The following is a 121,896-nucleotide window of genomic DNA, read 5'->3' on the forward strand; positions in this document are numbered from 1 at the left end:
CAACAATTCACCATAGCTCAAAATGCATTTTTCTGCATATAACATGGGCTAATTCCACTCCACACAAGCATGCACGTGCACATACTTACATACTACAACACTTCAGTTTCATCCAGTTTTCACACTTTCATTTGACCAGGTAATTTTCTGTGTATTACACTGTGTTTTATATTAATATACCATCTGAAAAAGACTTTATCCAATAGGAAACTACCAAAAAATAATTTGAAAATGGAAATTATGAATAAATGTAATGGAATTTAATGAATACCAAGCTTATGAATAGCTGTGGTGGCATATTATTTTAATTTGTATAACAGAGATTTAGAACACCTAAAGTATGAAAAAAAAATGATATCCTGGTCTGTATCAGCATGTATATTTAATTTTGTCTGTTTATTATGAAATTTTCTGTCTGGGAAGCAGGAAACCTTTCAGTGGAGTGGGTTCAAAAGGCCAGACTCGGAAGGGGAGGGGCCTGATCCATTCAGAGGGAGGATGTGTTAATATGATTGGTTACTTGTACTTACACCTACTGAGCAGTTGAAATGCTTTCCAAATGCCACCCGTGATTCACAGTTCCTGACTCCTGGCAAAATAATAGCTCTCTTCATCTATTGTTGTACAGAATGACAATGTAACCTGGGGGATCTTTTTATGTATTAAGACATCCTTTAAAATTGATTATCCTTTACAAAAAGTCTTATTCACTCAACACACACACACACACACACACACACGCGCGCAAATACAGCATATACAGTGAGCTCCATAATGTTTGGGACAAAGACATTTTTTAAAATTTGGCTCTGTGCTCAGTAATTTTATATTTGCAATCAAACAATGCACATGAGGTTAAAGTGCAGATTCCGAGCTTTTATAAATGGGTATTTTCATAGAGTTTGGTTTCACGATATTGAAATAACAGCACTTTTTTATACATAGACCCCATTTCAGGGTGGTCGTAATATTTGGGACAAAATGGTTCACTTGTGTTTCTGATTAGTCAATTGTTTCTTAAGTGCAAGTATAAGATAATTTTCAGTATCCGGTTTTGATTCTAGGCTGCTCCCACCATTGAAGCTTCACCACTTCTAATTTCTAATTTATGCTATATACATTTACATATTTTTTTACATATAAGGTAAACTACTTATAATAAGGTAAAACTTATAATAGTCTCAGACTATACCTAGAATAACCACTACCACGCTGTGTATATATATATATATATTAAAAAAAAAAAAAAAAAAAAAAAAAAAAAAAAAAAAAAAAAAAAACCCTTTTTCCTGTCACTTGTTACATGTTGCCCCATCCCTGCACTTCTTGGTAAATTGTATTTGTCCTAATACTCTAGCTTATTCTTCTGCCTAGTTTGGCTTTGCAGATGTTAGACCAGGATAGTGTTCTTTGTTCTCGGCTAGAAATAGCTTTACAAAATAAGTAATTGTACCTTACTGAACCCGTGTTCAGCAGTTGTCTACGATCATGAAAATGCACTTTTGTACGTCGCTTTGGATAAAAGCGTCTGCTAAATGAATGTAATGTAATGTAATGTAAACTATCAAGCTAAATTTACTAGAAGGCTATTAACGTCATCACACATTTTCATTTTTGTATGTTCTCAGTACCTCCTCAGGTTTCGTCCATGCTTATAAATGCCACAGCCTGGACAGAATTGTATCCCATAAGCATCAGCTCTCTCACACAGTCTCCCATAGGAGCTGTTGGGCCTCCCAGTGATTGAGAGTCTGGGACCCAGTCCAAACCATGTTTTACCCCTGTGCTCCTAATTGCCTCAGTTTTAAGATCTGTTGCTCTATTGAGTCAATAAATACATCTTAAGGTGTGGGACCTTGATATGTTTTTAAGCTTTTAAAAGCTTTAATGGACTCCCAATGGAACACACACCACAGCATCAACAGTGCTGATCAAACCACAGGGAATTACAACATTAATCTCAAAAATGCTCCTTGATTAAGTACGGTTCTAAAAATAAATCAAACAAACAAGAGCAAGAAAAAAAAAAGATCCTGTCAATCATTCACAGGATATACATCATACACTTTAAAGAATTGGCTTGCTTAGTTTAAATATTCTACTAATTATTTTTCTTCGTTTTTGTTATTTCTGAAAAATGAACTTAATCCATCCATCCATTATCTATACCCGCTTATCCTGGTCAGGGTCGCGATGGGATGCTGGAGCCTATCCCAGCATGCATTGGGCGAGGGGCAGGAATACACCCCGGACAGGCCGCCAAACTTGCTTAATACAGGGACCAATTTGATATAAGTCGCATCCCCACAGATTTATAAAAGCCCAGCTCTGTGATTCAGGACCCCTTCAGGCATGCCTATCTGATATTCTGTGTGCAGCGTGCGCTGCACTGTACGTTCTGTATCGCCATTGGAGCTGTCTCGGAGAGACAGGTGCCATCATGCTTCTAATGCACACAAGATGGCCCGAGAACAGGAAGTGATGGAGGAAGCGAAGGCAATTTCAGTGGGAGATAAACTAAAGTGGAATGGGAGGAAGAGGGGCTTTTAATAGGCTGTTATCTCTGACACGAGGGAGCTCTAATCTATTTCATTTGCTTGGCTTCTGAATTGAGCAATTGTTCCATTTAAATTCTTTTATATGCGGTATACCCTTGGGCTTTGAGGTGTTTTACTCTTGTGGTTGTAAGGGCAAAAAAACTTTCTATGAAATGAAACGAAATGCATAATTGATTGTTCTCTCTCAGAATAGGAAACCTCTCTCTCTCTCTCTCTCTCGCTCACTCTCTCTCTTTCTTTCTCTCTCTCTCTCTCTCAGAATAGGAAACCTTTTTTACTTTAACATGGTAGAATACAGTCCCCATTTCAGACTTGATTTCTTTTTTTAATTCTGAAGGGCCCTGCCCAGGCTCCAGGCCATTTGAAACCAGAACATGTGATGTTATTCTCAGTTGTACTCAATGGATGCTGACACATTCACGGTTTCAAACACAGCACAAAATCCTTTGGTTCAGATATAATTAAAACATTATTATACACAGCTTGATGAAAGGCTCGGGGAAATTACTATGGCAAACATCATCAACAGCACAGCTGTTGTTATTTATTTCCTTTGACAGCAATGTTGAACTTTATAATCTGAATGCGTTGTCAGACGCCAGGGCTGGTGCCATTGGTGTAAAGAATCTGCAGTACACCTTGTTGCTGATTATCCACAGTACACCACGGAGAGCATACCTGTTTTTCAATCCATTTCAAATTGAACATTTCCCTTGACAGTCAAAAAAAGAATTGTAGTGCCTTGGAGTGGAGGAATGGATTAGGCTTGGCTTCCCTAGGTCTATCAATCCTGAGGGTGCCTTTCTCTGGTTATAATTCATTTGGGGACCCTCACAGTAGCGAGTAGGCTTTCGACTGTGATCATGATTGAATCTGCATGGGCATAATTATTTTCATTCAGATGGAGGCATGTCTCTGAGCTGCTCCTGCTGGCCTATGATCCCCTACCCACTTAAAAATAAAAAAAACATACTTATCTCATCATCAGTCTTTATCTACCAAGCTGAACATTCTCCAGAAACATTAATTTCATTATTCATGCCATTTTCCTTTAAAGTGAAAATGAAATTGATAATTTCTCCACTTTCATTGTCACTTAATTGTTTCAAATGCAGTTAAAGTGGGTCCTGACTGGGGAATCACTGCTTAGTGGATGCCTGCTGATTTTCTTCCCAGAGTTTGATTATAACAGAGCTCTCCTTTGATCATCAAACTCACTGCTTGTGAATGCACTGGTGTTGAAGAAGTAGAATACATTTGTAAATGAAGAGCAGAAAATTATAAAAACTTGACCTTATCGCACAAATGAGGCCAGTACTTCTTCAGAATGAATGTCTTCTTGACCTTTGAATGGCACAAAACAAAATGACAAAACAATGCTGTAAAATAAATTGATAATACTGATACGATGCACAAAACATCCCTTGAGTTCCACGTCCCCTGAGCTCACAGTGCTTAGAGTAAGTCAAAAAACAGGTGCGTTTGTCACTCAGGAGTTTGACAACCATAAACACACAGACAACCCACAAGCTGTTGTGGAAGAAGAAGCCAAGGACTTACTGCCTTCACATTCTATATTTTTATGAGGGCATAAAATGTGACGCTGTGACAGACATTTCTGGGCGTAAGTCTGGCTGAAAATTGAACATCTTCGCATCGCATTTCATGTCATTTCATGAAAAACAGAGGCTTGAAAGGCTGAAAGCCATTGGTGTCGACATGTATTTATAGTTATAACTGATGTGGTGGAATATGCACAGACTGTGAAATATGAATAGAACATTCTTCAACCTTCCTTCGCATTCTAGGACATTTAACCCTCATGCCGCTCCTTTTACAAGGCAACTGCAGCGTCAGAAATGAATCAATCATAGAGCAGTTGCACACAAGGGACAAAATGATGTCTCTCTGTGGTACGAAATACTCTATTACTTTTTCTGCCTGTGTTTTCTCTTCTGGGAACAATACCGTTTATGTTGTTTTTTTCCATTCCTGAACTCAATCATTTGTGCGGTGAATGAGCTCTTGAACACATTCAGCGACTGGGGACCGGATAGCAGCACAGAATTGCGTTTCTTGTTTTTTTTGCTTTTGTTTTTAATGTTTTTTTAATCGCATATTTTAAGTTTGGGTAAACTTGTGAGAGGCGTGGATGGAGAGAATAATGTTTGCTGATGTGCTCCATCACTACACAACTGACAGCTCTGGAAGGTGGCTGCACAAAACACTGTCATTTAGAAGCATGCAGCATTTGACGGCTCACGCTGGGGTGTATAATTAAGCCTTTCCTTCTTTTCCGGTTTATCAGTCTCAGTGTTAAATGTCTGCTTCAGATGAATGAGCACCGTTGCACGCGGCGCCGCCACCCCCCCCCCTCCCCCCCACCCCCCCGCCTGTTGAGCCAAAGGGTTTCCATAAGCCCGGAGATTCGTTTTAAATGGGTTTGTTTTGGCACTTGCGCCGCAAGTCTGCGTCCCACAAATGGGTATGAACTCAAGTTGCCAGATTTTTTTCGTCAGTTCAGTGGTCTGTGCATATCCAGGGAAGGTAAATATTGCACTAGCTGTAAATTGCATGAAACGGCTTGGGGGGGAAAAAAACAGGTGCACAAATTGCAGTCTCCACAAGTGGTGCCAGTTATGTAATTGACTTTTCCTTTTCTTCGTTCTTTCTACATTAGGGACTTATTATCTATGCAGGAGTTATTCTAAAGTGTTGGATTTTTTTAATCAATCTGTTTTTTTAGCTGCTGAGAATTTAGAAGCACAGAACCCCATTTGTCCGGGCACTGTGATGGAGCTGCATTGGACCGTGGTTTTATTGCCGGCTCCCTCAGCGTGGGCCGCTGCAAATCTGACAGCGTCGGAGCTGAGAGGAAGTGCGCAGCTCCTGGCTCACAACTGAATGCTGCTTCCTTTAATCCCCTGCAAACATGGCTATTCTCTGGCCATATGAAGACCCACACACACACACACACACACACAAGCAAGCAAGCACTCACGCATGTGCACAAGCACACACGCACGCACACACACACAAGCACGCACTCACGCATGTGCACAAGCACGCACACACACACATGTGTGCACACACACGCAGACACACACACACACACGTGTGCACACATGCAGACACACACACACACATGCACACAAGCACGCACTCACATATGTGCATAAGCACGCACGCACGTGCACACACACACATATGTGCGCGCGCACACACACCCACACACAAATGCGTGCACGCACACATGCACACACACACAAGCCTGCACTCATACATGCACACACACGCACAAACGCACACACACACACACACACACACACCACATACACAGACTCATTGTGAAAGCAGGGGAGGGACAGAGAGGCAGTGCCACCAGATTGCAGAGATAAGCCAGCCCCCACCACTCTGACACGGACTAGGGGGACATTTGCACAGAGGGATTTATACTGGCATCTCCATCCGCGCCCTTTGACAGGAAAAAGGACTAATCCCCGTGTTAACAGAGGGTGCCAGTATTGACGGGGCTGACATCTGTAAATATGGTATTTTATGCACTCACAGTGGCCCAGTGTTATTATCTAGCTTACTTAAACAGCTATTTAAAGTTACTGTGAACTTATTATCTTATTTACCGTACTGCGGATGGTTTCCCATTGGTTACCTGTATCTGGTCCTAGAGACAAGGAAGTAAACTATTTTTGCTTCAGTTGCTAGGAGATCAACAGGAGCTGTGTTTACAGGGACATCCGTAATCTTTCCCACCGCCAGGAACTGGCGAACTAGCAGCTAGTCAGAGGCACTCTCTTCATTATGTTGCATAATGCTTTAACGGTTAATAAATCCGTATTTGTTTTTAAACAGTACATAAAATTGGAATGGCTGCAGGCGGAGCTGAATTCTTAAAAGCATAAGAAATCACACGCGCACATACAAATGCCCAACTGCTCTGCTCTGTCGAACAGCTTGTGTCTGATGGGTAAATAGCGCTGGTGACTCAGGCTCTGGGAATTGAGAGATGTAATCTCCTGATGTGGGTGGAGGACCGGGACCGGGGGGCAAGCATTGGCACGGTGTGGCACTCAGTCACGTTTATGGGGGCAGATTAGTGGCGCGTTGGGGCCCGGGGTGTTGGGACAGCACGCTGGGCATTAATGCGCTGCCTGCTCCCTGACTTCCCCCCCCCTCCTCCTCCACCATCATCTCTCTCGTATTCACTTTCTGGCCCTTGGGATGAGGGTACAGGACGCTGTCGAGCCTTCCTCCATCCTGTGGCCGTCTCAGGCATGCTGGGGCTGTTTACTCTAAAACTGAAAACAATGGCAGTTATCAACACCAGTGTCACCCTGGAGGAAGCTCCTCAGTCAAACGTGATAACCCATCCACACCCACCGTCTACTCTCCCCAGCTGGGACAGTTGTTTCTGTTGGTGTTTTGTAAAGGGGGGGTGGGGGGACGACAAACTGCTCTATCCTTATTTTGTCTCCTCTCTTCCTGTGGGTCCGCTGCTTGTCCCGGTCAGGTGTCTGACGTGTGTCTGACCGGTATCAGCAAGCCCGGCGTGGGGGCTGGATGGGGAAAAGGGGGTTTCAGGAGGGCTTCTCCGGAGAAATGAGCCAACAGGAGACGCTGTTAACAGGCCCTCACACGCTGCCTGATGTTTCTGAGGACTGAACTACAAATCGCAAAAATGAACATATAGGCTTCAGGACAGGAGCGACCGTGATTCAGCGTACAAGACGATTTGACTCAGTCCTCAGTCTCAGTGCATTAAATCCCCAAGTCACATCTATGGCCCCTACAACATTAATATGACTGCTCAACCCAGCTCAAACATTTGTGTGGCGTTTTCCCGAGCTTCTGTGAATTACTCAGATGGGAGCTACACATTGGTGATGGTTGAGATGAGTCACTCTGTCTCAAAGCACCTTGAGGGCCTTTAAAAGTGATATATCTATAGTATCAGCAGCTAGATCATTCATTCATTCATTCATTTCTCAGAAGTCCAAAAATGGGACCACAGTACATTGTTCATGCAAAAATGATGAGCCATTTGCCTGAATGCATTTATGCATCACTGATATGCGTGCTGAAGGAAATAAATTAATTTAGATAAAATAAATATAAACAAAAAACAATGTTAGATTGTGTCTTGTTCCTAAAGTAAAAAAGGAAATCAATTGCCTGAATATAGCAAGTGAGACAATACAAAATGGATTCCTTCTATAAATTTGCTGTTGCAGACTATTTCAATGTAATGCTGTTATTCTATCAATATAGAGAAGTAAAACATTTACAAGAATCTGTATTCAGGTAGCTGCTTGCTGATAGAACAGAAATTCCCAGGGCTATATTTATTAAATCGTTCACACTCAGGACTCTGTATGTATGTTCTAGACATTTTTATAATATTGAAAACCGAAATTATAATGAAATGCTGATGCAGGTATCAAACACTGTTGTATAAGGCCATGCCAGTATAGCACTACTGTTGACACAACTGACAGATTGCATACAGGGCACCTTTTTGAACCTGATTAAATCTGCTGCATATTTACCTGCTAGTCCCCTGCTAACCAAAAGTTCAAGGCAGTGATGCCATTCTTCCTTTAGCGCAATAAAGTGCCTTCAAGCCAAAAGAGCCTTGCCTCGTCTTGTACTGTAATTAATCTCAAGAATCATCATCTTCGTTCTTACTAGTGAGGGTCCATATGAGCTTGATTTGAAAAATACTTTAAACCCACCTTTAATAAAGCAGAGAAACTGCTATGCCTGCTGGATGAACATTCCCAGACACCAGTCACTCAGTTTTATTAAAGGTGCTGTTTTTCTGAGTTTTGAATGCTCCACCATTCCTTATTTCAAACTGGTCCCTGTGGAGAATCTTTATGCAAATCTAAACATTACTTGACTGCTTTCATGACTCTGCAATTTAGAGCCTAGCATTGATGTGATATATAAAAATTTGCCTCTGATTTTCTTTGGAGTACTTTGATTGCTGAAAGAAGGGCCATCTGCTAAGACAAAAATCAGCTTTCACACAATCTTTATCTTTCAGCAGACACAAAACAGATACAAAGCATAGCCTAAAACTAAAGCCTTGATAAAATCCCATAAGTCTGACTTGCGAATTCAAATGCCTTTCAAAGTGAAAACAAAATAGCTAAACTGTGTTTGGGAACTCCTGCATTTAGATGTGAGTCAAAGTCATGAATTTTTATGTGATTCAGGCCTGAATATTTTTTGTTGCATTCATTATTGCTTCAGTTCAAATTAAGTTACTAAACTGTAGCAACAATTAGAGCAGAGGTCAGAGTCAGCAGTCAAATGTAAAAGCAGCGGAAGTCTGGCTGGGGATCGATTTCATGGTATTTATTGTCCAATCATGGAGCAAGGTTCAGCAGTCATAGATCACTTTCATTTGCACAGTTCTCTAGGGGGCCTCTACCTGGATTACTATGGCCTTCCCAATATTGATCACAATACAGGGTAATTGCTTAGATGGATTACATCTCAGTGGAAAATGACTGGTGAAAAAGAGGTTTGTGAACTTACTTTGTAATTAATCATATATATATATGGTACAGGCCAAAAGTATTAGGCTGCCTGTAGTTTTTTTAAACATTTTTTTAAACTTTAGGTTTAGAAGAATTCAGTAAATATTTTTGAATAACAAACCATAGAACAAACTTTTTATTTTTATTTTTTACCGACAATAACACAAAAGAGTTTTACATAAAAGTAATCTTAGACACGACATTTCTCAAAATAGCCTCCTTTTGCTTTAATTACAATTAAATAAATTATTGCAAGTCTATCCAATCATTTTGCAATGTGGGAGGTGGAGGGGTAATTAAATTGAGTGAAATCTTATCTGCCTTAAGTTTTTCTAAAACCCCAGATAGCCTAATACCTTTAGCTGGTAGTGCAAGTAAAATAGCCACTAATGTTGCAAGAAATATAGCAAAGAAGAATTATCACAGAAACACTGTGATAAGAGGGTTAATCGCAGTGAGAAATTGCAAAGAAGGTGCAGTTCCAGGTGCAGTGTTCAGTATACACTCAGAAGGTTCCAGCTGATGGGCAGTAATGTTAATGGGAGAAGACCTGGAAGAGGCAGAAGAACAATATCTTGTGTTGTCTAGCATGCGAAACCGTCGTAAAACTGCACAACAACTACTGAAAAACTCAATGTGACTACAAAGAAACCAGCTTCCCTGACTTCAGATAAAGGCAGTCAGCAATTACCCGCGTGCTTTTCGGCTGTCTCTGCGTACGGCTGTTTCCCCCAAAGCAATTACCAACACGGAGAGCCGGCTCATGATTGAAAAATGATTTTAGTAAAATATGCATTTATAGCTTGACTCAGCAGATGGAGCCGTCAGCAGGGGGACATTGCATGGTAGCAGTTCCTTCACCTCCTACTCAAGAGCTCTGCCAGCTGCGCTACAAGATCCCTTTGCTGAATTTACTGGAAGGTCATATGATGTGGGCTTTCTGAGCCAAACGTGCTTTATCTCTAAACTTCAGGTTGATTTGCATATCACCAAAGGAACATGTACCCTTGATGAGCGGTGGCTCTTCAAAGATTGAACACACGTTCACGGCCCGATGAAACTGAGCTGAATTGAAAATATTTCCTCCGTGAAATATGAGGGAAGAAACAGACGTGCATGCACGCACACCGAATTTTAAGATGAGAATGCTTGTGATCTTGTTGATGCTGTAGTCCTGATTTTGGCATTTACCACTGTGAGCATAGGAAGCAAGAGCATGCATCAAACAAATTTATCAACGGATTCAATACTTGTAATTGTAGTGCATTACGAGGCATTTTGTCTCATTAATTGAATGTATGTCTTGAATTGGTATGTGTATTATGATTGGGCATCAGACAGCTTTGAACATTTCAAAATTTCATTCTGTCCCAACAGTTCATCGCAGACAGTGAGAGTGACATGAGAATAACAATGCAGTCATGATCGACTGTACTGACTCCCAAGCACCTTGTAAAGCAATGGACAGCTTCCAGAGCCTCCTGAGGTATATCACTGAATAATTCTTCAAAAATGACTTTTAATCTTATTTTCAGTTGGAAATATTTTCTTCAACAAATACAACCGGAGACCACTTGCAGTTAAGGAAAGAAAAACAAGAAGCATGATATAAATTTAAAAAAAAAATATGTTTATAATTGTGAATAAAATCTATATGCTATAAAATCAATCTGCCCATATATACAGCCTCTGGAAGCATAATGTCATCGTACATGTACTTGGGAGATACTTAAAGTCCATTTTCATGCTCCAGACTACAAAACCCAAAAAACCCCACATACCAGCAATTAACGCCATCTTGTTGACTTAAACTTCTGGTTGGATTTCTTCTGTTGCTAATAGATGAGATGACTGATTTGACCATCAAGCTGAAGCAAATTCAGGTGGGTGTCCCCATTCCAGTAATTATGCCTGCAATTAAACTACAAACTATCACATAATAGAGCTATGTATTATATATTTGTTAGCAAATGGCAAACATAAAATGTAAAACAGCTTTGCCTGATGCATCATGATGGTTACAGCTAGGAATCAATGTATTTTGATTGTACTTGAGTTTTCCGACCAGACTATAATAACGGATATGACATCACTATGACAAATTGAGGCTGACACACACTTTTATAGTCAAGTATTCCTGGTCCTGGCACCTGTGACAAGTCATATGCATTGGCCATACCCTGTCATTTCTATGCAGACAGCTGAATGACTCTGACAGATGGGGTGTCTTGGTTACCTTTCTGAAAGCATTAATCATTGATGATAATGCTGAGAGGTGTTCAGGTGATCATTGGCAGGTAGAGCAAAGAGACAGCAGGATCCTTGCCCTTTATCTTTGTACCCCCGGGATTACCATGGGCTCAGGATACAACTGCTCACTGCTCTCTCAGCACAGCACACTATGCAAAGCTATTTGATTGCAAGTCACTCTAATGTATGATAACCTGCATAGCTCATATATTGAATATTTAGCTCACGTCCCAGGGTAAAAGAGGAAAAAAAAAACCAGAAGCAGTAATAGTCCTCAAGGAATGAGGCTTCTTCCCCCTGCAGTAAATAAGACATGTTCAACAAATTCATCAGTGCTCCGCCCCCCCCCCCCCAACCCTCCCAATGAGGAAATCAGATACTTAATTACTTTCATTAGCATCTTTGGGACTTTAAAGAGGGCCATGCGTGCATCCTAATTGGATGGAGTGGAAGTGGTGTGGCATTGAGATGTATTGCCATCCATAACATGGAGTCATTTAATAATGACACTGAACCTGCTCTGCAGATAATTGTCTTTGAGACCAGAACAAGGATAATCACCCTATTAGTAGTGACAGTCTCATAACTGGAGCTGACAGGGGCTGCAGCACCATTAGCATGTAAGGATGTAAAGGGGCTCTTAGAATCATTAGATAGCTATCCTTTTGTCCTTTCATCTGCGTTTCATTTTCATTTCATGTGCAACGTGTGTCTGTGCAGGAAACATATCAGAGCACTGTGACCAGGGTTGTTCTTTCACCACACTGAGTCATGAGATAAGGAGATTTTGTTTCTCAAGAACTGCTCCATTTTCCATAATGGATTGTACTGGATTATACCAAGATCTATATTTGGAAGATGTAGAACATGCCTGGAAAATTAACTGTCATTCTGACAGAAAAATGCACGAACATTACTCCAACCTAGACCAAGCATATGAAGACACACACACACACACACACACACACACACACACACACACTCTATGGATCTCAAACTCAAGGCCTGGAGGGCTGCAGTGTCCATTGGTTTTTGTGGTTTCCCTTAAACCAGCTGCCAATTTAGATATTGGAAACAAGGTGGGAGGACATGTTACATAAAAATATATGCACAATATAACCTTAAAATTACGGTAAATAAACGTACCCATTGTTTACAGTACTCAGAATCACACTATACAAAAATGCCTGAGATAGCAAAGCCTGCAGACCCACTTACTATGAGTGTGTGGGACTAAAAACTGTTCCCTGTCACACAGACAAGGAGGCCTGACACAGAGATTATTATCTGTGCTGCAGGGTGTTTATCTAGCGAGTCAGGATCACATTCTTCTATGCCACCCATAGAAACCATTTCAACTGGAACCAAAGTGATCTGAGAGGAACACCCCAAATCAGCACTAAACATAATTTCTGAATATGCAGATTTGTAAAGTAATGTGGACTTGTGTAGGCTGCACTGTACATACTGTACGTAATTCATGCAGTGACACTATGATCTCCCCTCTTTGGAGGATGACACATCTGTCCTCCATGTTTCGTCCTTGCATTGAGGGACGTGACCTGGCTGTCAAAGCCCTCACAAGAACGTCATTAGCTTGGACAGTATGGACAAATGTGTGTGTGTGTTTTTTTGTGTGTGTGTGTGTGTGTGTGCGCTCACGTGCATGTGCACGAATGCCTGCCTGTGTGTGTGTCTCTGTGTGTGTGCATGTGTGGGTTTGTGTATGTGTGCACGAGCATGCATACATGTCTGTGTGGTTGTGTGTGTGTGCGTATGTGTGTGTGTGTGTGTGTGCGGTTGAGTGTGTGTGTGCGCTTATGTGTGTGTGCATGCATGCCTGCCTGTGTGTGTGTGTGTATGTGTGTGAGCGTTTGTGTGTATGTGTGTGTGTGCATGTGTGTGTGCATGTGAGTGTGTGTGTGCGTGGTTGCCTGCGTGTGTTTGTGTGAGCATGTGAGTGTGCGTGTGTGTGCGTGGTTGTGTGCGTGCGTGGTTGCCTGCCTGTGTGTGTGTGTGAGCATGTGAGTGTGCGTGTGTGTGCGTGGTTGTGTGTGTGCGTGGTTGCCTGAGTGTGTGTGTGTGTGAGCATGTGAGTGTGCGTGTGTGTGCGTGGGTTGTGTGTGTGCGTGGTTGCCTGCGTGTGTGTGTGTGTGAGCATGTGAGCGTGCGTGTGTGTGTACGTGGTTGTGTGTGTGCGTGGCTGCCTGAGTGTGTGTGGCTGAGGGGGAATGCAACAGCAACAGGTTATTTAAAAGCCGAGTGCTGCCAGAGGTCAGCCTTTCTTCAGGAATCGGTGGCCAAACTCATCAACACAGAACTGCGGGTTTATTTTTCCTGACAGAGACCTTCCTGTCCCCCGTCCCTGACCTGAAATTAATCATCCTCAGTGTGTCTTTTCAGCCCCCTCCGCTCACACCAATAAACTGATTTGCTCCACCAGGGGGTGCATCTGCACCTCACCCAGTTTAACAGGCCTCAAATATCTAGCCTGGCAAGGTCATCCAACACACGCAGTCAACTTGTGTCGTATTGCAGGCATGGGACTACTACACTGTGTGTATTTCCGGGAATTCAGGAAGTAATATCATGCTACCCCTCTGGCTTTTCAGGAGAGAAGGGTTAGAACCCAAAACCCCTCTACCCCAACTATGTCTCTGCAGGACTTAATGCAATCCTTGCAGTACATTTCACAGTACATTTACTATGTAAATGTAATGTAAAAGCAGTGTGTATCTAACTATGTGACTTTCCATTATCCATATTGAAACTACCATTTGTGTTACCTGTCCAGTTGCACATGGAAGGCGTCAGCTCTGTGATGAAAATTAAATTCCTGTGAAGCAGAGAAAGCATTACCTTATGTACTCTAATCTCGCACACAATTACGGAGTGTCAACAGAAATCCCGAGTTGAGATTGTCGGATATGCTGAGCATTTACAGGGGGCACGGAGTCCCTGTCTCAGCGCCAGCCTCTGCTAATACGTTTCCTGTAATACCCTGTGGCTGGATGGATTTAATCCTCATCGTATGTTTTTTGAGGACACCAGAGAGGAGGCGCATTTAAATAAATGCTGGAAGTATTGATTGGCCCCGAGCATGTGTTCCAATCTCCCAGGGGAGGCCCAGAGTGCCTTTTTTTGGGTCGCGTTTTCCCGGCAGTCTGCTCCCTGCAGTCGAGCCGCTGTTTAACGGCTAATGAATGCCGCGTTCCTGAGCTCAGTTCTCTGGTTTTGTTGCACGCATTTCCCGATGCTCTTTCGTTTAGTTTATTCTTTTCATTTTTCTTCATTTGTCTGTCTGGTGTTTCATCAGACCTGCCCATTTAAAATACGCTTCCCGGACTCACCTTGAATTCAGAGAGCAGATCTGCATCTCCTCTGTGATTTATTAACCAAACTGAGCAATTCTTTTGTGTGACAGCCTTCCATTTCTCTTTGGTTCACCAAAGCCTTGCACGTATACACTGTCAGACTGAACTATTATGTATGGGTCTTCATGTTTTATTTAGTTAGAATGGACAGCAAAGTGACAGAACACAGAAATATCCACATCCCATAAAAGCCAGAGGAATATCCCCATCCCATACCAAGCACAAAAATATACCTGTCCCATACCTAACAGGAATACCCCATTCCATACCAAACACAGAAATATCCCCATTCCATACCAAACACAGGAATGTCCTTGTCTCATACCAAACACAGGAATATCCTTGTCCCATACCAAACACAGAAATATCTCCATTCCACACCAAACACAGGAATATCACCATCCCATACCAAACACAGAAATATCCCCATTCCATACCAAACACAGGAATATCCTTGTCCCATACCAAACACAGAAATATCCCCATTCCATACCAAACACAAGAATATCACCATCCCATACCAAAAACAGAAGTAACACCATCCCATACCAAACACAGGAATATTCCCATCCCATATCCCTGCCCCATGCCAAACACAGGAACATCCCATTCCCTACCAATCACCTTGATTTCATATCTGCATCCAAATTTTCCATTTAAAGTTTCTGAGGGGAAAAATTTTCACGAAACTCCCGAAAAGCACTGATCTCACCTGCCTGCATCTTCCAAAGAACACCTCCCCCACAGTGCTCCCACGGCAACCCTCTTTCATCTCACACTGCCACAGAGCCGTACAAACAAAGGCATGAATAAATAAACAAGAGGAGGCTAGATTTCCACACACCACTGGAATAGAGATGCATTGGTCGGATTTCTTTTGGGAAGAGAGAGTATGATAGTGGAAGGAAAACAGAGAAAGAATTTCAAATATGAGCAGATAGACATATGGAAATTTTATTATGAAAATCCAAAACGTGCAGACGGCCAATGAGAATGAGAAGATTTTAAGGACTTTGTAGGGCCACAGCTCCCACCATAACACAGCTCTCAGTGTATACAGGGCTTAGCTAATTGGCTGCCAGAGACAAATTGGGAATTGCAAGTCACACTGCTGTCCTGCTCCACACTGCTCCATCTATCCTTGAACATAAACCTGCCTGCAGTTCTGAAGTTGACAACAGAGTAGTGCGTGCTGGGAATTTCTGTAAAATCTGTGGTGGTGTGCGAGTTTGATTCTGGTTACCGTAGCTGCGTCAGCTATGTCTGAACTTAACATTCCCTCAGCATCAGCACTGCTGAAAACAAAAAGCATTATTGAACCATATGCAAGCTAACCATGCACAGTTAAATAGTGCGATAACACTGAATATTTCAGTATTGTAGTCAAGATCCTGACTGAGACCCAAATAGTAGGAGAGGGAAGGGTGCTAATTGGTTATTTCAGCGGCATTATCGACTTCAGACGGGTTTCTCTTTGGCAGAAGAGCACCTCCTGGTGGGTAATTGAAATAGAATAAGAGGGCAGAGCCTGTTTGATAAATTGAGTGGATGCCATTTTCTAGTTGTAGTCATTAATGTTGCTGTTATTGAGCTGTTTTCCAAAAAATATTTATAATTCATGATTCTATGGCTCTATCCTTCTTTTATTCTGAGGGCATTCCTAAACCATGGGAATAGTAGTGAGAAAAAAAACTGAATTATCAAAATGATACAATTTTCTTGATATATATGCATGTCAACTCACTAACTTCATTGGAAAAGCTTGTTTTCAATTTAACTCATAATTTACACTGGATTTAGTGCTTTGAATATCTAAATGTGAATCATTTAAACAAGGAATATCAATTAAACACAATTTCTGGTGGATCCACTAGCTTACGTTTACCAATGAATAAATTGTTTTGTAAGTTTTATCATTTTTCTAACAAAGCAAACACAGTAATGAATATATTTCTCAACAATAGTCTCAAATTGTAATTTCTAATTTGCAAAAATGTCATCCTTGCAGATGCTGGAGACAAAAAAATGAGCACACACACAGCCCTCCGGGAACTGGGGTTTGACATCACAGTGTAAAACATCTGACAAGTGCTAATGGTACTGTGCAGTCAGAGAAGAGCACTGTCTTCACACTTTGTAAGTATAATCTCTCAGTTATTGTACTGTTTTTAATCTAAACTTAGTCTTCACACCTAGGTAATTTCTGTTACATATACAAATATTTTCCTCAGGGATGACTGCAATTAAACTGTCTGACTGCAATTAAATTCTGTGGCAGAATTTTTTTTTTGTGACTCACCTTCTCTCTGTCCTTTGACAGAAAATGTTTTTGGACCTTCACTGACATTACCTGTTAAATTGCAAGTTGTGATGATGCAGCAGTGTTAATATAGTTTTCATTCTCTTTGTAAATTCACCTTGGCAGAGTAGGGAAAGTTAAGCCTGGAACACTAATTGGGTGAGACAAGATGGTTGGGAGAAACAGATTACAGTTTCTCTTTGTGATCCTTCTAAGATTTCACTTCAAAAGCATCTCTGGGCTTTCATAATGGGGCTTTTGAAGTGTGCTGTGTTCTGTACCACTTAATTAGGCTTTTAATTGCCCCAGAAACATGGTAGTGGGGCATCTCAGTGCAGGTTGCAGGGGCGGAGCTGCATGTGCTTACAGTCACAAAGCTGCCCCTCCCCTCTCCCACACACAAACACAAATAGACATAGGCAGGGTCTGGTGATACAGCGATGAATAATGCAGCAGGTGTGCTACCTCAGTGGCGAGATGGTGGGGACTGGAGATTAGTTAATCACTTCTTACAAAGGAAGAACCAAACTAAATATGTGCAAGTCAATTCACTTCCTAAACTCACAAAACGTCCTTGGTGGCAACCAAAACACTGCAGCAGTAGTGCAAGCACTACTAAACTACAAGTGCACAACTAATAACTCAAGAAATCAGTAAAGCGACCAATCAATCAATCAACAAATCAGCCAATCAATCACTTGCCACTTCATTTAATAATTTGTCTATAAGTAGAAAAAAAAGAAGATGCATAAAAAACAACTATACTGTAGGTGGGAGAGCAGGTGACAATGTGTAGATTACAGAGCAGGAGTCTGTGTGTAAATATAGGAGTCAGTCTGTAGGTGAGAGAGCAGCTGACAGTATGAAGGTTACAGACTGTGAGCCTCATTTATGAAATGGTCTCATAATCAAAATGCATCTTGAATAGTGGCGTACGCAGAAAACCACAACTAACTGATTATTCATCAAACCCCACCTTGACAATGATATGATCTCTACATAATGTTTATATGCTACATAAGCGAATTACCTGCTGGTTATGTAGAGATACTGTTTGAGGGCTGTGCAGAAGTGCCCAAAGTGAGCTGTGTTTTTGCTATGAGAATATAATTTAACTGATAATCAGTTTTAGGCATGAAGAGTACAAGACATGTTGAAATGCAACCCTATTTAGAGGAAAATGGTGGTTATTGGCTGCATACACAAGACAATTTATATATCATGGGTGCATAACATACATATACGCTACTTTAAACCAGCATAAACTAATGTAAATGGAGACAGTATGTAGGTGAGAGAGCAGGATTCATTGTGTAAATGAAGGAGTCATTGTGTACTTGAGAGAGCAGGAGTTAGTGTGTAAATGAGTCATTGTGTACTTGAGAGAGCAGGAGTCAGTGTGTAAATGAAGGAGTCATTGTGTTGAGAGGCAGAGTAGTGTGTAAATGAGTCATTGTGTACTTGAGAGAGCAGGAGTCAGTGTGTAAATGAAGGAGTCATTGTGTACTTGAGAGAGCAGGAGTCAGTGTGTAAATGAAGGAGTCTTTGTGTACTTGAGAGATCAGGAGTCAGTGTGTAAATGAGTCATTGTGTACTTGGGAGAGCAGGAGTCATTGTGTAAATTAAGGAGTCATTGTGTACTTGAGAGAGCAGGAGTCAGTGTGTAAATGAGTCATTGTGTACTTCAGAGAGCAGGAGTCATTGTGTACTTGAGAGAGCAGGCGTTTCGGCTGTCATCTGTGAGGAGAGGTTGTGGAGGGCACAGTGTCACTAGCACTGCAGCTGCCGCAGTGTACTCCTTGTCACAAGGCTTTGTTGAGGCATCTTGGGCTCTGGGACAATTTGGCGGAGCGCCCTGAAGTTGCTGATGACGGATGGCCCCTTCCACTCTGTATTCTCCTCTGCACTCTGTGCCAGGTACAGTTTGCAGTGCGCTGTCCTGACGCTGCAGAGCTGTCCTGCACCGATCTCAGATCAGCTGCACCCAGAATGTCCTGCTGTTCACAGAGAGGAAGTTCAGAGCAAAACAACATATAGGAAGTTACTTCAGCATATGTCTGAGTTTTTACGGGTGACAATAAATAGAGGAAAACCCACTGAGGCATGATTCTCACTGCAGAAAACTCCACAGCACTGTGTAAATGTTACCTTCTTATGCTTTGTACTGTGTGCATGAGGGACAATAGCCTGAGTACACATATGTCATTTCCAGAGAGCATCAAGCTGGTACAAGAGCAGCTTAAACTCCTCCATGCTGAGGCTAGTGATGCAGAGTCTCAAATGTTAGCATGTTTGTGAGTAAGTGTGAAAGTGTGTGTGTGGGTGCGTGCATGTGCCTTTATGTACAAACGTGTGTAGGCGTATGTGTGCACTTATATGAGAATGTGTGCATACCTGTGTGTATACCTGTGGAAGTATGTGAGTGTCCGTGCATGTGTGTGTTTACCTCCATAACAGGCAGTTAAATTAGAAAAAGAACACGTAGTTTAACTGTGTGTTGCCAGTCTTCCATTTGCCTCAGGAATCCACACAGCTCCTTAAAAATCACAGTGGAACCATTTGAGTCCAGCACACCCTTTCTCTTTCTGATGAATGCTTGTGCTTGGCATTTAGTCGCAGAGAGCAAATAATCAATGTGTATATTGCAGAGATTTCCCCTTACACTGCCTCCTTTTGGGAATAAGGATACATGAGACTCATTCATTGGCATGCCTGATCTCTCCACTCTCCTCTCCACCATCACAGTGATACATGCAGGGCACTGTCCCCACTAAATCAGTGTCACCCAATGGGCTACCGATGGCTGTTTGATCACAAGCCCTGAGTCAAGAGGCTAGCAGTGCTTCTGCAGTTTTATTAATGATGCCAGAGGAACACTGCTAAACAGGAACGTTGTATTACTGTCCTGTTTATTACTTCACATAGTAGACACTCTGGGCCTTTCATAACAAATGACTCAAACGATGTATTTGTTTCAAGCCGAAGCCTTCGCACTGTTTTTCCTTATAAAGTCAGACGCCGGCTATAAGTGAGTGCAAACTTGCTACGGACTTGCTTGAGATTGATCTTGCGCTCTGTACAGACTGGAGGATAAACCAGCGCTTTCATCCGGGATTGCTGTCCACCTCTGCTTGTCGCGCCTCCGCAGGAAAAGGAAAAGAAAAAATAGATGTGTTTTTAGCCACGGGGGAGCACATCCAGCGCTCCGCTCTCTGTCATCAGCCTCTACGCACCACCCTGTCCGTGGACAGAATTTCGCCGGCCGCGCGCGGGGGCTGCGTAGGAATGGCATGTCGTGGCCGGGCTGATTGGCTGGCCACTGGTGGGCTGTGCACAGACTCCGTCTTCTCTAGCTCCTCAGATGAGGCAGTGTACCCTGCAGAATTGGTTAAAAAAAAACCCTGCTCTAATGCAGCCTGAGCAATTAGCACAGCCCTGCCTCCTCACAGTCACATAGAGCGAGAGGGGAAGAAGACATTACGGAGAGGATAAGTCACTTCTTTGTTGTATTATTGATGTTCAGGCTACCGACATGGAACAGGGAACTGGAATTTTTTTGTTCATTTTCGAATCATTGCCATTCAGTATCCCAGCGTAGGAAATCTGCGCCATTGAAATCTTATTTGTGAAAAAGCTGTTAGTACCGATTCCAAGAAAAAGTTTTCAGCTCATCCAGATATTGTAAATGCGTGTTTTCTAAACATTTATGCAAATTGTGTCTGACCTTCACCGTAATCATTGTGGAAGGCTTGTGAGAGAGTCTGAGGTCTGTTAGAGCCTACATTTCTTTAAGACTACCCTACCCATGTTTCTGTGCGTGACTGAATAAAAAGAGCTTCACAGAGGCAGTCCAGGACTATATGTTCTTGGTGACGTTGAGAAAAACAGTGATGAAGTGGTCAGTAAATGAGGTATAGTGCTTATAAAAAAAACTTGCATAGAAACCCTATAAAGATGGAAAATATATAATATATTATATTTATTATATATATTTTTTATACCGCAACAAATAATAGCACTTAATAAAGCAGCAGACGCACACATACTTGCACACAGTCAAGCAGCAACACACACAAAGCTGTAATGATCAAGGAACACTCCAGTCTCAGCACAGAGCTAGAAAAAGGTCTGTTCTCATTCCCTCAGAAACTTGGCTGCAGCAGCATACAAGCGATTAATGCTATAAAAGCCCTGTACTGCACCCGGCCTTCTGCTCTGGCAGTAGCTCACATTCATTGTTACTTTTTTTTAACATAAAAAAAATCTTTACAGAGAAGAACATCAATAATCTTTCACAACCCGTATATATTCAGTTCCAAATATTCAATAGAAAGGAAAAGATAAGAGTCAACAAGGCCCTCAAATTTCAAGATAGATAGAATATTTTATTTGTAATCTAATTATTCAGTTACTTGAGTGTATCATAGCACAATTGTGTCATTAGTCATGTATAGCCTGTGCATTCGCTGTAACTTTAGTTAAGCACTACCTGCTTACAAATGAATGACCTGAAATATGACAGTCTCTAAAGGAAAATACAAAATCTGATCATTCTTATTAGGGCTGCCATCATGCTTTCATAACAGCAGTGGCTGGGAAGGAAGGATGTGAAGCGTTAACTGAGCTTTCAATAAAATAGGAATCTCGATTTGATGTTACATAATAGGCATCCGCTATACTGTAGGTCCACTGTGAAAAACAATTAGCTATTATAATTACACAGAAGATATGCATAAAGGTATTTGTTTCTCATTTTGAGCATTTTCTGCTGCAGCAAATTTAGGGTACAAGTCTCACTTATTACAGTTAATTAATTGTTCAATTGTTCTAGGCACCTTTAAGAATTAAGGGGCAGGATAACCAATTAGTCACAATCAATTACCTTGCATGTAATCTGTGTTGATTATCTGATTCCCATTAATGAAAAATGTATTTATAAAAGATTTATTTTCTTTTCCTCAACATAGATTCGCCTCCAGCTAAAGGGTGTACAGTACATACGTTCCTCAACTGCGTGATAAATTGTTTATTAATTATTATTATTATGAATTATTAAGACACATATAATAATCTGCACACTAAAGTAAACATTTTGAAAAACCTGGCCAAGCCTGACTGTAACAAACACAGGGACTGGAGTTAACTGACAATTGCTTTTGGATGTTGTTTAGTACACAAGGCAGATTTGCAGGACTGTTTCTTATTCTTCATTCATCTTCCTTCATTTCTCCAGAATGAATTACAGGGGCGCTACAGTAACATAACCAGTCAGCAGTTGAAGCATTTTAGCAGATATATATATATATATTGGCAAACTGTGGATACTAAACAGCAAGGACTTCAGTAATAAGCCTCTGACACCTAAAACAATGTTTAGATTCAGTGTATACATATTACAAAGGCCTGTGGGGCTGTGTTCAATGATCACGAAAGAAAACATTGTTCTTCTCACCAGACAGATGTTGTGCCAAAATGAAAAAGGCCACAGCCTACATTACAAAAACTGAACCCAAAGAGTTACTGTTCATACAGGACTGTGAAATTGTGATTTTGTATCATAAAATTACCTCTCAAATAATCAATCTGAGCCAAACACTGCAGCAGGCTGAAATTTCAGGGCCATTCAGTACTGTAACTATTTCCATAGAATAGGCTCAGATGTATTATCTCCACGCTGTATGTAAGTGCTTCTGTGTTATCCTGAGAAGAACGTCACACCTCATTTCGGTCTCCACTAATGCAACGTGCACCATGAGACACCCTAGGTGCAGACTGTTGTGTGTCTGTGTGTGTGTGTGTGTGTGTGTGTGTATGTGAGAAAGAGAGAGAGTGAGAGAGACAGAAAGAGAAAGAGAGAGAGGCTGCAGAGGGTGAGATTGTGAAGTGGCCGTGATGAAGGGAGTTGATTGATGAGAACAGAATTAGGAGATTAAAGCAGTGGTGCAGGATTAGAGCGCTAGCTTTAATGATGGAAATGGAAATGCAGAAGGAAAATGGTTGCAGCTGCTCTCCTCCCCTCCCCTTCCTCCCCCATCCATCTCTCCACTTCTCCCCTGTGCATGTGAGCCTGTCATCTGGAGCATGTACTTTTCTAAATTACATGTGGCTGTTGTTACTGTTGCCCAAATGTACCAGCATTTCTAAGTGAATAACACATCAAAGTAAATGTGTCCATAAGTATCAGTGTGTCAGTAACTCATTTTGAAAGGAGGCGTACATACATGATGTTGTGGGTGTTAATAGCCCTGTGTGTGTGTGTGTGTGTATGTGTGTGTGTGCATGTGCCTGTGTGCGTGCATGTGTGTGCATGTGTGTGTGTGTTTGTCTGCATGTGTGTGTGTGTGTGCGCGCGTGTGTGTCTGTGTGTGTGCATATGCCTGTGCGTGTGTGTGTGTGTGTGTGTGTGTCTGAGCACTGTGAGCACACCCCGTTGTGCTCACATATGGTAAAGCCACCAGGGCTCCATCAGTGTGACAGCTTTCCAACAGCTGCCCCCACCCCCACCAGGTGGGCTGCACTCTGCCTACTTGCTGGAGCTAAAAGGCCACTCCATGCAAACCACTAATTAACAACAGCAAGTCTCAGGCTTGTGCTAGCAAATCAGGGCAGCAATTACACAGACTGACCCTTGAGTGCCCAGGGGAGGTCTGAGCACTGGGAGGCCCCATTCCCAGTAAACAATGTCGGGGCTGCTTCTGGGGAAGAGGCTTTCAGTTACTGAGAATGGCATAGCCCAGCACCTGCATCATTATGAATGCTTTCACACTGTGGTGGCCCCTCTCCAGAGCTCCCACTGCAAAATCACACAGGGCATCTTGCCATCCATGTGCTCAGTTCTCAGACAAACAATGAGCTGAGCGTAATGTCCTCTCTTCCAAGGGTCATTGCTTCAGTGCGCATGTTACACTATACTGTGAAATATTTATGGCCAAAAAAATGTGGATTGCCAGGCACTGCTCTCAAAATTGTTGTTGCCTTATTATTTTTTGCAGAGTAGCTTGAGGAAGCTACAAAGCTCTCTTTTTTTACTCAGGTATAGCTTACTACATATTTGGACGTAAGGCATAGAATGTGTCATAGTCAGAATTAAATCACAATTGTAACTATACTTGCTACTTATTGTTTGATCAGAATTGGCTACAGGATACATGAAAATACAGTAGCAATAGGAGTGACAACTTCTGATCAGGGGGCTGGGAAACATCGAGTCCCTCATGATCAGTGTTGAAACCTCTCTCTGTGCTTCCTTATTTACATACAATTCCTTCTTATTTTTTTTAGGACTTCAGTAGAAAAAACATTTAAATTTGGATGCAACTTAAGAAAGCAATTTTTCAGGAACAGTAAACATAAGTAAGCTACTGAGGTTATTAGGTATGAATAAAAGGTCAGACCACAAAGGCTACAGAAGATTTTGGGGAAGCAAAGAGAAAGGCAACTAAATTGACCTCAGATGTCAAAAGTTAAGAAGACTGTCTCTGCAGTTTCTCTTCAAGTTAAGCAAAAGGAAACTAATGGAGGTTTTGCTAAAAGGAATTAACAAAGTGGACTAAAGCAGATATTTCAGGTTGAGTGCACAGTTTACAGTTTGAGTGCAGATTAAGGGTCATCGGTGAAAATTAAAGGTGCAGTACGTACATTTGTTCTAGAACACTTTTGTTCATATTTAGTTCTATTGCATTCACATCCCAACAGATATCAATAAATGAAAAGCTTGAAGAGAAAAATCCCGTCTCTCTAACTGGCCCAGGCTCTAAAATCAGCCACTTTCACCGCACCTCAATTTTAACAACCAATCAAGACAGCTCTCAAGGAGGCTTCCCTACCTTCCTGTCAATCATGTTGTTCATGCCAGAGCAGACAGGGTGGGGCTACACAGATAAGAGCAGAGCAGGGTGCTAAATCAGAGACAGTGCTAAAGCTAGCTAGCTAACAGAAAATGATGGGTTGAGATATTCTGGTTGTAGCAATGTTAGCTGTCAAGAATCTATACAGCTAACATTACTACTAGAATGACAGAGAAAATCTGCCCAAATGACCAGTTCCACCTTTGCCTACAACAGCTCATACTGAAGAAAAAAGCAAGAAAAGAAAGACTGAAGAAGAAAAGATTTCTACCAAAAAAGAAATTGACCTGAGCAAGAGACAAGACAAGAGAGAACATTGTTTTGACTTTTCAAAAATAAATAGTCTCACTAGGTAGCTACTAGACAGGTTGCAGCTGCTTTGTTGATGAATGTTATGGGTGAAATATGCTGTAGCAAAAGTAGTATTGACTTTAAAATAAAATTTGGCTTTATAGTATCGCTAACAATCTTGATTTTTTTTTGTTTTGTTATTGCAGCTAACCTTACCACTACCTAGCCAGCAATACCGCATCAGACTCAATCATTTTTGCAAATAATATCATGTTTGCTATAGCCCATAGCTGTAAATAAAAATATAGCTATGTTCATAGTTTACCTTTGAATAAGACATGATGCACTGCACTCCTCTCCCTAATCTTCAATGATCTACATGTCCTCTCACTCCAGTACTTGGAGAGCTGAGCGGAGGGGGTGAGAGGTTGTGGGTCTTTTTTTCTCTCTTTTTTGCAAAATCTAGCTCTATCTTGCTTGTTTCTCCAAACTTACACACTAAACCTTTAATTAAGGCAAATTTCACACTGACATTTTTCAGTGAGCCAATACGTGGAATAACTTTCCAGATCCCATCTTGACACTGTGCTTGATACTTTTGATAGCAGGCAAAATTAAAAGCCTAGAATGGGATGAATGGGCTGTTGTTGTCATTACCTTACTTATGTTCACATTCCTTTGTTCCTGTATTTCAATGGGTCATTGAAGTTGACTTACTTCTGTAAATCTTCTAACTATTATATCAGAAATACAGTGTTGGACCAACAAGCTGAGAATAGTAGTTGCCAATGTTTGTAAATTAATGGTATAAAGGATTAACTAAAGTGAACACGTGGCAAAATTGAAGTATTTTTTAATAGAAGCTTTCAACCAGATGATATGCCTTCGCAAAAGGTTCTTGTCCCAATTTGACAATGACCTTAGATTGGGAAAGGAATTAAATTGGATAACCTATGTCTACAACACCAGCTTTCAGAAATCTCATCAGTGCAAAAAATCAGATTAGCATCTGTATGGAATGAAATCAAATTCACCTTCAAATGCAGTCATAACAGGAGAGCAATGCATGACTGGTGATGTGCCATTCTGGTACAGTCCATCCCTCTCTATGTTTTGAAATATCTGTACAATTCCTTCAAAGTTTGCAGGGCGCTAATTATGTCTGCATGCTTTCTTTGGTGTGTTATGGAATATTGAAGTTGAACTTGATTGAAAATGAAAAGTTTTGGGGCTTTCTATCTCTATTGTCACTAAATACTATTCAGGCTCTGCTCATGCCCCCACCACACAAAATGTAATTACATGACATGTAATTAATAATTTCACCATCAACAACTACTAGTCTGTGTCTGTGATCTTATTTATGGTTTGAGGCCTATAGGAACAATTACAGCAGAGAAAAGATAGGGTAAGATAATATGATGAAAAGCCAAGGTTGCGCTTTACAGTAACTGCAATGCAGGTTGGCAAGGGTACAATATTAAAAATTCCCCTCAATGCAAATCCCGCCTCTCTGAGACAGCAAAATGGCTGCATCTGCAGAACAGGGGACAGGTCGGTTCTGTGATCAGGCTGGATCCTCCTGTGGCCAGCTGCAGAACAGGGATCAGATCCCATGGCCTGTGGATCCGTGCCATTCCATTGGCATCCAGTCCAATTACCAACCAATTGCAAAATTCACCATAACTATTTAATGAAAATTACAATTTAATTAGAGTAGACTCTCCCTTACCAGCTTCATTCCCAGCAATGGTATCTATAATTGAGGAGACTGTTGAAAAGTTGCTGCAGCAATGGGCAGAAAACCCTGCAGTATTTTGATACTGTGGTACAACCCAGCCAGGAGAGACCATATGTGAAGCTTCAGTCAGTCAGAGAGCTCACAGTTTGCCCATGGTGCCTGGAAAAAGGAGAGAATTACTGAGCCAATACCAGTCTCCTCTTTTTCGCAAGACAACTGACCTCTGTACAACCCCTGCAGGTTTTATTTGTAGCCATCCTGATCAATGAATTGAACAACACTGGCATACTTTTGAACTACCGGTTAATTTTCTAGGTGCAGCTCTGATTCATTATGTTCATTTTCAAAGTCACTTAAACCCCAAGCAACTGTCTACTCAACCAAAACAAATCCGCCAGAGGTTTTTAATCTTCGAGGAGCTGGTAGGTAGAGAGCACATTAGGTCTATGGTGAGGGATTTAAACTCACCATGCTTCAGCTGGAATTGGACTTCATGGTTTGAATCAAACTGTGTTATTTATTCTTTAAAGTGGCACTTTAGCCGCCATGCTTCAACCTCAGGGTTTGCAGCCTCACGATACACACATTAAAACCAATCAGCTATTGATGTGAAATACCCCCAGGCAATATTTATCACTGATGCGTGTGTACATTTTCATGCAAAGCATGCAAGTTATGAAATGTGCAAGGGACCTGAGGTTCCCTTTCCAAGGATTTTGATGGTGTGTATAATCAATATTTATGTTTATATATCTCCTGTTCCTCATGAAATGTTAGAGCATTCAGCAGTGATAGTACACTGCGACTTAATTTTTGCAATTTTGTGAGTCCAGTACATCTGGCAGCCATATCAAACACCTTACATAAAGACAAGAAACTGAGATGCATATAGTGATCAAAGCATGTCCAAGAGATCTGTTTTCTCATAAAGCAAAGGTGAAACTAACATTTATTAATAAATATAAATATATAAGTGTATAAATATAGCTGCAAGCAACAATTTTAGTGTTTCAAGCATACATCAAAATACTTTTGTAGGGTATCTTTCGGGCCTGAAGGCTATCAGAAATGAACGTTACACATGAAATGCAGAGAAAGTTAGGTCAGGAAACCCTTGCTAATGTTGCTAGCTAACATTATTAGCATCTAATGACTTTCTTGGTTTTTAAATACCTATCTATGTTGCTAATGCTTATAATCCCTGAGGAAGCCTAACCTAAGTGATGTACATTCTGGTTTAGAACATTCATCCATCCATCCATCCATTATCCATACTGATTTGCTAGAGCCTATCCCAGCGTGCATTGGGCGAGAGGCAGGAATACATCCTGGACAGGCTGCCAATTTATCGCAGGGCACACCCCATTCACTCACACACTCATACCTATGGGCAATTTAGAGTCTCCAATTGACCAACCTGTGAGTTTCATGAGTCAAACCAGTTGATTTGTAGTGAAATATATGATTATGTCATGATTTACAGAAATGTACAATTAATATATTTTGTAGACACTAAGTTTGGAGACACTAAGGGACACCAGGGTACACTGCTTACGTTTTGCTTCATAGATCTTAAGTAGTTCCACATATTGCCCTTGGATTTTGTGGCCAAGACAAAATAAGCAAAACAACCCTACAGCTTTTCAGCATCTATTGTCGGTCAGTGCAGCTCTCTCTCTTGGCTTGGGACTTCACCAGTCACAGCCACCTACTGGGAAGAGAACACACTTTAAATACCTGGACTAATTAGTGATGCACTCCAGGTGCGTGTGCCTACTTAACCAGAAGGCGTCGTCCTCCGATTGCCCTGAACCTCTCCCACAAAACGAGCCCTGACACAGCATGATAATCAAAGTCAAATAGTGCTGAACACATTACAATAATAGCCATCAATAACCAACTGTTTAACTATCCTCGGATCTTCCCTTGGATTCTACAATGGCCCAGTGGTGAAATCTATCTAACTTGTTTTGGCACCAGGTCACCACGTCATATTTTGCTTGGCATCAATATCCCATTTTAAACACATTCTCATTTCATATTATCTTGAATGACACAAAGTAATCATTCTGATTTTTTTTTCCATCCTTCCTTTCCATGCATTTATTTGATGACTGAGAACATATATAATTACGCACACTCTTACACTTTTGTATGTCTATATTAGGAACTGAAACCAAAGGTTCAGCTGTGTCATCCAGGGTTGTAATGACCCGAAAATCATTGTTGCAAGTTCTTTCTGAAAATACATATTTACATTTTTACATTTTTAGCTTTATGAATAACTCATATGCGTTTGATTCATGAAACAGTTGGGACATAGGTTACAACAGAAAAATAATATACGTGCAGTGATCCTCCCACAGATTTCTGTGAAGAGATGCCCTCTGTTTTCTAGTCTATGATTACTCATGCAGATTGTCCAAAGAAGGACAAAGTAGTTGCTGTGTTACATATTTCATGTTTAAGGTTTCCAGAATTAATCACACAACAGATTGGAATTCTATATTTTGTGACATGAATGTTAATATTTAAATTTTGTCATGGCATGAATGAATCGTCAGCTAGACCCAGCTTGATGTTCATTAATGAGAAAAAATGACAAAATAACGAATACAGTGAACTATTAACATATTATTCAAAGTTATTTAAGTCATGCATAGATTATTGCCTTAACTATATGCATATATGCCTGTCCAACCAGAGACCAAACCTGGATTTAGTATACAACTTCTGACCTTCAGAAAATGTATATAATCATAAAATGATCACCATTCATAAGGAATTCAAGTCAAGATAATATTCCAATAAACATAAGACCTTGACTTCCTCACCAATACAGAACCGTTAGTGTTATACACAAGTGTAGTTTGTATTTCTGATTGTGACGCTTCCATGTATATTTTAAGATGTTTTCTTGATGATCTTTTGAGGAGAAATGAAAAAATAATTTTTTTCTGTTCCTCCCTGCTTCTGCTATGTCAGGGGAGCTCTGGGTGGACCGTAATTAGAAATAATAATTAGAGCTCCACTGAGAGGTAATTGAGTCTTTGAGCTTGCACTGTGAGGACCCGCTGCAGGATGCTCTCCGGTCAGGACATCAGATCCGCAAACACTGTCTCATTAGCCCGGCTCTTAATAGCGCCGCGAGAACCTGACGCTGTGAGCCGCAGCAGGTCGCCTTCCCGTGTTTATAGGGCAGCAAAGTGCTTTATATAGGCTATAAGCTTCATTGACTTCGCCACAAGACACCGGGTGAAGAGAAGCAACGGCGAACATGTCCAAAGTATCTGGATATTAATTAGCTTTTTGCCCGGCGTGTCAGCTCCATCAGAAATGTCACAAAAAGTCATGGAACAAACATTTCTGACAGAGTGCTTGCTCTGCCATGGCATGCTATTTCATTAAAATCACAAAGGCATTATGGCAGAGGATACACCGAGCAAGGGCACGAACATAGTTACCATTTATTATGAGTAATTCACTTGTGAGATATGAAGTCATCAGAATAATCATAAGCATTCTCATAAGATTGATGCTGTAGAGCATGATGCATCCATAGTACATCTCCAAGCAGTATTCACGTAGCGTACCTCCCTGGGCTGGAGTTATAGGGTATGGATGAAGTATGGAGAAAAAGGATCGATGCTTCAAAATGAAAGTTTCTCTTTCCGTGGGGATCCTGTCTCTTATCTCGCCCTGAGTTCAAAAGACCGCTCCAGCCTGTTTTCTCGGCCTGAATCCACGAGATCGCTCCGGTCCTGTCCTTTGCTCCATGGTCATGGAGCGCTTCAGCCCTGTTACTCCCCTGCCCGCTGTCTGGACTCCATCTTCCGGCTCCTCTGACCTGCATTATCCGGAGCTATACCATTTTATTATTCCTGTTAGCTTTCACCTCAGCTGTAACCTGCTGAACCCATTTTGTTTGCTGTCTGTTACTTTACACCAGGCTGGCCAGTAGAGGATGGGCTCCCCCTCTATATCTGGGTTTCTCTCGAGATTTCTTCCCATTGGGAAGTTTTTTCGTGCTGCCGTTTGAAGGTTTTCTCCACACTGGGAGTTTTTTACCTTATGTACTTGCTATTTGGGGGTTCAGGCCTGGTGTTTGCTATTTTTGCTCTGTCTTTTGCCTTGATACTCTGTAAAGTGCCTTTGTGACAGTTCTCTGTAAAAAGCACTGTACAAATTTAATTGAATTGAAATGAAATGCTTCAGTGGCGTGTGTTGCAACAACGAACAGATTGACTAATTCTGTTGATCTACTCCTCTGTATCCATTGGGTTTCAGCTGACCAGAGAGATGGTAACCAGATGTACATTACAGAACCCCCCACCACTGTTACCCTGGCCAACCAAAAGCTTTATTTGGATTTGGATTCTTTCCCAGAAACACCTATTTGTCGCCTATCAGATAACCCAAATATTAGAATAAAGGGTTTCAAACAAGAGGCTTCAAAGGGTTGATACAGGTGATGAGGTAAGCAACCATAGATAATAATGAAACTGAAGAAGCAGACATCATAGAGGGCTTCTGAAGCTAAAGCCTTGAATGTTGAGTTTAAGAATAAAACTGAACTTGGGGAGAAAAGATAAAGTGCAAATGTTGGGTCTGAGTGGGCAGGTTAAAAGAGCGATGCCTGATGATATTGCAGCAAAAAGAGAGGTGACAGATATTCTGAACTGTAGCATGCAGAGAAGAGCCATGACGGGGAGGAAGCTGGCCTGCGGAGTGGTCTCTGGAGAACAGTCAGGAAGGCAGCCAGGAGAGCCTGCCTGCATGTCTCTGGTTTCCCCTCTATGCGTCCTCGTTTAATAGAAACCAGCCGTGAAATGGAGGGGATGGGGCGGGGTGAGGGGGAGGTCTTATTCTGCCAGCAGAGTGGCCGTTCGCGTCTTGACAGACAGCATCGTTTTCTCCCTGAGCCAGGCCACATGAGGTCTGCTGTACGTCAAACAAAAACAGCAGGCGTGCGTGTTTAGTTTAAATTTTCCATTGCGTAGGAACCTCCTGCTATTTGTGATCAGTGCTCTCATTTGCTGACTACGGACGTGGCGTAAGCAAATGTCAAGAAGCCTTTATTTTTACTTCCTGAGAAGCGCTTCTTGAAAGGGTGAAGGCGAAACAGCGCAGGGCTTGTTTCTCTTTGTTGCCACGGTTCAAACACAGTCACCCAGCAAGGTCACTTTCATCGCTGATCATTGTGTCACACCCAAAAAAGCACCTTCAATTAAATAATAAATGAGATGGATTGTTCCTCAACCTTAAATACATTTCCCTTCAGTGAATTGTCCTGTGGACTACAATCACTATAGGACGTAAATGAGATTACAATGAGGAATGATGATTATTGCTCATTATAATTAATGATAATTATATATTATTACTTTCATTTATCATTGAAATTCCATCCTAAATGCACAGCAACTCTGACTGACAGTGGTGTGATCTTCAGGTGGCTCGATACCTGGGAAGGAGGTCACACACGAAAAAGGAGAAAACACTCCAGGAGCACAAAAGACAGGGTTTAGACAAAAAGGAAACTGTAACATACAACGTTTTTGTTTTGATTTTTTTTTTTAAATTTGAAAATAGGGAAAATTGTTTGTGCTTTTCGTATCCTTTCTCCAGTGGGTGCATTAAACAGTATTTACTGTCTTCAACAAAAAGGAGAGAAATAATTCCCTGGTACTCTGTTTCAAATAGAAGCGATAATCACTGTTGGTGCAAAGAATAACTGTTATAATGCTGTTGAATGTAAATAACACCACATTAGAGCATTTCACTGTGATCATCCTCTTGAATAGTTAAATATTACAGATCTTATATCATTTAAATTTAAGCATTCTAGAACCATTCAGTCAAACTAAGTTCTTGCATTAAACATGATTTTAACCGTTTATACTTAATTGCGGTGCCTTGTGCTCTGCTGTATATGCCGTGCTCTTTGTTATGTAATCATTCTCTATTTTTACGGCTGAATAATTGAGGAGGAAGGATTTCTTGCGAGGAGGGGGAGTGGGATGGAGGGAGGATTTGCTGGTTATATGAACACACTGATGATAAAAACAACACATCTTGCTCACCAGAGCTGCTTCAGTGGTAAGATGCTGCTTCCAAGTCATTGTTTTGCGAGATAAGCCTCTGCCCTGTGCCCAGTGAACACCCTGTCCACTTTTGCGTCATATCATGCCACTTCTCAAATCAATTATTGTAATTATGTGCTAAACTAAAATGGTTGAGTCCCTATAAATCTCGTTTCATAACACTTGAAAGTACAGGAAAGTACAGCCTCCTGAAGCGTAAGTTTAAAGAGAGCCCCGAGCTGTTTTGTCTGACCAGGAAGGAATGTGTCATCTCCCTCATGATATATAGCCTCTTTGTTTTTTTTCGCATCTGCGGTCTCAGCTGGAATCACGTGCATTGCAGCCCTCCATAAAAAGGCAGCTCATATGAGCTCTGTCCCAGTGCTAAGTATTTACGCATTTTGCAATTATCTGCAGAATGACGTAAACCAAACAAACAGAACGTAATGATATCGGGAACTCAGAGGTAGGGATGTTGGTGTTGATATATATCATTTGTGTTCTCAGTTAATATTGAAGGGATCTCAGAGGAAGCTCTTCCCAGATATCTGATAGTGCCTCTGCGCAAGTCCACGTTCTGGACAGTCTAAACTAACAAATCAATCCTATTTCAACACATATCTTAGCTCGTACATAACATTATCACAATACCACCCTGACATTGTAGCATTATCATAGCATTGCCACTTCATTAAGGAAATATTGCTAGGACATCAAGGACATGCTTGAGAAAAGATGTGTATTGGTTTTTATTTTATGGACATTATCTGCAAACCACCCAATACACTGTAAAGTACAAAAGTGAATGTATGCTTCCCCCTGATGTTTTTATTAACATTAACATCATTGCATAAAATGACATGTAAGATCACAGATTCAAAAGTTGTTTTATTTTTCTTATGAATGAAGCATAAAACCATGTTAAAATAGAAATTGTTTTACAATAAATCATTTATTCACTGATGGATCATTGTGTGTCTTTATTTAAAAGTGTGAAGTGATGATAATTGGCCCGACTGTCAGTGCAGTTTCATTGACCCAATATTTTCTTTGAAACAGAATTGATTCTTACATGTAAATAATAATAATAATTAATGAATAACTGATAGAAGTGGAGATCCCCATCCATTCGTCCAAGCTAGAATCGTAAAAAGATTCAATAACACCTCATGTTCAACGGGCAATTTAACAGTGTAATTACTGTTTATTCAATGTGCAGCTATTATGTATTACTTCTTGTTACAAAGCAATGATACAAAACACTATTTCACAGGTTACGTTTTTACTCAGGTAGTTCTAATAATCTTAGTCCTACTAACCATCGCCCAAATACCAGCTAAGCCCGAAGCCACTAATTACCATGACCGCCAATCTGAACCTAACCTTCAAGCCCCACTCATCACTTTTACCTAATAACACAGGTTATGTAACTATATGTAGATGCATAGCAGTTATTTTCTTGCTATTATATAGGGCTTTAAAAAGTGTAATTCTGTTGCTACACTTTACATAGTGTTGTTGTTTTATTCTATGTGGACTAAACGGCTCAAACAGTAATCTTAAACCTGTTGCTTCAGTTATAAATTGTAAGTCCTGTCAGTATAGATCTCGTCATCACTGATTTCCATAGCCCCCCACCCCCCACCCCCCCAAATAAATTTAAAAAAACAAAAACAACATGATCCTTGTGGGAGAAAAACACACATATAATGCTCTTAGCAAAATATGTTTTTTTTGTGTCTTCTTCAAAATTCCCATACCCTTTGCTTTGGTGTCTAGAAAGGGGCGAGTGCCACCCCTGCGCAGACGTACTGTTGCCCATGCAGCTAGGTGGCGCCAGAGAGCAGCGGCGTAGCGACGGCTAGGCATCGTATTTCTTCAGCAGGTCCGTCTGCCAGTGCCTCTTGCGATCGGGGAAGCACCGGGGGATGCGGATCCTCCTGAAGTCCTCGATGCACTTCTTCAGCTCCTCCTCCATGGCCTTCTTATCCTCCTCCTCAGGCTCGTGTGCAGGGGGACACCCGTTCACCCTGTCTGAGCGATGGGGCAGGGTCCTGAGGGCCAGGGTGGTGGGCCTGGAGGGGCTGACGGCGGGCAGGGGAGATGGGGCCAGAGGGGGCATGGATGGAGGTGTGTCCAGGGCAGAAGACAGATGAGGTGAAAGGAGAGGAGAGCTGTCGGAGAGGAGAGGGGAGAGGGGCGGTGTGGTGATGGCCAGCGAGGATCCATTCCTCGAGTCCAGAGTTATTCTGTTCTTTGCTTGACTGTAGGTCACGCAGGGATCATGTATGTCGCCGACTGGCACTTGGATCATAGATCTCCCACCTTCATAAGAAAGAGAGAGAGAGAGAGAGAGAGAGAAGGAGAGAGAGAGAAGAGAGGGGGGAGAGAGAGAGAGAGAGAGAGAGAGAGAGAGAGAGAGAGAGAGAGAGAGAGAGAGAGAATGGTCAGCCTGAGAGGGAAAAATAATTATTTTTGTTTGCTCAGCAAATTTCAGAATGTCACGCCCTCTTTCTCTTGGGCTCTCTGGAAACCCAGATAAAAAGACCCCGTATATATGATACACATTTCCACAGCCCTCCCCCCTGACACTTCCCCAACCCTTCCATAAGCTGAAGCTTGTATTCACAAGCTTTTATTTGTTTATGTTACATCTCCTTTCAAAGTGTGATTGAACTGCAGGCAAAAAAAAGAAGCAAAAAGTTTACATATTTTGCCACACTGCAGAGGTGTTTGTTTTGGATTGCCTCCAGTGTGAGCAAATATTACATTTGCCTTTGAAAAATCCCTGCCGTGTTATATTACTGTCTCTGTCAGTTTGTATTCTGTGTGTGTATATTGTGTGTGTGTATGTGTGTGTGGCTAAGGGTGATAGTGAATCCATAAGGTTGCATTGTAGCCTCAGACTGAAGAACCCAATCGGAGCGTGCACATTATGAGAATGTCCTCCTCATGGCTGGCAGAAGGCAAGCGTTTCTGGGGGAAGAGCTGGAGGCTTTGAGTTTGGCTGGGTCCCCATTGAGGCAGAGGGGGAAAGAATGGAGAGAGGGTGAGCAGGGAGGCAGATGGAGAGACAGGAAGAAGCAATGAGTGTAGCAGTAGAAAGAGGGGGATGGGGGCAGGGAGCAGGTGGAATCCAGAGCCGTGTTAAAGCCTTTAACTGTGGAGGTGTGACTCTGATTTGATTCCACTTGCTAGAGTGGCTTAGCGTTTGATAATGTTTGCTTATGATTTGTATTTTTTGTGCACTGGTACGTGAGCTCACTGTCATTGCTTTTGGGAACAATTTAGTCCAAAGACAGTGAGAGCAAGCTATCCTAGGCACACGCACACACATGCATCTGCAGTTAAAGTAAATGCACGCACATGCACACACGCACACACACACACACACACACACACACACATATACAGCCAAGATTTGATTTTGATCTCCCTCCCTTTCATAGTTCAAATCCAAGCCCCCCCCCCCCCCCCCACAACCACCAACACCTCCACCCCCCCCGGGCACATACTTGCGCACAGCAGTTGTGCCTATTCCCTCACTTTACCAGAGAGGCTCATCTACACAATAACCTGCTTATATAACCACTGCCAAGCCAGGAAAGCGGCTTGCTCTTGGAACAGAGGTCCATGTGCAGAGTTTATGTGTGTGTGTGTGTGTGTGTGCTTTGTGTGGTCGTCTGTCTTTCTCTTTGCTTGTGCTTTTATTGAATGTGAATGGCTGTAGATATGTCAGCGGATCGCTGGCCGCACACGGTACGTTTTACACGCTCAGGTTGTTCTGCTTGTAAATCTCGGGGACAATGTGATTGTGAGTGAGTGTGTCTGTGTGTGAGTGTACAAATGAGTCCTAAAGCACACTTACGTATATTTATGTGTATGTGTGCTGTGCAGACAAAGATGATGGTTACATGTATTTTGCAAGTGTCTGTATGTGGATGTGTTTGGGCGGGTGAGTGAAAGAAGGATTATTCACCATAGGGTTTATTCCTCTGTCAAGGCTTATTGGAGTAAATAAGGAAGATACTTTCCTGTTTCCCTGTCATTCTTTGACAACAGAAACATACTGTCTGCCCTTGCTCATGTTTCTCTTAGATGCCCATCTGCCACCATTAATGCTATTAGCTGCATTAGCCCCAACAGAAATGCATTACTGAAGATTTGTATTTATTTAAAAATGCACCTATTTGGCAGATAAGACTTGCACAACAGTTGCCATTTTCCTCACAGTGACAGTGTCTGACCTCAGATCAGCTGACAAAGAGTCCAAGGAGGGCAAATAGACAGAATTTTCAGCCTCTCAGCCGACCAGCTGCCTGCCAATAAAACTCAGAGTTTTGCCTTTGATAGTGTATTGTTCCAAACCCTCTTCCCTTGTTCTTGCTCTTCTACATCCGCTGCCTGTTGAAGTCTCCCTCTGTCTTACTCCTCTCAGTAACTGTGTAGGTGTCTGGTTTTGGCTCATTTACCCAACTGTGCCGACGTCCTTTTTCAAGGAGTTTGTAAAGCAGCATTCATCACATTTGTATCTGACAAGAAAATTAATTTATCTCTGGCCACACTAGAAAAAAGATGTTTTCATGTTTTAATATTAGCTGTTAAACCTTTGATGCGAGTGAATTTATAAAGCGTCCTTTAAATCAAAAAGGCTGTGGGTCTTTCTGCTTTATCTGTGTGTCTGTGTGTGTGTGTGTGTGTGTGCATGTGAGGGCGAATGGATGTATGGATGTGTGTGTGTGTGTACACACGTTTGCGTATGTTCAATAAGGACAAAGCCTTTTGAAGACCTTTAAATCAGAAGGATGATTAGATATCAGAGGCTCCAGATGGCTGAGGCGACTCCTAGCCGGCAGCCTGTGGGCTCCTCTGAAGCTGAGGCACCAGAAGCAGCGCTCTGGGTGGGCTGGTGCTCTCTCTACCCGCGTCTGATTCGTACCTTTCAGACGCTGGGGGAACGCTTTAATGACAGCACTGATGGCCGCCCGCTCTAATTGCTGTGCAGCTCCATGGCTTCGGGAGATGAAACGCATCACTAGCTGCCTCATTGGTGGTGACCGTTCCGCCCCGCTCTTTCGCGTGCTCAACGGGACTTCGGGCAGGGGAGGAGGAACGCTGCTCTCTGACCACCGCCGCTTCAGAGGGCTGGTTCAGGGAGATTCCACATTGCTCTATTAGGTTTAGTGAGAGCGTGTGAAACCACCAAGCCTAATAAATGTGTGAGCATGTAAATTAAAAAAGCAGGGGGGGGGGGGGAGGGATGAATTGTCATGAATTATTTTTTGCTCAGAAAATTTCAGAATGGCACGTCATGTCATGAGAATATATTCAGGATTGACATATCACTGTTTTCTCACCGATTGCTGTTTATTTTGGCAGTAACTGCATGGCATGCCAAAGAAGCAGAGAGAGAGAGAAAGAAGAAAGGTAGAGACCAGTCAGAGCAGATCATGCACCAGAGCCACCATTTTCTGCCTCAGCGCTGTCTCAGGCAGGGCCCCATTACCCACCACCTTCCTGTTGTGGAAAACCTCTCAGCCGGGCGCGTCACTTTCCACTCCCCCGTCGAGCAGCTAGCTTGGCCGCAGCGGCCCCGAAACCTCCGCCGCAGCCGCCAGGAACCGCCGCGCGCGATTACGGGCCGCGCGAGTGCTGCCAGGCAACAGCAGGGGGGGTGGCCGACATCTGGCCCCGCGCCCGAGCGCCCATAAATATCCTCGCTGACAAAGCACCCACGATCAGGGGCCAGGCCCTCCACGAGGACAAAGGCGTGTAGATCAGGAGTCCAGCTGGCGTGCCGGGTCGAACCGGGGCCCCCCGGGGCCGCGCCGGTCCTTGGCTCAGCGCTCTGCCTGCTTCAGAGAGAAAGCAGCAGGTCCTTCAGCCTGCTTCAGTCTGCCCCTGGCTGTTACACCTCTCTCTCTTTCTCTCTCTATCTCTCAGTCTCTCTCACGCAACTACACGCTCTCGCTTTCTCTCTCTCTATCGCTCTCTCTGGATTCTTGTCAGCTCTCTCCTTTTTAGTCAGTCCCCAGCTTTCTTTTTGCTTATGAAATTGTCAAAGTACGGGATGCTTTAATGCAGTTTTTTTTATTACATCTTTATGTAAATTGTTGATTTGTGGATAAGGAACACTGAATGCTGACTAAAACACCGGTGGTGCTGGTGTAAGCCGATGATTCCACTGAGTCATCTACTGCTGGCTTCTCCCAGATCTAAGCCCAGTGAGACATTGTTTTTTTAGCGCAATAGTACTAGCTACAGCATAACTTCTCACTTCATCACACCGAAGCAATGCCTTCACCGAACAAGGCATCATTACTCTAAATTCAAACAACAAGGGGCAGGCAATATTATTGTCACATTAAGCCACAGAGTAGTTACTTTTATTGTTTGTGTTTTCCATATATACTGAAATCCCCAGGCCCGATTACACAAATCAGTATTTCTTGCTATTTTATTTTATTTTTTTTACTATGAATTCTTGTACTGCGCGCAGGATCAGGGTTTTCAGCCATTTTCCTTGTTACTCAGGCTAAATTGTCGTAGTATTACTGGAGATGCTTGTTGCCTCAGGCAACCCCTATTCGAAAAGGCAGGTTCTATTGCTTATAATCTTAGGCTGTGTTTTTGTTGTTGCCCAGTAAATTGCTCTCAGAGCTGCATTTCCATAAAGCTGTGAGCGGAGGGATGAAAGATGCAGGAGCCCTGGAGCATGGGATAGAAATTATATCTATCTCTTAATGTATTACTCTGTATTGAAGCAGGCAGGCGCTCCCTGGCATGGTGGGGGTTTCGGCGGTGGAAACTTGAAATGTTTTCCTTTTTCCGTCCTTGTTTGTCTTCTGACACCCAAATGAATCAGTCCACGTGATGTGCAGAAAATACTTTTACACTGGGTTTCTTATTCAAGTAAAGAAATTGTAATAAAACCTTGATCCGTACAGCAGAAAATACTTCAGGATGAAGATTTTATGATGATGCAGGTGCTATGGCTCATTCAGTTTCGTTGTCAGTTTGAATCTCTTTCAGTTGGAATTTAGACTGCCAGTGCTAGGGCCATAAAATACTGTGAGGTCTCTTCGGCTGTAGCCATGACGTTCACTCGTAAGTTTTCTCTTGTGTATCGTGGGTCTACGCGTCCATGAAATTCACAGAAATAGACAATGGTATTCCCTGGTGATGATGATGCAGCTACGTGTCGTCTCTCTCAGGCTGAGAGGAAGCTGCGCTGCCTTGGGAATTGTGCTGAACTGGAAATGAAAACAAACAACCTGCCGATGTTTCAGTCCACGCTTAGCACGCGCTGCTTTGCACCTCATACCATGCTTTCACACACGCCAAAAACTACACTACGATGTCACCTGACAGTGTAGTCATACGGTGGGCAGACCTGTGCTGTATTTTGTTAAATCCTTTCATTCACAACCACCATGAAAAGAACATAACAAACTCCACTTTGAGGAAAATCTAGATTGGAAACTGGTAACTGAAGGTTTATGGCCCGCTGCCTTATAGTTAGCTAAATGGAACGTTAGAATGTCTACACTTGTGAAATTCACAAATTAGACAGACTGAATGAATGTCAGAACGCCTTCAAAATATGAAAAGGCGCGGTGCTGAGCAGCTTCTTCGCCCTCCCCCCTCCTCGCATTCATTTGCAGCTGTGTCCATTCAGGCATACGGCCCATGCAGTCACATGCCTGAATGGAGGAAGGACTCTAATTCCTATAGAGGGACATTCCAGGAAATGGCTCAGCTTAAGCTCCAGACAGGAAAATCTTCCCCAGCTCTGGGATGCTGCTGTCCCAGGCCAGGGAACATTCTTGAGAGTGCAGTTTTAGTCTTTATGCACAGAGAGATCACGTGCACATGTTCGATCATGCAAGGCTTTACGTGGGACTTCAGCCAAGCTAAAAGAGTGTGCTGTACATGTCTAGTGAGAAGCTGTTCTTTGCACATAGCCTCCATGACTTTATAATTTAGTATATTATTTGGAAGGCAAATGTTATTTTCACCACTTCCATATTGTCATTTGGTGTACATACAGCAAGCGATACGATGCCTCCTAACAATCTGACTACTGGCATGGTCATATCATATTTAGAGTCTTTGTTGCAAACATTATTAATGAAATCTGATTACACTGATCCTCTGAAGTAGCTAAATTATTGATACATCGCATGTCTTGGAGTGTATATCTGACCTTGCTGTTATTGCATCTGATCTATCTCTGTACTCCTGCAAAATAACTTTCTAGGAAATGTCCTGCCTCAAAATATTGCAAGGATGAGACACAGTCTCTAAGGATGATTCATATTGCTGCTTCAAGCTAGTGTCAAGATGTCTACAGATATACTAATTCCCTCTCACTACAGGCCACCAAGTATTGCCATTTGTAGAATCCTTCCACACAATAACACAATTATAAAATGTCAGATATAATTGAGGTAACACTTTTAAAGGAAGGTATGTTGAATCTTAAAGCATTGATAACTGCTTTATCAATAATGAACAGTGTTTTGGTTTTCAAATTCCAAACAAGGTTTGCACTGCTGCTGTTATGGTTATGTTTCTGGAATGTAACAACCTATGACAATGACGATGATTGTGATGGTGGACATGTTCGGTTTAGTTATCAATTTACAATGCGGGACTTCAAGTTTTAAAATCTCTGTGAATAATCACAGCTTGAATGTATTTCTGTATAGCATTCTTCTCAAAAGAAACAGCCACACGAGCACTGGACTCCACACTCCAGCACTTTACAGGGAGGTTACCGTATGTCTTTTAGTGGCATACCAATGGTTAGTAAAGTGCCTCTGACTGGGTAGCTTGAAACTAAACATAAAATAATGGGGAGGGAAATTCCTTCCTACCAGGGAAATCAATATAAGATTAACGCTGTCTGCCAAGACCGTAAAAGTAGCTGTGAAAGAAAAATTTAAACACTGACCACTCACCAGCTAACACATAATTTTATTTAATCTGCCCAACAGTGATGGTTTGGGAACGTAATGCGTTTGCTAAATCTGCGCGATGTTTGCTAGGGTCACTGATTACTTCTCTAAAATAACGAACAGCAGCTCTTGGATCCACACGTTTTTCCTCTGTTTGAAGTTAATGGGATGGATTAGCTGAATAAATGAACACTGAATAAATGAAACCCTATGGCGTGGTTTGCGCACATAAATCGGCTTCGTCTCGGGGACATCAATGTGCTTGTTTCCAAACAATTAGCAGCCTACAGGATAAATTTTTTTAATGGGGCTGCTCGGAGATCTTTCAAGTTGCAGTTAAATGACAGAATGATTCAGGGAAATTGTGTAGTGCCAGGGGCCATTTTGCAAACCAGTACAAGGAAATGGGTATTACAGTATAATAAATGCGAAGGTACAGTGGATATTGCAGGGAGGGCTCAGCTGGGAAGGGTGTGGGTGACATGTGAACAGTGCTATTGAGTGATAGTATCTATCTGCCTAGGCGTATGCATGGCAGTCTCCAGGTGATGTCCTGTTGCATCACAGGCAGAGAGCGTTTAGGTTTCTGCTAACCTGCTGCAGATGTGAACCACCCGGCAAGTGGTCACATGGGCAAGTAGGAGGGAAAGTATTGGTGGAATTCAGCTTGAAAAATGCAGGTGGACGAGTGAGTGCATGTGTGTGCACGCATGTGCTTAAGTGTGCAAATGTGCATTGTTGTGTGTGTCGGTACGCGTGCCTGTGCATGAGAATGTATGTGCATTCATGCCTGTAAGCAGAGGCTTTGAGGGACAATTTTATACCATCACAGAGTACACGGTGTGGGAGAAACAGAGATGGAGAGAGAGATGTGTTATGGTGTCGGAAAGATGTCTCCATAGGCCTAAATTGCTGTAATTATGTGTGAAAACGAGGGCTGGGGCAGTGGAGCTACTTCTGGCTTGCTGAAATGGGTGGGGTAGAATGGTGGGCCCCGAGCCTTGGGAGGGCTCTTCCCATGACTGTACCGAACAATAACAGGAACAGATGGACAGCAAGAGATTACTGAGGTGTGTGTGTGTCCACGCACATGTATGCGTGTATGTGTGTAAGAGTGTGTGTATGTGTGTGTGAGAGAGAGAGAACTTATGTAATTAATGGGCATGTGGTTAATGTGTGCGTGTACGTGTGAATGCAAGAAATGTTTGTATGTTCAGGGTTTCCCCCAGAAAAGTTTTTAGGCCCGGTGTGAAGTATCTTTTGATGGGGGCTGGTGGCCTGGCGCGGGCCGGCGGCCAAGTGTCTTTTCTTTAAACGATAAAGCTAGCTAACCTTTCAAAAGTCACGTTAAACAATTAACGCCATCAGCGGTGATTAACAAATCTACCAAGTATTTTAATAATGGATTTGCAGGCGTGGATTTTGAATTATTTGTATTTTCTTGTAGACCATTAAGAGCAATGGAGAAGAGCCAACGTCCTAATTGTCTAATTGTCTGTACCCACCGCTTACAGCAAAGTGCTAGTTATTTTTGGCTGGACCGCAATATGGGGCAATCCTCAAAACCATACTAGGTTTTGACTTGGTCTAAAGTGAAAGAAAAACACTGGGTGCCCTAGTGACGGGTGCTGAGCTGAAAAATGAGCAGGCTAAACATCCCTTAAACTGATTGGTTAAAATACTTAGTAGATTTGTTAATCACCGCTGATGGTGTTCATTTCTATTTGTTTAATGTGACTTTCGAAAGGTTAGCTAGCGTTGTTGTAAAATTTGTGATAACACATTACTACGGTTGCGGGGCAGGCACTCTTCACAGTAAGAAGAAATTTTAGGATAGCGCTTCCAATATAGCTTGTGTCAAAAGTGCTGCGACGGAAACAGCGATAAATTTACCCACGAGCCACATCTGTCCAAAATGTAAACAACTAAGGCAGTCTTCACGGTTGGGGAAAATTTATGACAGCGTCACCCAACGAGTGAACACCACAAACGGCAGTGGTGTAACAGTTGTTGGCTCATTACTAACTGATTGTGGCGAAAACCTGCAGTGAAAACTTGCTAGGTTAACCACCACGCCCCCCTCCCCCCTTTCAAAAACTCATCGAATCTACACGAATTACCTATTTTGGATTCAAAACGGCGAATTTCGCCGAGAAGCGACTAGTTTGCAGGTATGCGTGAAGAGTGGCTGACCCTCAGCCGTAGCGTTTTTTCCCCAAATATGGTATTTCTAGATATAGCCTAATTTTGCCGCTGTGTTAACACATTTCTACGTTTGCCAGTGCGCACTCTTCACCGTAAGAAGAAATTTTAGGATTTTACGTTTTTTTTTGTGTCGAAAGTGCCGCGATGGAAAAAACGATAGATTTACTCAAGAGCCACATCTGTCCAAAATGTAAACAAGTCCGGCAGTTTTCGCGGTCAGGAAAAAGAATTATGACAACGTTGTCGTGCACATCAATGCCATCAAGCTAACGTTATTAATAAACAAGTGAAGTTGTTATTTCGATGGCAATTAATAAGTCATGTAATGTTACAATGCATCGAATGTTACATGCATGCTACTAGTTTAACGTTACCTACACACTGCTTAAGTTAATATAAAAAGAATGTATGCCTACTTACCAACAAGATTAAGTGATAACGCGGAAGTTTGTAACGAGGTTAGTTAGCCTACTACATAAGAAATGGTGGCTTGCTAGGTAACGTTAGCTTGTGATAGTTGGAAGTGTTGAACATCACTCTACGCACAATGAGGGTAAAGAACACTGATCTCAGACCTGCTGTTTTTCTATAGTGCGTTCACGTTTTAACCAACAGATGTCGCTGGTCAGCTTTCCAACCGAGCCGCTCACTGTAACTGTAGTATAAAAAACATCTTTAAAATACTTTTTTTTTTTTTAATTCCCCGATGCTTAGGCCCGGCGGGGGGTCAACTTAGGCCCGGCGGGATGTTTGTGCCTGTGTGTATGCCTGTAGGAGCATATATGGTTGTGCACATTTCTGTGTACATACAAGCATGTGTACATTTACCATATACAATACTGTGTATACATATATAATATTTGGGATAAATACATTTTTTTCTTAATTTGGCTCTGTACTCTACAATGTTATATTTGTAATCAAACAATCTTCTCTGGTGATACACTGCCAAACCTGTACTGCAGCCATCTTCAGCTCCTGCTTGTTTCAAAGGGGCGAATTGCCAAAGTTTTCTCTATAGCATATGAAACGCACGTTTAATTGGATTCAGATTATGTGAATGACTTGGCCATTTTGGCTTTGAAAAACTCCTTTTGTTGTTTTAACAGTATGTTTGGGAGCATTGTCTTGTTGTAGGATGAAGCACCATCCAATGAGTTTGGAGGTATTTGCTTTAACATAACTAGATAAGATGCTTCTTTACACTTCAGAATGTATTCTTCTGCTGGTATCAGCAGTTACATCATCAATGAGTCTGTACCTGTGGCAGCTATACATGCCCAAGCCATAACACCCCCACCACGTTTCACAGATGAGAGGGGGTGCTCTGGATCATTAACAGTTCCTTTTGGCCTCCACACTTTGCTCTTACCATCACTCTGATCTGTCCTCAAGACTTTTTTCCAGAACTCTGCAGGCTCTTTTAGGTACTTAGCAAACTGTAACCCAGCCAGTCTGTTTTTGCAGCTAACTAGTGGTCTGCATCTTGCAGTGTAGCCTGTGTAGTTTGGTTTGTGAAGTCTTCTGCGGACAGTAGTCACTGACACTTCAACGAAGAGTGTTTCCAATCTGTCGGACAGGTGTTTTGGGCTTTTTCTACATTAAGGTAAGAATTCTTTGGTCATTAACTGCAGAGTTCTTCCTTGGCCTAACACGCCATTTGTGATTACTGAGCTCACCAGTGCTCTCTTTCTTCTTAATAATGCTCCAAACAGTTGAGTTTGATAAGCCTAAGGTTTGGCCTAGGTCTCTGACTGTTTTTTTTTTAAATTATTTCTCAGCCTCATAATGGCTTCCCTGTGTTTCATTGGCACAACTCTGGTCTTCATGAAAAATGCCAGTAACAGACTCCAAAGGTAATCAAAAGCCTATAATCAAAACAAGATACTGGAAGCTCTCTTATACCTGCACTAAGGAAGCAATTGAACACATATGACTAATCAAAAACACCTTTGAAGCCATCTGACCCAAACATTATGTTGCCCTAAAATGAAGGGACTATGTATAAAAAAGTGTCATAATTTCTATATGGTGAAACTTAAAATACCCAATAAAATCTGAGAGTCTACACTTTAACCCCATGTGAATTGTTTGATCGCAAATCTAAAATTGTGGAATGAAAAAAAAAATGATGTTTGTCCCAAACATTACAGAGTTCACTGTATATTATATTACATGCAATTCATGGATACAGTTTGAGAGACAATAACATTTGATGAACACAGTTCATCACAAAATAACTTTATTGTCTGATTTAGTTCACAGTAAGCATACTGTACTATTTTGTAAATGTATTTCCAAAAAGGGGATTAACTCACTATTTGAACACAGTTCTGCATGCTAAATGTTTTAGCCAAGAGTTTCACAACAGAGTATGACAGGAATCATTTCACGCGAACAAAAAAGGGGCATGTTTTTTTGTAGTCCACGACCCTAACTGCTGCCCCTGATATTTCAGTACACCCAATTCTGAGACTACTACCGTTTAGCCAACTGTACCTGTTACTGAGGCTTTCAAACACGTTGACGAAGGCTAACAAATAAGCTAAAGTGTGCAGCAGTCACTCTGGTTTCTGTAAATGCCTGTGCTTCTGCTCATTTCCTATTCAGACGGCCACGTTTCCTTGGTGTCGCTGCTGTCAGCATTGTATATATGCAAAACCCTGGGCTTGTGTTTTTCACCACTTGGATTCACGATGCACTACAGGCCCAGTCCTTCTTGACATCCCAAAATACAACATTAAAAAAAAAAAATAAAAGCTATTAGAAAGAGGGCTTCTGTGGAAACCATATCACTAGGAGATGCAGAGGAACTTTAAGAGCACTTTACATGCTCCCTGGTACACCAAAGACAACTTGTGTTTCTGGCCTAAAAAAGAGACTTTAGTTAAAACATATTACCGAGAAAGTACACAAACGGCCAGATTTTCACCCAAGGGTCCCACTATGGCTTCTAGGAGTGTACATTTGTGCATCTGTATGCGATAACTGGCTTTGAGTCCTTGTTTGTAAATGGGGGGTTGTGAATGTCAGGGACTACAGTGGGGATCTGGGAGGGGTCCATGTCCATGTATATGTTTCTGGAACAGGTTTCCCTACATTTCCTATTGTGACATTGCTGTCCTTGTTGAGGACGTTCACAGTAAATAATGTCCAAAGTTAAACTGATTCTCAGATTGCATGAATCACTGTGATTCTGGCCTTTCCATAAGACAGCACTGTGAAGCTGAAAATTTTACAAAATTTGCCTTTGTTCCACACTGTATTAGCACAGAGCGGCTGGTTACCAGTGCTATACGTCAATAGTGCACGTGACCCCCCGAGTCTGCATATTTGGCTTTGTACACAAAGGCCGGCCCAGATTCAGTACAACCCAATGCACATCGCCCTTCATTTTGAGCAAGTGCTGAATTCATTTTTGGTCCCCTATTTTTGCTCATTTCCCTGCTAATTTCAAATGCCCAGTCAAATTTTGAGGGCCATCTCATCACTGTAGCACCCTGTCGATTCGGGTCAGCAAAGGCTTGCACACATCCTCCAAAATGCACATGGCCAAACACCACTTCTTGTCAGACTGCAGTTACCTTGTTAAGCACAGCAGTCATTGCTGGAGGAATGCACTTTGTGCACAGTTGGTACAGGCAGACTGCAGGCTTCTGATCGACCAGAGGAGTTGCTTTTGCAAGATGAGGTGACAGAAACACCACAAAGCCTTCCTTCCTAAATGACACCGTGGCTAATTGTACACAGCCCTGCAGGAGCAACCACAGTGACCAATGGCGTGGTCGGGGGAGGTGTCATCCCCCGCTATCATTACCCCCTACACAGTGAGCGCTTTTCAACGGCATAACCTGCTAACAAATTGCTTCAGCATGTCAGCGCAGTTGAACAACAAGTAAATGCAGCTATTGATGCTGTGCTTTGTACATCTGCTCCTAAAATGGTCAACAATGGGAACAACCAATGAAATTGCTGAAAGCCTGACACTGGTGCCAATATTAACCCATACAAACACCCTCATATCTTGTTGCGGAAAACGTATGTTGCCACCTCTATTGAAATTCTACTCACAACACTGATGAAAGAATTACATGGATCACTCACGAGGTCACTTGCCTTCTGCCTTTGAATTCATTCATCGCACCAAGCTCTATGTGGCCCGGAGATTTAGAGCTTGTCACATCAGTTATGGCTAATACCTGCTATTTCCTCCCAGTCACTCCCGAAATCAGCTGCGAATGAGGGTTTTTATGGCATCGAGACAAAGTTATCTCAGCCTCAACAGTAAGATTAGAGCTGCACCAACTGAAAGAGTGCCACTTCACACACTTACTCTCATGTCACCAACTTGCCATTGCTGTTGACCTCACAACAAAGATGGTTCTGCCTCATTACCTGCAAGCTGGATGGATCATAGAGGCAGGATTCCACCTTTCTGAAAACAGTGAAAACATGATTCTACTTCAAGCCCCATCTCCCAGATGGGATATATAAATATATACAATTTTCTGCAATTCTCAAACTCAGCAAACATACTTATAATCTTTTCATTTTTCTTTTGGCAGTTTGCCTTAGATAAAAAACTTTAAATGTGCTATTCAGACGTCCGTGCTATTCAGATTTTCTGCAGTTACAGTAGATATTTAAATCTTTGGCCTAATTACCCAGATTAGTTACAGCAATACATGAACCTTAATCTGCTTTGACAGAGCCTGTTATCTTTGTGTCCTTGTTTCTATTCCAGCACTGTTTCTTGCCTCTTCAAGGCTAGTGACCCTAGTGAAAACGATATGGAGACCTTGCACTTTGGGTAAAAATACATCAAGATAGGTCCAACCGGTAATTATGATTTCTGCCGGAATGAGATTCTAAGCTCTCTCAGTACCTTTTGCTTATGAATTTTTCCCAAAAGATGAAAGCCACCGTTACATGGCTCCAGTTGCCTATGGCTAAATCTGTCACTGAGCAGCATGGAGTTAAAAGACTGACAGAGAAGTCAACATCACAGCCACAGTAACCACTTGGCTTAAAATTTTAAGTTTTCTCCTCTGATATTTGTTTTATGTGCATGCATATCACATATAAAGGTGGCACACATCATATTTACGTTTTTTTTCTTTCTTGTGTATTTATTTCTTTGCCAGGCTTAAACACTAAGCATGATTCCACAGTTCAGAAAGCATCTATGCTACTCCAGTTGAGAAATGAACTGGAGGGTAGAGACCGTTGTTCTTGTTTTCTGAGGTAAGTAATGCTGTGCTTAGACCTTAAAAATGCTGTCCTGAGGGGACACCTGAAAATTTGAACCAGAAGCAAAATAGCATCCCCCCGCAGCTCTGAAACCACACTTGTCACTAGGGAAACACAACTCTCATACCTTTCCTGGAATGTTGTCATGGAGCTACGGTGTCACGGCAACATAGTGTGAAATGTTATGATAATGTTGCGCATCAGCAAGAGAGGAATGCTTAATGATGGCGACCTAGATATTTTTTCCTCATTGTAGAAGTAAATGTAACCAAAACATAAAATGGACAAAAACAAAGCTACTCCAAAAACAGCAATGCTAAATGTACTGGACTGAACTGAGCATTATCCAGAAAAAAATATGAACTTTCATATCATACATTAGAAATGGCATCTTTTTTTTTTCAAATGAATTACAATTTTCTTGGGTTAAAAAAATCAAAATAACTATGAATGTATCTCAGTTTGATGTGGTTGTTAAAATAAAAACATTTTAGGAAAAACAAGGCTTGCAATAGCTGACAAAAAAACCCCACAAAAAATGTCTAGCAGTGTTTCCTGTTGTTATTATATGAATCTGTAGGGGCCACCAGACCCCACCCATTATTACATAACAGAAGAGTCAGATGTGAAGATAATAATTGCACCTCCATTAGTATAATTATATTGGAATCAAAGAGCAAAGTTTTAAAAAGAAGACAAAATGACAGCACAAAGTACTAATAAAAAAAGGAATATGTATACAGTATGTGATGTAACACTTTGCATTATCTACCCTTTCTGTTAAGCAATTTTAACACTGAAAGCTTTGCTGTCCAGTCAATACTCATAGTTCATCAGCTCCAACCATCAACCGTTTATTTTAAATGTTTTTCTTTTGTCCCCACACACCAGTTTTGACTAGAAGCAATGCAGGTGAGCAGTTAGGAGGTCACTTTGTCTGTAAAAACTATTTTCTTCCTCCTGCGACTTCAATGGATTGAACCTAATCTGTGACCTCCCACTGCAGCCATGATTTCATTTTGTCAGGACACAACTGCAATAACACGAAAAAGCCCATTGGCTGGTTCATTTCTTTCCCATAAGAGGGAACGTGTTGGCTCTACTCACTTTTAAAAGATGTGTTTATAAAAGAACCCATTCCTTAAAGCTGTGGTCACAAACATTTCTAGAAGTAAACTTGAACATGAATTGGAATCGTACGTATTTAACCCTTCATTATTGTATACCCTTTGTGTTGCAGTGTTGATGTTCCACAAAGTGGAGTCAATCAGCTCTGCTATCTTCTGGAGGGAAGTTGGGTAGAACAGGGAGTCTGACAAGCAGCTCCCTCATAACCAGGCAGAGATACACAGGTTTCTACCCAGCCCTTAGCAAGGAGCCCTTTCTGCAAAAATACGCTTATACGCTATCAACAAATATCACAGAATACATGTTTTAATTACTGCGCAGTCCTCAAATAAAGAGACTAAACAATAAACACGGGGAAAATGTGGTTACAAAAGGAGGCATAGTCTCTCCAGCTGATGGGGAAAGCTGTGGTTTGGCAGGCGATGGCAGGGTTTACTTGACGACGGGACTTGACGACTCAAGGAGGGTAAAAGTATCTGGTGGACACCGAGGGGCACTGTTCAGGGGATAGACAGTTGGGAAGAGGCAAATGGGTGGAATCAGGAGTTTTCTACATCTACAACGTGAGAGCCATCACAGAGTGCAGCAGGAGGCCAGGAGTGGAGGGGGGTGACGCAGGGGGTGACGGGGGGGAGAGGTCTGATCTCACTCACGGTAGAACACATATTCCGTGTAGCTGGTCCAGATCTTGTCGTCTGTCTGCTCGTGGGCGAAGGCGCAGGTGCCCGTGGAGTTGCAGGCCACCATGTGGAAGCCGGCGTCGGCCAGCTTGTCGAAGGCCTGCTCCAGGAAGGTGAACTTGAGATAGTAGCGCGAGGTGTAGCGCTCAGGTGGGCGGTCGGGATCCCGGCTCTCGTTGAGCGTTTCCCCGAACACCTCCTTGGCCAGCGAGGTCTTCCCGCACACCATGATCCGAGCCACCCGCCGGAACTTGGCATCCGTCTGGCTGTCGCGGCCCAGCGTGTAGGAGCCCCGGTAGCCGATGGTAATGAAGCCGGAGCGCTTACCCTCGCTGCCCGCCCCGGGCACCAGGCTGGCGCACGCAGCCGCAGCCGCGCCCAGGGACGCCAGGTTACGGGCCGCCTCGTTGCTGGGAGACGACTCCTCGGGGTCACTCTGGCAGCCTTCGTCGCCCAGAGAGTTCTGCTTGCTGATCCTGGGCGCGAGCTGCTTGACGAGGTCTGGAAGGTTGAAAAACTCAGCCTCTCGCTGCAGCCGTCCGCGCTCTGGGAAGTGGTCGGGAAGCACCAGCTGCTGGTCCCGCATGTAGTCCAGGATGTAGCGGAAAAGAAAGCCGTCCCGGTCGACAAAAAAGCGACCCTTGGTGTCGCGAGCAAGCCCCTTCGAGGTCTTCCGGCTAAACATCTCCCACAGGAGAGAGTCGGGCACGCTGGTGAGCGTTGAGTAGCGGGTAATGTACACCTGACCACCTACATTCAGCTCCACAATCTCTGGGAAAGGTGGCTCCTCACCTTGAAAACTGCTGGAGTTATCTGGCAAAGCCATGGTAAGGTGTCCGGACAGGTGGGTGGAGAGACTCCCCTCCCCACCTTTTCACTCTCTCCTTGTTGAGCTTTGGGCTTACTATCTATCTCCACACCTCGTTCAGCCCAATATGCTACCTGCCAGAGCACTTGAATAAACACAAACCTTTCTGCAGTGCTATTAAACAAGCTTTATGAGATAGGGAAAACGCTAGCAGTTTCAGTGGTAGCAATTTTTTTAAGAGTCCAGTGTCTTCTGCTCAGTTGGCAGATAGTAACTAAGACGCGTAGAACGGGTTGACTTTGAATCTATGTTAAGCACGGACTCGACTTTGAATGTGTTCTTTGAAGTGAGAATTCAATGTCCATCTTACGGAAGACTGCGCCAGCACCGCGGAGCTGCCTATGACATGCAGAAACCCCCCCAGGAACTGTCGATCCAAACGCGTGGAGTGATATCGCTGGCCTCGCTGGGAGAGAATGAAAACTGCCTTCAGCTTGTCAACACAACACTAACAAAGCTGACAAAGAGAGAAGAAAAATCGCTCACAGCCTGGATATTTAAATCTTAGTTTTCTCTTCAGCGCAATACTAACATAAAAACGTTCAATAAAGGCATCCGTTGATCATAGTGTAAATACCATCCGTGATATAAGTATGCATGGGATATAAAGCGTTATGAAAATTTCTGTAAAATTAGTTAAAATACGCACACGCACAGTAGGAAGAGAGTAGAGTAGGAACAACCAGTCCGTTTAGAACAAGACAAGAGTAGTTACATCCATTTGAATGGCAAGGCATCAATCCCGTTATTTTGGTTTGTTTGTTTTTTCTTCTTTCTTTTACATAAAAAGACATATACATGCGTGGTGAGTAGCCATAACTTGATACTGATAGTTACTGATTAAGCATAGCTCATCAACACCCAGCTTAAAATTAATTTCCCGATGAAATGGCAAGATATTGCATAAAATAAAAATACCTCTGGATCCAAATCGGATAGATAATGTTTCCACATCATTGCCAAGGTTGTTCCTCAACCACAGTGCGCTGCTTTCGCTCTGTCCCTCTCAGACCACAGCAACGGTATACCGCTATAATATTCTCTTCATTAACCCCACCTACACTCTCGGTGACGTCGACTTGGCTTGATTCCAGGGAAGCTAACATTGATAACGTGTACCAAGTTTACAACCACAAACGCAAGCGTGCTGCTTTTGCATCCCCCTGTTTTTATTTTGTATTTCTTTGTCATTTATTTAAGCCCCAAGACATGAAAACAGAGTAATGACTTTAGTTTGTGTAGCAGCAATCAATTGATACTGAGGCTGCTGCCGTATTGCGGGGGTGATGCGTATATGGTTGTGCGAAGGGCATGTATACATAACATTTTTCACGAAAACTTTTACCACCAACATTCGAATTATTCATTTCGTAGATGTGTTTTTATAATGTTACTATCCTTTAGTTTTCTGGAAATGTTTGCACTTGACTTATTAATGTATTTTAAATTTAGTTTTGCAAGACGTTTATCTTTTTAATTGTGCCAATGCTCCGAACATGCTAAATTACCGATTTAGTGACGTAAGACCCTTCATTAATTCATGGTCTTTCCTTAATTTAAGTACCTGAGGAATATTTGTGAATCAATTAAGGTAATTAATTGTCGAAAGAGATTTCCATAGCTAAAATATAAAAAACTTACAATTAAAAATTATAATACTTCTGAAATTTTCTCAAGAACAAATTGCATGCATATATTTCAATGGAAATGCAAATTTGTGCTAAGCTGTTTAACCCAGCTCAAAAGTAGAAGAGAAAAAATGAAAACATTTGCGGTAAAGACAAAAATGAATAGCATGTGTGAGGATGAGAATTACTGAGAATTATTTCACATTTAAACAGCGACATCTAGTGAACACACAGTCCATGTATATGCGCGATGATTATCAGATAAATCATATCGGATAAAATGTACTCTCATCAGAAGGACAGGAAGAAACATTTACGCTACTCTTCAATACTGCAGAGATATACAAGGATAAAACGTAAAAATAGGGACCATATGCACTCCATTAGAGTTGACTTAACACCGAATATTTTACTGGTAGCAACTGTTGCAGAATTGCTTAAGTAAATGCTAAGGTTCTGCGCTTTTAGGACCAAGTCACACTTACCTTACGTCACAGAATGCAATGCCTGGCTTGAAAACACTGCGGAATTATGCATTATATTCTATGGTTTTGGCAGTACTTGGGGGAATGTGAAATTGTCACGCCAAACATTTAAACAACCAAACATTTTCAACAAAAAGTGTGCCATTGTCATGTCAGGCAATACAGCTAGTTTGAGGTAAAAGTGTTAAGGCTATAGTTGCTTCTAATTGATACACAATGTAATTAACGAAATGTAGCATCAAAGAAAGAAATTATTAGATGATCGAATGGATATGTCTGTTCGTCAAAAGAGAAGGAACAAAATGTACTGGTGTTGATATAACCCTTGCTGTATCCCTATTCTGCTAAATCAGACAGTGTTTTTTACGAAGCAAATTTAAAAAACAGTCTATGGTAGATATTGAGAAAGGAGAACTGAACATTTTCACAGTTAAAGTCATGCTGAGTAGGTTAAAGGACTCTCCCATAGCGGTGTGGTATGCACTGCATGTGAGAACACTGACAAGCTGCAGTAAGTAACCACATCCGGATCTGATAGCTTAACTGAAGAAAAGTAACTATATCAGCTACCCACCAGAGCATTTTTAGTATCCTGTTTTCAAAACAGGTTTCTAACCTGCATCAACCCTACACGGTGGAGGTTATCTGCTTCCCCAGCTTTGTACTGGAAGGGGGGTGAAGGTGAGGACACTTCAGGCATCACTTTGTACAACTCTCATTTGAAGAGCGCTGTTAAAGAGATTTAAATTCTCACATCTCAACAGGTTGAGCAGCTAGCACAATTTGAAGAAGTCAAGCACGAGGGAAAGGCAGCTGAGCTCTTGAGAGTTTTGTGTTTTTGCTCTTTTCCAGGCTAAGCTGGTGCAGAACAGAGAACGCGTGTCGTGGGTTTGATGTGCCGTCTTGTCGCACCATGGCGGTGATCTCCCTTCGCAGTGATCTCCAGAGAGATATCTTCACCCCTCAAAAGGAGAGGCTCCTAGCTGTGTCCTCTGTCTGGAAAGCAAGCAAGAAGAAAAAGGAAGCCATTCTTTGCGCTGCAGGTAAAAAAAAAAAAACAAAGAACGAAACCATAATGATACATTAAAAAGCTCTCTGCAAAATATCTTCACGTATCAGATGGAAAGAGAGCATTATAGCATTTTCTGCCGGGGACAGATTATCTGTTTAAGAGCCAGTTTATGTCACAAGAGCAACTGCTCCCATTCCACTGGTTACTCATCCTTCCACCCACTCAGTGCCACATTACAGGTCTCACCTGACTCATCAAGCTTTGCCTTTCGCGCCTCTGCGAAGATGCGTCTGATTTCCTTGGAGACCACTCCTGTGGAATCAGTTGGAGGCCATTGGCTAGAAAATCTCACCCGGGTGCTTTTGTCATAGAGAAGGCCTGAAGATATTAGCTTATCTGATATGAAAGCATCCTTCGCTCATAAAACAAACTGTGCACAGTGGTAGGCCTGTTATTGAAATGGGACTTGGCAAGCAACCAACAATTTAATTGACAAGTTAACTGAAAGAATACTAACAAGGCATTATGAAATGTAGAATCTCAATTACAATTCAGAGAGTATTTGAGTATATGTATTATACATTTCCAAAAGTATGTGGACACCCCTTCCAATTCATGGTTTCGACTGTTTCAGCCACAGCCATTGTTAACAGGTGCATACAGTCAAGCATACAGCCATGCAATCTCCATTGACAAACATTGGCAGTAGAAAGGGTTGTACTGAAGGGCTCAGTGACCTTCAACGTGACACTGTTCTCAGATATCACCTTTCCAACCAGTCAGTTTGTCACATTTTTGCCCATCTAGAGCTGTCCCAGTCAACTGTAAGGGCTGTTATTGTAAAGTGGAAAGGAATAGGAGCAACAACAGCTTAGCCACAAAGCTACAGAGTCCGAAACTACCTCTAGAAACAACGTCAGAACAAGAACTGTTCGTCAAGAGCTTTATGAAATGGGCATCCATGGTCAAGCAGTTGTACACAAGCCTAAGATCAACATGCACAATTCCAAGCATCAGCTGGAGTGGTGTAAAGCACACCGTCATTGGACTCTGGAGCAGGTGAAACGCATTCTCTGGAGTGATGAATCACGCTTCACTATCTGGCAGGCTGATGGACAAATCTTGGTTTTGCAGAAAGCATAGTGCCAACTGTACTGGCCAGAATAGTGCCAACCGTAAAGTTTGGTGGAGGAGGAATAATGGTCTGGGGCTGTTTTTCATGGTTTGGGCTAGGCCCCTTAGTTCTAGTGAACGGAAATCTTAATGCTGCAGCACACAATGACATTATAGAGAATTGTACGCTTATAACTTTGAGGCAACAGTTTGGGGAAGGCCCTTTGCTGTTTCAGCATGACAGTGCCCCCGTGCCCAAAGCAAAGTCCATAAAGAAGTGGTTTCCTGAGTTTGATGGGTTAGAACTTTACTGGCCTGCACAGAGCCCTGCTCTCTACCCCATAAAGCACCTTTGGGATGAATTTGAATGCCCACTGCAAGCCAGGCCTATATTCCCAACATCAGTGCACAACCTCATTAATGCGCTTGTGCCTGAATGGAAGCGAATCCCTGCAGCCATGTTCCAAAATCTACTGGAAAGCCTTCCCAGAACAGTGGAGGCTCTTACAGCAAAGGGGGGTCCAACACCATATTAATGCCCATGGTTTTGGAATGAGATATTAAGCAAGTATGCAAGGGTTGATAAGGGTGATGTTCTGGTGTCCATATACTTTTGAAAATGTAAGGGCCTGATTTAGTATGACCTTTTGCACATGAAAAACCTTTTAGCACATGCAAAACCAATAAGATGACCAATGATTGGTCATGGTATTTGTTTTGCACCAATCATTGGTTGTGTTATTGTGTTATTAGTTTTGCATGTGCTACAATGTTTTGCACATGCTAAAGGTCTTAGCAAATCAGGCCCTATACCGGGCAAAATTGCTCTGTAACGTAAATCTTTCTGACCCATTTGCAGTGAGCTTGAATTCTTGGGGGACGGTGTCCCTGGCGACAGTGAAGGGACTGAGGGGAAATTACAAGCTATCCTCACGCTGGTCAGCAACTGAACTCTCCCTCGTCGATGGGAAAGACGCGGTCAAGGTCAGGAAAGCTAAAATATTTTAAAGATGATTTACTGTTTTTTTTTAATTTTTTTTTACTGAGCACTGAAATAGAAATCACACAACACACTTTCATTACTTTTCAACTTCCTGTATTCTCAGTTCTCAGAAACTGAAACATTTCAGCAGAACAAATGAAGGATCCTAACATGCTGAAAATTTTAATCGGTATATAATGGCAAAAGTACTACAGCCCAGCCAATTAAAGAGGACAAAATTGGTGCTTCACCAGGGCAGTCCAAATTACAGAAATTACCCTGATTACTTCTCAGGGTCTACCATGGAATAAGGAGATCTGGAGCACTCAAAGGTCTGAATCATAACGCTTTTAATAAAACAGGATGACCTCAACATCAGGGACATCTACTATAGTCAACAGAAAAAACATAAACATCATTCATCCTGTTTCTGAGCCTTATTTCAGGGTAATCAAAAGTATTGTATATGTACATCATACATGTACTGCCAAATGAGTATTTACTGCCAAATATGTATTTTATATTATATAATACAGTATAATGTATAATATTTAATATGTACAATATATCGTAAAATATATTCAAAAACAGCATAAAATTGCAAATTATTTTAAGTTTCTTTCTTTGTTTTTTCAGTTAAATTAAATATGCATATTTTGGCAAACATTATAACCAAGATGTTTTCCAAAAAACCTTTTTAAGGATACATCATATTCATTGTGTTGTAGTCTGTAATTCCCGGTCACTTGTCTCCCCAGTACTGTCTCTGTGTCTGTGTTCCCTGAGCTGCTTCACTCCCCTGCACTTGTGTGATTTCACTATTCGGGTGGTTCCGGGTTTTCGTGGTTTCCCCCCCTTCCTTCCAGTCTCGTTTTTACTTACTTCCTACTTATTTCTAGTTTTACTAATTTCTACTAATCCTTACTAATTTATAGATTGTAAAATACTAACTTCATTAATATACTAACATGTGAATATTACTAATGGACTAACACACACTAGTTTTGGGTTTTTGATAGTTTAGATCACTATACTAATACATTAACCAGTCTCCCCTTTTCCATGCTGCGCTGTAGCTCCGCCCCTTTTCTTTCTAGCCTGCTCTAACGCTGAGTTCTGCAATTGCCTGCACCTGTCTCTTGCTCTGACTGCACCTCTCTCTCTCTGCACGCGTTTGTACCTGCTCACCCAGTCTATTACCGTCTATTATCATTGTGGTCTATGTGATTCCAGTCCGCATTTTGTCAGTCCCCTGTCACTTAATTAGTTTTCCTAATGTTCTTCACCTGGATGTTGTTTGTTACTCCTCCCTCACTCACTTAACCCCTCCTTGATTGTTATCTTCCCCAGTGTATAAATGTCAGTCTTTTCCACCTGTTCAGTGTCAGAACGTTGATCGAATTCATTGTGCCGATTGTTAGTAAGCCTTTGTCTATCGAGATTCCTGCGACACCCCTTTGTACGACTTCGAGTTTGCCTGCCCCTTTTGGTTTTGTTTGCTTCTGGTTTGACCTTCGCTTTGCCTTGACTTCTCTTTTGCCTGTCCCTTTGTACCTTCGCCATTCTGATCTCCTGGTTTTTGATTTTTTGCCTGTTTTTTCACTATTCTTTTGGAAACTCGATTCGGTACCGTCCTCTCTGATCACCTGGCTTCGAACCTCGGACTGAATAAAGACAACGTTTTTTGGATTTCCTTGGTCTGCGTGTGGGTCCTTACACAGAAAATATCACATTGTTTTTACTTAGTTAAACATGACTATCTTGTGAAAATTGGGAGTCAGATTAAAAGCTCATTCTCTGCTGCAGCAAAGAGGAATCTGATAGGGTAATTACAGTGAGTCACATTAGATTTTTCATGGCTGGAATACAGAGTATTTTCGGGTACTGATGATAACGTGCAGAGTCCATGAGCTTATGCTAACATTGCGTGCTAGGCTAGTGATTCTCAAGGCTGATTTTAGCACAGTGATGAATTAAACAAGTATTTTTTTTTAATGATGCATGTAACTCTTGGTGTAGATCTGCTCAATGATGGAATATATTTACTCTGGAGACATAGGAGTTGCAAGAGTTCTGTCTGTAGGCTTCATTAACATAACTACACATCAAGTCAAGTGCTTCTCCACACATATTTTTTCTCATGACATTGTGGTGTGTTGTAACAATGCCACAGACATTTTGTAATTATTTGTGTGTTGTTTGAGGCTGGCGTCTGCCTTTAAAGATACGAGAAAATATTTAGGGGCTGAGAGACACAGAAAACAAAACTATCTAAAATTTTGAGGAAGCGGTTTTGCTGACCCTCTAGTGATTTATGCATTAGTTGTCATCAGGGGGTTAGATCTGAGGCTTTTCTGTTTTAGTTCTATGTCTGGCACATTGTGTGGGCGTAGGGCAGTTGGCAGAATGTATTACCCTCGCCAATCATAAATTAGAGAAAAGTTGGTGTAAAGCTGGGAATGGGGGTCCAGTAAGTTGGCAGAATGAGGTCCATTCCAAATCTCCCAGAGCCACAGCCATTAAATTCAGAACCACAGGCAGGGGAAACAGTCAGCCTGAGGGAGGCCTCCAATCATGCTCTGTCCTCCTCATCATTCTGACTGAGGGGAGACCGCTTTCCATGCAGATAACATTGGCCTTTTGTCCACATCTGAGTCTAACAGACTCATCACGCTGTGAAAATTATTTTAGCCAATCTCCACTTTGTCTGGGCACAGTGCTTTGGCATTTATGTCTTTTGGCAGGGCTTGAATGAGGCAATAAAAATGTAACATCTAACAGCACTCTAGTTGTCACCGGCTTGGCTCACATACTTAGAGACCTACGCTATCTCCACCTGCCTGATGGCAGACGCCAGGCCGCATATCATTGCTTGGACTCACGAGAGCTTCTCTGTGATTGGGTAGGAAACAGCTGAGTTCCACCTGCACCTGGACAAGGTTTACCAGTGGGAGACCAGCAGCCCCTTGGAGAAGAGAGCCTTTGTCGCATGTCTGTGGAAGATCAACCAGCGCTACCTGCAGGAGAGGGTCAAGTTTGTCAACATCTCTCCAGACATCTTAGATGGTAGGACCATGGTTTCCACCACCAACTTCCACTGTGCAGTCACCTGTGGAGTGGTTGATAGAGGCCACAGGCACACAAAGTCAATCTCTTGCAAGTGACTTGCATGGTGCACTTTCATATGACTTTTAAAAAATGTTTAGGCTTGCATTGTTTCCACTAGTAAATCTTTTAGTGAATTCAGCATTCTAGCATATTCATCTTTGTTTGTTCAGTCCACTTTTACTGGGCTCACTGTTTGCCTGCTGTGGCTGTTCGCTGAATGATATGCGGGTCTGATAGAGAATACAGACACACCGTGTACTGCACATAAAATTTAAGAATATCAAGTGCACCAAGTTCAGCTCCAAAGGAACCAACTGCACCTGATGAAACAAGTTACTGCATGCCCAAATCTGAGCTATTGGTCAGTTTGTCCAACATATTCCCAATGCCACCATAGAGTATTCAGACGATATTCCTTTTGTGAACATGTTCCCGTGAAAGGTCCTGCACCTCTGCAAGTTCATGCCTTCTGACTTGCTGTCACCTACTCTAATTTGCTGGTATTGTTGAATAGGTATTGGGACTAACCATCATCCAAACTGAAGTGAAGTATTCTTGTTCTAAGGCACGCTGAGTCAAATTTCCTTCCACCGACTGTTTAAGAGCCAGTGGAAAATCTGTCCATACTATGCAAATGTTCACCTCTTCCCACAATCCTTTTCTGGTGATAGAGATGATGAGATCAGCTCATGTGCAGTGTGGTTCGGTGAGGAGGACACAGATGCATTAATCCAATTGGAATTGTGAAGTGTAGTTAAGCTAATTTGCTGAAGAGACGTGTTCTGTCTAAAATGTAGAGAAATTGCCAGATGGTGTGGCTCTAGATGGGGAAACCTGTGATTTTGGATTTGCATATGGTTGTTTAAATAGAAATGCTTTGTATATTGGGAAGCTTTTTAAATTATTCAACGGCCTTTATCGGTATAACTAATGCTGTATTACAATTGCACCTACGTGCAAGGAGAGGATTGTAATTTTAGTCTGTGTGTTGTAAGTGCTTTTTTTTTGCCCACCTTTAGCATTTAATTGTCTTTCACATGTGTCTAGTCAGAAATGTATTGGTACGTATCAATTAATTATGGGTGTGCTTCAAGTAAGGTTTTAGCCTGACATCTCTTTACAGTAATTTTTACCTTCAGTTGTTTTTCTTTTGTAAACCACTTCTGACGAATTGTTTTTTTTTAAACTTCGTTTTATGTGCAAAGCAGTTTAAGATGTCTATATTTTTTTTAAGCTTTTAGATTGTAAGTAGATTTGAGGTAGAGAGGGTTTTCTCAGCTTTACTCTGTCTGCAAGGATTGCATCTAGATAGAGTACTGGTCCCACACATAACAGCATGTATCCTGAAATGGTAAGCTGCATAGATTCAACCTTCAATCAGATTATGGTGCTGTCAGATCCTAGCATCTAAAGTTACCATGCTGTTCTCCATTCCTATCCTGGTCAAATGCTCATCTTATGCAAATAAATGCAATCATGGTCTGATGAAATGGTACCATGATACATTCAACAGTTGCCAGAGTATTTCTTTTGGTACTAATATGCAATGTGTTTTAACAGTGGTGACCAGGAGCATTCCCTGGACCTGAAAAAGCTCAGAATCAAGTTAACTGAACTCTCTGCTATTATTATTCAAATATAGTTATTGTGGACTGACAACAATCAGCTGTCGATTTGCAGTTGGGAGAGAGTCAGTGCTACCAGACCAGTACGTTTTTAAGGTGTAGTTATTTTCAAGACACATGCACATCATGTTATTCCCAAGATGCATCAGGATAGATACACAAATAGTCCAAAAATGAATGCAGGTATAGTACATCATGTAACTATGCTGCCGCTGTAATTTGCAGTAGGGAAAGCAAAAAGTCTAAATAATTTTGAAATCACCATGCTGGATCAGTAAAGCATAAATTTAATCAGCGCATCAGCAAGAGAAAAGACCGGAAAACAGAAACAGGCTGCTTACTAATGTGCTGTTTGTGTGGTTGCTGTTCTGGCCTAGCTCCTCCTCAGCAGGACACATAATCACTGCAATTATGGGGGTGAGGAGCTAACTACTGCATATTACGACTGAGATGCACGGTCATACAGAAGTGTGAGGGAATGGTTTCATAGCAAAATATAAAATAATTCCAGGTGTAAGGGCACATCCTAATGTATTTTGAGCAGTGTCAGACGACCAAAAAAAGCGCTGGTATCATTTCTCTCCACCATCATTTTTTCTGTTCTTATAATTACATGTACATTGCATAGTATATTTATCAAAGTAACATGTATGTTTTCCCTGTAACCTGATTTTTAAAGCAATGGCATGGGCAAGTGTAGCAATATATGAGAATGCTAAAGATTGTAGCTCTGTCTCTGGTTGTAGCTTTACCCATCTCTTTTTTGCAACCCGTTGTTGCTTAAAGCATCTGCAAATGACAAGTGTTGCAGCAAAACACCTGAGCTCCAATTGAATCCTCAGAAAAATATGTGCAAATCAATGAACCTGGTTAAGAAGAATGGCAGTTATGAAAACAGTGGCCTAGTTAGATTTGGGGCTATGGTGGAAATGAGCTAGTGGAGCTGAAAGAGTTTTTTTTTCCCAACAGGGCGTTGTAGCACTGTACGTATCTGTATGATATCAAGCAAATGGCGCTCTGCTCCTCCACCCATTTGCCCGCGGGAATTTTGATATGAGTGTGACTTTCTTTTTGTTGTGAAAGGGTAATAAGCAAACTCAGCTCTGCTCCCAGCTGCAGAGGTCTGGAAAGAGAGAATTGCCAGGTTTTCTTAATTCATTTGCATGTTAATTTTGTTGTTCTGGCTTCATTTCTAATGAAAGAGATTCATTATTAATCCACCAGAACAATATTAGAATCTCATATTCCTCCTCTCAGTCACGTACAAGCACACATACCCAGATCTGCTATAGCAGATGGATACTGTCTACAAGAACAGAGACATTTATCGATCTCACATGGGCTGTGAAGACCTAGATGATAAATCAGGCTTTTTTTGGCATGTTAGTGTAGTACTATTCACTGAGTCAGACACACATTGTATTTCATCCACATAACTGTTCAAAATACTTCACGATTACCAAAAACAGTCAACGAAACATGTCATGAGCACAGACTCATGCTCAGATATGAATTTGTTTCTTGGTAGTTTGCGACAGGACCTCATGCTCAGATATTAATTTGTTTCTTGGTAGTTTGCGTACAGGACCTCATGCTCAGATATGAATCTGTTTCTTGGTGTTTGCGACAGGACCTCATGCTCAGATATGAATTTGTTTCTTGGTAGTTTGCGTACAGGACCTCATGCTCAGATATGAATTTGTTTCTTGGTAGTTTGCGTACAGGACCTCATGCTCAGATATGAATTTGTTTCTTGGTAGTTTGCGTACAGGACCTCATGCTCAGATATGAATTTGTTTCTTGGTAGTTTGCATACAGGACCTCATGCTCAGATATGAATTTGTTTCTTGGTAGTTTGCGTACAGAACCTCATGCTCAGATATTAATTTGTTTCTTGGTAGATTGTGTACAGAACCTCATGCTCAGATATTAATTTGTTTCTGGTAATTTGCGTACAGAAGCTATCTCTTCCTGTCTTCACATTTCCCTGTTGTGATTTACAGAGGTGTTGCCATGGCAGCATTGCAGGGTGTCAGAGGAGCAGGAGGAGGAGGAGGAGGAAGGCTTTCAAGAACTGACGGCACGAGAGGCGGCCAGCGTGCAGCAGCTCATGGAGGAGAGCGAGCTGGCTATGTCTGACGCCGAGGCCTTCTCACAGGCCCTGCATACCAGCCTGGCCAACATGGACCAGGTGAAAAGCTGGAGCGCACCGAGGCTGAGCACGGAAAGAATGCATTTCTATGTCCCTCCAGAGAAGCATTGTTGTTTCATAGTTTATTTAGACGTTTTATTATGATTACAGAAAGTTAAATAACGTACAAAATCATTTTTTAAAAAGCTGAACGGAAAACGCAACAGAATAATAGACAAATGCAAATATATTGTGATACCTTCTCTTTTAATTATAAAAGTGACATCATTTTTTCGTTGTCTTTTTACAGTGAGTTCCGTAGGACTGGACATGTAGGCGCTGCTGTGTGCATTTAGATAACCCCTTTCAGGTTTTACCAATGGATTTCAAAGTGCTTTACAGTGAAGGGGTGGAGTATGTTGTGCCACAACAAGCACTGCATATCAGTTGAGGTGAAGCGGGATAAATTCATTAAGCCAATTAAACCAGGAGATGATTAGATGGACAGATTTAGAAAGCCTGATTACAAATGTGGCCTAGATACTGAGAAATACATAGCTCTCAGCGACTTAAATAAGTGCCAGGATATTTAATATGCACAGTCAACCACGGGTGGAGCTAGGGTTTTGGCAAGGGGGTGTGGGGGGTGAGTGTGAGGGTGTGAGACTGACAACCAGTGTCAACACTAGTTTGTTCTTGATTTGCTCAACCAAAGTTTTCACTGTTGGGGCCTAAAATGATAGTCCTATTGGGTTTTTTTTTCAGTGAAATCCATTTGTTAAAATAATTACTTCAACCAGATTTCCCTGTGTTTTATTTGTTGAACTGGTAATATTTATGTTGTTTTTCATTTGTTTTAACGGAAAAATCCCATATTTGAGATGACTCTTAGGCCTATCATTAGTCTTTGGTTTACAATTAGGGTTGGGGTTAGAGTTAGGGAAGCCATTAGGCTATGAACATACCCCACTTAAGTACTCGAATGCTGACATTTCTGGCTGCGCAAAATTGGTTTTACGCGTCATTGCGTTCTAAAATGTGGCACCTGAAACGGAAGCACAAGCTGCAGTTTCAAGCATCGCAGTGAGGGGAATTATAGCCGGTAACAACAGGATGAAACCGTCTTCAATTTGTTATTCTTTCCGCTTAGTCTTTCACAACTGTCCTGGATCGCCCCCTTGAGGACTCGGGTTTATTACTTCCTCATGGACATGAGAATGCATGTTGAGTATGTGCAGCTGAGCCGTGCGTTTGCAGTGCGTCAGTTAGTTATTTGCGTTGGCGTACTTGCGTAGGGTATGTTTCGGGCCTTAGTCTTAAGGGTGGGGCAAGTAACAGTTCTTGCAATTTTGAGTCCCTTCATCATGCATTTGCGCACCATAAGCATAAGTCTGAGTATGTAACTGCAAATTTGAGGATCGTGACCATGATGAGAAAATATAGACGAATATCAGGGTATATTTAGGAGTACAATTGTTTTCATACATTTGAGTAACAGTGACAAATTGGGATTCATAATGACAATGCCTGGGATTAAGAATTATTATGACTTGACACTGATTTAACTTCATAACAATTTGAGGGAGGCCACCAAAACCTTTACAGTGGGTTGTTTTCACATGATATAAAGATATTGAAGATTTGTATTAATATTTACATTTATTTCTTATTTTTCACTGCTTTCTTTCATTTCAGTGAGTCATTTCATTTGTCAGTGAGTCACCATTGTATATTTAATACTGTCTTAAAGGTTATTTGTGTTTTTTTCATGGTAATAATTAAAATGTTAGAGCACAGCTGATGTTGATGTGTCAGAACATGGATTATAGCATTTTTATATTATGCTTACTATGACAGTGAATGGCCTTGAATAACAATAGCATAATGGCCCATCACTCAGAATCAGTGAATGCTAAGCTCTTCCTCCCCCCTACTCTTCCCCTCCCACAGGAGAACGTGCAGGCCATGATGGCTTCAGAGTCACAGGCAGGGCAGCTCCTGTGCCTGGTGGACGAGGCCCTGGAGGAGCTAGGGCACATAGAGGAGGCCTTGTCCCAACATGACCGCCAGCTCCGGAGCGTCCAGAGGCAGATGGAGAACCTCTACACGTACGGCGCTTTGCTGCAACATGTGGACCACAACCGCAGACAGCTGCGCACTGAGCTGTGCCACCTGGTGGTGAGGAGGAATCAATACAGTACTGCTTATGCTAGCCAAATAATGGATCATTTCCTATGCATGGATAGTGTTGGTCTAATGTATACTGTTTGTCCAACAATGGTCCAAGTATCTTTCATTTAAAGGATACCATTGAGCAGTCAATTGTATATTTTCAAGAGCACACATTTCTGGAGCTGTTTGCTTTAGTATGTATTTGTCTATGCGTCCAGAAAACCACAACAGAAAGGAAATGCATGTTTCTGTTACTTTGTATCTCTTAAACAAAGACATGAGATGTGATTATTGAGACATGATTTTATTAGGAGCCTCACAACTAATTAGGCTTAATGACAGCTGCACTGATTTCTTTAAGGAGTACAAATGAGCTAAACACACAAAATGAACATCCTTACTGAATCATTTAATAAGCTCAGTGGCAGCTCTAACAGCTATTTCTATGAAAAACAGCTGATTAACTAGAACTGTTCAATATGGCCAACTGTTCATTGAACCTTGCAATCAAAACCAAATCCATTAAAAGCAAAAGAAACCAGTATGCAAAGTTGGTCCCCACTGCCAGAATTGAGTGTAGCCAAAAAAAATATAGTCATTATTATCAACACATTTCATATTTCATTATTAAAGGAGGTATGTTTTTTTCAGAGGCTACAACAAAGATAGTGTTTAACTTATTTATAGCTACAGTGCCTAAATTGACAGGTAGGTCATTAAATTTGACGTACACTTGCAGCAGTGCATCAGTGTCCCCTGGTGGAATGCACATTGCTGAAAATGTTTTTGATTTTTCCTTAAATGTCCTTACGTTTCCTTAAGTGAGACAAGAACTGAAAACAATTATTATACATCAGCATGTCATGGTGCTTACAGGTGGTATTCATAAGAGGATGCTAAAATATTTTAAATTCCTTTCATCCTCAAGTCAGATAACAGCCATTCCCTAATCCCGTGGGCATATTTGACTATACACTTGCTACAGATTTCATGGCAGCCATTTTCTTTCTTATCACTGGTTGCCTATTCATGATTCATGCTTTCTCTTTTGGGGTGGCTTGGTTCTCCTTTTAATGTGTCTTCCGCTCTCTGTTAAGATAGACATGCCTGAAACCAAGAGTAAGCACATTTATTTCATTTCAATTTTTATTTTTAGCCAGAGTATACATCATGGGAAGCTCTTGTCAAAGGCATCCTGTATACACAGTCTTAGCTCGATAAAATATTCTGTCACTTGTCCAGCTCCATTTGAATTTTTAATTGAAGGACTAAATTAGCCAAATTTTTCTGCCAGTTATTGGTTTTATATTAGGAAAGTTCCTTAATTCAAGCCTCATATATTTAATTTAAGGCCCTGTCATGTCCATTATTCAGGTTAGTCAATGTTAATAGGTGATAGTAAATGTGTTACTAAGAAGAATGAAAAGATTGGCCATATATAAATTAATGACAGTATTGACTGTAACCTTTTGTGCTAATATTACCATATTTCCCAATATGTAAACATTTCATCATTCATCATTTTTACCAACGGTCATTCTTTTTAGATATGTCCAAAATGACTTTTTCATAAACTAACTTTTTCACCATTTAAACATTCATAACTGACAGATGCACACAATTTTTAAACTGCAGCCCAAATTAAGGGAATATCTCCTATTAGTCAGCCTGATTCGCCTACACACCTACACACAGTGTGTACTGACACATCCAGTCAGTAATGGCATAATGACAGCCATCGGAAGCTTAACAAATAGATCTGTGTTTATCATCATATCTGAGCTTCACGGTGAAGCTTTTTTAAAGCCATGTATTCAGGAGCATTGGCAGTGTATAGTCTGTGGACAAGGGCCTCTTGGGGGTGGTGGGGGGGGGGGTATTTCGGGGTGACTGCCTTTTCATCATCTTTCACTTGTACAAGTAGGATGGATGGAAGAAGCTGAAATTGTTTGAGCAACAGTTCCATAACTCCTGGGTGACTGAAATGGGTCCCATCAGGGAAACCTGATATTTTCCTTGAGTCTGACCATGCAAACACATCATCTTTATTGCAGTATTACTATGCTTCAACAGCTTTCTCTCAGGTTAGCTATGAACAGTATATCTCACTCTAAGAAGATATTTACCTCTCACTATAAAGCCCTTTTCTTGGTTGTCAATGGTTGAAATTGGAGTTTGGAATTTTTTCATGAGAAATGTCTTTCTTTGGTGGCTAAAAAACAGTAGCAGTACATGTAGCTGTATCGGTAACGTAGTAATGTAATGTGGTAAGATGATACATTTTATTTAAATTATTTATACTCAAATGTCCATATGTATTCTATTGGCCTCCTTGTGGCTGTGTGGAAAATCCCATTGCCATTATGATGTGCTGCGATCAATGCATCATAACAAGTGCATACTTTTGAGGAACAGGGAGGCTGACTGCAATCGGTTTACATATGAATTTGGTCGTCATGTGTATTTATTGCAATCCAGTTGAGCTATTTGAGTAGTTGTTTTATCAGTCATTCTGAATATTGAGACTAGAGTGCAATGGTTGGCAGTTGATTCTTAGGTTTGATGCTTTGATTGGGTCAGCCTGAATGTCTTCAGTAAAAGGCCACCTGTTTAAAACATATATATTTCAATGGTGAACTGTAATTTGATTAGGATGAGGACATGTTGGACAGTACATACTACTATTATAACTAATTTACCTTATTTAATAATTGAATATTGTGTAATACTAATGGCAGTATTGCGCTAATGCTATAATAATCCCAGTCAGAATAACTCAAATAATTTGGTTTATAGCATGCGTCGTTGCTGTTTTGATATGTAATGAAAGGATCGCAGATGCACAAAAAAAAACATTTCTGGCAGTCCGTTCCAGTGCCATAGTGCCAAGAGCGCACTCCCACACACTCGACTTACTCTCCAAGATCTGCATTAACAAAGACCCTGGCTGTAGCTTCGTAAAGAACAGGGTCTAATATAGCCATGGTTCACTTCTGCTTTTCCCTTTCCTCTTACGTCTCTGACACGGAGCATCAGAAGCTGAACACTGAGACTCAGATAATAGGGACACTGCAGGAGACACTGTCATTGAGATGCACATTTAAAAGGTTTATTTTATGCATACTTTCATCCACATATAAAGCACACCAGTGCTACTGTCTACTGAGGAGCAATGTGAAAAAGACATGCTTGAGCCACCCACTTCTACCTCAGGGCAGTGAATGATGGACTTGGTTCGAGTTCCAAACTCTAAGTGCAGGTAAAAGCAACCCCTGTGTCGTTGCTTCACAGTAGACTGGATTTTGGGAGAGCACTTTATGCTTACAAAAATATCCTCTATTAAACAAATGTTAGCTCATAATTTGGAAAAATTAAAATATCCAATAAAAGAGTATATTAATCAGGAATGATATATTCATATTTATTTGTGAGTAATCCAGTCACATGTAATAATCTGCATTGTGCATTGGCCCAGTTGCTCCATCAGTCTGCCATGTCCATTAAAGCACAGGCACATAATCCCACTAACTTGTCCCACCTGTGTGTTCCGGCACTGTATTCTGATCAGCCCACCTGTTTGTTTTAATGAAAAAAAACTGTGACACTGTGATGTAGATATGTGACTCAGCTCTGAGTCTGTGCTGCAGAGATGTGACTCAGCTCTGAGTCTGTGCTGTAGAGATGTGACTCAGCTCTGAGTCTGTGCTGCAGAGATGTGACTCAGCTCTGAGTCTGTGCTGTAGAGATGTGACTCAGCTCTGACTCTGTGCTATAGAGATGTGACCGAGCTGTGAGTCTGTGCTGTAGAGATGTAACTCAGCTCTGAATCTGTGCTGTGGAGATGTGACTCAGCTCTGAGTCTGTGCTGTGGAGATGTGACTCAGCTCTGAGTCTGTGCTATAGAGATGTGACCGAGCTGTGAGTCTGTGCTGTAGAGATGTAACTCAGCTCTGAATCTGTGCTGTGGAGATGTGACTCAGCTCTGAGTCTGTGCTGTGGAGATGTGACTCAGCTCTGAGTCTGTGCTGTGGAGATGTGACTCAGCTGTTTTCTGCAGGATGGACTGACTCTGAGTGAGGATCACTTACGCGTTCTCACCGAAGGGGACCTGGAGGATAAGGAACAAGTTAAGGCCTGTGCCAGAGCAGTCACAGCACTGTCCCAATGCAGCAAGACTCCTCTTACAGCAGGTACTCACTGTGTAATCTTTCCCTGCTTCAGCTGAGCACAGCGTAACACTCACCTGCAACAGCTGATTGTAATTACACTGATCATGGTGTGACACACTCTGCATCTGCAACATCATTATACAGGTTTGTTTCTAGGCTTTGGGCTTTTGATGGGAGGTATACACCCTGGTTAGGCCAGAAAGTCTTGACCCCGGATCTCCCATTGCTGTTTATGCACTCCGAAAATGTGCACAGCATGGCAAGGCAATCTAACCTTATCATGCAGGCTGTAGTAAATCCCTCTCCTCCACTCCAGCAAAAAATGCATTTCGATTTGCCGAACGTGGAACGTGAAAGGCACGAAGGTCACCATCATAGTAAGTCTTCTGCAGATACCCAGAGGCAGAGAGAGTGAGAGAAAGAAGAAGTCTGTTCAGATCTGTGGCCTGTGACTCCCCAATGGGGCTGCCACCGTACAGAGGGAGAAGGAGCAGGTATTCAAAAGACTGGATTCTATCCAGGCTTCAATGTTTCAAAGTTCAACTCACTCGATTTTACTCATCATTTTCAATACCTCTCCACCACTCCTTGTATTGACTTTTTCTCTTATGAAACAGACTCAGTAAGAATTTTTATTTTTATTATTATTCGTCTTTTTGGGAGGGGAGTGGGGGTTGAGGGATTAAACTCTCGACCTTGCAAACGATTTGTCTGCATTTGTGTGACTCAGAAAAGAAAAGGAATATAATATCCAAGTCCCTGCTGACCTCCTGTCAGGTTTTGAAAGGTTGGCCTCTCCAGATCGGCCGTTTTGATGTCCCGTACCCTGGTTGTACCCTGGAGCCAACAGTCACGGCTTTACCCTTTCAAACAATCAGGAGGCTGCTGTGCATTTTGAAAAGCCAGGACATGCAAAAAGAGAATTACATTAATCACATAGCAGGGGTATTTAAGGCAATGCTAAAATGATGTCAATGTGCTTTTAGTTTTTTTGGCTTGGAGAAATAAACTGGTGGAACTGTGGAAACAAAGTGAAGCCTGTGATTGCTGACCGAAATCAACTGGTCACTCCTGTATTCATGCCGTTACTCTTTTACCATTATCTTTGGAATTAAGTGACAAAAGTTTTTGCTTTTGTTGTTATTCTGTAACTTAATGAATGAGTTAGAAAAACAGGAATTGCTTAAGGAGTGAGGAATGATGGAGTGAGCAAATTTTCCATTCTGTCAAAAATACGAATCTGGTTTTACTCTAGTCTGGCTGTAATTGAATCAGCTCTTTAGCTCACTCACTCTTTGACCCCTGCTGGATTTGCCTTTTGTGATCTTGCTTAAAAACATGAATCAATACAAAAAGGAACTGTTATATATCTGTTCTAACTGTTGTAAACCTCTGCGTGTGTGTGTGCGCTCTTGTGTGTATCTGATGGTGTGTGTGTGTTGCCAGGACAACGCAGGCTGCAGGGTGTCGCAGAGCAGCTAATCAGGTTTGAGAGCGTGCGTCAGATCTTTGAGCAGCGCCTGACCCAGCAGATAAACAACGCCGTGATGCAGCAGGTACAGAGGCCGCCCTTCACTCAGCCACATGAAAGAATGAAAGCCAAACAGAGAGTAGAAAAGCAAGTCTGAAGTCGAGCAAAAGCAAAAGTGAATGTATTTCATGGGTCAGACAGAGAAACAGACCCAAACCTTTGACTTCCTGAAGCATCAGTGTGTACCAGAGGCGCAGTTGAAGCACATCCAGCAGGTCGGAGTGATCCTGTGCCCCGATTAGTGTTCGCAGGGCCTGGTGAAGGAACCCCAAAGGGAGGGTGAGACATTGCTGAAAACTGCCAAGTTTCACAAGCAGCTGTTGGAGTACACGCCCCTCATGAGCTGGCTGAGAGAAAGCAGCCCCCAGGTCTTCCAGCAACTCATCCAGGTCAGAACCAAAGCAGGCCTCCGGAGCTCTCTGAATGACAGAGTGCCCTTTACACACTGGATCATGACCCATAAGGAATTTTAACTTTGGTAATGTTTAACAGCATCGGCCTCCAGTCCTGCTTCTGGAAACCTCAAATTCGGTTTTTCACTTTTGTTTCTTCAGATCTTGTTCAGCCCTTTAGTTCTGCAGGCTAAAAGAGCACTCTAACTACTACAATCAAATACCCCCATTTTAAGCTTTGGGCAAACGCTATTTCTTTCCCAGACTGCGGGTCCTACTGATGTGCTGTCGCAGAAGTGAAGAAGGTTGTGACTGCCCTCTAGTGGATAATTATTTAAGCTGCTCCATATCAATCAGATGACATGCAAATTTCCATGCCCCGGGTCAAAAGCACCTTGACATCAATAATGTTTTCCATTAAAGTTTTACAAGTTCACAGGGTTCATAGTCCAGTGGGAATATTTGTTATAGGAAACATTAGTGAACTGGCTTTTCATGTTTCTCAAATGAGAAGCTGAGTGATTAGTTATTGATCTCCCTTTGTAGGTGTATGCAGAGAACATTGGCAAGCTGTTTGACAAACAAATGAAGGACTTCTTTGATGCTGCAAGACTACAGCTGCTAGGTTCCAAGGAAACAAAGAAAGCCGGTCAGTTTGCTGCGGTACAGCGAGTTTTAGAAAAAAAGCTCACAAATCATAGCTAAATAAATAAATAATCTGTGATTGAAACTGAACATGATTTGAGCTCTGTTTCCACATTCAGTGTGAAGCAAATACATATTTTATGAACTGGCTGTGTGAGGAGGACCCAGGTGTATCAGACAGGGTCTGTTTTGTTTATCTAAGTGTTGTGTCTGTGGCTGGGCGTGTTTGTGTCTGCAGGGACAGTCCCCTGCATGGTCCGTGATTCCAGTGGTGGATTTGTGCCCTTACGGCCTGACAGGAGAGCCAGCAGGGTGAGTCACGCATCTCTGACCCCCTTCCTCAAATCCACAGACGACACACTCCACCCAGCCACGATGCCATCAATACACCCCGTGAGCCACCCCGTCCACAATAAGAAATGTACTGCACTGCAGCGCGGAGCCCGGCTCCACATAACTGTCCTCGTGCAATAAAATCAATCCACACCGAGGGGTGAAAAAACATACTGCAGCAACACAGCCTGTGCATTCTAACAAAAAAGCGCTACGGCCAGTCGACACACAGTGCTGGCTGAGAGCAGATGCACTGCAGCGCAATTAGTCTTGATTGAGAGAAAGCACACTGCAGCAGCATTAATAAAATCTCACAGAGAACAGAAGCGCTTCAGCTAATCTAGCGGACGGACTACTGTGACTCATAAGTGAAGCAACAAATCGTTCATCGCGCGGACGGTCTGAAAGCACGGAAGACCCCTCCCTCCTTACGGCCATGGCGTGGGCCCGCTTGAGAAAACAATCTCGGCGCCATAATGGTAGAGACGTGCCTCTGCGTCCTGTGTGCTGTAGGTACTGCAGCAGGTTCTGATCCAGTTGGAGTCGGTGTGTGTGGCGGAGCAGGAGTTCCTCACGGCGTTCTTCAGCCTGGACAGCGGCCCGAAAATCGAGGTTAGCTGAGCTCCGTTCGGGGGAGTGGGAGGTGGCAAGATAATGCAGTAGTTAAGGAACTGGGCTTGTAATCCGGAGGTTGCAGATTCAAAGGTTAAGTAGGGAAATGCTGTCGTGGCCTTGTGCAAGGTATTTAACCTGAATAAGCATATATATGCAGCCACATGCATGTGGGAATAGAGGATGTTTAAATTACTTATGAAACCTGTGAGAAATGGGTTGAACTCAAACATTTAAATGGGCTGATGTCTAAATGCTTTTCTTGTCTTAAAAGTATCATCATGTCTTTGCATTACTGCGGACAGCAAAGCTGAGTGATTGGTTCATGTAGGTCAGTAATTCACAGGATATGATACCCCAATCTCATAGGGTTGATGAAGCCTCTCTGTACTAGCGATTACCCCACACTCCCCCCCCCCGGAAACTAAGCACTACCAATATAGCCAGAACACGGCTTACAACACGCACAGAATGCGTGCCCTCTCGAATTAACGAAGGGCATCGAGCAGTCATCAAACCGGCCCAATGTACAGTGCGGCTTCCCAAACCGCGGGAGGGCACGCGGAGAATAGCAACCCGTTTAATAAGCAAAGAATGACTTTGCAGTCGTTTGTGTCTCTGCAGTTTCCAGCCGGCAGGAGGGGCAGTGCCATCGACCAGGCTCAGATCTGCGCGTGAGTAACGTTCCCGCCGCGGCGATGGGTGGGGGGCGTGTGATCATCTGGCTGTGGAAACGCAAACGCTGTCTCCTGCGTGCCAGCGTCTGGGGTGACCGCGGTGAGGGGTCTGCTCCCCGAGGCGGAAGAGCGGTAACCATGGCAGGTCGCCGCGTGTGTCTTCGCTCCCCGCAGCGAGCTGAGGCAGAAGAGGAGGCCTCACAGTTGGGGCAGATTTTCGGTCGGCGCCGGACCCCCGGAGCCCTGGTTCGAGGGGCGGGACTGCGTGCGGGCGGTGCTGGGACCCGCGGAGACCCGCCTGTGGTCCCTGCTCAGCCACTGTGAGGAAGAGGAGCCGCTGAGCTTCCTGAGCTTGCTGAAGATCGCCCAGCAGTGCCTGACCCGCCAGAGGCACAACCCCGCCGCGTCCTTCTGCTGCTCCCTGCTGCAGTGCGCCATCCAGCACAGTCAGCGCAGCCTGTGCAAGTACACTGTGAGTTCATCAGCACAGTCCTTCCTCAGACTGCTTTAGAGTCAATGAGCTGCACTGAGCAGCGTGCTGTCTCTCAGCATGTGCGGCTGTGACAGAGAAATACACACTCTACTTCTTGCTTTCTCCGCATCCCTGTGTAATGGCCTGGTTTGTCTCTGTGCTGATGGCCTTGTTCCCTCAGGAGTCTCTGTGCAGGGAGATGGAGAGCGTGCGGGGGCTAAAGAAGGCTCGGGCGGGGATCCTGCCCTTTGTGCCCAGGCTGGAGGAGTTTGTGACAGAGGGGCAGACAGTGCTGGGCGGCTCAGAGCAACGCTGGGGTTTGGATAAAGCTTACGCCCGGCTCTTTACCACAGCCTTTCAGACCCGTGAGTACAGCAGCTGAGGGCAGCTCATACACACCGTTTTACTTATCTGAGATTGTCGGTTTTCAGAACTTTGAATCTTTTAAATGAAACAAGCTCACGTTTATTGAGTTACTGAGTAGTGACTGCCCTTCTGTCCCGGGTTTGGCAGTGGACAGCCTGCCAGGGCAGAGCAGTCGCTGCAGCCCCCTGGTGGTGAAGCTGCCGAACTTCCACCGGCTGGCAGGGTTCCTGGGGCGCGTGGGGCTGCCGCAGCTCGCGCCGTTGAGGGAAGAGGTGAAGGAGAGAATGGCCCTGCTGGTGCGGGAGTACGTCCGCTCCCACCTGGGCCAACCCCTCGGGCGCCTGAGCGTGAGTGTGCGCATCGTGCAGGGGCGTTCAGGTCTCTAAGCCTAACAGCCAGTACAAACACTTACAGGCCACACACACACATGCTCGGACACAAACTAAATGGTTAGGTCAGATTTGGACATGTGGGTCAGGTTTGTGTGTGCACAAGCACACAGACGGCAGTCACGGGTGTAAAGTGTTAATATGGGTTAAAATGGGAATCAAGGCAATATAGTTAAGGAAAGCATTGCAGAGGAACAGTTCCAGTAGGACATTCCAAAGCACGGAGTGAAAGAGCAGCTGAGTGCCTCCCTTTTCAGGACTTCCTGGACGGGGTGCGGGGCTGCCTGGCTCACGGTGTGCGGGAGGAGGAGGTGTGCTTCCAGCTGGCTTACAGCAAACAGGAGCTGCGCAAGCTGACAGCGCAGCACTCTGGCCAGGAGGTGCAGCGCACCCTGGAGGTGCTGCACAAGAAGATGGGGCGAGAACTGAGCGAGGACCCCGCCCTGCTGCAGGTAACCTAGCCTCTGCCACGGCAGCTGCTGCTCTCGGGTGAGGCAGCCATCTTGGAACCTCTTTAAACCGGCCTGCCTATTGCCTAATGCAGTTCTTGAAATTTCCTACGTGGAAAAAAAAGTCCAACATGAGCCTCTAATAACACAACTGGCAGCAAAAAGAAAAAAAAACTAATTAAAAGCAGTTATCTGTAGCTGACACACTGTTTGTGCTGATGTACCAGGCTCGTCTCAGCCTGGCTAAGTGTCGCTCTGATAACTGAGACAATTACTCAGCAGTGTGTAGGCCCATTATTCAGTGGTAAAACTCATCACATTAATGCAGTCGGCTAAATGTTTTCATGATACAACCATTTCTCTATCTTGCCTGCTTTATGACAGAATGTTTCAAGCTGTGTTGCTGTGTCCTTCCCATAAGGGGGGGGTGGGGGGGTGGGAGACACTCTTAATTGTGGAGCCCAGTATTTGTATTTGGTATTGTATGGTTTAACAAAACCATGCTTGTATTTTTTGATAGTGTATCTGTTTGCTAGCACAGGCTAGAACACGAAAGCAGAAAGCAGTTGAGATAGGCTTTAACAGTGCTTGCAAGAAATTAAACTGTCCCCACACACACGCCCCTCAGGTGGTGTGGAGAGATATGCAGCAGGACTTTGTGGCTCAGTGTCGCGGGTTCGAGAGCATCGTTGGCCGGTGCTACCCTGGAGCTGGAGTCTCGCTGGAATTCGGCGAGCAAGACCTGCAGCAGTTCTTCCGTGCTATCAGCGAGAACGCCAAAAGGGGAACCTGAAAGGAAGACAAGTGGCACTGGAGTCACGTTTCCAGAGAAACTCTCAATTCAACATCTCAGATACAGTATGACAGTACTATGCCTGACACCACTGATTCCCACATTTTAGCTTTTTAAAAAAAATTTTTTATACATTGACCACTGATAGGCATAGAGATCTTGATGCACCATTTAAATGTTTATATTTCAACAAAATAAAATGTATATTTGATGGGTTTTGTAGAAATAAACCTGTGTACAATTACCAATTGCACGGGTATGCCTGTGTGTCTGAGCAAAGCCCCAAAAATCAACACAACAACATACCAGCTAGCAAAATATCGCAAACAGTATTTTCTTTGCAACTCCACCGTCAAACCACAGGGGGAGTACTTGCAGACCACAATTTGCCAATGTCCTCTACATGGGCATGCAGACTGCTCCTGCGTGTTCCTCTCATGACTGTCTCCATTCACCATTTTAGATGTTTGCCGTCGGTTCGCGGAGGGGGGGGATAGGCTATTCGGTGACATCATGAGGCAGAAGACTGACAATTCCCTCCTCACGTGCCCATTCTCACACATTCGACAAGACAATTTGGAGTCTCTTATTATCCTCCATGTCTTTGAACCCTGGGGCCCCTGGCAGGCTCCAGGCTCCTTGGCTGAGATTTGGACTCAGTTCCCTCCTTGAGCACTTTCATAGCAGTGTGGTGGTATGGTTTCTAATATGCTGTGTGTGCATTTTGAAGGCATACTATGAAGGACTTCTTTCCTTACCTTGCTCCTGTGTTTACAATCAAAAGCATCTCCTCTGCTCTCAACCCCACCTACACCTTCAAGATGACGAATCTCACACACCAACAAAACAACACAGCAACAGCTGTTGACTAATGCTCGACTAACATATCCGATAGCAAAAACCCATTTCGCTGTCATATGCAGCAAAGTCACAGGGTAACTAGCTTTAGCTTAGTAGTGATTGAACGAACCCACACTAGCCACTGCTAGCACAGGACCACTGGGCTTCAGTTCGCTCTAGCCCCTGCCTGGAAGCTTGGCAAAATTCTCACATGATCACACATATTCACAAACACATAAATTTATCGTTGCTTTTATTTTTATAGATTATATTTTTTGCATCTTTACATAGTGTATCTATTGCAGAAAATGTCCACCACGTAGCTATATGGGAGGCTGCCTTCCCACTTCAGCAGATTTGGGGGGTAGCCTAGAAGACCTCCAACCTCCAGCCTACCAACCAATCCCCTTGACAAAAAATGCACACGACCGCACGTTCACCCATGATATAAATTCAGTGAAAAATGCAATGTGTCTCGTCGACCACGAATATTGGTCTGTTATAGTCAAACTGCAGTTGTACCAAAAAAAAAATGTACATGATATTTGTAGGATTTTTGCCAACTACTGAAGTAGCTAGCTCATTAGACTGGCTAGTAGAATTGGTTTGAATCTTATTCCAGCTCTAAGTTGTTACTTTGTTAAAATCCAACCATAGTCGACAAGACATGTAAACATGCTGATCAGTAGGTCTGGGTGATGGCAGTTAAAAGCGTACAGAACCTGACAGCCAGTTGGTCCAGCGTTAGGTTACCAACTAGCCTGACCACTATCTTCCATCATTAACATTCATGAACACCAGTGCAATTAGCCATTGACCAACAGTTTGCTCTCTCACTGTCCACCACATGGTTTTCCCGAATAAGCCTAGCTAACCCAAATGGGAAGGCAGGGGAAACTTATTTTCCCCTAAGTACTTTTAAAATAACGAATCCCCCTTCACTGCACAACTGAATCAGTGCAAATGGAATACAGACAGACTGAGTCACTTGTCGTTAGTAATACAAGGCTGCTCCTATTCTCAGTCATTTCAATGAAAATCGCACACTGCCATACAATAGTTTCTCTATTGGTACATGTTTTTCAATACTAGAATTAGAGTGGGACCCAAAAATCCCAAACTTTCGAATTTAAAAAATTCCAAAGTACTGAGAATAATAAACGAGATTGTTTCATCTGTTCATATCAAGCTGAAAATTTGCATACATGCGTAAATGTTTCTGAACTAAGGATATCTAGTATTTGTGGACAAGTTTATTTAATTGTGTCAACTAATATATAACAATCTTTACTCAACTATTCATGCTGTTATAAACAGAACAGTAATTTGTGCACATAGCCTCTGAACAATACATTTTAAGCCTTTTTGGCAACTTAATATAATCATCTGTAACGGCAACCTATATCTATACTTCAAAAAGTCTCACTAACAAGTCTTGCCATATAGACTATAAAGAAGGCTTAAAATGCATCACTGTTGGAACAGTAAGAACAAGATATCATAAACCCTACCAAATAATTCTGAAATGGAAAATAAAAAATATAAAAAAACTCTACCATTACCCTGATATGCATTAACAGAACTCCTGATAAAGTCTTACTGTTCCACCTTAAGGGTGCATTTTAAACCAGCCAAGCCTTCAAATTCAAAATGGGGAAAAAATGTAATTAAATAACTGAAAGGAACTTGTCCTTTAAAAAAAATTATATTTATTTTTGTTCCCCCTTACTGGTAATCCACCAACTGACATCAACAAAAATCAAATAAAAACAGAAATACTTAAAAAGCATACATTGGATCATTTGACCGTTCCGTCATGGGATGACAAGGTCTGCGGTCATCAGTCTGTTTTAATGTACAGCAGTTACAGGATACAGAGGGCAATATAATGCAGTTTAATAAGCCAGTACACCACGTTCTGCTTTCTGTGACACCTGAAGTCTATATTTCGGCTACATAAGTTAAGTGGAGGACTGACCGATGTCGGGGGCGCATTAACATTTCAGGGGATCAAAAACCTTTGCTTTAGACCCACTTTTTAAATTTTTTTTTTACAACATAACAAGGTGCCTTAGAAACAGGAAAAGGGAAGGGGGAGGGGCAGTCCGCCTGAAACGGTGTGGGCGAATCGAATGGCTCCGAACTACAGGACGCACTCCGGTAGAAAGTGCAGCCGGGTTTAGAGCTGAGGAGCCCGGACAGGACGCGGGATTAAATTTTAGCAGTGGCCTGGGCCACAGGTGGGGCTGTACGCAGGGCTCAACTTGTGACGAACGCAAAGACAAAGGCACAGCCACCCCCACCCGGCCCCGCTCAACCCCGCTAAAGGGGCAACTCACCTCCGCGCTAAACGTTTGCTCGTGCTAAGGCTTCGTTAGGGTTCATGAGCGTTGCTGGAGGGGCGTAAACCAAGACTGTGCATGTGAAGTGAAAATGAGCACAAACACTTCCAACTCCATTTCCCACGATCAGACAATGCATTGGCTAAAGAACACAAACTTGAAAATACCCATTTCCTGTTTCCTCTCGAGAACTTGAGAAAATGAGTTCACTTTACTAAAATATACACAAGGTTTCAGAGAATCACTCAACGTACTGATACATCACAGAGACTTTTACAAATTAAATCAGTTTGATTACATTTTTACTAAATACAGTGCATGGAAATTACAATTACAGGTAAGGCATGATTGTGAACAAAAGTATTTGACTATATGGGTGCGCATGTTTGCCTGGCAGGTAGTTACGTGTAACCATGTATACACTCAAATAGTGGCAATCACAAGGTGAATCACAATTTAATTCTATGACCCTTACCACTGAAATTACTAATTCAATCATTTTTCCAGTTCAAATGTTGGAGACTTAAAATGACAGAACATTTGACACAATCCAATGACGTGTTCAGGGACAATGTTACACAGAAGCCTAAAATCTAGTGATCTGATTTTTTTTTTTCCTCTTTTTTTCCTGCAGCGGTAGCTAAATTAGGGCAGGGTGAATATGTAAACATTTTTCAGAGCAAGTTTTGCAACATCAGTGGGCCACAGCTTAAATCAATCCACTGCCCAGACTGGGTTTAAAGGAAATGATCAGCAGAAACAAATGCAGACGAAGGCTTGATATTTGGTTTAAAAAAAAAAAAAAAAAAAGGATATACGTGTTATTTGCCGAGGATGAAGCGCACCACACTCAGGTAGTTTAATGAAGGAGGGAAAGTCACACGCGCAGGACTTCTGTTTGATAGTATGAGATGTGCCTTAAGCCTTAAGCATCTCTCCCAACACTGAGAACATTATTTGCTTGCAGCATTTTACCAAAGTGGGTTATTCAAAAAAAAAAAAAAAAACAAACACAAAAAAAAAAAACATTTGAACCCCTGAATGTTGACAGGTGACAGGTTTTTTGCAACAAATCAAGGAGAAAAGAATTACATGTAGAATGGAGTGATACCGTTCCTCTCCACTGCTCACCCAACGCCCCGCTCCTCTCCCACAAACCCCTCCCCTCCCTAATCTCCACCCGCAACGCTCCGTCTAGTACTTTCCACTGCTATGATTTCTTTTAAGACTCGTCTCACGCTTCTCGGAGGGCGGGGGTGGCAGATGAGCACTGATAAGGAGAACGGGTAATTGAAACTCATTTATAACCCCTCAAATGGTACGTTCCCTGTCCCCGAGGCCCCGCCCCCTACGGGGTTACATCAAGGTGTCTTTGTGGTGGCGCATTATGTGCTGGTTCTTCTCCGAGGGCCTGCGGAAGCCCTTCTTGCAGTAGTCGCAGCGGTGCGGGTAGTCCTTGGTGTGTATGGAGATGACGTGGCGCTTGAAACCTGAGGCGTCCGTAGTGTTGTACTCGCAGTACTGGCACTGGTAGACCTTGCGGCCGCTGTGCGTCTTCATGTGCTTCTTCAGTTCGATCTGGTGGCGGAAGCCCCGCCGGCAGCGCTTGCACTTGAAGGGCAGGTCCTTGGTGTGGACCGACAGGATGTGGCGGCTGAGCGTGAACGGGTCCGAGATCTTGAAGTCGCAGTGCCGGCACTGGTGCACCTTGTTGCCCTTGTGAGTCTCTGAGTGCTTCTTGAGCTCGGAGGGCCGGTGGAAGCCCTTCTCGCACACCTCGCACTTGTGCGGGAAGTCCTTGGTGTGCACCGAGATGACGTGGCGCTTCAGGTCGCTGGAGTTGGTGCTCTTGTGCTCGCAGTGCGGGCACTGGTGCGTCTTGTGGCCCTGGAAGATCTCCATGTGCTTCTGCAGCTCCCGGTCGTCGGCGAAGGCCTGCGGGCAGTGGCCGCACTTGAAGGGCAGCTCGGTGCCGTGCTTGCTCTTGATGTGAGTCTTTAGGTTGGACTGGTCGGCGCAGCGGAACTCGCAGTGCTGGCACTGGTAGGGCTTCTCGCCCGTGTGCGTGCGCATGTGCTTCTTCAGCTCCGACGGGTGGCGGAAGCCCTTGGCGCACTCCACGCACACGTGGGCGAAGTTCTTGCTGTGCACGGCCAGCAGGTGGCGGTTGAGCAGGCCCTGCTCGGCCGTCTCGTAGTCGCAGTACTTGCACTTGTGCAGCTTGGGCTCCTTGTCGCGCAGGATGAGCTTGTTGGAGCTGAGCGGGCTGGCCTCGCGGTAGCGCCGCGTGTACTCGGTGAACTCCGGCACCTTCTCGCTCTTGATGATCAGCTTGTGGCCCTCCAGGTGGTTGTGGAAGCTGACCTTCTTGTTGGTGGTGAAGTCGCAGTCGGTGCACTGGTACTTCTTCTTGAACATGTGGTCCGGGTGGTTCTTCATGTGGCGCTTCAGGAAGCCCCGCGACTTGAACTTCTTCCCGCAGATGTGGCACGGGTAGACCGTCAGGGGCTGCCCGTCCGGCCCGATTATCACAGCTGTGGGGAAGAAAGGCGGGGCCGTCACGAAACGGGCAGTCTACCACAATTCCAGACACCGCGATACATCTTCTACTTACCAGCTTCAACTTTAAATTTACAGGGGGTGCGCCTGGGCTGATGTATTGTTGACCATACAAATTTACTACAAATACATTACCGTACAAATTTCAACTCATTTCAAATTTCAACTGAGCCTTAGTCACTTTTATAGCCTGAAGGGACAAAGCCTATCCCAGCATGCATTAGGAGAGAGGCAGCGCACACACACCATTCACTCACACACTCAGACCTACGGGGTAATCGGACTCTCCAATTAGCCTAACCAGCATGTCTTTGGAGTGTGGGAGGAAACTGGAATACCCACAGGAAACCTAAGCAGACATGCGGAGAACACACACACACACACACACACACACAGAAAGGCCGGGATTCAAACACAGGACCTTCTGGTCGTGAGGCGACTGTGCCGCGCCACCGTGCCGCTCTCTAACAGCGGACGCACCGCCCTCGGCCAGTGCCCTTTAATTTCGGCGGCGGCTAAGCGGGCGCGGCGGCGAGCCCTCGTACCCGTTTGGCACTGCCGCGTCTCTCCCTTCTTCTTCTTCTTGGCCTTCTGCTTGAGCGCCCTGCTGGTGCTCAGGCTGTCGCTGATCTGCAGGTACTGGGTGGCGGCGCCGTTCTTGTTCTCCAACCTGCTGTCCAGGTTGTTCCCTGAAGGGGCAGAGCCACAGTCTCAGCGACCAATCAGCTCGCACGCCCACAGTGACTGGATCTGGCTTACTCGCTCTGAACCGCTCATTCAAAATAATCCTTTTATTTATAAAAAAGTTCCATTAAAAATAAAATATGAATTTAATAGTGGGCACCAACAACATGGGCAAATTTGCATTTCCCCTGATTGTATTACCTTTCGATAATATGAGTTTTTATGCAAAGTTCCAACACTGCGCTCGGCTGTAAATTGGGTCCAAGAAAAAGAAAGCTCCACACACCAAAAGATGCCTCAGACACACAAAGCAGTATCTTTCAAGAAGAAAGTTCAATGCTGAAATGTTTAAGTCTTTAATTAAAAGATATCTCTTAAAGCGTCGTCTTTTTCTTTGGTGAGTTTTGAAACAAATGTTCAATTAAATTCTTTTGAATTATATTCAACATCCAAAGTAAAAAAAAAATTGTAGTGCAGAAGAACTGGGTTTAAATTTAAATGTTAAAAATTATTAAGGGGGGGGTTTAGCTTATCCCGACCCCTCCCCCGGCACTGCATTAAACAAATGGCAAGGATGAGGCACAGGCAGGGCGGGGCCGGGAGTTGATTGATGGCTCACCGTACGCGGCCGCCCAGGCCACAGGCACAAACGTCTTGTTGACGGCGGGGTCCTCCAGCTGCGACTCCTGAATGGCGGGCGGCGGTGCCTCCTCCTCCCCCACGATCACCTCCATGTACACCTCGTCCGCCATCTCCGCGCAGTCTGGGGGCACACGCGAGCACCGAGGCTCAGTCACGTGGACAGAAACACGCAAACACACGACTGCACTTTATAACTGCGGAAGGCAAAAATGGGCGCGGGTCCAATCCCACGATTCCACGCTGCCGTTAAAAAGCCCAGACTCACTGATATCCTCGTCCCCCTGGCAGGAGTCCTTCACGGCCATGTACACCATCTTCTCCCGGGAGAGCCTTCCCACGTTCCCCGGCTCCAGCACCGCATGGCCGTTGTGGAAGTCGCTCTCCGTCACCACCTCCGTCCCACCTGCAGTCAAAAGTCAAACCCACGCTGGCGTTCACTTCACAGCCCAGCAGCGGCCACAGACTCAGCTTTTTATTCGACCTGTGAGAAATAGAAAACTTGAACTGCGACCAGGATCCAACATGAACCGGGTTTCATGTTACGTTACTAATGGCCCATGAAGACATGCAGTACCAAACTTTACCAATGGGCAGCACTAATGAGCATTTACAGATTAGCAATAAAATACATGGAGGATACTTGGAACAATCAACATTTTGACTTTTTTCCTTTTTTTAAAAGGAAAAATTAATTTATAAATAAATATTTCAAGATACAAATATGAATTAAAAAAAAAAAAAACAGAAACATGGACCATTTTTTTGGTGAAGGGTGCTTTTAGGGGATTAATAGGAGCAATACCATAGTTTGCCAAAGGGTGGTAGTAATGGTAAGCAATTACACAGGAACAATGTCTGTCCAACCCCCCATCCCCCTCAAAAAAAAAGAAGACATTTTCAAAAAATGTAAAGTTGCTAAAATAATTTCATATGCATATTTATCTGAAAGGTAATCTATACACACAAGCGCCCATGCAGCAGATCACACTCTGAGGCCTGAACCTCTTCCAGCAGGGCAATCAAAGCGAAGGCTGTAGAACGCCTCCCCCAGCTCACGCGTGCGGCTCACCTATCTCCACGTCGTCGTCGGCCTCCGCCTTGAAGATGTACACCTTGATGACCTCGGAGCCGTAGCCGCCCTCCTTGGAGCCGTCGCCCTGGGTCACCTCGGTGCTGATCTTCAGCGGGGTGTTGCCGATGTCCAGCTTCTCGCCGACGTCGTCCACTGCATTAACACGGGACAGCGGGCCCTTAAGGTCGGTCTCTCCTCGGAATCGAAAGTAAACCGCGCCCGCGCGTCGCAGCTTTACGGCACGTCACTGCACCGTTACCCGGTGAGAACGAAAACACACGACACGTTCTGAGGTGCACTGGAGCAGCGGGCGCTCGCAGGAGCAGCGGCCGCATACCAACAACTGCCTTAAAGGGATGGGCCATTTTCTGGAGCTTGATATTTCAGTTTCAGTGCACGTCCATGATTGGCCCAGGCAGTTTTTGTATGCAATGAAGAACGAGATAAGTTATGATATAAACTACTTTTTAGAGTAAACAGACACCATTTCTTGCTTAAGACCACATACCGTGAGTGTAAATGTCAAAATGTTCTTTATTCTTTCACTGCAAAAATACATGAAAACCAAAATATCATTTAAAAAACTGAAAGCGATCCATCACTCCATTAATTGTGGAGTACAGAGCCAAATCAAATCAATACTATATAAAATGTATTACAACATATGTTATATTTGACTGCATGTTTCAAGATGCAATTTCTGAAACATATAGCAAACTATACCCAATTCATTCAAGTTTTACCGTCATCTTCATTGGTTTGAAATGGCAGCGTTTGACTAAATAATAAAAATAATGAATGCGCGTGCAGAGTTTACTCACGGGAGATCATCAGGTAGTCCTCGGAGGTGCTCTTGCCGTCCTCGTCCTCCTCGGTCTTCAGCGTGACGGTGGAGGCGGGCATGCCCTCGTGGGCCTGGATGACCGTCTCCGCCTCGGCGTTGGCCACCATCACCTCCTCGGTCACCATCTCGTGCTCCAGGTGGCCCTCCTGCTGGTGGGAGAGGAGGTCGGCCACGAAGACCTGGTCCGACTCCCCCATCAGGTCGGCCGTCAGCACGTGGTGGTCGCCTCCCAGCGCCTCCTCGATGGCCACCTCCGCCCCCAGCACCGACTCGGCCGTCACCACGTCCTCCTGCCCCACGTCCGGCCCCTCCACCACCTCCGCCTCCAGGCCGTGCTCCAGGGTGATGCCCTCGTCCGTCACCACGTCCGACACCAGCACGGCCTCGGGCACCGACACCACGATGTGGTCTCCGTCGATGTGGGCCATGCCCCCCATGCCCGCCACTGCAGAGAAGTTGGCATTACTTTGGCTTATAACCAACATTCTTTTACGTATCACATATGCTACACATTGCACCCTCTACAGTGCTTCGGGAATAAATAAAGTATTTCACTAGAGCAGGTGTCCCAAATCTTGTCCGAAAAGGGCCGGTGTGGGTGCAGGTTTTTGTATTGGCCCAGTAGTAAAACATACGTCTTGACTGACGATGACAATTAGTTGATTAGTTGAATCAGACTTTGTATTGCTGGGTTAAAACAAAAGCCTGCACCCACACCTTCCCAAAATCACAAGCAAGCACATTCAGACTCAGCAGCTGTCTATACCATGCTCTCTACTTACAAAGTAATCAAGCTTAAATATTTGCAAATAAATGGCTCCTTTTTTCGTTCATTAATTGATGGCTGTGCTCATTTATTTCAATGAATGCTGAAACTTGGTTGCAGTCTGCATTTGTGCTATAAAGTAAAATAGGGAGGCATCAACCAATACGGTCATTTTATATCTACCATGAAATTTTCCTATCGTTCATCCCTGCTACACATCTTTACCCAAAAAAAAAAACTTGTCAGATATACCTACCAAAGTCCTGCATTATCATAGTGTGGGGCATTTTCAGATCCTGTGAGTGTAGCTCCAAGACCCCACCACCTTGGTCCATTGTCTTTAATTTCCTAAAACTTAATACAAAAAAAAAAAAAAGTGGATAGAATTAGGTCAGAGGCCACTGCCTGTCTTGTACTTAAAATAAGTACAAGTGGATTTTCCATATTCTGTATTTTCCAATTTGGATGCTTATCCCATCCCTGCAACATCCTTCATTAGTTCAGATGGGCAAGCACAAGCATGCATGACTTCTGCAACTCGCAGAAATCATTATTTTTAAAGATTTAGCCATTTTTAAATGTGTGCTTGACTGTAGGCGCTACCCGTATAACCTAATTAATATGGACAGCAATTTAGTACGCTCCTCTGATCCTCTGACTGACTAATGTGGTTGCTTAATAGCCTTGGATTTTGCACAGTCTCATCTCGCTATATAAACTTAAGACTGTTAAAATGAACTTTTGCAATTACTCAACAAAAATATTTGGAGTGAAGAAAATGAATGCTAATTCCTTATCATTGCCAACTGCAATTTTAGAACTAATTTGGTTCAGCTTGGCATTTCCATGCAAACCTTACATCAGACAGACATGGATGCAGACTTGTTCTGGTCAAGAAAATACCAAGCACTACGGCACAGAGAATAGTCGGTTTACGTCACAACAGATTGATGTGCCATTGAACAAGGTAGGCCTACATCACCAGAACTGCTTCAATAAATACACATCTGTATGAATGGATAACATGGAAATGTTTAATTGTATGAGTGACTCTAGATAAGAGCGTACCTGCCAAGCAAATAAACTATTATTTGCTGACAGTATGATTGTCACATTCAATTATAGTTCAATTACAAAATCTAAAAGAGACAACAAAACCAGACTAACAATAACAATCCTACCTTCACATTTGATTCCAACGTACTGGCAAAAACATAAAATGGTTAAAAAAATAAGGTGTTCTTCTTGTGTCCAGGGACAAAATAACCTGAAAAGAAGGCAGAGTCTAATTAGTAACGCTGGTAAATGTATTAGGTGGCTGTTTTTCTTCACATTCATAAAGAGAAATATGGAAAAAAGATTAATAGTCTTTGCAGGACAACTCAAGATTAAGTGCAGGCAATGAATCACACATCACATTATAAATACATACAAGACATTTCAGAAAAAAAGGTTTTTGCATTGCCATTTAGAGAAATAATCATTGCAGGGCAACCTGAGGACAATTTAATCTTACCAAAAAGTCAACATCCAATCGCTAATCAGCACCAAATTTTTGTGAATGGAGTAATATAGTACATAAGCCAGAACAGGGGTAGGAAATAGGGCTGATGAGGTAAACATGTGGAGTCTGAAAGGGACGACTCCTCCTTTATGATTTTATAAAGTAATATATTCTTAGACCGAATGCATACATTAGATAACCCGTGACAGGTTTTTTGAAAACTCACCTTGACACAATTGTACAACAAAAATCTGTTCTTGTACTAAAAACTGAAAAGCCAGAATCAAGTTAATTAGCTCACTGTTTTGTACCACAAAATTGGGAATATATAATCTGGTTGTACATGTGGCTTTCACTACGTGAAACACTGCATGAACTAAAGATATTATTTAAAATATTGGTCCAGGACTGTTGTCACTATTTATGAATATGATGCACCCATCTGACTTCTGGACATTTTGCCTAAACAGCCATAGAAATGCATTCCTTACAAGAATGGGGAAAATGTAATTAAAATAAAAACAAATTCTTCCACATTACAGTACACATCTTCATGAATATATATATTTCAGTCCAGTGCTACTACATAATCATGAAAATCGTGTTTCTTCAATTGCTAAAAGGTTCAGGGAACGCGGTTGCCTGGTGTAAACTGAGTACTCAGTATTTTGCTACAGCTAAAAGAAAGAATATATTACAGAAACGCCCGCTGCCTAATCTATCTAGCTGTTTAGGCAAAATGTCCAGTCTGATAAGCGCATTATAGTCATAAATGTTTTAGATGCAGGGGAAACTATGGGTCAGGGAGAACAAACAATGCGTGCTTTGCATTCACATAAGAGAGATAAAATATATATTTCTTACAGGTTTCGAAATGACAGCACAGTAAACAATGTTTTCTTCAGCAAGTCTTTAATTAGTAAACGGCGAGAATTTATCACCGTCATCTGACTTTATTGGTGAAGACAGTAAGACATGTAGACAGATGTTCAAAATGATCAAAATACAGTTAGCAAAAAAACAAACTATACGGGTATACTCCAGCTCCCCGCCCCCAGATTTTTGCAAATACGCGTTCCTACACGAAATAAAATTCCCAGATGTCCACACTTCACAATTCTATGATATTGAAAGTACCCCGCCGTGTAATTGTTGCACAGACAATGCGTTTAATTTGCATACGAGTTGCCTAGCCAACCAAGATTACAGTAAATACTTGGCTATCAGGTTATACCACAACCAGCCGTTTAATCGAGCACGTAACTAACTGATTAGCTATGCATTGCAAATCGAAGTCAGATGAGCGCAAAATGTCCAAGGCAAGTCACTCAATGAAAAAGATGATAATTTTTTTCTATTTCACATTTACCGGTTAGCTACAATAGTTAACTTCAGAAAGGAACCTTCCATTGCGTAGCTAGCCAGTCTACGACTTGGACATGAACATTAGCAGTTAACAAACCAGCTTCCTATGTGAATTTGTGGTTCGATTCGTTACATTAGCTGAACATTTAATCGTTTTGTGGCGGTGAAATGCTCAGCTATTTAAACGCAAGAAAATGCGCTACATGTTGCATTCGCTGGCTAGCTGCACGTTTCACACAGCAGTCTGTTTGGCGCCTGTCAATCCCACCCACAGCTCATACTAATGCAGCCACTGAAACATGGCGCTTCCCTGGTGTTCGGACAATTTGCAACCAGGCGCAACAGAATCCGAAACCTTAGTATTCTAGGACTTTGACTTCGTTATAATTCGGAGCATACGATCGAATTACTAAAGAATGTCGAAATTAACATTTTTGTTATAATAGCATTATAAATGGGCAACTCTTTTCTATACATAATCAAAAACGATAGCAAACAACTTCAGCCAGCTAACGACTCAACACAGACGCCCTGCGACAGCGGCCGACATCTTGTATTCCGCCATTTTAGCAACCAAGCTAGGTAGCTAACATTTCACGTATTACCGAAATCATTTTATCAGAAATAAATTCAATGCAATTTCATTTTGCACTAATAATTAGTTGTGCAATATTAATTCTAAGAAAACTGCGATCACACACCAACAATAAATCAACAAAATTAAAATCTTGACGGAGACATGCAGCATGTGGTAGCTGCTTTCTTCGCCTTTGTTGCGCTTTCGGTGCGGGTTTAATGAGGCCCAGGCCCGAGAGACAGGGCCCTCACCGCAAACTCGCAACTACATTCCTACGGATTTAAAACACATTACCTGTTTTCGAATTCCCTTTTCCGTCCAGGGAAGGTTTTCTCCTTTCTTAGTTTTGTCACAGCCTGTTTTGCTATTTTTTCCCACAGTAGGGACGTCGCGGCCTGCACATTCTGGATTCTCGAACTCTCTTTTCCAGGCCTGGACCAATCAGGCTTCTTGCTGACAGTAGAGGAGGGAGGGGGAGACATCGCGCGCGGCCTCCTTCGCAGCAGATCCCTGTCTATTTACGTCACTCGAGTGAAAAGCTGTAGTGTTTTTCTGGGTTTAAAATTGGATGCTGCAGGGCAATATAGGCCGGGGCGTCTGTGGTCGCAAATGTACTTTTCTATAAAAAGGACTGTCGAACGGCTCTCAATACTCACGAGGTACCTGCTGTGTTAATGGTCGGAAAAATACTTTCTTTTGATTGCGAATCGCTTATAGTACCCGGGGTTACTAGCTTACCTAAAATTAGCAGTAGCTAGTTATTGTCAATCCCGTTATCGTTAGCAGTATTTTATGGACAGAAAATTGCTAGTTAATCATCCAGACTGGATGGCTATCTTAGCTATCCAAAAAAAATTACCACTAAGAACATGTTACTGTAAATTGGTTAGCTATAGCCTGCTGAGGTAAGGAGGGAATGTTATTGCTAGCTTGTGCATTTCTAACTACTTGTTTCATGGATGATATATGTAATGTTAGGCGAGTATAGATGTTATGTATTTGAAACCGATCATTCTTAAAAATGTGTAAACTCACCTTGCCCCTCGTCATTATTGAACTATCCCACAAACCATTACTATTTTCAAATATTACCTGTTATATTTCTCCAAATTCGAAATTCACTAAGTCACCAATTTCACTACCTTCGCCTATGCCTATTGTTCTATACGTCCTTAAATACTTTATGTGGTCCGCAGCATTTGTCTCTTGCCACTGGAAAAAAAACGGATCAAATTAAGTACACAAGCTACGTAAATACCGCAAGGCTTTAATATTGAGGTCATACTCCTTACCTACTAACGATAAATGTTAGGAATGCATAAATGGTCTCATTAGAACGCCTGTTGTGCAAGTGTTATGCCTCTGAGAATATGGTTCATGATGTGTATCGTCTAATATTCTTCGTCATCTAGTTTCTATGGTCCTATATATGCCTGTTTTGGCTACATATTGTTACCAGATGCTGCATGTTGTAATTGAAGGTTTTGAATGACAACTGAGGGTTGAGGAGATTTTGTTGTTGGAGGATATCTGGACCACGTGTTTTACCAATCAAAAATAAATCATGCCTAATGTGCAGGCAACCATCAGTGCTTTTCTTTTCAGATCTTGCTTCAGTGTTGTAAGCTTTGACTCCAGTTACAGAACACAGGATACATGTTTTCATTGTCCCCATTTATAAAATTATTTTTTTTGTTGTTGTTAGGAGGAAATGGTTCAGACAGATATTGCATTGCTGTGTCCAACAAAACATACAACAGACCTTCATAGCAAAACAAAACAAAAAAACAAGTCAGTCTCACCAAATCATTCTTCACTTTCCACAGTCCCGGATGGAAGAAAATCCCTAAAAATGGGTGCTGCTGAGTGGCAGTGTCCTCACATAATACAGTACATATCAGTACTTTGTAAATGGAAAAAAAATAGGCCAAGTCCAGTTTTAGTTGGCTGACATACGGTTTGACAACAACGTGCATTAAAACACTGTTACAAATCTGGAGGTACCTACACGTTCATAAAGGATCAGTAAAATGTGATTGGAAAAGGTATCCTTACAATGTATATTTACAACATAAATCAACTTGTACCATTCCAGCAGCTTCACAAATCGTCAACGACCGAGATGACATTTAAAAGAAAAGAAGAAATCCTCGATGTCAGCGCCCGTCTTGTCAGTCTCTGTAGCGCAGTGCATTGTGGTCTCTCCGGCCTGTCTGGAGTGCGTCTGTGGGACGAACGTGCCAGCGCGGTGGCATCGCCTGTCCTGTGTGAGGTGCCGAGCAGCCAGTGTCCCAGCCTGCTGGGTTTCGGCTGTAGAGAGAGGCAGTGCGTTATTGGTGGTACTACACTGAGCCATCGGACGCGCTGGGGCTTTTTGCCCTCAGTAACAACCATCCTTCCACGACTCGTCTGTGACCGGGCCGCATGATTTGGTCCAGCCCATGGACCTGCAAAAGGAAAGGAAAAGGGCTTAAGGCCAGTACGCTCAACAAATACATGGCTCGGAAGGTATATGCATGGAAGGAAGCAACCATGGGCATGTATTACTATGCACACTACATATAATGCACATGAGTTGGCACACAAAATTTACACAGCTCAGGAAGCAGGACTGCTCTATTTGCTCTGACTGTGCATGTGCCATCTACCCCGTACAGCCAAGCTACAACCACTACATGAACAAAGGCACTAGAAACAACAAAGAAAAAATAAAGGATGCCCACACACCAGCAAATGCTCCCTTGTGATATATTTAAAGTGTAACGTTTCGACCCAGGAGGTCTTTGTTTGGTATATGTATGCCTGATGAAGACCTCTTGCGTTGAAATGTTGCACTACATAAACCACATGGGAATATTTGCAGGTCTGCAGCTATCCTTCATTTTTTCATTGTCTTATTATTCTGCCCTGCGCCTGACCATGCCAGTTCGATGTACGTACACTATGTTCTTTTCTCTAGAAACGGCAAAAACTGTGTAAATTTAGACCAGCTCTGGTATGTAAAGGCGGGTTGACAGTGTGCTAGCCTTGCCTAGGCAAGTTTCGCTCGGTCAGACCGTTACAAAAGCACACCTTCCAGATTTGAAATTGAAACAACATAACCTGGCATTAAACCAAATGATCTCTCAGTGATGCCGTACCTCCTGGCTGGCTGGCCCAGTCTTCCGCGCGGTGCAGGTCCCGGCCCGCCCAGGGAGGCACGGGCACGCCCCGGAGTCTGTTTGCCGCTCCCTGCAGCCGCCCTGCCGGCTGGGGCCGCTCCCCCGTTAGAGGGGCCGGGGGACTGGACCCTCCGCACCGCTCCCGCGGGGCCGCCCGGTGCTGCCGCCGCCGCCGCCGGGCCTCTCGGAGGCTGCCGGACCCCCGCCATCGGGCCCATGGGGCCCAAAGCCTTGACAGGGGCGCGGAGGGAGAGGGGCGACTGGCCGTTGCCCCGAATCCTACTGGAGGACACGCCTAGGGGGAGAGCAGACACATTCGCTGAGGTTAGCAGGGTAAGCACATTCCACTCGGGGACAAGCTGGCGTAAAGCCAACAGGACAGGTGCCGTTCAGAGGCTGCTGATGTGGTGGATCCTTTCTGCAAATATACTCCTTACATCCAGTGAAAAACTGAAGTACTGAGATTGCATTGGTGGAGTGACTCAGTCCTAGAGAGTGAGATGAAAGAAACGGTGAAAAACTATAAATGCCCCCACTATTATACCAAAAGACAAGGCCACTGATAAAGGTTTCTTTATCAATACCCTTAGAAAAATACAAATATCTTCTAAGTGTTCCTTAGAACACCAGTGTTAATGTTACAATGGGCAGATGTTACAGAACACTTTTTATATTAAAATATCTTCATAACTTATGCACATACATTTTCTATCTACCATTATAAATGCCTGCCCATTACGCATTGAGATTTCTTAACAAAGTAGATGACCACACATACTCACCATCTCAAGGTTAATAAGCATACACATGTTAGCATCCTACTATTAAATTCCAAGTCAGTGCTTCACATTATTTGGATATATTAACTAAATTTCAGACCTAGTTTCCATTCTGTTTTTGTGAAACAGGTAGACAATAGCCCACCATAGACTGCCTGAGTTAAATGTTCCCAGCTGGGCATGGCCTTGTGTCTCACCTTGCACCATGTCCACATAACCAGTAAGTGTATCTGTATTAAAGGCAATAAATTCATGACGCATAGTTGCAGCTTCCACTAGAGGGCGATACAATGTAACTAATATAAAAGCACATCAGAGGCCAAGTGGCGACAGTGTGCTGTCTGCTTCCATTAACAACGCTGTGCCACAGACCACGGATAACAGACTGAGCCAGAGCTTGAAAATAGGCTCCTGGGAGTTGGTAATCAGTGCTTTTCCAGCCTGATCTTTGTGTTCCATTCCAAAGTACGTAGCAATCCGCACCACTGCCAACAACTGTTTTTACACTGGCTGCTGGGACAAAATATCCTTGCTGGGCTTAAGACCAAGACTTAGCTACTGAAATCTGTACTTGGTTTGCATAGTTTTTTACGCTGGTCACCAAGGCCTTCCACATTGGCCTTTTTATTTGCCATGTATACAATATCCTCACAACCCCAATACGTGTCACATTTGATGACTGGTCTGCACACAAGATCATACATGTCTAAAGCTGATTTGACCCACCAGAAATCCAACATGAATGTAAACGTTCTGGCATGCATTTCTCCGGTTGCCACCTAGGCCCGTAACATTTGAGTAAAAATGTGACTCTGTGGGAATTGCCATTCCCTCTTGTTTGTAATTTCTGGTTTTCCGGCTGCCAGATAGTCAATACAGAATGAATGGCAGCAGTTGTCCGTGTCCATTTATATTTAAATATAGCACAGCACAAATGCAGCTGGCAAGATTCCCTTCATGCATTACCGTATGTTAATTGACAGAATAACAAAAAAATAAATAACCATGTAGGTAGCTAGCTAGTTCAGAAGGCAAGCCAACAAGCTAGCAAGTAGTGCTAGCAAAGTCTGCAATTGAGCCCTTGCACACTTCAATGCATATTTTTCCCTGTGTGAAAGAGGGTTCAGCATTGTCCCATAAGTATTTGGAAGTAAAAAGTAAAAAGAGTTGACCAGTGCTGAATTTACCTCCCCAACTGAGGTTTTGCCATATCACATCTTTGATGCGGGGACAGCATGTGTTAACTGGGCTCCTCCCTGAAATCTGAGCAGGCTTATGATCAAACAGTGCTTTTACAACCAAGCGTTATATCCAAAAGGATATGAAACATCTGGCAAGCGAGGCAAATACGCACGCGGCAATCCAGAGAAAAGTTTGCATGAACAGTTGACCACATTTACATACATCCGATTTGTCGGGTGTATCCGACCTTGCATGCTTCGTGCTCGTCTGCCACATTTAAGAACCCAGCGATACAGCGTGAAATGTAATTCTTAAGATTTTTATTGGTTGTGCTGGCAAGTAGTGTAAGCACAGTAAATCACATAGGTTGCTCTTAATTTCCCAGTTGGTCATGGAAAAGTGCTGGCTAGCCAATAATCAGTTCCTGTACTCATCGAGTAGTCCTTAAGTGATGTGCTGCATGTTTTCCATCACATCAGAGCAGATGCACTGAATCACCTTTGAAAATATGGCCTTGCAAACACAAGCATGTTTATCCTATGCAGATACGAGTGTTGGCTTCCATCAAGAGGGGGATTTGAACCCAATGTGCAAATTGAGAGCAGTTAAAAACATTGGCTGTTTCTCTTCATTTAAATTAATTTACTTGGTGATATGTTCATTGTATTCCTGTGGGAATAACATGCCTTTTTATAACTGTCAATACAAATCTCAGAAAGCAAGACTAAGCTGGAAAGTCTTGTGAAATGTGGAGTCTCTCAGACAAGTAATAAGGACTAAGCCATTTAAGAGAAAATGTCTTATGGCACTTTATATCCCTTTAAGCAAACACAGTAATTTATGTAATCCAGTGACTACAGTGATCAAAATACCTTCTGAATTTGTATTACATTCCATTTGTTCACTCATGACTTCCTCTGCCCATGTAAAATAACTTTAAAAAAAACTTTGCTATAGTAAAATAACTAGGTCTAGTCACAAACTAAGCAGTGTTAGTCCATTCAGTTTTCTTGAGTATTGATTTAAGAGTACTTTCTAGAGGAATTACAAGTGGCAAGATTAATTCAACTCAAATAAACCAATTACCACTGCATAATGAAAGTCCCTCCTGTAAGTGAAAACACATCTTTGAAACAGTATGTAGATTATCCTTTTTATCCAAGTGGGTACACGGGTTAAATATTTAACTCCAGGTCATTCCAACAGAAACATACACCCAAAACAAGGAACACAGAAAAACCCCAGAGATGCAAACTCTTAGGGAATGAGGGCAGTTTGAAACTTTAAAAAATATATATATATTTAAACATTTGTTAGTTTGAAAGTAGTAAAAATAATAATTTAGAAAATAAAATAAATTCTAAATAAAAATGTATTTTAATTCATTCATATACTTGATTAGCTACTTGCGTTGCTGTTAATGTTATTTTATTTATTTATTTATTTTATTTTTTACCAGGTCCTTCCTTTTAATGCTCACTGTTCTGAAAGTCTGTATTCTATAATAAGGAGTTTGAAAATGCGGAACTGCTGAATCCATGTTTATACTTCGTTTGATTGACTGCACAGCCCATAAATCTGAGATTCATTATCTCTGAGGTTCTCCTGTGCAACCCGTTGTGGAGCTCATATATTCCAAAAAAGAAATTCTCATGTGAACGGACTGGCTGATACATCTGAACAGTAAACACAGTCTTCAGAAGATCAGAGAGGACCACAAGGCTTTCTCTGAATGCCTTGAAGTTGCATCTCTGCATACTGAGCTAAGAGCAGGAAGCCCTGAACACAATGGCAAACTTTCCAGACGAGTTATTTTCAGGAAACCTGCAGTTTGGATATTTTTAGATTTCTGTCCCTAATCAAGTACGATGCCAGTTACTTCATTAAGAGAACAAAGCCCCGTGCAGTTTCCACACACAATCCACCTAAGCATGTTCACAGACATATAATGGAGTGAGGCAATGCAGTTGGCCTGTAGGAAAGCAGTGTGGACAAATGCGGTAGACCTGCAGTGGGCTACAGACACTATGTGCAGCGGAACAGCAGCGTGGTACAGACACTATGTGCAGTGGAACAGCAGCGTGGTACAGACACTATGTGCAGTGGAACAGCAGCGTGGTACAGACACTGTGTGCAGCGGAACAGCAGTGTGGTACAGACACTATGTGCAGCGGAACAGCAGTGTGCTACAGACACTATGTGCAGTGGAACAACAGCGCGGTACAGACACTGTGCAGTGGAACAGCAGTGTGGTACAGACACACTGTGCAGTGGAACAGCAGTGTGGTACAGACACACTGTGCAGTAGAACAGCAGTGTGGTACAGACACGATGTGCAGTGGAACAGCAGTGTGGTACAGACACTATGTGCAGTGGAACAGCAGTGTGGTACAGACACACTGTGCAGTGGAACAGCAGTGTGGTACAGACACGATGTGCAGTGGAACAGCAGCGTGGTACAGACACACTGTGCAGTGGAACAGCAGAGTGGTACAGACACTGTGCAGCGGAGCAGCAGCGTGGTACAGACACACTGTGCAGCGGAGCAGCAGCATGGTACAGACACTGTGCAGCAGAGCAGCAGCGTGGTACAGACACACTGTGCAGCGGAGCAGCAGCGTGGTACAGACACACTGTGCAGCGGAGCAGAAGCGTGGTACAGACACTATGTGCAGTGGAACAGCAGCGTGGTACAGACTCTGTGTGCAGCGGAGCAGAAGCGTGGTACAGACACTATGTGCAGTGGAACAGCAGCGTGGTACAGACACTGTGTGCAGCGGAGCAGCACTGTTGTACAGACCTGTGGTGGAGTGCGGCAGGCGTGAGATGCGGTTGCCTGGACTCTGCAGGTTGGCCTCCATGCTGCGGCTGTTCCGGACCGCCTCCAGAGAGCGCAGGCTCGTGCGCGGGGCGAGGTTGGGCATGCTGTGCCTTAGCTCTTCTGAAACCACGCACGCATGCACACACACGCACACACAAAACAGGGTTCGGTTCATGAATAACTGAGACGACAATTTGAGAACACGCGGCAAAATTTGCACGACCCTGACACAGAACGTGACGTCAACTGCGGACACCGAGCAATCCGAGGAGAAGGAATTTCACATCGTGACAATGGAACTCAATGCCAATGGCGGCATGACAGCACAGCACTAGTTACAGTTCTGCGAGCAAACGTCATCGGGAAAACAGAACTTCACAGAAGTCACTTCGTAAGCGCTCCTGCTCTGGAGAGGAGTGCTAAGGGCTGGGCTGTAGTACTGAAGCTGCACGGTAACGAGGTGCCTACCCTCGCTCTTGGCGAACTTGAGCAGCTCGGGGCCGGGGCCCTGCAGGGAGCGGCGGGGCGGGCGGGCGCGCTGGGCGCTGAGCCGGCCGTACTCGGCCAGGGCGCTGGGCGACTGGCAGCGGGGCGAGCTGAGGGGCGAGGGCGAGTAGCGGTGCAGGCGCTGCGGCAGGGAGCAGCAGTCGTCGTCCTCGTCCTCCAGGCTGTACGTGTCGAACTCCTGGTCGCTGTAGGTGCCCCGGCGCAGGGACTGCAGGGACGCGCTGGAGCTGCGGCGCGACACGGAGGCCGAGCTGGAGGCGTAGTCCTGCCTGAGGCCTGAGCGCGGGCGTGCGAAACATGCGAAAGCAGGGAGGGAGGGAGAGAGGGATGGGGAGAGAGATAGAGAGAGAGATAGAGATTCCTCAGGCTCAAGTTTTTTCCTCAAGTTTTGGCTCAAACTCAGGTTTGATTAATATATGTTCTATATATAGTGATAAGTCTATGCCATTTAAATTTAGGTGAATTTGGGACAGTTTTCTTAAATGGAGGATGGGCTATTTTTCTTAGACCCAGGTGCCGTTCAGAGGCTCCAACTAAAGTGAAACTGGTAATCTGGTAGCAGTAACCTGCCAAGTGTTCCATAAGGGCCCTGCACACACAACACAACGTCCACACGGTTCGCTGTGGGGAAAAGGGGCAGTAAGGGCCCACTCACTCTCCTCCTGCAGCCGAGCCATGATCTGCACGTCGGTGAGGTCCTGCAGCTTGTATCCCATGGAGATGGAGTCGTCCGAGGTGCTCAGCTCGCTGTCTACGGAGGACTGCGAGCTCAGGGCCGAGTGCGCGTTGGCGTAACCTGCGGTCACACGGAGAGGCGGGGGGGGGGCGGGGGTTCAGCACGCGGCGGGCCTTCGCGCTCGCAGACGCGCGCGGACGCTCGGGCACCGGCAGACAACCCCTCAGCGCGCCCGTACGAGCGCTCCATCACCTGCCCGACACTCAGGTTAATGAGCATCACGGCCGCTTTAAGCGCTTAGCAGCGGGGTCAGAGAATTCACACAGCAGATGGCACTGAAAACACATTTTCCCATCTGTACCGATCCCCCGTGCAACACTCACGCACGTTACGCGCTTCGGCTACAACAAAACGCATGCAAACACCGATGGCTGCTCGCGCCGAGCTCAAACAAAGGATGGGACACTTTCAAACAGACAGATATGCTGAGTCCACCCTGCTGACAGCCCAGAGACATACAGAGGACCCATTTCAGCCGCACTGGACACAGTGCACCTCGACACCAGTAACATAAAAACAGTCTCTTACATGCGGGGAGGGGGGGCGGGGGCAGGAGCAGTGTAAAGATGTGTCATTTGCAGGCAAAGCTTGTACAGAAATAAAAGTTTCATGCAAACTAGACCTGGGCTTTTGGCTCACCGTGTCAGACCTTGTGTGAAGTCTTGCATAAAGCCTAAAGCACAACATCAAATCCCTCTCCGCCGCACATTACACTTACAAGCTTAACAAAATGCAAGCAGGAGACATATGTCAGAGATTCGCATTTTAAGTGCTATAATATTCTGGGCCAGGTAACCGAGACGATCTCGGCTGACTTGGCACGAGTGAAAACTAAATGTACGAAATCCTTTTTCCCTCCCCCGTACCCTGGTCGCCGAGGGAACGGATGACTCAGGGACAACGGGCCCTTCTGCGGGCTGTGGGAATTTTACACTGGCTGCTTCTGAAAGGCCGCAGTACTGAAGGGGAGGGGGCGGGCTTTGGTGTGATGACCCAGTTTGATCTGCGCTCTCTGTAACCCTGCGTGTGAAAGCCACGGAAGCGGTGCAGCGCGGTGTGTTAATGTCATGCCGTACCTGAGCTGCCACAGGTTAGTACTGTTTTGTTAGTCGATTTGTGGTACCCAGGAGAGAGCAAGGCGGCGGTGGAAGAGCCAGCCTCCGAGCCGGGCCCGACAGAGCCCTGAGTGGGGCTGCTGTACAAGTTCCTCCATCGGGTGGCTGGGGGGGAGACAGGAGAGGACAAACACTGTTAGACGACCCGCACGCCGCGCGTCACAGCCGGGCCCCCCGCTCTGCAGCGCCTCCTCACGCGGTCATGTGGCTCTCTCATTGGTGCAAGGGTCTGTCCATCAACATGAATGGCAGGAATGATGCTGAAAATCACTTTGAACATCTATGGAGTTCCCTTCCCTTTCTACTCAAAAACAAACAAAAAAAATTATAATAATTCAAATCAATAAGTTCCAAATCCCTGAATATCATGCAAATTTCAGATGGTGGAAAAATATAACTTTTTCATTTTCTGAAATTCAGAGGGCATGTATCTTAACTGTAAGAGTAACTATAATGCATACTCTCACAGTCAAAAATAGTTTACTCGCACTTTTAATTAGTTAAGTCCTGGTTTACTGTGCTTGCTCGTGCGGCAGTTGCACTGCCAATCAGATACTGTCGTTTGAATCAGCAAGGGGAAGTGATCCAGGACACTGTAACACACACCAGACTATGCGATTCACCTGCCGGCTCCGCCCCTGCCATGGCTGCTGTTTGCCGCGGAGCTGGAGGTCTGTTAAGGAAGCGAGGATCTGGCTGCAGAATGAATAATGCATCGGTCTCCTGCGTGCTGAGCAGGTGGCTATAGGAAAGCTATCTGGGACAGGGTCACCCGCATAGCGGGGCTCACAATAGCGCTGGCGGCTCTGAGCAGTAAGTAAGACTGTAGCTTGGGAAAGGTCTGTGGGATAAGGAGCAGCCTTCTCAATGCACACACCTGCCAGGTGAGACGAGAAAGCCACACAGTCAGCAAACAGACAAGTTTCACTAGTCATGATGCAATTAACATACTGGTTTCATGTGGGGAAAGCTCCACTTTCAAAAACCAAAAACTGCTGATAAAATTTTCAACCATTTGTAAAGTTCCAATTATCAGCATGCAACACAATTTTTACACCTTTTTTGGTATTAATAATAAAACTCTATATAATATAACTTTTTACCCCCTTCTAATAATTTACACAACTATTGTTACACACATGGGGTAAATAGTTCATGGCCTCTGGTGCTACTTTGAAAAGCAGGATGACTGAACACACAGCTTCCTATTAAATTCCACAGTAGCCTTTGAAGCCTGGCCTATTGTGGACTTTGTAAAGTAGCGTCCTATGCTTTGGTCAACTCCCGTATAGTACAGGGCGCAGCACCTGGCACCCATCAATCGCTTTGTTTCGAAGACATAAAAGAGCCTGAATAAGAGTCCTGGTCCTATTCACTCTACCTGGCTGCTCTCATCCTAGTGGCCAATTACTGGGCTTTGAAATGAACTGGACCTGGGGTGAATCGTGAATTTTATTTTTAATAATAGTTTTCAAAGTTATTTTTGTATACAGCAAAAATGTTTTTATGTGTTTTTTTACTGGAGAGAGAACTACTTTTGTAACGTGACACAATGGAAAGGCCTTTCCGCTGAAGCACCACTCAAGAGGTTTACGGAACTGAGCGAACAATCGGCTGCAGGAGAACCGAACAATGCAAACAGCAGGGCTGCACTGAATGTGTCAAACGATAAGGCAGGAGGAAGTGATGTCAGCAGGCACGTGCAACAAAGAGAACTACAGGCATGCACACCCAATGCTCGAGATACGCACGTTAAATGTGTCGCAAGATTTGAGTTAAATCTGTGATAAAGACTATTTTAATTGACCAAAGTCATTAATTACAAGATCAAATATCTTCAGCTGTGTTCTCATGAACACTTTCGTATTATTACTACCTTCGATCAATATTTACTTGGTTGCAATGTAACAGTGATGTAATCAGTGCTGGCTGCTGCCAGGCTAGCATACCCGCATACCCAAGTACAGGAAACAAGTAGATGAAAGGAACTTTGCTTTGGTATTCAGCTGCATGCAATTACAGCAAACACAGCTGCGTGTCTTTGTGTATGTGTGTGTGTGCATGAGTGTGTTTGGATGTGTATGTTTGAGTGTGTGTGTGTGTGTGTGTGTGTGTGTGTGTGTGTGTGTATGCGTGCGTTGGGCGGGTTTTGCGCCCGGTCGTACTCTGGTCGAGGCGGCTGAGGAGCGTCCGGCAGGCCACCTCCGTCTCGGGGCTGGGGTGGTCCAGCACCTTCCTGCACCACTTCAGAGGCGACTCCGGCCTCTGCTCCGCCAACGCCTGCTTCTTCGGCGACACGTACAACCTGCGGCGAGAGGAGCGAGACGTTCCCGTGACAACCAGCACGGCCTGTTTGTCAGGAAGCTACACAGCGAAACGGGACACCATGGGAAAGCCAACGCAGAACAGCCATTGTGAATTCACACTCGTTTCACTAATTGTGCTCAAAGATGAAAACAGCAAATAGCCTACTTCAGATGGTCACATAATTGGATTTTTATGGGCCTATAACTCAGGTGGTGAATCAGGTATGACATCAGAAGAGAATGCTCCTGCCATTATATTCCTTTGTTTGTCATTAGTTTCTCGACAAGCACTTTTATGAATGGCTTTAAGGTGGTGTCAATAGTCTATGACAAAATGACCTACATTTTTTTGACAACTCTAATCAAAAAAGGAAGACATCACAACAAAAGCATGGGTGTTGCTGCACAATACAAAGGAAAATGGTTTGTAATGGTCCATACTGAAAAAAGAGTGATTCATTTGGACTGAGCATAACTTGTGCATAAATTATATGAAAAAAAAAAAACATGTAGCCTATATTACTGGGAACCATAAACCATTGAGTTTTTTTTCCCCTGTCACCCTGGAACTCGGCTTGCCTGAAGGTGTATCTTCAGTATCTAGTCACACAGGACCAACTGCCACAACCGTACTGCATAGAGGGGTGGAGTAAAGCAGAATTATTAAGAACTGTGAAAAAGGTCCTGCATCATCCCGCAATGCAAGACTGTCAACAACCTCCACAGAGCAGACAGAACCACAGCTGGCGAGTGCAGTGCTTGCAGCTGCCCTGACCCAACGTCTGCACGGCCCAGGCTCTGGCGCTAACTAGCGGCCGATGTGCTGACCAATCACGAGGCGTTAGCCTCCGGAGAAGAGGCCGGAGGGAGGAGATCCCCACACGGCGCTTACGGGCAGCTCACGTCTCCGCGCGCCCATTACCGCACTTACACCACAACGGCCAGCGCTGTACCGCTTTTCCAAATGATCGCCCGGTGCTATCACCTTCCCTCTTACACACAAACACAAAGGAACCTACGAGCCACGGGGGGGGGAAACGATTAGCCTGTGCTGACAGGAGCACTCGGGGCACAGATCCCATCTAAGCGCTGGGGCTGAGGGCAGCAACGTTGGCTGTCGCTTTGAGTGTCACTCAACTTACGCTGATCCTGTTTGCAGTGCCGGCCTGTTCACATGAAAGTGAATCATCAGCGCTGACCTCTGCGTTTCCATCCACACCATGCGTGTCGCTGCCTGCTGAACATACACGTTGCTAACGTACGGCTGTAATTCGAGATTGAGGCCTGTCATTAAAGGATTAGCGCTGGGGCGAGGGCTCACTTCGCTGCCCGGATGCTAATGCCCGTGCTGGGATGCGTGGCAGAGGGGGCTGCCTCCGTAAGAGAGAGGGTGAGCATCTGCTTTGACCGCGTTCACAGGGACCTCCTTTCCTCTTCTCACACCAGAGAAACGAGCGGAGAGATTAAGGCTCTGCGAGACAGGGGGCGTGGTGGGTGGGTGGGGGGGGGGGGTGGGTTCCACATACCCGCCGGCGCCCCGTCGAGCCTCCTGCTCACAGCCACGCTCAGTGCATCTGTCCCACACGGATCACATGTGGTCTAAGTCCACCCAAAGCAGATTACCATCCAGTCAGCAGCGGCTTAGTCATTAAACGCATTATGCACTGTTGAGGTTTTGTTGACCTCCTGCACCATACATAAACTAACTAATTATGTGAAACTGAGAACAATTCATCGGTGGCAGGGCAGTTTTTCTTTTTTAACGATGGATAGAACAGCTAAGCTTTATTCCGTCAATCGGGAAACAATGGGCCACCTGTTCTAAAGGATATGGAATCGAATGCGTAAACACTGAGATTTAGACAAAGGGGGAAAACTGGCTTAGACATTTCAGAGCGGACACACTGATCCAAACTGAATGTACTTCCGATTATTGTGCTGATGACTTCGACAAACCTTGAATTTTCTTAATCAAAAGTATTATTATCCAGAATAAAACCGAACAAAATGACAGAGAAATATTTATTTGTTTATTTTTCTGTTAGGCTCCTCTGTGGCAGAGCACCAGCGGTGGATAAGATTCATTCTGAAATGTTGAAGGCTCTAATGTTGTGCTCCAACTATCGGGGAATCACACTCCTCAGCTGCCTTGGCAAAGTCTATGCCAAGGTGCTGGACAAGAGGCTACGACAGACAGTCAAACCTCAGATTCAGGAGGAACAGTGCAGGTTTTGTCCCGGTGGCAGAACAGCAGACCAGCTTTTTACACTCTCTGAGATATTTGAGGGGCCGTCAGAGTTTGCCTACTCAGTCTCCATGTGTTTTTTTGGATTTGGAGAAGGCGTATGACAGTGTTCCTTAGCGTATCTCGAGGCGCTGTGGAAGTATGGGGTGCCGGGGATGCTATTGCAAGCCATTCGCTATGGCTTGTATACTCAGAGCAAGAGCTGTGTTCGCATTCTCAGCATTCAGTCAAGCTCGATCAAAGTGGGTGTCGGACTCCGCCAAGGGTGCGTCTTGTCTCCTCTCCTGTTCTTAGTGTTCATGGACAGGATTTCAAGGCGCAGCCCAGGTATGGAGTGTGTCTGGTTTGGGGACATAGGAGTGGCATCTCTGCTATTTGCAATGATGTCACCCACTTGGCCTCATCTTACTGTGATCTTCGATGCATATTAGAATGGTTTGCAGCAGAGTGTGATGCGGTCGGGGTGAGGATCAGCACCTCCAAGTCTGTGGCTATGGTCCTCTCCTGGAAGACGGCTTGTCCCCTTCAAGTGAGGGGGGAGCAACTGCCCCAGGTGGAGGAGTTCAAGTATCTCAGGGTCTTCTTCACGAGTGAGAGAAAAAGGGATTTGGAGATCAACTGTTGTCTCGGTGCAGTGGCCTCAGTATTGCAGGCATTGCATCAAACGGTGGTAGTGAAGAAGGAGCCGAGTCAAAAGGCAAAACTCTCATCTCTACTTTCACCTATGGTCACAAGCTATGGCTAGCAACCGAAAGAGAGAGGTTGTGAATACAAGCAACTGAAATGGGGTTCTTCTGTAGGGTGGCAGAAATTACTCTCCTTGACAGGGCAAGGAGCTCAGCTGTCCAGCAGCACCTCAAAGTAGAGCTGCTGGTCCTCTGCATTGAAAGGAGTCAGTCGAGGTGGTTCGGGCATTTGATAAGGATGCCTCCTGGGCGCCTTACTTTGGAGGTGTTCCGAGCACAGCCACCTGAGAGAAGACCCAGGGGTAGACCTAGACTACACTGGAGAGATTATATCCACCGTCAGGCCGGGGATTGCCTTTGGATCCCCAGGGATGAATTAGCGGAAGGCGCTTGGGAGAGAGATGTCTGGGCTGCTCTGCTTGCTCTGTTGCCACTGTGACTCTGTTCTGTAAGTGGTTAGAAAAAGGATGACTGGATAAATCGCTAAGTTGACTTAGCATTGGTCCTTCAAAACAAAGGAAAGGATGCCCAACTGAATTTGATTTTATTAACTCTTACATGAGTTACAGCTCCTCTATACTGAGAAAACCCAACAAATGATAATTAGTGGCCTTAGTTATGAGGCCACGTTTCAGAGAAAATCGCCTTTTTTAAAAACTGCCGTTTCAAGCGCAGAGTGAATGTTAGGTAAAGAGCAGTCCAGCCCGGAAGCTTCCCGTCGCCAGCTCCTTCTGTCATCCCGCTGGCCCCAAGACGTGCCATTGAGCGCAGCGGTGGAAGGCTGGCAGGATCTACAGGCCAAGCTGGGGGAGGAGCGGCCATGACTGCCAGGAGAAGCACACACCCGTCAGCACTCTCCACTGGCTCCCGTGCCACACACTGATTGGCCTGGACTCCAGGCTCTCACATACAGTGGTGTTCACCAGGCTATGAAGACACATCATAAACACACTGCCTGTGTAAAGCCAGTGTCTGAACGCGCCAGCTTTCCAATCTGACTGCATAAAGGAAGGTCACCAATTAGATGGGGGAAAAAAAAGCAAATGAGCTCGTAATAGACTATTATGTTAATTTTAACATATGTTATCGGTATAATCTACAAGAACAGCAAAGTAATTTCTCCCAGGAACTTCAAACAAAAGGAACTGCTATAGTTCAATTAGTAATTCAGAGAACAGGGCTCCAGACTAACTTTTTCACCATCGTCCTGGAACTGTCCCGAGAAACAATTTTAACCGCCCTGAAGTGAATGTGGACTGTACCAGATTTTAAAAGTTGAAATTGGAGGGTGGGGAGTATGTATGAAATAGTGCTGTAATTTCTACTTTCTGAAACCAAAATGCATAAAAATAACCTTTAATAAAAGCTGAGAATCTGCACTTCAACCACATGTGAATTTATTACAAATCTAAAATTGTGACGTACAGTGCCAAATGAAGAAAGAAATCTTTGTCCCAAATATTACAGAGGGCACTGCACAACAGCTACCATGGCAAAGGCAACCAGTAATCCTAGCTAGCATGAGGCAGTTTTGGTGCTTGTCTTACAGTAGTAGGCTATGCTAATTTGCAGAATACCTTTGAGCCGTCCAGTTTTTTGTTAGGTTAATGCTGGTGAATTTTCACCATAAGTTTTAGAAACAGCTGACTGTCTGAGCATCACTGTTCAATTAGGACGTAACCACAGACTCAGCTCACGATTTGTTACAATAAACACATTCAACACAACATTCTATTTTCTGCTTCTGTAAATTCATTGTCATTTTTGCCCTCCCCAAGTTCTTCCTGAAATGACACCCTTGCAGACTCACTGGCTCTCGAGTTAGTAATTGCGGTACAAGCAAGGTTGTCCGTAAAGGCCAGCACCATGGGAATTATATTTGTTGACATATTACTTTCGCGTCCCTCTTGTGTACTGTCTGTCATTGTCAACCTGCATCAACTACTGGCCAGTGAGAGGGGGTGGGTGCTCATCTGACTCAATCTGAGTAATGTGACAAACAAGGATACAGAAAAAAACAAGAAAGAAAGAAAAACAATCATCCCTGGGGATGAAAAAACGCATGTATCATATCTGGGACGCTCTTAGTCTCCAAGCCCTGCCTGGAAGCAGAAGCTGAAAGGCGGGGCTAAGCCCTTTCTGACTGAGTCCCAGCGCGAGCACGCCACTGTTCCCAGGTCAGAGCTCTGGCCCCCCAGGCTCCTGCTGCTCTCTCAGGCAGCGACTCACTGGAGCGTTCAGCTAGCCACAGCCACTGCCTCTATATATAGAGCGCGCTGATTACACAGAACGAAGATGCGGAGTGACTGTGCCAAGCAAGCATCGCCCGCCACAGAGACAAACACAGGCAGTGTTCATGAATGAGGTCTCCACAGCCTACTAAGTCTACTGAGCTGCATACTGCAGAAATTATATAAAACAGTAACCTGTACACAACTCTCCTCTGGTATGTGCATTCACCCTCACAGAAAAGACACCCATAACACCTCCCATTGCTAGATTTAAGTAAGGAAAAACAAAACTCGTACAAGTTCAGCTTTTTTTTTTTTTTTGAAAGTGAATGTGAACACTGCAGCAAAAGACTAAAGGAGTATACCAATACATTTAAGTGCATAAAAATATCCCAAGTGGCTATTACACAGCATGGAGTTAATGCTGCTTAGATATACAAAACTCTGGAGGCACAAAGGGTTGGCCTTGATACAAAGGGAAACTTTCATAGCTCGACTCTCTCTATGCGTGCACTGGGTTCTGGTCCACTCCCCTGCATGATGGGCTGTTATGCTGCGTCTGCTGCACACGCACGTGTGAATGGTGCACGTGGTTGCCAGGGACACAGATGGACTTGTGGGAGGCCGTGTGGGAGGGCAGAGCTGGGCCCCGTCCGCTGGTCGCCCCAGCTTCGCCCCGCACACAGGGGGAGGCCCCCCCGCTCTCCCAAAGTGGCCCTTAACCGACTCGCTATCCCTGCTGTGAGCTTGCGGATGAGCTGTCACACGGCAACGCCGTGCTCGTGGCATTCAGCTCACAGTGATGCGAAGAGGAGCAGCCATTATACACTGCGCTCTATAATTCACCAACTCGGCCCGGTCGATTCTGCCAGCCCCGCGCGTGCTGTAGTAATAAGCCGCAGTGGCACGACAGCTCTGATTTCCCTAATTGGGTTTTGTAAACCTGCCCAGCGGTAATGCAGCAATCTCTCAAGGCAGCTGCTTTTCCTGGATCAATCCAAGGCAACACATCAGCAAAGTATACGTGCTGATATAGGCATTGGTTGGGATCTCATTAAAAAGGTAGGCGGCAGTGACAGTAAGATGGCGGGAGTGGGCTCACTCAAGTGGGCGGGCCCAAGTCAAGTTGGGTTTGCTGTGACAACCATGAGGCGGTGGTAAACTTACACTACATGGCCAAAAGTATGTGGACACCTGACATCCAACATCTCATCCAAAATATATGGAGTTGGTCCACCCTTTGCTATAACACTCTTCTGGGAAGACTTTTTACTTAGATGTTGGAGGATTGCTGCAGGGATTTGCTTCCATTCAGCCAGAAGAACACTAATTGGGTGACTAGGCCTGGGTCACAGTTGGCTTTCCAACTGATCCCAAAGGTGTTGAATGGGGTTGAGGCCAGGGCTCTGCGCAGGCCAGTCATGTTCTTCCTTAATGTTCTCAACAAAACCATTTCTATCTGGAGCTCACTGTGTGCCCGGGGGCATTGTCATGATGAAAGAGGAAAGGGCCTTCATCAAACTGTTGGAGAAGCACAGAATCATCTAGAATGTGACTGCATGCAGTAGCATTAAGATTTGCCTTCACTGGAACCAAGGGGCCTGGCCCAAACCATGAAAAACAGCCCCAGACCTAGGGGTGTACACATACTTCTGGTCATGTAGTTTAGTTTTGGAAGGGCGCTCCTTTTTTTTGACAGTGTCGCCCCAGAAACAACATGTGAAGTGAGCTGCTAAGTAGAGTATTCCATGGAAATTCAAATTGCAACACTCACAAAAATGCATTGGTCACATCATCCACTGTCAGAGAAAAGGAAGGGTCACAAACCCTAATAACATCTGAACGGCATCCATCAGTCCACTCCTTAAAACCTGTCACTAATGCATGATGTAGCTGCTAGCCTGTGCATCTTCAGGCATCAATTAATCAAGGCTTCCTGCACAAGCAATAAATATTGACTCCGAGCACAAGGTTGAAGGTGATCTTAAGAAGCAGTGTCCTCTCCGCTCAAAGACCAAGGTAAAGCTAACAACTCACCAGAGGCATAATCATTCGATATTTTCAAGGTGTGTTCACTAAACTCACATAAATATTTGAGGCAGAAGGAACAAGTGACCTCACTTCCTGCTCATACCTACCAGCTGTCCTCATCCTCCGCCTCGTCGCACTCCTCCAGGTCGAGCACCTCCACCTCATCCAGGGCCGACTGGTCCGTCCCCGACTCGGGCCCGTCCTGCAGCTCCGACTCTGGGCTCTCCGGAGCCGGGCCCCGCGTCTCCTCTGGTCCGTTGGCGCAGGGCAGGTCTAGGTACCCACCGCAGGGCCGGCCCACCTCCAGGAGGGGAGACGCGTCCCCGCTGCTGCTGCTGCTGCTGCTGTCCCGGGTCGGGGAGGGCTCAAAGTCCCGGCCGCCGAGGCCAGCGTTGTCCTCGGGCGCGGGCGCCGGTTCGGCCGTCTCCTCGGCGAGCGTCCTGTCGTTGCCGTTTCCGTTGCCCCCACCCGGCAGGCCCTTGCTCCCCCGGCTGCGCAGTGTCTGGTTCTGGACCTCCAGCCGGCGAACGAGCTCCTGCAGCTTGCGCACCTCCTCCAGCTCGGCCCCGGCGGAGTCCGGCTCCGCCCCGAAGCCGGGCTGCGAGCTCTCGCCCAGCACGCCCAGGTCACCGCTCTCTGCCGGGATCACAGTGCCGCTCTCCGGTACCACCATCCTCACACCCTGCCAAGGAAGAGAGAGAGCGAGCTAGCGAATGATCGAGCAGCTGAGTGATCGAGTGAGGGAGCGAGAAGCTGAGTGACTGACTGACTGAATGAGTGAGTGAGTAAGAAATTAGAATAAATCTCACATGAGAATGCCTGAACCCAGTGCTACCACCCACAATAAAAGACCGGCTGATTCCACATCAAACATTCCTACAACAGAGGTCCTGAAGCAAAGCTCCAGCAGGGCCACATGAAATACACATTGCAAGAGGTGTAGCCGCAGCCAGAGAAAGTAATAGCCGACAATAAATGCCGCAATGCCAACTTGTCACTAATTATACCCATCATCATCCTTTCAAAGCAATTACCCTGAGCAATAATGGTAACGTGCCCTTCACATTTTAAGGATGGACATGCAGACAAGCTGCGTGTGACAAACGGCCTCACTGGAGCAGCAAAGGCTCTGGTTCCGCCCTGCTGGCGCTGCACTAGCGCGGCTGACGCGGGAGAACAGGTCACACTCCGCCTCGGCTGAGGTTTCACAGATCTCTCTGGGTTCGGACGCTAACGGTCATCTGACTGCGTCCTGCCCTGGTAAACACGCCCGCGTCACCGGGCACGGATGGAATTTCCACAGCCGAGCAGCGACGGGCCTCTACGGCCTCCCTTCAGCAGCGAGCCCTTGGCTGAGCGCTGCTCATCGCAACGGCCCTGCTGCACGGAGGGTCATACCTATTCAGGCGGCGCAGTCTAGCTACAATAAATCGTTCTGACAACGGGACAGAGCTAGAGCATTCCCTTGCCAGAGGGAGAAGCTCCATGGAGATGGCTCGAGATCTGTAACGACTGCAGCGTCAAGCAGTTTAAAAAGGTTTCGTCACAAATTAAACCGATAGCATCAAAATGCACACATTTCAGAAATTTTTTAATGCTAACTTTGAAAAGCTTGAAGACTGACAGGGATACAAAAAAAAAAACAATCATTAATTTACATATGTTCTTAGAGTAGGATGTGAATGAGCATCCAGTTATGAGGAAAAAGTGTTAACATCTAAAAATACAACAACAATCACATTAGTCAATGGGTGCTAGGTGTGGGCTGTGTCCACAATATAGGAACCAAGGCGATGTCTGCAATATTATTTGTATTTTCAGTAGTTCCTACAGTAGCAGGTAGCTCATTCCAGCCAATGAGGTAGATGTGGATGTTTGATCATGGGGGGGGGGGGGGCTAAGGCTGCAGAGCATATAGCAAGTGCAGGGCTATGAAGTTTGAAGATGGACTGTAGGTAGGTAGAAGCTATGTCCTTGACTGCCAAGCACAATACTGCCAGGGAATTAAATCTGAAGCGAGCGGCAATCAGAATCCAGCAAATATAGAAAAAGAGACATGCTTTCTCGTTACAACCAAGCACTCAAGCTATGCTTCACCTGATGTTACAATTTTCTGGACAGCAAACTGTATTGATGCAGTCCAATGACCACTCACCTAGGAGGATTCCACCAATCACTGACTTACATCAACACTTCTGAGAGCACAGTAGGGGCTGGGCCCTCTCAGCACACACAGAGAACTACCCCAGGCTCCTGCAGGTTATCTGTGATCTGCTGATCAATTGGAGGGATTACACGCGTCACAAGCAGCGCTGAACAGCTTTATCTGCTACACATCTGCTCAGACTCCGCAAGGGATCCCAGCGAGTACTGGTCTACAAACATGAGCAGCAATGATGGATCTATACAGGATGTGGGAGTGTATAAAAGGACAACATCCTTGTCTTTTGATCACGAGTTGCAAAATGGCCAAGAGCAGGTTGTCTATACAGGTTTTAGATTACATGTAAACACAAAGGCACTGGCAAAACAGACAGCAAGGTATGACAGAATGCGATTTTGAATTCACAACCGTTGGTGTGTACAGGAACAATGTGACTTCTTGCATTAATTCCCTGGAGCTTCTACTCTGTATCCCATTTGCAACATAAGCAAATGTTCCAGGAGTGTATTTTGTTAAAATTAAAATAAGGGTTCTGCCGCCTCAAAATAGCAAGATAATTTACAGAATCCCATTTTTAGTTAGCTGGTGAGCAAAAAGAAAGAGTCTCATCTTCTGTCAGTGCATACTTCAATACATTGACTCCGTGTGAACACTGCAACTTATGTGTAAATATTGCGTACCTTAGCTTGGTCGGCCATAGACTGACAAACCCTAAGAACATTGTCACCCTGCAGCTATGGAAATGCTCTGTGCACCAGCCCCTATAGCTCGTTAGCTACGAAGCTAGCGTTAGCAGCTAAGCCAGTTCTCATTCAAGAGCAATTACAACTGCCGTGCAGTTATCGATAGCTAGTTATACATCATTCCAGCTTAGGGAGATAACTTACTGCCCTTTAAATAAACAATTGTGATAAGAGATGCAGTTGCTTGGATGCTTTCAAAGGTTAACTAGAAACTTTACCAAAGCAACACTAAAACTAGAAAAAAACATCTACAAAAGCTATGATAGCTAATATAACTTAACGATAGTCAGGGCTGTTAAATTACTAAGAAACGGCACGATGGTCCTCGATGGAGCAGTGGAGGCAGAGATCAACAGTATCATAGTTGGTTTTCTTGCCACCTATGTTTCCAAATGCATGTATGTATCAGTACCTACGTAGTCTATCCACCAAGCCATGTAGCGTTATATGGCCTCTCTCTCTCTCTCTCAGCACACACACACACACACACACACACACAGTCTCTTGTCTCATATGAAATTGCTAGCTCGTTTACTAGACTGAGATAGGTAGCTAGCACTAACTAGCTAGTGCTACGTGCCAACCAACTGGCCTGCACACTAATATAAAAATAAAAAGGCTCAACACACTACAATTATAAATCGAAACCATTAAATCCACGGGGACCTGAATAGCGTTCGGTTACACGACTGACTGACCCAACTCAACACTTACAGCTTACGTTAATCCTGTTAGCCAAACTGCCCTCGCTAGTACGTCCAGCTAGCAAACTACATACATGCTGTACGAAAGGTTAGTTAGCTAGCTAGCTAACAATAACAAGCAAGCCGCTAAATGTACCGGTTCGTGGGCCAGGATCTTACTCTCGTTGACAATTTACCGAATCTGCTCAATGAATTTGAATTTCTAACAATAACGGTCTCTTCGCATGTCACCTTACCACGTTTTCCCACTGGATTAGCTTGTTAACAAATACAAACTAGCTATAAGACACATTTTACATGCAACTAAACTAACAGCGAAATACTTTTTTAAAAATTGCATTCGGTTGAACTGGCACAGTAAACTAGAAGCAAGCTAGCCAATGGCTATTCAAAAATTTTAATTGAATCCGATGATTTTGCCTCTCTTAATGTTACTTGCTCGCTAACGTTAACGGATTTAACAAATAGAAAACCTACCACCGCCGGTGTGCTGTTTTCCTTACAAATGTTTGAATTAAAATCCACTTTCGGAGGTATTCATGGACCAAAGGAGAGCCCAACACCAATAAACAAGACGATGCAGTTTGTTGTCCTCTCTCTGATGTGCCCGCGTAGCTGCTATAAAGCGCCGTTTGCTAAGCCCGGGTTCCACGGCAGTACTCTTTCTACGATTCAATGATGCTCGTCTCTGCTACATCCCCTAGCGTGCATGTGCAGAAGCAGAAGGGGCGGATTTGAGTATGGCGGGTGGTGCGATTAGTGCTCAATTTTTAATGTCCCTTTCTTCCATTTTACTCGTTTTAAAAGAAGCAGGTCTAACGTTTTATACGTTTTAAATTTGTCCACTCAAAAAGGCCCTTTCCTGTATTTTATTTTCTCGGAATTTCGCCCTTTATAATTACGGGGATTGTCCTGGGTTATGGCTGATTTAACTCTTTACATCCTTCCTTATTTATCCAGAAGCCAAGAAAAAACGTTGTTTTTGTTTTAATGAATTATTATTAAACATAAGCGTATTAAACACACACACATACACACACCGGTCACTACACCTCTCTAGCACTGGACCGCTTTTGCCTCCAGAACAGCCTGAATTCTTCATGGAATAATGAAGAATTCAGGTGCTGGAAATATTCATTAGGGATTTTGGTCCATGCTGACTCAATGGCAACAAGCAGTTCTTTTTTTGCCACGCATTAATGCTTCAAACCTCCCATTCCACCTCATCCCAAAGGTGTTCTATTGGATGGAAACCTGGGGATTGTGAAGTCACTGTCATGTTCATGGAACCAGCTTGAGATGATGTGTGCTTTGTGACATGACATATTATCCTGCTGGATATCCATTTGACAAAGGGTAGACTGTGGGCATAATGGGATGCACATGGTTCGTAACAAGGCTCAGATATGCTGGGTCATTCAAATGATGCTTAATTTGTTTAAGGGGCCTAATGTAACAGCCCCCACACCATTACACCACCAGCAGCCTGCACCATTGAAACAAGGCGAGATAGATACATGAATTCATGCTTTTACACTAAATTCTGACCCTACCTGCATGTTGCTGCAGAAATCAAGATTAGTTAGACTAGGAAAATTTTTGTCGTCCATTTTTGGTGATGCACGTGCGCACTGTAGCCTAATTTCTTCTGTTTTTAGCTGATGGGACTGGAACCTGGTGTGGTCTTCTGCTGCTGTAGCCCATCCACTTCATATTATGGTCAAAGTCACTTAGGGAGTGCAACCCAGTACTCAAAAAATGCAACTTCTTTTCCTCTACTACCACCTCATGTCTTCCATGCCCTGGAAACCTATCTTTGTGACCTTCTTCCCTCCAGTGCTCCAATATTGGATGAGCCAGGCGAAGCGGCTTCAACCTCGGCTCCTCGACCTCCTGGCAAAGGTTACATCAGGTGCGTCCCATTACCTTTCCCTTCTTACCTCATTCCCTCCACTACCTGCTACCGCTCATCTCCTCCCCTCCTTTCCAACACATGCTTACAGGTAGGAGACAAGTTTGAAGCTCCTTTGCTAATACAGTTCTTTGTGCTTCAATATTGGGACATTAGAGGGAGAGAGGATAAAAGGATTGGTTCCTGGGACAGGGAGGAGACGAGGTGGTAGTGGAGGGAAATACCCACATTCGAGTAGTGGGTATTGACGGTTTTTTGGGGCAAAATCCTGTACATATGCATTTTGCTATGCGATTGGTTTTGCTACATGCATTGTGCGCTGCCGTTGGGTTTGCTACTTACACAGCCACTTACAAGGTGCAATGCGATTGGATCTCCTACTTACACAGCTATTTGCACTGTGCAATGCTATTGGTTTTGTGACTTGCTGAGCTGTTTGCTTGTCTACTTGCAATGCAATTAGCTTTGCTACTTAAGCCGCGTTTCCACCAAAATTACCCGGAACTTTCAGTCCCAGGAACTACTTTACCAGGAACTAAAAGGTTCCTTCAGCCAATGGTTGTCTGCGTTTCCACCGGGGTCTAAAGTACCGCGAAGATTAGGCAAATTAGCCCACTGACGTTGTCGTCGGTCCATCTGTCATATGATTTCTTCTGTAACTCCATACTACCACCGAAGTAGCCTACATTATTTTCTAATAACCGGGACAGCCCGGAGGGGTTTATTCCACTTATATACAACGGGTTACCAACAATGACTATATATGGTTACTTTTGTATTTATTGATTTTCATATATCCTCTCAAACACATTCATTAACAGCAGAAAACATGCACACGTTGTAAACAATTTGCTGTTTTATTACTTTCTCGTCGTCAATTCCATGTAGGCTAATCGCAAAATGACAAAAATAGAACGAAAACTCGGACTTGCGTGAAAATGTAAATTAGTAGTGGTACAGCCACCGTTTGCTTTCCTTCGAAGTTACTGCTAGCCGAGCAGCGAAGTGTGCCCTCCAGATGCGAACCATGCACCATAAATTAGTCCATAGTCTTCCTGGTCTTTTCGTGGAATTGAAAAATGGCAGTAAAATTGAGTAAAATTACGGCAGTCTGAAAAAGATAAAGGGAAGATTACTAGAATTAACCTCTTATTTTACCCGGATAAAAAGTGCGGAAGGTGATTTCCAGTTTGCTTGTACTGTATCACCAATGTTAATTATGCAGAACTACCGCATACCTCACATAACTGTATCAAACGTTTTGAGTCAATTACAACGGGCTAACAAAGAAAATCCGGAAGAAAATATTCAGCAACCGAATTAATCCGTTTGAATGTTTTGGTAGCCTACGTAATATGCTGTCCCAGCACGAATGCTTGGCATTTTATAAAACGAATACTAAAGCAAGAAAAGAACAGAAGAGCACACGTTATAATTCCAAGACGTTGACAGGCTATAACCAAAAGTAGGCTACTGCGCCGCATAACATACAAGTTTGATTTGAAGTTATTATGAAAATAAATTGGTTTGCCGCTGCATATTTTCAAACATGGCGGGTAATGGCGGAAAATAAATACAACACAAATGCTACGAGTACTCGACCAATCAGAAATGTTCAGCGCTGCAAGCTCCACCCAAAAGGTTCCTGTACTTTCGGAAAGTACTACCCCCCGAGCAGGAACGTTTTGGGGGGTAAAACAAAGCCCCCAGAACTAAATTTAGACCCTAGTTCCTGCGGTGGAAACGCACTGAGTTCCTCAAAAGGTTCCTAGTTCCGGGGTATAGTTCCTGCGGTGGAAACGCGGCTTTACTCAGCTACTTGCTTTGCGCAATGCAATTGGTTTTGTGACTTGCTTAGCTAATTACTGAGCTAGCTGCGTAGCTAACTATGGAGCTACTTGCGAATGACATACAAATGACTTAGCGAACGACTTCGTGAATGACTTAGCAAATGACGTAGTGAATTACTCGTTTTGCTAATGGCCCTGCTATTCACTTAGCTTCCTGTTAGGCTACTTGCTTTGCTACTGGCATAGCTGTTTGTTTGGCTACTCACTTAGATATAGGTTGAACTAATGGTTACAAGCTCAGCTATTGGATTTGCTAATGATCTGGCTAATGATAATTGTGAATAGTTTAGCTGTTGGTGCTTTGTGAATGGTCCTAATTGCTTAGATTAAAGTTTCATGATTTGGTCTTTAGTTTGGTCCCTTTTTCGCCATTTTGTCTAGGTTCTTTGCAATTTGGTAGCGTAATGCAATTCTAAATAAAGACTGTGTAAAGTCAGACTCCTATGTTCTCTTCTCCTGGTTTGTGAACTTGCCAATATTCTAAGAAGCCATTTTTTTCCAGTTCACTGACTACAGTGTAACTTCATTTAAAGGTTTCTTTCCTGCAAAATCTGACAACACTGAGCTAAAAATAAATAGCAGAATGGTTGCTGGTCGTGTTCGGGGTATTATGTGGACAAAAGAAACCTGTGCTCTTCTTGCGTCAACTTCTTCCCTATGTAGCACAACCAAATAATAAACACACCTGCAAATACCAATTGTAAAATAGATACTGTAGATAGATAGATGAATAGATAGCGAGAATACTTCACTATCCCTGAATGTTTTGATGAAAAATCTGCATTCATTGCAGAGTAATTGTCAGGTAATTTTCTGGTATAGCGCCTCCAAAAGGCCAAATTTCATGAAACCCAAGGCCTCATTGCAAGCATGTGTACTAAATTTTGTGACAATAGACCTAAGTGTAACCAAGATAGGGCCACTCATCCATTATGGCTACTTCGCCTCAAAATTCATTGGATAAACACAGCTATATTCTTTACCCTAGCAACTATTTTTTAAAGACTCAAAGGCAATGGTGCAAAGAGATAATACCTACATTTACAGCTAGATTGGGCTGTATTGTTTGACTGAGCAGCTATTTTTTAAATCAATTTTTGGTCAGCCTACTCAGAAGATGATACATGCCAAATTTTGTGGTGATCAACGGTCAGGGAGGAGATATTTAAAATGTGTTTTTCATAAAATTCAAAATGGCAAAAAATCCAATATGGTGGAAATTGACTAGGGTGGGTGTGTTCAAGCCAAAAAGTTACTGTCAAAAGTTTAAGTCCAAATTTGGCCTGTTGGTGGCACTAGATGGGTTAATGTACTGACCCCAAATTTGATATTAGTCTGCCAAATTACACAAAAATCCACCAAGCAGTTTTAGGAGCTTCCATAGACGGCCATGTCTGAAAAATAATAACAGTGGGGAAAAGAAAACGAACAAATACAATAGGTGCCTACACACCTATAATGCTTGGCCCCTATTAATGAGTTTTATTCATGGTGTGCTTTTAATATATCCTATGCACTGGATAGCGACAATTGTTCAAACATAGAGTCTAGTCATTTTTACCATTTTTAAGTGTAACAGCTGAATTGCAGATTATAACCACAATAAATGATTGGCATTTCACACTTTGATGTGACTCATGAACTTTGAATGACCACATGCTCTTCAGATGGTAAGACGAAAAAAACACAGGGCCGAGTTACATGAAATATTTTAGAAAACATTGGGTAGCATTGCTTTGGAACAGAGCTTGTTTAATTTGTGCGACCTAAGATAGCCAGTATTGTTTGCTGTACCTTGTCCTCATTTTGATATGAATACTTTTAATGGCAGGCCTAGATTTTTCAAGTTTTAATTAATGACTTATAGATGGTGCTTTGTATGTGTGAGTGCCTGGCCATTTTTGTATGTTGGAAATGTGCTTTTGTTGATGTCATACATCCATAAAGTTTTATCTCAATGACAACGGCTGGTTAATTAAATTTGATCATTTAAATTCTAAAATCAAATGTTTGGAATGATCACCCAGGATCTTCTGAGATTGGACTGTGATAAAGGAGAAAGTTTTAAAATAATGTATCCTACAGGCTAGGCTACTTGTTTCTTTCAAATTGAAATACACAGCTCCACTTATGCATTGGCAAATTTGATGGTAACAATTACTTCAAAATATAGATGGCAGTATAGTCATAAAAATAAGTAATGGGCAGTCAACATTAACACAGGGTTATTATAACCATTCATTATATTCACTTAGGCCTATAAATGGGCTCAGCATGGATGATTAAATATATTTTTTAAAGTTAAAAAATTATTTATTTTCAATTGTACTTATGAATCTATGAATATGCTGTAAGTAGTGTGCAATGTAGTAAACTACATAGATTTGTACATTGTGACATTGAGTTCATATATTAGATTTCTCTTTTCCCAGCCTGTTCATTTATTTTGCAAACAGCAATATCTATAATATATACAATTATGGATACATAAATGCCCATTCGCAGAATTTCATTCTCAACATTCCAAAATGGATTATCATTTCTCAAAAGACAAATATCAATTTTACAACAAAAATCAGTGAGAACTGAAGGAACGTGTTTGCAGTTATGTCTATATACAGCAGATGTCTCTGTTACACCAGCTTGTGGAATACTTATCCTGGTATGATTTATTTCTTGATTTTACTAACCAATGTTGGGTGTGGTGTACAAAGATACTACAGTATTTTCTGCAAAAATTAAGATTTGTGACATATTTTCTCCATTTGATCTTATGACATTCATGATTCTTTTTCTAGCTTTTTTATTTACATTTAGGGTCAATAATAATAATAATAATAATAATAATAATAATAAAAGTATATTCTTGTGTGATATAGTTTGTTGTGTGTGGGCCAGGCTTTCAGCAGGTATTTTGAAAACAATGTTAACTGTATTTGTCCCTGTGTAGTTCTGATTGTACATTAGTCCCATTTCTCCAAATAAAATGTTGACATATGTTTAAAACTTAAATGGCCAAATACTTGCCAATTTCAGTCCCGCTTCCTACTCATGTTTAAAAAATGGCGATATGAGGACAAGAGTGAAGGTCAAAGTTTGGAATGTGTGGTGGGTGTGTATGCAGGGATCTGATCATGCCTACACACGTACCCAGGTTTGTGCGGGTGCCTGTCCGTGTCTATGCCTGCCCTTTGAGATCTTTATTTGCCAGCGTAAATACCTATGAATTTTATGAGCAAAAATAATTTTGTGAGTAGATCACATCCACCCCCCAACTACGTCTCCGAAGTTTTTCCCCCATGCACTGTTATTTTTCAAGTAATTTAGTTATTACACTTCTTAAACTGTCTCAAAAAAGAATCCTTATTCCGATATATTTTGTAGAACCTATATTGCTAAGGGGGAGGCAATACTAGAAAACACACAGTTTGTGGCTGTAGTCAGAACACATTCACCAGTTAAGCTCTGTTCCGTTTGTAATCCACGATTGTTCCATTCTATTGCAGCTCTGTATTACAGTGGCGGTTGTGATGGCAGTTGTAAAGGCTTGAGAGATGACGAGATAATAAGAGTGAATGACACGTGATCTTCATGTGGCTGGCTCGTACTCTAACACGTCGGCATGTTCCTGCATGCACACCTGTCAGCATTGTGGGTGTCTACAGCACTCGGTTACCTCCTTTCTTTGGTAAGGTTCCACTGATTCTGACAAGAACAATCAGGACAGAATTCCATGTGTCAGCAGGAAGGGGAATTCCTCCAGCTTTTTGTCTGTTTGCAGTCCTCAGGTGCCAAGGCAATGGTGGTCAATGGTCTGGAACTGTACCGAAATTACCCTGGATCAGGACAAACTGGGGCTGATTAAGACGAAGGTTGCTCTCACACAATGCTGCCACAGGAGATGTACTGACCTACAAGGAGGACTGTGAGCTTTAGTGGCACTGTCTACTGATAAGAAAACTCACTTATAAGAAGTTTATTTGAACAGATTATTGAGAATTTGACCACCCCTGTGGAATATGATACAAAGAAGCATTGAGAACATTTATAACTGGTAGCAGATTAAGTTGCGCTATGACCCATGTTAGATTCAATCATAATGACCAGGACATGAGTTTTGAGCAGTCACTCTGTTGTTAAGAATCTAGATGAGAAGGAACCGCTAGTCCAGTTTCATCAATTTCAACAAGGTGTATACTCCATGTTAAAGAATATGTCACACTGAAAAACCAGGCATTGAGTCATCCTCACGCCATTTTATAGGAGTATCTTCTGATCTCCTTTTATTGTAGTCTGGAGAATTATTACAGTTTTTGTTCAGTCATAACGGTTACTGTGACCACGTAA

The 121,896-nt window shown here is 43.5% G+C and overlaps 4 protein-coding genes and 1 long non-coding RNA gene across 10 annotated transcripts; 2 read left to right on the forward strand and 3 right to left on the reverse strand.

Moving 5' to 3' along the window:
- Positions 1 to 33,740: 33,740 nt before the first annotated feature.
- Positions 33,741 to 53,129, reverse strand: kctd12b (potassium channel tetramerisation domain containing 12b). The gene is made up of 2 exons (XM_064328279.1): positions 51,203 to 53,129; positions 33,741 to 35,331 (listed from the first exon to the last, which is right to left on the reverse strand). The coding sequence occupies exons 1-2, from the start codon at positions 52,053 to 52,055 to the stop codon at positions 34,868 to 34,870; spliced, it is 1,317 nt and encodes a 438-aa protein (XP_064184349.1). The 5' UTR covers positions 52,056 to 53,129; the 3' UTR covers positions 33,741 to 34,867.
- A 1,619-nt stretch (positions 53,130 to 54,748) lies between these two features.
- LOC135251135 (exocyst complex component 1-like) lies at positions 54,749 to 77,425 on the forward strand. 2 transcript variants are annotated; one of them, XM_064328276.1, is made up of 18 exons: positions 54,749 to 54,891; positions 55,063 to 55,253; positions 57,195 to 57,319; positions 60,224 to 60,383; positions 64,054 to 64,241; positions 66,132 to 66,359; positions 70,411 to 70,543; positions 71,969 to 72,078; positions 72,296 to 72,442; positions 72,992 to 73,094; positions 73,329 to 73,402; positions 73,937 to 74,035; positions 74,660 to 74,709; positions 74,887 to 75,184; positions 75,366 to 75,549; positions 75,698 to 75,897; positions 76,197 to 76,391; positions 77,017 to 77,425. In XM_064328276.1, the coding sequence occupies exons 2-18, from the start codon at positions 55,124 to 55,126 to the stop codon at positions 77,179 to 77,181; spliced, it is 2,589 nt and encodes an 862-aa protein (XP_064184346.1). In that variant the 5' UTR covers positions 54,749 to 54,891; positions 55,063 to 55,123; the 3' UTR covers positions 77,182 to 77,425. The 2 variants fall into 2 exon arrangements, with proteins under 2 accessions (XP_064184346.1, XP_064184348.1); XM_064328278.1 differs by having other exon boundaries at positions 72,305 to 72,442.
- A 3,108-nt stretch (positions 77,426 to 80,533) lies between these two features.
- On the reverse strand, positions 80,534 to 91,892 carry znf711 (zinc finger protein 711). Of its 2 annotated transcripts, XM_064328280.1 has the most exons (9): positions 90,671 to 91,892; positions 88,112 to 88,197; positions 87,187 to 87,284; positions 86,142 to 86,609; positions 85,318 to 85,473; positions 84,514 to 84,651; positions 84,226 to 84,369; positions 83,468 to 83,611; positions 80,534 to 82,897 (listed from the first exon to the last, which is right to left on the reverse strand). In XM_064328280.1, the coding sequence occupies exons 3-9, from the start codon at positions 87,263 to 87,265 to the stop codon at positions 81,720 to 81,722; spliced, it is 2,307 nt and encodes a 768-aa protein (XP_064184350.1). In that variant the 5' UTR covers positions 87,266 to 87,284; positions 88,112 to 88,197; positions 90,671 to 91,892; the 3' UTR covers positions 80,534 to 81,719. The 2 variants fall into 2 exon arrangements, with proteins under 2 accessions (XP_064184350.1, XP_064184351.1); XM_064328281.1 differs by lacking the exon at positions 83,468 to 83,611.
- Positions 91,893 to 92,035: 143 nt separating this feature from the next.
- On the reverse strand, positions 92,036 to 114,522 carry zgc:66447 (SLAIN motif-containing protein-like). Of its 3 annotated transcripts, none has more exons than XM_064328282.1 (9): positions 114,265 to 114,519; positions 110,284 to 110,858; positions 102,843 to 102,982; positions 100,639 to 100,782; positions 99,482 to 99,622; positions 98,788 to 99,102; positions 98,299 to 98,439; positions 93,517 to 93,832; positions 92,036 to 92,823 (listed from the first exon to the last, which is right to left on the reverse strand). In XM_064328282.1, exons 2-9 carry the CDS (start codon positions 110,847 to 110,849, stop codon positions 92,757 to 92,759), a joined length of 1,830 nt encoding a protein of 609 aa, XP_064184352.1. In that variant the 5' UTR covers positions 110,850 to 110,858; positions 114,265 to 114,519; the 3' UTR covers positions 92,036 to 92,756. The 3 variants fall into 3 exon arrangements, with proteins under 3 accessions (XP_064184352.1, XP_064184353.1, XP_064184354.1); XM_064328283.1 differs by lacking the exon at positions 114,265 to 114,519 and adding an exon at positions 113,798 to 113,818; XM_064328284.1 differs by lacking the exon at positions 100,639 to 100,782 and having other exon boundaries at positions 114,265 to 114,522.
- An 852-nt stretch (positions 114,523 to 115,374) lies between these two features.
- LOC135251141 (uncharacterized) lies at positions 115,375 to 121,523 on the forward strand. 2 transcript variants are annotated; one of them, XR_010329089.1, is made up of 3 exons: positions 115,375 to 115,699; positions 121,056 to 121,237; positions 121,331 to 121,523. It is a non-coding gene; the product is annotated as an uncharacterized LOC135251141 (long non-coding RNA). The 2 variants fall into 2 exon arrangements; XR_010329088.1 differs by lacking the exon at positions 115,375 to 115,699 and adding an exon at positions 115,706 to 115,790.
- The last annotated feature ends 373 nt before the right edge of the window (positions 121,524 to 121,896 follow it).

This window comes from Anguilla rostrata, chromosome 3, assembly GCF_018555375.3.
Source record: "Anguilla rostrata isolate EN2019 chromosome 3, ASM1855537v3, whole genome shotgun sequence".
Lineage (NCBI taxonomy): Eukaryota > Metazoa > Chordata > Actinopteri > Anguilliformes > Anguillidae > Anguilla > Anguilla rostrata.

Excerpts from the sequence above, each read along its gene's own strand:
- kctd12b (XM_064328279.1), bottom strand. The coding sequence starts at position 52,055 with ATGGCTTTGCCAGATAACTCCAGCAGTTTTCAAGGTGAGGAGCCACCT. Across the intron at positions 35,332-51,202 it reads CACGGAATATGTGTTCTACC|GTGGGAGATCTATGATCCAA; the intron begins GTGAGTGAGATC and ends TTTCTTATGAAG.
- LOC135251135 (XM_064328276.1), top strand. The coding sequence starts at position 55,124 with ATGGCGGTGATCTCCCTTCGCAGTGATCTCCAGAGAGATATCTTCACC. Across the intron at positions 73,403-73,936 it reads CTGACAGGAGAGCCAGCAGG|GTACTGCAGCAGGTTCTGAT; the intron begins GTGAGTCACGCA and ends TGTGTGCTGTAG. Across the intron at positions 74,710-74,886 it reads GACCAGGCTCAGATCTGCGC|CGAGCTGAGGCAGAAGAGGA; the intron begins GTGAGTAACGTT and ends CGCTCCCCGCAG.
- znf711 (XM_064328280.1), bottom strand. The coding sequence starts at position 87,265 with ATGGACCAAGGTGGTGGGGTCTTGGAGCTACACTCACAGGATCTGAAA. Across the intron at positions 86,610-87,186 it reads TATGATAATGCAGGACTTTG|TGGCGGGCATGGGGGGCATG; the intron begins GTAGGTATATCT and ends ACTTCTCTGCAG. Across the intron at positions 83,612-84,225 it reads GGCCTGGGCGGCCGCGTACG|GGAACAACCTGGACAGCAGG; the intron begins GTGAGCCATCAA and ends CTGCCCCTTCAG.
- zgc:66447 (XM_064328282.1), bottom strand. The coding sequence starts at position 110,849 with ATGGTGGTACCGGAGAGCGGCACTGTGATCCCGGCAGAGAGCGGTGAC. Across the intron at positions 99,103-99,481 it reads GGCTCGGCTGCAGGAGGAGA|GCCTCAGGCAGGACTACGCC; the intron begins GTGAGTGGGCCC and ends GCCCGCGCTCAG. Across the intron at positions 93,833-98,298 it reads CCTGCCGCACTCCACCACAG|GCGTGTCCTCCAGTAGGATT; the intron begins GTCTGTACAACA and ends CTCTCCCCCTAG.